The sequence below is a fragment of the Sinohyriopsis cumingii genome, chromosome 15, assembly GCF_028554795.1.
Source record: "Sinohyriopsis cumingii isolate HCF-2022 chromosome 15, ASM2855479v2, whole genome shotgun sequence".
In the NCBI taxonomy this organism is placed as follows: domain Eukaryota; kingdom Metazoa; phylum Mollusca; class Bivalvia; order Unionida; family Unionidae; genus Sinohyriopsis; species Sinohyriopsis cumingii.
In genome coordinates, this window is record NC_142975.1 from 115436474 (window position 1) to 115580652 (window position 144179).

General features: G+C 35.7%; 1 long non-coding RNA gene across 1 annotated transcript; it reads right to left on the reverse strand.

The window, feature by feature from the left end:
* Positions 1-34131: 34131 nt before the first annotated feature.
* Positions 34132-94446, reverse strand: LOC149782537 (uncharacterized). The gene is made up of 2 exons (XR_016414607.1): positions 94412-94446; positions 34132-34738 (listed from the first exon to the last, which is right to left on the reverse strand). It is a non-coding gene; the product is annotated as an uncharacterized LOC149782537 (long non-coding RNA).
* Positions 94447-144179: the final 49733 nt, after the last annotated feature.

The following is a 144179-nucleotide window of genomic DNA, read 5'->3' on the forward strand; positions in this document are numbered from 1 at the left end:
TGAGTCATAGATTTATGAATATTACGTACCTATTTATCATGAAAAGAGCATTCTAGTTTTATATAAGCAATGCTTCGGATCACGAAATATAGAAATGGAAGTACTGTGTGGCTGGTTTGTCAGACTGAAACAAGATATTTCAATATTATTATTTTCCCATGGATTTTACCTTCCAGTAGACATTATTTATAAATGAACCAGACGATTCTACAAAAGTATGTTACTTTCAAATTATTGGTGATAGTTGTTCGATATTGAATTCGTGGAATTCTCTGCAGTACGATATGTCCAACAAGGTGTCACATTATCTTTTTCATAAAAGGTTTATTGATTTATCAAACGGAACACTGATATTAAGTTTCAAGCTGCATTCCCTCGCAAAAATTGTAATCTCAGATAATGGTATGAAAATCATTTGTTAGACAATCGTTTGATGGTATGAAAATCGCCTGTAAGACAATCGTTTGATGGTATGAAAATCGCCTGTAAGACAATCGTTTGATGGTATTACCATGGTTTAATGGTATGACAATCGTTTGATGATATGACAATCGTCTGTAAGAGAATAGTTTGATGATATGGAAATCATTTGTAAGAAAATCGTTTGATATGAAAGCATTCGTTTTGTAAGACATTCGTTTAATGGTATTACAATCGTTTAATGGTATGACAGTCGTTTGATGGTATGACACTCGTCTGTAAGACAATCGTTTGATGGCATGGCAATCGTCTGTAAGAAAATCGTTTGATGGTGTGACAGTCGTTTGTGAGACAATCGTTTGATTTCATGACACTCGTCTGTTAGACAATAATTGTATTTTATTTAATTGTTTGTATGACAATCGTTTCATGTAATTATGAACTGCAAAGAACGCGATCTTCACATCTGTTCAAACCTGGCTTTTGTAAGGAACTCAAGAATCCAAAGGGAGAGGTGTCGCTCGGAATCAAAGAGAGAAATAAATAGTGTGCTTCGTGTCTATTATGTTCCAGACCTTCGTGGAAATTGATTGCTTAGAATTCGTTCATTGGCTTGTATGAGGATAGTTTGAGATACATCATGATGGCTACATATGCCGTCATTATGTAACGAATATGATGCACAGTACACCCCTCTTTTGGTGAAAGCACGTTAGGCAAAGGCGACTAAGTCGTCAAGAGTTTTGTGAAGGTTTTGGGGATGGATGGGGTGGTTGTGCTTACATACCCTACTTTGTAAATGGTTGACATTGATACAGTTGATTGAAGCATTATGAAGCAAGATAACTGATCCTGCGACACACATGCCCTTCTGAGTTTGTGGTCTAGGTTACAGTCTTAGAAAATCTGCGGTAATGTTTTTGCTAAAGGTTTTCATTTGCTTACTGTGTTTACCCGCTTTAGGTTGTATCCAATTGTAAACAACATAAACCCTGATCTGCCCTCGCATAATTCGCTGAAAGACCGAAATATATGTTGCTTCTTCTATTGATTACTCATTACAAACTTGATAGACCCATATATGATGGCGCATTATGCACCGGCAGATCTGGGTCTATGCAGTTTGCAGCACGAATAGACTTTTATGTGAAACAGGATAACAAATTTCCCTAATCCCATTAATTAATTATGTTTATATGAGGTATGTTCAGTTATGAAGTGTGTGTGTGTGTGTGTGTGTGTGTGTGATTAGGATTTTTAACGCTGCTTTAACAATTATTCAGTCATATCGCTACGATGTCTGCAGTGTGGCAGTTTATAGTGATGTCTAGCACTGGGGCATAATGCCGCAGACATGTAGCATGATGTCCCGCCTAGTCACATTAGCCTGACACCAGGCCGACCAGTCCTAGCACTAGCCTCTTAATGATGAGCACCTAGCGAGGTAGATGTTAGTACATGTTTGTAAGTTTTTGGTATGACTCGGCCAGGGATCGAACCCACAACCTCCCGATTCCGAGGCAGACGCTCTAACCACTAGGCCATCGGAGCGGTCCAGTTATGAAGTAAATAAAATGTATTCACTACAGGGTGAACGTCATCATAGTCATTGAAGATATGCTTTTTAACATAAAGTTCATGGATTATGTCAGTCAGTGGTATGACCTGTAAAGCGATAATTTGGTATGACTCTATAAAGCGATAATTCGGTATGACTATAAAGCGATATTGTCGTATGAATCTTTAAAGCGATAATTTGTTATGAATATATAAAGCGATAATTTGGTATGACTATAAAGGGATAATGTTCTGACATACTATGTAGAGTGTACAAAACTATTGAGTATAACAACTTAATTTTTGAAAAACTCCTGCTTGGACAACATAGACAACTTTGGGGATTAATTAAACCAATGATTCACACCAGTAGCCGACAGATTAATAAATTAATTGATTCATGATTACAAGTCAGAGTATATATCTGCCATAAAGTCCCAAGTTGCGATTATTATTGTTCACCAGAGTCATGATTCTAACTGTACGTAGAGTGACCACCATTTTAAATCTGAATAATAATGGTTATGAATCGTTCCCTCTTTGCGTCTACAATCGTATCAGTGCTCGTGTCTACATTAGTGTATGTGTTTGTGTTTACATTCGTGTTTGTGTTTATGCCTACATTCGTGTCCTTTCTTGTGTTTACAATTGTATCATTGTTTGTGTCTACATTCGTGTATGTGTTTGTGTTTGCATTCGTTTTTTTTTTTTTGTGTTTAAGCCTACATTCGTGCCTTTCTTGTGTCAACAATCGTGTCGGTGAATGTGTCTACATTTGTGAACGTGTTTGTATCTATGCTCGCGTCACTCTCTCTGTCTTTATAAATGCAAACAAATTCAAGCACCACAAGGACAATGGTGAATTTCGTTTGATGAAATAATGAAAGCCCTCGTTTATTTAGACATTTAGCGTCAAAATGTTTCATTTATCCTTCTGTGTGTAAATTATTCAGCATACATGCACTTTGCGGATGATGTTTTGATCGCTTCTGTCAGTTTGTTTCTAAAACACATAGGTATGCGCATGTTCGTAGCGAAAGACAAATAAACATTTAAATAAAGAACAGTAAAAGAAAAACAACATCCATGACGAATTATATTGTAATAAAAATGTTCATAATTTATAATCTATATTTATTTGACCACCATATTTTTTTTAGCAGTCTTAGGCAACGTTTCCTCTAAGCTGCGTGCACGCGCGACAGCGCAGCTGCTCAGACATCCACACATCGCAATCTACGAAGATATAACGATTTTGTTCAAGTCACCGTAAAGCTTGCACAATGCAGCGCGCATAGCGCGCACGTCTACCATTCGTTTAGTGGGAACGTTGGTTTTAGGGCATGATGTGGCATACAATGTAATACTGGGTTCAGTAGAAACATTCAAATTCAGCACGTTGTTTCAGAATCAATACATCAGGTTTACCAAAAGAAGGAATGGCGTGTGCCTTTGCGAAGTAAAACATTATAATTACGGTAATGTGTGTGATATGACAAAAGCTTATTTACATAAAACCTGCGTTTTCCGCACCATTTCTGACCTTTTTGTTACTCCAAGCTATACCGATAAAGTCAGCCTTGTATCCTTCATCTCTTGTAGTACGTTTAAAATATTACCCGGTTTTAAGGCATGAACCAGGTTTTAAGGACTTTCTTCAATTTTACAACATGTATCCCCGTAACTAATGATCGATTCAGCATAATGATTTTACCTTTAAAGTATCCACCGATAGACCATATATAGTAGTATTCATCCACTGGCGGTAGCTTAGCAACCGCCCAAGCAACCGCTGCAACTTTTGGGGGCAAGGTGGGCTGGGAATGCTCAAAGATGGCCCAAAATATCCATCCAACAACTTTTGTTTCCTTGGAAACGAGCTCTAGTAGCAACGTTTTGTGGGTGGGACAGAATGACTTGCTACGCCACTATCCACTGGTGGTCCAGATATGCTAGTATTCACCCAACGGAAATCAAGATATACTTGTATCCACTCAATGGTAGTTCAGCTGTGCTATATAGCTGACTCTTTGTTCCACTTCTTGTTGCTGAATACTCACGAGAAAAAGATCATATCGAAGTATGGTTCACACAACATATTCCAGGTAGCATTAAAAGCCAGTTCTACCAACAAAAATCGATATATCATAGTGTTCATAACGATAAATGCATGAATCCAGTTTTACCCTAAAAGAGGATATCATCTCCTTTGGTTATCTATGCCTCATTAATGATAAGTAGTGCTAACTATTTTGACGTAGATCTTTAATCTGTTTTAATTTTATAGGAAAAAGGTCATGTTGTACATAAAGCTGAGGGACGGCCTTAGGTCAATTGGACCAATCTGGCCCAATCGGACCCCGCACTCATAAGGGCCCCCCGCGTTAGTAATTTTTTAAAATATATCTATAGAGAGAAAGTAATTTTAAAGCAATGGGAGAAAACTTTAAATTCAATATCATATAAAACCTTTTTAAAAGTTTATTTCCAAATGCCGTACTTTACATGCGTCTCTGGGCATAAATCTAGGCGGCCCGCCAAATTGATGCAAATTGGGCCCCGCGTTTGCGAAGAACGTTCCTGATCAAACATTATTGATTTTAAATCTTTATGATCAATCGGTCTCAAGCCAAAAATATTGTATTAAATCTGCAATAATAACCTTGCCGTATATGGTCGATGGGGCGTTGAGGTTGATGCGTACAGACAAGACGATTATTACCGTGACCAGCTTACCCTTTTTCGAATCTCTGGAGGGAAGGAAAATTAAAACTTCTCTATGATAATAATAATAATAATAATAATAAAGACTTTATTTTAGAGGGTATTATTTCGTTTAACTGAAACACCTGTTATGGAAGGAAGATATGCTTGAAGCTGATTTAATAGAATGCGGAATGTTATACCAGACAAGCCTACTGAAAATGAATAACTATTTTTTAATAGCTCCTTTGTCTGGTTTTGGTACTTTGAAATTTTGTCATTTTCATGATCTTAGATTTGGAGTACTAGTATATTCTCTTTCCTGGAAAACGCTGTTTAGGTAAATGGGAGCAGATTTTGTAAACCACTTGTACACTATTTTGGCCTTTCTCAAAAATATTCTTTCACGTATTGGTAATACATTGAATGTAAGTATTACAATTTGAGCATTTTCTGTTTTTGCTGATCAAACCTTATTTTACGTGCCCTTTCCGGGAATATGGAAATTTTTCCCATCTTTGTAGCAGTTGTGTTCCCCCGAATTATTTTACAGTTGTCAAGATGTGGTTGAATGTAAGTTTTGTAAAAGTAACTCTGTAATGTAATGGAACGAATGCTTTGATTTTGTTTAGAAACCAAAAGGTGTTCAGATTCATAGTCAAGCCGAAAAGTATTGGCAAGAGCTCAAACAGATTCAACAAGAGATGGAATAAAATAACCCACGATGCTTTCATGAAACTCACAGCCCTACTTGGGGAAAACAAATCATCAATATCTGGTCAAATCAGCAACCATCGAAGAACTAAAACAGCAGCTGAATTCAGACTCCATAGAGGAACAATTGCAAACGTTTAACTCTAAATTAAATAAGCATCAGAAACGACTCTCGGCAAAACTATTCAAAGTAAGAGAAAGAAAACTTAGAAGTCATGATCTACAACCAAATCACTATTGTGAAGAAACTTTAGTGGACTAAATATTTTTCTAAAAACAAATGTAAGAAGACAGATCGCCGTAAAAGGAAGAATAGTAATCATTCTATAGCAAAAACTAATTCATCTGTTACTAACTCAGTGGTCAATATCTGTAAGTTATAACTTAAGGAGGCAGAAATAAAACTTGTATCGAATGGTTGGAGTTTCTGTCCCCGTCAAAAGACATATGACAGAGAGAAGCTGAAAAGGGACACCGAAGAGTTTAGCCTTCGACTAAGACTCAAGGCCAATTATACCTTGCAGCCAATAAATAAATCAGAGGAAAATATAAGCTGCGACCAACCCATATTCAGAAAGAAATGTAATTGGACCCCACCAAAATGTTCAATTCCTAATCTAGAAGCCTTTATAAACTCATTTGAAAACAATACTTCCAGACACATCAACCATACTAACAGATACTCTCATTTGACAAAAGAAGGAACAGATGCCCTACACTTAAAGAAAAGCAGACCTAATATCATAATTAAGCCAGCAGATAAGGGTTCCGCTATGATCGTTATGGATAGGGAAGACTACATCAGTGAAGCAAGTAGACAACTAAGTGAGAGTAGGTTCTACCAAAAACTAAATAATGATCCAACACTGGAATATGCGAAAACCATCAGTAATATTATTGACGATGCGTACCAATCGGGCACAGAGACAAGCAAACGAGAAACTACTGAAGACCAGAAAATCCAAGAGCGGGTAGATTTTATCTTCTACCTAAAATCCACCAACAAGAAAACCCGGGCAGAGCTATAATCTCATGTAACAATCATCCCACAGAAGGGATATCAGAATTATTTAGATCATTTTATGAGACCTCGTGTCCACAAATTACCATCATATCTTCAGGACATGACAGCTTACCCCATAAAAAGCAAAGCAAGAAAACCATTACTGCCAGATACATTGCTTGTTTCCTTAGACGTCACATCTTTAGATACTAACATACCGCACAACGAAGGGATACAGGCATACAGAGAAGCATGGGAAACTAGAACTGTAGACAATCCACCCACACACATCCTAGTCCAACTCCTGGAACTTGTCCTAAAACTCAAACCTTTGAATTGAATGAAGAAAACTACCTCCAAATCAATGGAACAGCAATGGCTACAAAAATGGCCTCTTCCTATGCTGATATTTTATGGGAAAAATGAAGTGGAAACATGAAAGAGAAAGTCTGGATGATTTCATATCAAAGGTAAACAACTTCCATCCCTCATTAACGTTCACGGCAGAAGTCTCCAACTCAAACCACGTTTTCCTAGACACAACAACCAGACTGGTAAAAACAAACTCTATACAGACATCTACTCGAAACCATCCGACAAACACCAGTATCTCCTCTCTTGCAGTTGTCATCCAAACACTGCATTAAGAACATCCCATATAGCCAGGCACTGAGGATACGCATAATGTGCTCCGACGATGAAACATTCTTAAAAAGGTCTGAAGAGCTATTTAAACATTTATTTTACCGAGGCTACGACAAAGACATGATTACGGAGGCAACCCAAATGCCTAAACAAACAACCCGGGATGGCCTACTAAAATATGGAAGAAAGGAAAAGGGTGATAGGATGCCATTTATCCTGACCTGCCATCCAGACAACCCCAAAGTAAGTACAATCAACGGGAAACACTGACCCATCGTGGAATCGTCGGATTCACTAAAGTTAATCCTCCCTAACAAACCTGTAGTAGCCTACCGGAGACCAAAAAAATCATCAAGGACTTCCTAGTTAGGGCGAAGCTAACGCCAATCACTAATCAAGACCATCCTAGTCAATCTTGCCCCTGTGGCGATAAAAGGTGCAAAACCTCTTAACATATGATAGGGACCAGGACATGTTCATGCACAATGACTAGGGAAAAACTAAGCATACATGGTCCAAACAAAGCGTGCAAAACATAGACTGTAATTTGTCTCCTCACATGTAAGACCTTTAGCTTTCAGTAAACAGAAAAGCGACACAAAAGCATCAACCTTCCTAGATCTGATTGGATGACAAAGAAGCTGTACAGAAGCCCAGTCGCAAAACATTTCTCCACTGGCTACACTTTCAGTGATATAACACTTACTGCAATTGCTCACAACCTCAACTAGAGTTCCCAAACCAGGAAAGAAAGATAATCTTACTGGATACGCCGCCTTAGAACATTGAAACGAAGCGGTTTAAACCAAGAAGACTAGAAAAAGACAGCCATGCACAAATAAAATTATCTTTTGCAGCCGACACGTTTTGTTTTAAATAATTCTCAAAGTTTTCTTATTAGCCTATAACTTTTTAACACCATGGGCCACTGAAAAATGTTTTTCTTGAAGCTGAGGGCCGCAGCAGAAAACTGAAAAGCAACGACTATATAGCTGCTCGAGCTCAGGTGGGCCATTTAAAACAGCTCGCGGGCCGCGGGTTGGACAGCACTAGCCTATAATAACAATGAAATATCCGGGATATAAATTGCGCTTGCATAAATTTACATAAACTAATAGATGTCGTTATGGCTCATCCATTTCTAGGTCACTAAAAATATTTTCCCGTATCAGCAACAAGTTGAAATAAACTAGTTGAAATATAATAAAGTTAAAGATTTACTTGCTGTAGAAACAGACATGTAAAGTTTTTCAAACATAACCGTTTTTCTGTATTATTTGTTCGCCTTGTCTATGTTTTGTATTGCCTTTGAAAATGATTCATTAAAGAGTCGAAAGCGCTCATACTAGCTAGCTAGCTGGCTGGGTGGCTGGCTGGCTGCTGGGTGGGTGGGTGGGTGACTGGATGGATGGATCATCAATTATTGCATCCATCAGATGGATGGAAGGATGTACGGATGAGTGGTTGGGTGGGTGGATGGATGTATAATTTCAGTCTATCTTCTAGCTCATTCTAATGCATGATCCAGGTATAACACTTTCCGCTCTGCCTTCTATTTGTTTGTACCTTTCTATATTAATTTATATATGCATTGATTTATGTATAGGAATCCGGAATGACTGTTTTAATTGAGAGTTAACTGGTAGGTCGTCATGCGGGTGCGTCTACTGCGCACGAATGTTCGTAATAGCAACTACGTTCCGTTATTTTTTTTAAGGATGTGCGCATGGTCGAGAGGGTGTGGGGGTTGGTGCGTGCAAGCAAGGATCAAATTTATATTACAACATTCTATCTCACATTGCACACACACGAATATATATAATTAAATTATATATATATATATATATATATATATATATATATATATATATATATATATATATATATATATATATATATATATATATGTGTGTGTGTGTGTGTGTGTGTGTGTGTGTGTGTTTATGTATGCATGTTATCTAGGACATGATGATAACTTGACGCACACAGTAATAGTCACTTTATTTGACAGAGTTGATCTTTGGTTACATTTACAAGGACAACAGCTTAATTAGCCAAGGGCATTGTGTAAGTTTGCTCCCACGATACATATCTATACCAAAAATTTACAAACGCGTAAAAAGATTGCTTCACTCTGGTGAAGAGATATCAAAACAAACAGTACAAATTGGCAATAGGCTGTATCGTGCCAATCTAAATGTGTTTCAAATGGGCTTTGAAAGACCTTAATAGGAAATTCCATATCTTTACAATGTTTAACCGCACGCAAAGTTATGAATTACTGTTTCTATAGTCAGGCCGCCTAGTGACGCTTGTCCCATAACTAATCCCATCAATTAGTTTTGAGTCCCAACCGTGGTCCTGATTAACCTTGTATTTTGTTTGTCATCATTGGGAAAACCACAACCTATTGCCTCACTTCAATGGTTACTTGCAAGCGATATTCCCAGACAAACAATAATCCCCTTGCTGATGCAATAAACGTTTACACTCAAATGTCACAGTAACCTCAGGTAACGTAAACACTTTACATACGGACGTGTCTTTACATTCGCGCTAATATAAAACACCTGCCTTTTTCAGACAAGTCTGTAATGAGCTAGTGACTCACAGGTATGTGGTTTATGGCTTATTTTGTAACATTATCTGCTTCATTCATTTAGATGGCAATATATAATTTTCCTGTCATAAGTCGGCTTTGAGGTAAGGAAAAGCCGGGATGTTGATCGCAGGAAAGCACATATAACAAATGTTTAGCGTCTTATTGCCTTCATACACGGAAATAACAGTCAATATAACGATCTTTACATTCCTATATTAAAACTATTTCATTATAAGACGGATGTTGTGGATAGGAAAGAGGTGGTAGTTGCATGGGCACTTTATAAACCCAGAGTCATAGTAATATAATTTAGTTACCGGAATCTTTTCAAGACTATTTATAGGTTATTAAGGATCTTTTTGTTTGAAAGTGTGTTTCCTTTGAAACAAAAAAATCTTATATTGCAAACAATAAGCCGTATGACCAGTTAACACATTTATCGAAATAATGAACCTTTGGACCATTGAACCTCTATGCCATTGAACCTTTCGGCCATTGAACCTTCGGACAATTAGGTCTACAGATTAGCATACCTTTCTTTCGGACTAAAGAACCTTCGGACCTTGAATCGTTCTTTCTGACCACTTAACCTATGAACCAATGAACCTTCCCACTAAAGAACCCTAACGCTCGGTATAAGAAAGGGATGCTAATTATAATTGGATTTTTTAATTGTTTTCTCAAAGGCTTTAATTATGACATAATTATTTATTATTAAGCACAGTATGTAATGCGTATCAATGTTTTTGGTTCTGGCGAAGTACTTCCTACAGCTTTTATCTGAATGGAAATAAAGTACACTAAAACAAGGCTTTTAGTTTCAATATTACATAATAAACATCTTTGAATCAAACGTCAGTTTCATTTAAAGAAGGAAACTTAAAATTTAATAATACCTTGGAATACTTTGCTTTTTATCATTAGAAAACAACATTAATGTGTAGATTCTTCATTCGAAGTAGTATTACTTACTACTCGACCCCCCCTCCCATTCTGATTTCGGTGTTATATCTCTTCCAAGCGAATCGCATCTACATTTTGTAAATAAAATTTCCATCACTAGATATTGTGATAAAAAAAATAATACTAATATTCAATGGACATAATGCTGATTTCTACACCTATCCTTAAATAACACATATACAAGAAAACTCGCAGCAGTATAGGTTACATAAATTACTTTTAAAAGACACAGTTCGTTATTAACAATACACGTGGGATACAACTTCGGAGAAATTAAACTCTCTTTGGACTGCATTCTTAATGAGTATGTCAAATGAAACGCATAGATAATGTCAGAAAATTAAAGTGCTTTACAAAATAATCTTGCAAACAACATGTGTTCTGTCGACACATACCACGTGCGTCCTGACGCGTCTAATGTAAATGGTTGTAGTTACACATTTCTTTATAAATGGTTGGGTAAACATATAACAAAGACCAAATATAGGCGCAAGGAATATTTTAATCCAGTGACCTCTTCTCGCATGTACATCATGACTCACACATTCACACTAAAGAAGAAAAAAAATGTTTAGCTGCCAAAATAACAAAGTGCAACAAAATTTTAAGAATGGTAATTGTTTTGTGTGGAATGCAATGCTGAAAGAATGATAATTACTTTGTGTGGTATGTAATGCTTTTTTTATAGTAAGCCTGCGCTATTCATACTTAGTTTGTGAAATTTAATATTATATTAGGATAAATTAAAACGCATTATCATTTAAAGCATAAATTTACGTGCAATATAACGAGATAAATATTGATTTCATAGCTTGTTTTTTTACTCATTTCTTTCGTCAAACCTACTGTGACAAAGTACTGCGTGTTGATGGTTTCTTACGTGCGTATTTTATGCCGAACTAGAAAAGTACAATGCTTTGTAACAGGAGTTAGGCAAACTGGCGATTGGAAACGAAGAGATGAAACTAAATACATAACTAGATAACTTAATTATGGATATGCAGTGTCACGAATCATACTGATCCAGATTTCTGAGAACTGTAAAAAAATAGATAGCGAGAACTTCTCACATACTTTGTACACATGAAAAAATATTCCTTGTATTGGCCATTGATTGCACGAGGCACTCGACAGTTATTCGAAAATAAAAGGTGCACGTCATCAAGCATGATGACGAAGTTAACAGACATTATTCTGTTCTGGGCATAAAACAGAAAACACGAATATTTTACAAGGTCAAACCTTTAAAGTGATAAATGTAATTAAAAATTAGAAACAACAACGCTGTGTTAAAATAAACAACACCTACGTGTCTTCATGATGCTGATCGTTTTAATTACTTTACATACGGTGTACAAGTGTACTTGTCATGGAGATATTAGAAATACAATATGATAAGGGCGAGAAAGACTAAACTAAACAAAATATCTTATTTCTTATTACATTTTTAAATACGGAGACCACTATAAATTCTATCTTAACACTAAGATTTGTTGTTGTTGTTGCTGTTGTTGCTGCTGCTGCTGCTGTTGCTGGAATAAGAACTTCGTCCCTTCCGTTGTGTCCTGCGTTTGCAAACACATTTAGGCCGGAAATGAAAATTAAACAAAACAAACATATCTTTAAAGAATATATATTTGAGAACATTTTTTTTTGTATGCCAATAAACTGTATTTTAAGGCTTTATCTAAGATTTCCGATATCGACAAAACGGAAAAGAGTTTTAAAACAAATGTTCTTTTCTATTACATGCCATAAGTTTTTGTTTTGTCACTGAAAATACTAAAATTAATATGACGCAATGTCTGTTGTTGGTCGTAATCTGCATTGTAACTAAGTCACATGAGTGTTTCGTGTTTAATGTATTAGAGTTACAGTAAGGAGTAATATCACCAATCGTACAACTACTCCAACTAAGTGAGGATTATCACTTAGTTTAAATTAAAACGCGTCGTTCATGTATATGATTGATGTTTTTTATTTACATATTGTTGTTAACTTCTATGTTTTTGTGTTAGGTTAGTACAAATAACATGTTTACACCCCGACGCAGTACCCATCCCCAAAAGACAAACATTTGTCAATCAATCCTAAAACTTAAATGAATAAAGTGTATTCTTCCCAAGGTAAGACGGAAACATTGTAATCATCGATTTTAGTGATCTCTAAATGATCTCCATCTTCAACCATTCCTAGCTTTATTATTCATGCATGTATAATTGTATATTTTTGTTGAAATCAAAACACAAGATAATTACGATAAATGTTTAACTCATACAATCTGACGTATTGTGTTCACACCATGTATCTTATCTTTAAGGCACAAGGTCAATTTAATTACTTACATACCATTTATGCCGAGACATTGAGTATAAGTTTTCTCCCACAGTACAAATCCTAACATCGGTCTAAATAGCACTGTCATACCGCGGCGGTCGTACGAAATAATACTCATTTCAACAAAACAATACATGCCATGAAAATATTATGGTAGTATATGGTATGGATATAATAAATAGTGTTGCATACTGACGACATCATTATAATCCCTCAATACCAATTGGAAAAATGCGACAAACGTAATAATAAACGTAGTGTAAATTAATCTTCCTTCTTAACCAATGAAGAACCATATTTCACACACGAAGTTTAAACTCATACACCTATCTAGCAACAAGGCATTTTCTGTAAGATTAATATATCGTCTGTCAGTCATAATAGGACATTGGTAACATACCATGTGGTTTGTACGAAAGCAGTCATTTTGATTTCCGCATGAGGTGAGGCACTTCAATCACGTGGATGTTTCAAAGTGGAAGTTTAGCTAATTAAATAGCAACGAAAATTGTTCGTATGCATATAAGGTTAGCATCTACAAAAGTTATGATGGGGGTGATGAGTAATTCATTTTCTGCATATATGGAATGATTTTTCTTTCAATGCTGATGGTATCAACAGTTTGAATTGCCTTACTTCGACAACTGGTAGTACATGATCAATGACTTTATGTTGTGGTAACAATTCCACATATAGAAATGCCATTGGTAAGTGGGTTTTCTTTACTGTAACATAAACAATACAATGTACTTATTATCGTCCATCTCTGTCTGTTTGTCAAACTATTACACAGTATGTTCTCTGCCTTAGTATATAGATAACAGGCTCTAGAAGAATGCAATTCTGGTGGACGAATCTTTAAGCTGTTTATATTTGTATCTTCCAGACCATACCATTACTGAAAATCTCCAATGACAACATGGACCTCTATTCTACATTCTCGTGCTAGCTTTGGCTACTTTAGTACAACAGTGTCGTCCATATTTTTATTAAATAACAATTTCTCGTGTACATTAATAGTTCACATGCATATTACAAAATAAATATCCACATAGCCATGACAACGATTCATGGTACTGATATATAAAATGTAAGTTCGCTTTACTTCGTTTGGAAATTATATTGCAAGATACATCAACCAATAAGATGTTGCCGTATTCAGCTTAACCTTAAGTACTATTTACAGTTCCATTTGTAGGAGGGAAACGATAAAAAAAAATTCCCACTTGTTTGCAATATATTGACACTAAAATAATTAATTGCGGTTGAAAAAGATCTGTAAAATACCTAAGATTTACAAAGCATGGAGACACTCAAATCCATGAATAAGAATTTCGAGAACCAGTCCGCCATGTGGCAACAATAATTCAATTCATGACAGATTTTGTCCAGACGGGTTTCAGTGCAGTATTCATTTTCCATATAATTAGCTCGGGAACAATAAATCGGTCACAAAGAACATATTCACGTTTGAATGATTCTGTACAAAAGGTAAACTTACAGGGCCTATAGTCTTTTGCTGATGCAAGAGGTTTTCGCACTTAAATGTCCCAGTAACCTTGGAAAAATAGACAGGCATTTTTACTAACGCTGTAATGAAATACCCTCCTTATTACACCAAGTCTATTAGAACCAAGTTAATTCCAATGTACAGTGTACTTTCGTGCCTTTTCCAAAGGATCGTCATAATGGTCTTTCTTTATTTTACAAATGTTCCTGTTACAAAAAAATATTATAGAATTACCATTATTTTCGCTTCGCCTTAAATATTATAAAAAAATAAAAAGTTGTAATGTTTCTCCATCGTATTTAAAATTGTGTGGAGGCACAAAAAGCTTGTTTTCTGAAGGCATTACCATTTGGTGTTAATTTCGTACTCTAAATGTTTGGGGTTTTATTGTTTTGTTTTGTTTGTTTGTATTTTTTGATTGACATAGAAATAAATAATATGTGCACGTAATACATATATATTAGTAAATTATTTACACCAGAAGACAGGCAAGGGGAGGATGAAATATAAACGGGAAGGAAGAGATAAACTATTGAATAGAAAAAGAAATAGTTTGCATTAAAAATTTCAAGATGACACATAAATACATAGGATAAGATTAGTAATTCTAAATAAAAAATATGAGAGCATGCAAGTTATGTTTTTTTTAGAGTCAACCTTTCATTCAGTGATCATCTTATTCTTTTACCATTACCATTACTCTAATCCCAATAAAATATGTTTTCACATGATTCCATTTAGTAAATAACATTTGTAATTTTTAATCTTCCAGGTCAGACATATTAGCTTCAAGTTTAAAATGAAATATCAGTTCAAAGTAGAGCTCTTGCAGGTTTGGTTTTTTGTTTTGATATTTCGATCGAAATATAATACATTTTACTAGTATTATTATTAGATTTAAAATATTTGATTGGCAAGATTCATTTAAATCTACGAATAAAAATAGATTTTTAGGAATCAAGAAATTCACTTCAATCTTAGTTACACAAAAAAGTAAAACCCGATTCCCAAAATGTTGTACAACAATACATTTGGAAAATGAATGTTTTATCGTTTCTAACTCACTATTTCAGAAAGAACAGCTACAAAACCAATTTTGAATCGGAAACTGTTAGGTTCGAATAAACAGTAACACAAGAAAGAGTGAAAACAACAAGCTTTGAAAAATATAATAATCTATTTCCCTGGAAAAATTCTGTAAAAATGAAAAAAAAATATGAACTTAACGGTTTTAAGAATAAAATCCAAAAATAATACAAGAATAATCCACAAATAAGAATTTTGAAGTCCTAATAACAAAATGTTCTAATGATTTAAATTTCGAGTCCCAACGAAGAATCCAAAAATGGAAGGCGATGACGTATGCTGTAACTTGTACTGTGTTGAAGTCTACAGTTCCTTGTAGAAATCCAAATAAAAGTTTTACGAAAAATCTTTGTTGAAGATGTCTGTATGAATACAATAATATTTACAGAGAAACGAATTAATCTTTTAGAGTCCAAATAATCTGAAGAAAAATTAACATATAACTAAAAAACTCGAAACTTCAATACTGGTCACAACAGAAGAAAACAACTTGACATCAAGTGTTTAAAAGCCCGGACTCTCTGAGACCTCTCTCTCTCTCTCTAAACATCACTATTAATACTAAGTATTTCGCAGTTTAAGAAATGCTTAATTGCGAAATAGATGATCATGTGATCATGTTTAATGTAACGAAAATCACGTAGCCCCTGTATGTCCTTGATAAGAACCAATCATCTTAATCCGAGAATAAAAGTTGTTTACTTGATCCTCAATCAAATCCAGGAACTAATTCGAAAATAGAAACAAGTGTTTCTATTATTAGGTATTTATGGACAGATTCAGGTCAAAATGAATTTTCTGGAAAATGTCAAATTCCTAGTAAAACAAAATTACATTACATTGACATGTAAAGAAAATAAAAGTATTCCAAAACCCACAAACAAATAAACACAAACAATCAAACTCAAATTAAATCAAACATAAATTAAATCTAATATACGTAACAGTTATGGTTAACTCTAAACTGAGCCACCATAATTTTGAATGTAAGTTAATTTTATACGGAATCGAATATACTTTATTCCACCAATTTATGTTTTTTGGAATGTTGAATTTAATTTGTTTTTCTTACAAAAGGTTTCCTGAGCTTTGGTATGTTGTAATAATGGCTTTATTAGACAATTTCATATATCTCTGTATCATTTTTTTTATTCTTGAGTAGAACTTCAATATTCTTTGTGGAAAAAAACGGTGCAGATTTATTTTTTCTCACTTCGCAAATGTAATCTTTTTAAATATAGCCTGACTGTACTCCATTATACCGTACTATTTTGTAATTTGAAGTGAAAAATTGTATAGATCACAACATCCTTGGTATGACAAGTACAACCTTGTTCATCCAAGAAATGATATATAAATTTTACCCCCTTCGACAGCCATGATCCAACTGGTCTGTTGTTAATCGTTATATTTTTACTTCTCCAGACATCCTCTGGTGAAATTTCAAGCAAGTTTCTATCTTTTCTAATGTCACAAATTCTGCCCATGCTAAAAGAATATCCGTCCAAAAGAATTTTTAAAAAATATATTTTTGAACAATTTCAATATTTGCAAATCATTTAACTGAGAAAAAAGTGTTTGCATGCGGTGCATAGATGATTATATAAATATAATAATAATCATTTGTATATCTTGAAAATTCCATATTTAATAGTACCAATGTTTATATAATATTCAAATTCTTCTTTCTATCTTCAGTTTTTCAGTTACCAGTATGATAGATGTTTATTTCCACCCAGAATGTTTGAAAAAGAAATAACATTTTCTTTCAACATTTAACATCAGACCAAAAGTCGAAAGCGATCCATTCAGTCATGGCATATTTCCTAAAATTATTCTTTATGTTCAGTAATTATCTAACAAAATACATGTGTATCTGTCCTTCCAAAAAGCCATGATGCCAATGACACAAACACTATGGTGCTAATTAATAAGTTTCTTTGTTTGGCTAGCTTTTCTTTTTTTTTTTAAAATCTCTTATCTTCAATGAATTTCACCGTGCTGCATTTAGATAGGACTTTTTGAAAGGTCGGGAACAAGAGGAAGCCTTTGACAAAGGTTTGTGTGGTCTCTTAACTGTTTGATTCCACTTACAGACTTGCATTTAAAGCGGGTCTAATTGTGATGGCGGCATGAACATGCAAAGGAGGCATTGTTGGACTAAAACATCAGTGTTCAAATTAGAACTCAGGAGCAATGTAAAGCATAAAAGTGATTCCATATAATGGGAGATGCTACTGTCTGTACTTAAGCGTCTTGACGACTAAACGAATCATACCCATCCCAAAATAACACACACACACACACACACACACACACACACACACACACACACAAATATCATATCAAACTTAAAAACTGCACACCTCCCTAGCCGCTCTTCCTGTCCGTTCTCAAATTTATTTCATATCTTTGATATTGAATGTTGGATAGTATCTTATTTAAGAGAGTTTTGTTGCTGTAAAACGAACGTTTGTTGAGTAGGTGAAAATAACGCATGATAACACTATGTAAAACTATCCATTTTTCATAAAATTATTTACTTCAACGTATCAACAGATAGTATTATCTATGTCCTCTAATAATTCTATTATGTGACGGATAGATGTTAAAATTCAGAAACTGCCGCTCGATACGTCGATACGAGCGTGATTCCGCAATCATTTTCAAAATTATGAAATACATGTAGATCAATTTTAATTCAGTTATGGATAAATGATGATCGTACATTAAAATGATAATAATAACCATATTGTTGCTTTTGGTTAGTTTTGGCATACACTAGTAATTTCCCATAATGAGTCTGGTCGTGCTATTGATCGTCACGTGACTCCAATCAGGTTTCAGCAGTAGGATACGTCTTTATTATTCAGCAAAGTAATTAAGGTCTATTGTACAGAGTATATTTCACAGCGAAGTAATTAAGGTCTATTGTACAGAGTATATTTCACAGCGAAGTAATTAAGGTCTATTGTACAGAGTATATTTCACAGCAAAGTAATTAAGGTCTATTGTACAGAGTATATTTCAACACTAAACGGACCCAGACATAAAACACTAGAATATCCATCTATTATGCGAACCATTCTGGATAATATGAATTCAGAAAGACATGAATGGATTCATTACTTAACAATGACATCAAATACAAATCCTCACTAACATATGCAGGTTGTTTTTACTAAATTAAACACATGAAAAACATAAGGTCCAAGTATACGTGTATGGTAGAGGGATAAAGTTGTGTACTGATTAACGAGAGAGAGAGAGAGAGAGATGTACAACATCAATATTATCCTCCAATACTAGCCAAATAATATACAGTAACGTTGGACGTACTATTCAGCATTCTTCGTAAGCATGAAGAGCGTGAGCTATAGGACCCTATATGAAACCCACAATGAAAGTCACTCCACATAGTTTGTGTGTTATGAAATGGATAAAGATGACGCTATTAATAGACACCATAATTTATCATTTCAGAAAGAAAAAAAACCTAACTGACAAGTTTCCCGTAGTTGTATTTAGTTATTTGTATTTATTTTCTGGCATCACGCAAAATGTAAAAAAGGGAACATGGGATCCTACATTTAATTTATCCGACCAGAATTTGGAACATTCACTGATGTGTTAAATCAATCATTTTGTCCTACGTAGTTATAAGCGTCAAAATAAGTACGTGTGTTATTTAGTTTGGTCAATACAGATGGGATTATTTTTGATAAAACGCTACTCTATTACTGTCTAGATATGATCAAAATATGTGTTCGTGACTAACTAGTAGTATTTAGCAAAAGCCACTTGAATTGTGATTGAAACGAAACCTACACAAATCACTATGCTATGAAAATGGTATACCCTACATGACTCATACTTGTGACTCAATGTAGCAGCAGAAGATCGTGTTCGTGGCAAGGGAATGGAATGGTTGCTCTAACATTTATATAGAACTGATATTTTATAGCCTTATAGTGCAAAACTGTAAGCCATTTCAAAAAATTTATCTGGTATCAAAGAAACAATTGATACAGAAAATCTCTCTCACTCTCAAGTAATCACTTCAGTTATCTCCGAAGTGAATCTCTTTTACTTATACATTTTTAGTGCTACGTTTGATCATTTACCAGATGTTGTCCTTGGCCTTTCATATATGTATGTCATTCCGCCTTACTCATTATCTTCCAAGTCTGCTGGATGTAAGATAAGATCGACAGAAAAGATGTAGATCAAAATCTAGACCTCAGTTTTCTACTACATGAAGAAACAACTTAGACAAATGACTATCTATTGAAGCACAGAGAGAGAGATTACATACTCGTTAAAGATTCTGATACTCGTAAAAATTACAACAAATATTCACAGCTTTCGATTATAAGTATTTCATACCTTCAACGAATAATTGCATGTCCGACCAATGTCATTTCATTTTGGATCCAGACAATAATTTGCCGTTTAAAAATAAAACTCTGAACAATACAAACTTATTCCAGACTCTAACGCCGAACCATTGAAAATAGAAAGGCATGTCCCCAATTGAAAGCTTCCTAGCAACGTTTGCTTTCAAGGCACTGACAAAGGAAAGAACTTTCTAATATTTAATATGAAGCTTCATAAATAAGCGTGTCTACTTCATTTTAACATATAATCTCCATACATCTTTTCCAAGTCGTGAACATATTTGCCTAAATAAGTTTACAAATAATAAACTAGGACAAAATGCATGGACTGCCCGCATTTGATTGCATATTTCAAAGCCTCCTCTTTCCAAGACCTTCTCAGACACTCCTCTCCTTATCCGGATAGTCACTTAGGGATTGTAGTGCAACATCACATACCGCATATACTCGCTTAGAAGTCGGGTCAAAATTGCAATCAACAAAGAATCTGATCTGCCATACCATTAACACTCGTTAACCTCCGAAGAGCATGGTTCTTAACTAACTGATATAAAAACCGTAAGTTATTGTATTTTTTCACATTATATAGTTAATATCCAATAAATTTTCCATGTAACCATTGGAATGATTTTTCTTAGCAATAAAATGCATAAAGAATGCCAAATGTCATAAATTTCTCATATAGCATTGTTCTTTCTTGATTACCATGGGGCGATAGATTATTTGTCTCCATTGATTACAATACGATGATATCATATTCCATTAGATCGCAGTCACTTATTTCAGTACGAGTTTTCTCTAAAGTAATTACCTCCTGTATAGATGTGTGTTACCTATATTCATGTCAAAATTCCAATTAATGTTTCAGAGGAATCAGAGTTAAGAAATGTCTCTCTAGAGACTAAGATGGAAAGATTTATTTATTTTTGAATCAAATATCTTATCGAATTTCAAATCTTCAGGGAGAGATGCTGATGAAGGTATTGTATATATACATGCATGAATTCGTCTGTAACTCATTTCCTCTTCCAACTTTTTAAGTCAAAGACGATGAGTACCTCTGATTGTATCATAAATATATGAATTAGTATCAATTTGGATGCTATTTCACCTGTTCAGATGTAGATTTTCTTACGGAAAGTACACACACACAAACATCTATATATATATATATATATATATATATATATATATATATATATATATATATATATATATATATATATATATATATATATATATATATATATATGGCGCCGTAACAAGTGCGTAAGACAAAAGCGCACCGACATAAGCGCGCCGACAACTGCGCGCCATGAAAATCAACCCGACCATTACGCGCAAGAAAAAAGCATGCATGTATACAAGGGTAAGGCTGAGAAGGCCATAACAAAGAGGGTTAACTGAGAAGACAATACGCACAAGTAAAGTGTACGGTCTTCGTTACAATTTAACTGTGTGAAAAGAACAAGATCACTACGAATTGAAATTTGAGTGATTTCATTTTTCAGGCATCAGAAAATGAGAGGCTGGATGCCTCTCAAAGTACGTTCGTCTTAATCGCCGTCTCCAGGCTTTGGTCACAGACATATGGAACAGTATCTTTAGAAGATTACTTGCGAGGAATAGCTCATAACATTAACATCTAACATTTCTACTTATGATTTACACATATATCAGGCTAGTTTTGCACGATATTCTCCTTTTTTTCAATATTTTAAAAAGTCAATTACAGGTTTGTTAACATTTCACAACAAGTGTGTAAAGGGCGCCCACCGTGTATAGAGTAATAAACATTCTAAGTAAACAAACCAACATTTTTAAAGCAAATTTATGTTTTATTTATTTAGTGCATTATATTGTAAGAACATTTGTTCACACGTTTTTAGGCAAGCTTATGTCCTGTACGCATTTGTCGCTGCGCGCTTTTCACTGCGCGCTTATGTCGGCGCGCATGAGAGAGAAAGATAGAAATTGGTTGGTAGAGAATCGGGTATTTTGTAGGCTAAAGCAGGGTTCTCAAACACGTGGCCTGCCAAGCCATATCATGTGGCCCGCAAAATGATTGGCACCACAAGGTGTCATGAGAGATAATAAAAAGATGTTGCGGCTCTTGGCCTATCGAAAATGCGTCATGCGGCTCTCCGGGTGGTTTGAATTTGAGACATCTAGGCTAAAGGTTGGAAAGTAGTCTGATATCAGAAGACAGATTTAACGGCAGGTGAGTGTTGCATGTGGATAGAGAGATAGGCAGAAGATTGGGAAAGTAACGACATAGTACATGTAACAATCAGTATATGATAAATGGCCAAAACAGAATAAATGGATGAGAGCTTGATAACAAACGAATACGTGAGTGCTGTCTGAATGAAAGGCATACAGACAATCAACAAAACATTCATTTTATATGTTGTCTTTTCATGTAGGAACATGGCATGTTATTTCAACTACACTACTGGTTGAAATTAACCGACAACACCATTGTTTGTTGATTTATTGTGCATCGAATTCAAGATGCGAAACCCGTTGAAGCTATAAAGCAAATATTTAATTTCGGCACTTACTTTTGCAGAATAGGTTTATCGACTGGTTGGTTCTCTTGCCATGAAATGAGCTTGTAAATATGTGATTGTTGGGATGAGACGATAAGAATCACACAAGATGATTTTAAAAAAATTAAATGCTTCTTGACATCAATATTTCATGGATCAGTTAACCATGATCAAGTTTAGATTAAAGGAAAACATGGATATAAAAGTTAAAATTGCGAAAATGGAATATCAGTGATAACAGAGTATGGACAGTGCATTAAAGAAATTATTAAAGTCAGAGATGGCAACTCGCCGAATTTGCCTAATTAGTCGTACATTTGGCGAACATGTGCAAAAAAGACGTAGGATTTGGCTTCCTCCCTTGGATTCCTTGGAAGGATAAAAGATAATTGTGCAAATTTAAACTAAAGATATTATTCAATCATTTTGTTATCAAATTTAAATATCTATTGAAATCGGAGTACAGCTGGTTCGTTCTGTTCAACTCTGAGTCATTTGTTTCATAAAACGTCGTCTTAAGTATTTACATTTCCAGCTACTAAAATGAAAGCAATTATTACGTTTCAATATTGCGCGTGAAAAATATTAAGCACTGAATACAAAAGAAAATAATAACCTTTAATTTATTGGAAATACATGTATCAGCCGTTTCTTTTTCACTATGGCAAATATGCATCACAGTCCTTTGGAAATGACATTTCATAAGAAGTTTATTTAAACTATTTATGTTCACTTAATTAGAATTTAATTTCTGTTTGCTTCATGAATACTGAGAATTTAGATCATACAAATGAAAAATCTTTACGACATAAATATTGATCGCCAGCTAAGTCGCTGTAGAGATAATCAATATAAACACTGGTTTCACACTCGAATTACATGTATCAGCCGTTTCTTTTTCACTATAGCAAATAATCATCACAATCCTTTGGAAATGACATTTCATAAAAAGTTTATTTAAACTATTTATATTATGTTCACTTAATTAGAATTTAATTTCTGTTTGCTTCATGAATACTGAGAATTTAGATCATACAAATGAAAAATCTTTACGACATAAATATTGATCGCCAGCTGAGTCGTTGTCGAGATAATCAATATAAACACTGGTTTTACACTCGAAGCCTCTGTTTCAGTTTAAAGACAAATTGTAGTTTAAGTTATTGGATTATAATGGGGACAAATTAATAGCCGATTCTACTACAAAAAGAGGGATATAAAGATTGTGGGAAACAAATACTACGTCAACACTATATATTATTGATTTCGTGTTTTTGTCCGTAACACCGGATCCGGGTTGTCTGTATTCAAAGACTCATGAAACATTGCCATGCATATATGAAGTTCCCTACTCTGAGAGCACCAGACTCAAATAATCTGATTTAGTTTAGGTTAGGTTCAAACACTAAACACAAAATGCATATCGCTCAGTACATATTTATTTAATGGTATCGGTTACTTCAATATATGACTAAGCAAACGAATACGCATACATATGGTTTCAACGGTAGGCTATTGCTTTTATACTCTCTAGATCAGTGATGAATTTCTACTTACTAATCACTATTGACGTAACAAAATAACGAGATAAATATTAATCCAATTTTTCTAAATGAATTATACACGATACACAACTTCAACGAAATCCACTCTGCTCTCTCTCTCACTCTCCCTCTCTCTCTCGGCATGACGGCATATCATTGGTCCGTAGTAATTGTTAATTATAGCATACTAATGATGTAGATCAACGATAAATAAATTTAAATGATTGAGTTACCTCTTGTTGGTTCGTCATTTCGCCAAGTCTACAGCTTGCCATTCGTTTCAATATACTCGCCGGTAACTGAATGGTTGCGTTCATGGTTTTCAAGAAGATAATCATGCAGTATTTGCAATGCTCCTCAGTCTTCATTTAAACAAACTCTCTTGTTTAAATCATTAAAGTGTCATTTAATCAATATGAATGACAATAAAAGCTCCCAATAAATTAAAAGAAACAAATTCCCAAAAACATGAATGTAATAGCTGCAATTGGTGCAGAACTGCCCAAACACTAACTGCAACTTTCGACCCACGTGCATCTCATTCTTCAAAATGGGCCAATAAGTGTCCAGTTTTCTTGAGTATGTCTTGAAATGAACGCGGTCTTTGGAGTTATGTTTAGAAAATTTAACTATTACTTTAGAAGACGTAAATAGCATAAGTTAGCCTGATTCGACTCGTTTCTGCCGTTATGGTATATGGTTAGAGGTGTGGACTTCCAAGCCCTATTTTAAGTGACCGATACTCAGTTTACTTTATAACGAGTACATGTGTACTCTCTTCCCCCCCCCCCCCCACACATACACGGGACAAAAATACGTGTGGAAATCTGGGGAGTCAGACCGAAAGAGAATTAGAGATGGATGGAATCACTGAACTTGAACTCAAAGCAAGTAACCTACAAAAACCTAGGTCGTCGTAATGATACAGGCCTGCGTAATCTATTTAATGTCTTGTTTTGTTGCTTCGTTGCTTTTGTTTACAACTCTATAATAAGGTACTAAAAGCAGATAATTTTTAAATATTAAAATGTCCGAAGGTCGCTCTCCTCCTCTCGCACTGTGATGGTTGGTCAGGCAGCAGACTAATCGATCAACACAGAAACATATGGATGTACAATTAAAAAAATAATCTTATTGTAAGGCTCACCAAACCATTAGCCCTCATCTCTCTCTCTCCTTCTCTCTCTCTCTCTCTCTCTCTCTCTCTCTCTCTCTCTCTCTCTTGCTTTGACGGTATATCATTGGTCCGTAGCAATTGTTAGTTATAGCATAATAATGACTTGGATCAACTATAAATAAATTTAAATGATTGAGTTACCTCTTGTTGGTTCGTCATTTCGCCAAGTGTATAGTTTGCCATTCGTTTCAATATACTCGCCGGTAACTGAATGGTTGCGTTTATGGTTTTCAAGAAGTTAATCATGCAGAGTGTTTGCAAGGTTAAACAGTCTTCATTTAAACAAACTCTCGTGTTTAAATCATAAAACTGTCTTTGTTTTATTTAACCAATATGAATGACAATAAAAGCTCCCAAAAATTGAAAAGAAACAAACTCACAAAACATGAAGGTGAATAGCTGCAATTGGTGCAGAACTACATTTTGTAGCGGACATACTGGGCGAGAATGTGAAGAGTTTACTCCCTTGGTAAATACGATTTCCTGTAGTCAGTCTTAATGTAAGTATGTGTATTTGTACGTTATATAACTAATGTACATACTATATCTATAGTACGTACGATGTATCTTTGACATATCACTCGCTGTAAAAATCATTAAACAAAAGGAAACTCTGCTAGCCTCGCAGTATTATTAGTGGTAGTATCATTTGCATTATTTCACCTGTAATATTATTATTAGCGGTATTATTATGTTACCAAGATAGATTTATTTAGTATGGCTATTTAGCAATACGGACAATAACAATGTAATAAAAAGGTTCCACACAAGAATAATGTATCCTTACTTGGATTTTTGATTTGCCAATGATAAGACATGTTATATCATCATCATCGTCATCATGATCATGATCATCATCATCATCACCATCATCAATCCCATAACCCAAGAGGTCATTGGGGCACGACAGTTGACTTTACAACCAATTCTCTCCATCTTTCCATGTTCTCTACTGTCCTTTGGGAATCTCCAAATCCCATGCTTGTCCACTACTCAATCTTGTCTTCTCACCTCTTTTCCTGTCTGCCTCCTCTTCTGCATTCTCGCACTGTGCCTTGCAAGATTGTTTTTGCCAGTCCAGGTTATCTTGAGACATGACTGTACTACTTCAATTTACGCTTTTTTTTTAAAGTGGTGAAGAGGTCTCCTTGGGCTCCGATGGCTCATTGGATGTTGTGGGCTTCTTCGTTGGTTACAAGGTCAATTTATGAGATGCCCAAGATCTCGTGGTAGCATCTCTTTTCGAAGGTTTGAATCCTTCTTTGTAGATGTGATGTGAGCGTAAATGTTTCACAAGCATACATAAAGATGGATAGGACAATCGAGCGCATCAGTCTTATTTTGGAACCAAAAGCAATGTTGGTATCTTTCCATATTGGTCTCAACCTCGTTATTGCTGCTGCTGCCTGGGCACTCTTGCAAATTAGATCTGTGATAATTGGTCCCAAGTACTTAAAGATTGTGACTCCTTCCAGTTTCTGTCCACTTACCTTTGGTGGCTTTGTCATAAAGGTGCTCAACAACCTGCACCAGGTTTGAGCTGATGTTGTTCTGCCTCATAGTTGTCCATAAGGCCGCATGCCATACTCTATCAAAGGCCTCTGATATTTGTAAAGACGTGGTATAGATTCTGCTGATGCTAAAAGTAGTTCTCGCAAAGGAGTCTGAAATTGAAGATTTGTTCTGCAGAACTCCTTCCTGCTAGGAAGCCTGCATGCTCTTCAGCAATAATTTTCTCTCCTTCAGGCTTTAGCCTGTTGAGAATCGTCTTCAGCATGACTTTGCAGGGTTGACTGATCAGACTGTAAGTTTCTTTTTTGGGGGAGCTAGATGACTAAGGATTGAGTCCATGTGGTGGTCCGTTATCTTGACTGCCATATCTTTTTGCAGATTGTTGTCAGGACTGTGACCATCTCTTCTTCTCCTTCTTGAATGAGCTCTGCTGGTATATTGTCAACGCCAGCTGACTTTCCTTTCTTTATTGACCGAACTGCAATTTCTACGTCTTCGCGAATAATGGGGTTGTTATCAATCTCTTCTGCCTAAGGGCACTTTAGTACTTCTGGATCTCCTTGGGTCTTGTGATTGGACAATTCTGAGCAGTATTCTGTCCATTGTTTGAGGATCTCTTGGTCTTCTGTGAGGTATATTCCTGATTTGTCTTGGATGGTAATAATTACCCTTATGCATGGGTTGTGAGATCTTTCACCAGTTGATATGCCATTCTGCTATCATTTCTACTCAGACTGTCTTCGATTTTGCAGCATTGTCTTTCTATTCAGGATTCATTTGCCTTTTTATGCTTTTCCTGATCATATTGTTTTCTAGTTCTTTCATGATTTCTTTTTCCCCTTTTCAGTTCTTTTCATTTGTCGCATTGTTCAAGGACATCTATTGTGACTCAAGTTTTCTTTGTTCAGTGATATTTGCCAATGATCTCGCTAGCTGTGCTAATCACAGCTATGTTGAATGTGGTTGTTAAGGACTCAAGGTCGGTGTCTTGGCTGTCCAGTGTTATCAAAGGTGCAATGTTACCACCTATCATTGCTTCAAAGGCTTTTGCGACGTTTGGATCATTTAAGTTTTCATGGTCAGGTCTGATTCTTGGTTAGGCTTTTTGATCATTTTCAGGTGGAGACGAAACGTTGTCATTAATAAATTATGATCATTTCCAGTATCTGCTCCTGGAAAACTTCATGTTCTGGCGATATTCATTCCTGTGAAACATCGTTTTTGTGGGTTTTTTTTAACAAGATGAAGTCAGTCTGGTTGTGATATTGTCCATCTGGACTGTGCCAGGTCCAACTTCTAGATGCTTTGTGAGGGCCGAACCTGTCGGCTAGCACTAGATTGTTGTACGCAGCAGCCTACACGAGCTGTAGTCCTCTTTCGTTTGTTTCTGCATATCAGAAGGGTCCACAGTGCTTTGGCAGTTTGTCTGTGAATCAACTCCTACCATTGCGTTCCAATCTCCTTGTACAAACAGAATGTCCTTATTGGGTGAGCTGTCAAAGACATCTTGCAGTTGGTTGTACAAATTCTCTAGTTCGTGGTCATCATAGTTAGATGTGGGTACATAGGCCTGTATGATTTCGATGTTGAAGGGAGTCGCCCTCAGGAGGATGGTAATGAGCCTGCTTGAGACAGGGCAGAAACCCATAATGCTGTTCACAATGCCCTTGTGAACAAGAAATCCAACGCCATGATTGTGACTCTATAGGCTTGTCATTTAATGTGCCATAAAATCAATCTGATAATTTCAATACAACCCCATAAAATAAAGAAAACCTGAACTGTATACATGTACTAGTTGATACATTTCTCACTCTGTCTCTCACATACACACGCAAACGCCTTTATCTCATTTTCAATAGAAACAGCTCCAACGGAAATTACTCATTGACAGCTTACCTGTAATTGTGAAATACACGACTGACTTTATGTCATGGCAGTTAGTATAATTAGGCATGAAGACAGGTGTTCACACTTTAAACAATTGATGGATTAAGCAGTTGCTTAAACTCGCCGAGATCAAAAGACAGTAGGTTTTTTGTTTGCGATCTTTGATGATTAAGTAACAAAGAAGCTTACGGGGCTATATTTAGTAGTACCATACACTGATAGTCTATGTTTCCTATGATATTACCCATCCTATTTATGATATTTTGACATTTATGTTGGGATGTTTGGTTAGAGTCAATTGCCTATCCAAAAGACGGAATTCGCCGTTACCGTGAGGTGCGGCATAGGGCAGTCGCTTACCAATAGGCCCATCGATCTTAAACGATGCTATTCAAGTCACACCTGCACGAAAGCGTTATGGAAACCAGACGAGATACACCCATATTTGAGGAAAATACGACAAGAAGAGGAAAAGAAAAAATGAGACTGCAACAACAACAAAAACAACAACAAAAAATAGAGAACAAAGAAGCGCCATCAAATGCGAAGAAAAGTCAAATAAAAGCAACAAGCCCAACACGTGAAGCACTCAAAGAAATAGGCAAGGAAAGAAGGAAGGAAAAAAGAAGACTAAAAGAGGATGAAGAACGAAGGATAGAAGTAGAAAGCTGGTTTAACAAAGATAAATACTTAGAATGAAAAAAAGGCGGGAAATTAAACAAATTTTAAAAAAAATATAAAATAAATAAATAAATAAAATATAACTAACTTAAACACTAAAATTATTATTCATGAAAACATTAAAACGATAGCAAAACATACAAAATAGCAATCCAAAACATGCAGGGCAGGAGGGCCTCCCTAACTGGTCTGGAAAGATCAAAAAGGAGAGAGACCCCCACCCAAAAAAAAAAAAAAAAAAAAGAGGAAAGCGATAGGGAAATGATTAAAAAAAAAAGAGTATCAGACGAGACACAACTAAAGCGTTGATTCAATTTGTCATGTAACGCGCCATTTGTATTTATTATCACATGACTATACAAATCTCACAAACTACATGTCAGTGTCATCAGATGTACAATAGTCACGTGATATCAACAACAAACCCGTTTCCAATATTTGTAAGAAAATATTAAATCAATGTCACAAACTGATGGTAAAAGAACGAAAGGACATATAATTTTCAAAAGATTATTCTGAGAACAACGACCAGAAACCTGTCGTTGTCGCAGCAACTTGGGGAAAATTAGATTGGCCCTCTGTCTTCGTTATACATATAGTTACATAGGAAATGGAACCAGGCCAAGGACAAATCAGTTTCATCAAGAATAGAGCACGTGTCAACGATGCTTTTGTCGTATCACATGACTATCGCGTTGACATTGGCTCTCTGTTTGATGTATCTGGTAAAGTCAGAAACCTTAGAGTTTCATTGGATTACGGTAAGTACAATATAACACGTTTAGACATTGATTCATTTAATATACCTTTATATATATACCATACCCTGCTCATCAAACAAAAGAAGTTAATTTTCATATTTGGAGCGGTCACTGTTTAAACGTTCTAGTGACCACCGAAGACGGAATGAAACCACTGCATGGTTAAGAAACACTTGTCACTGGCCACGGAAGACAGGTGACAGTTGATTACATTATATTTATATAAGAAATTCGCTGGGGTAAATTAGAATGTTCTTTTGTGTCAAGGTGAGCGATGAACTCGGGTGACCGTTATGACAGGTTTCCACACACACACACACACACACACACACACACACACACACATATATATATATATATATATATATATATATATATATATATATATATATATATATATATATATATATATATGGGAAAACAAAATGGGAAATGTTTGTAGATGTGAATAGTACGAAGTTTGTATTGTGTTTTAACAACGATCTTAACACAGAAATTCAGACTTCTTCCATTGTCCAAGCCGTGGAATTATTTAATAGTTATTCAGTTTTTTTCTAAAGTTACCGACATGAAGTGATGTGCTAATATTCCAGTCAGTGCCGTCTTAAGGCATGGGCACACTGGGTAGTTGCCCAGGGCCTCAGGCTTCTAGGGGCATCATGCTGCCCATATTGTTAATGAATATTGAAAGATCTTTTGGCAATTTAATTTGCTTTAAAAGTGCAGTGGGAAGCACGTTTCCCAATTTTAAAAAATAGTGACATCTAGCGGTATTCCTGTGGGTGGGTAGGGCCGGTAGGGGGCCCCAGTGCATTGCTTTGCCCAGAGCCTAGAATGTTGTTAAGACGGCCCTGATTTCAGTGTATGATTGCCTGCTGTCCTAAATGACTGCTATATGCATATTAAGTGACGTAACTCTTACGTTTGACATATGCTGTTTGCGGTACTGTTTCCATTTACGATATATATGTTCGGAGAAAATTGGTTAAGTGCCTTGAATAAAAAATATCTTTCGGGGATTTCTAATGATTCCGTGGATATTGTTGCAAAGGAAATATGTATCTGAGGCAAGATCGACCTGCAGTAATGTTATCGTGTGGCTTTTATCAAATGATTGCGCAATAAGAGGTATGTACGACAGAGAAGCTTGCTTGACATATCGGATGATTTGCTTGAGCAGGTGGTAACACTTGTCTATTATTTGATGATGGTAACACTTGCATATTATTTTATGGTGGTAACAATTGCATATTTTTTATGGTGGTATGACGTGCATATGATTTGATGGTGGTAACAATTGCATATTATTTTATGGTGGTAACACCTGCATATTATTTGATGCATCGTCTTCCAAATGAACAATTTACAAGTCAATTTAAAATCAAATCCAACACACAATAATGAATTCGAGCATCTTCTTCCAAGAGGCGTGTATACATATCCAAGGAACAAGACAATCAACAAATGGGTGGAAAAGGTAAGAAGAAAGATATTGACAAATATGTATTTGGTAAGAGATAGCATAATCGGGGAAAACATGTTGTTTGAATTTGACTTTTGTGGAGACACTGCCTTTTGTGATTATAGAATATCGGATTGCAAATACTTTCATTCCTATAATAAAAGACTTGCTAAACCCGAAAGAGTGATACTTGCAGACTGTTGGAACGGATACGGTTCATTGCTTTAAGAATAATGTTTCCAGAATACCTTACATCATTTAATTTAATTACAATATAAACACACAGAAAGATGTGCAAATACAGCCGAGGCAACACTGGATGCAGAAATAAATCTTTTAAAATATAATGTGCATCAGAAACTAAGAATACTTAAATGACAGTTTTGACAAATTCATAAGATTTTTTTCTAGCCTTATCAAAACTGTATATAGCTTGGAAATACAAGATCCACTTGGACAATTACAGCTAGCAGTTATTAGGATTTTTAATATCAGCATGGATCTATCTTAATAAGAAACTTAGCATGGATCTATCTTAATAAGACAATTAGCATGGTCTATCGTAATAAGACACTTAGCATGGATCTATCTTAATAAGACTCTTAGCATGGTCTATCTTAATAAGACACTTAGCATGGATCTATCTTAATAAGACTCTTAGCATGGTCTATCTTAATAAGACACTTAGCATGGATCTATCTTAATAAGACACTTAGCATGGATCTGTCTTAATAAGACTCTTAGCATGGATCTATCTTAATAAGACTCTTACCATGGATCTATCTTAATAAGACTCTTAGCATGGATCTATCTTAATAAGACAATTAGCATGGTCTATCGTAATAAGACACTTAGCAGGATCTATCTTAATAAGACTCTTAGCATGGTCTATCTTAATAAGACACTTAGCATGGATCTATCTTAATAAGACTCTTAGCATGGTCTATCTTAATAAGACACTTAGCATGGATCTATCTTAATAAGACACTTAGCACGGATCTATCTTAATAAGACTCTTAGCATGGATCTATCTTAATAAGACTCTTAGCATGTATCTATCTTAATAGAACACTTCATAACAGTGTCGATCTTAATAGGACTCTTCAGAACAGCGTGGATTGTGATAGGACTCTAAGTAACAGCATGACTCTATCTTTATAGGACTATTAATATACGTTTCTATCTTAAGAGGACTCTTAAAAACATCGTGGAACTATTTTAATAGAACTCCTAATAAGAGCGTGGATCTATTTTAGCAGGACGCTTAAAAATAACGTGGATCTATGTTAATAGGACGCTTAAAACAGCGTGTGTCTCTTTTAATAGGACTCTTAATAAGAGCGTGAATCTATCTTTTGACCCTCAGATAATCTAATCAGATATTTTTCTCTTGAAACATATTATTCTACAATATCTTCTAAATCATGGTATATTTGTCCATTTTTGAAACTAAAACATTTACCGAATGTGACGGTTTCATCACATTAGTAATGTTATCACGGGGCTCCCTTCTGTCTTTCATAGAATGTTTTAAAAACTACTGAACTTGCTTCTCTTGAATAAGATTTTGCTTATCCTCGCTAATAATTGCATTTTGTTAACATGAGTCAGGTATTATGCCGTTTCAAATCTAAGAAGTATACATTAGTCTCTGGAAGCGTAAACAAAAGTGGCAGGGCTTTTTGATTACGATAGACGTACCGCCGCTTAGAAGTGTAATTGCTTACGCGCCATTGCGAAAACCAAAACTGCATGAACCAATATTAAATTCTATTTTTGGTACCTTTCAATTATTAGCATTGGGACAATAAACAACAATACATTGTCTTCATTTCCCAGCACCTCCTCTTCCTCCTCCAGCTACTAATATTGCCACCAAATAAATATTCTTGTCTCTCCTCATACTATATCGCCACTACTTGTTCTACTAGGAATACTACTGATGTAATTGTGACTTATATTAGTATTACTATTTTAAACGGACACTAGATTGAGCAGACTAAAGGTGTTGTCATTTTTTATATATTCACCATTTAATTTTTCTGCTTCCGTAGAATGGTGAAAAATTCTAAATTACAGTGCGGAAAACGTGATGGTGGTCATTTCCGCTTCTGTGCGAACACACTTAACCCCTTGCACTTGAAATCATTAGTTAATTCTAACCCTTGATTTTGACCTTCCCTGGGAACTATGCCACATTTAAAAGATTTTCCCCTGACCTACTCTTTTTACCGTCTTAATAAGCTCCCGACTCTTATCACCGTGCATTATGTCTGATATGAATAATGACATGAAGGGAACAGTTATAGTACGTAAGGTCCACGTGTGTACATAATTTGTCACTACAGCGATGTCTGATTGTTAGAAGCATTATTATTAGATCTGTTCTAACATGCACCCCATTCACCAGCATAACAGAAGATAGGTATAAAACTAACATCTCGTTAAGCTGTAGATTCCTTTCGTAATCATTACACTATATATTTTGGCTAATTGAATTCCAATGAGCACGGCAGAAACTGTGCATTGTAGTTAATTTTAACTTTAAACAGCCAGACATGTCATTTTTATCGCTGGAATTTAACATGAGTAAATAAAAATAAATTTAGACCCAGTTCATAGATATCATGTTTCATTTCATCTAAGAAAAAAAAAGTGTGTACATCAAAGAATTGGTCAACCTTTTAAATATTATCGTTATCAGTTTTTTTATATTGCATCTATTTGTAGCAGCGTGCAGACACACGTGATCGAGACCTTGAAATGTATCTTTTATGGCTCGTCAAATTAAAGCATCCATTTTAAATTTGGTTCTTTGGCTCACTGAGTTGTCCTTCATTGTGACTTATCTATCAATCCGCACCATCATTGCTTAGGAAACACATCTGCTATCCGCCGATGTACCGCTGTCCCGTTTTGGATATTCTCGGGTGACACGTATGTATGTTAAGAGTCTAACAAAATAGTTCCAAACACTTGGCTCCTTCAATATATTTTTTGCAATGGTTTGCCAGGGTCATTCTAATGTATATGTTGATTGTAATTTTAGCTAATTACACTCATTCGTATATATGTGTTTACTTGTCTTTCTACAAAACGAAAAGTTTGCCATTATAGCACTTCCGTTGTCAGGATTTCAGTTTCGGAGGTCCATAGCAAAGCTCGTCGTCGGGCTCTTCAATTTCAAATGTAAGTAGGCATGTAGTACCCAATTCCACAATGCTGAAACAGAAGGGATGGGTTTTTATAAACACCCGAAAACTTATAAAGTTCGGCTTGTGTATGTGAAACAATATATTGCGTACTGTACAAATTTTGTCACTAGGTGTGTGTGCTTCTCAGGTATTTATAATCGTGCATGCAGAATAACAAGCGTCAAGGCTACAGATGTTAACAGCTTACTCTAAAAGTTTTCCTCAATATAAATTTCTCGCAAATTACGTCCTACTGTTGTGCCTGATTTTCAAATTTCGAATTATTTTTGACATTGAATTAAATCTACTTCCATAATTAGCTTTATTAAGAATATAAAAATGTTAAAAACAAATTTTGTTTTCTCACTCGTGTTGACAATGAAATATTCGTATACGGTCAACGTAAACTTACAACAATTAAGCGACATGAAAATACTGATAGACGAATATTGTAAATTCAAAGGGAATTGCAGAATATAGAACACAGATTCTCCAAGCTTGGCATTTTTGTCAACTTTAGATATCAACTGTATGATAAAAATGCCTGATACCTTCCCCATGTGTAGTTTATTTCAAGATCGAGATCCTCAAGTGCCGTTTATTGCACTATCAAGGTACTCAATTGTAGCGTGTAACATTATCAAGGTCTCAAAGTATAGTTTGTTATACTATGGAGGTCAGCAAGTGCATTATGCAACACTGTCAAGCATGTACATGTACGTTAAAAGTATTGAATACGCTTCTCTGAGCTATAATGTTTCAAACAGTTTTTTCCCTTCCATAAATTAAACAGGAAAATCTTATGGTGGAAAAGAAAAATTAACTTATTAATTCGGACCTTTATAGTTCCGAAAGAAACTAAGACGAAGAAGAAATAACATATTTTTAAGCTTTATCGTTTTCTTCTTTTTAGTAACTGAGAATTTCTCTTGTATATACGTCCTGTTATGCAGTTGTTACAATACGAGAGAGAGAGAGAGAGAGAGAGAGAGAGAGAGTATATACTTTAGAACTTGGAATATTAGCTTGATGTTCTTGAGGATGTGAACGGATTGAAAAGACCGCTTAAATTCACCTTTACTCTGAAGATGTGTATTTACTCGCCAAGAGAACATGTGACCATTAGTTAAGACGGACAGGGAATTTGCATCAGTGAAAATAGTGCGTTATGTATGACAGCAAATCCCTTCCCACTTCCTCTTGAAGCTTTAGTGAAGATTTTAAGTCAGCATTAGCATATGACGCAATTAGAAATGCCTCAGGTACAGAGTTTTGAGATCAAACGACCCTGTCGTGACCAAGTAACATTAACACTAGAGGCCATTTTTAGAACAAAGAACTTGATACATGGGATAATTTGGGGCATTGTTGTGTAAACTTGCACTAAAGCATCTATTTTAACACGGCTGGTATACTGCGTCGTAACTGGGATAGACGCTTTATAATTTCGGAGAAAGTGTTTGCTTCTGGTTTCCTCATTTTCCGCTAAACTTGATCAAGATTGTGACCAAAGTAGCGAATGGCAAGGAATCTGCATGTGTCAATCTTATTACCTAAAACTTCTGGGTTTTTTCAGACATTACCGGTTAAAATTGCCGACGCGGTTTTTACGAGCAGATATGATTTATCTTTTATAACATCATCTTAACGGTGGTTTCAACGATTTCCGTCACCACCGCCGCGGTTTCCCACGTAGGCTTGAGCAGTAGTGTAAACGACTGTCCAAAGTCCGCCGTGTTCTCTTCCATCAGATCTTTGACACGTTTTTGTTTCTCTATGTACTCGCGGAGAAGCTCTAGATGTTCGCGCGCACCTTTTCGGCGTCGGTCAGCAACCTGTGTTATGGCATAACTGGCAGATTTTATCATTGTATACGTTTATTGTGGGTGTTGAATTGGTTGGTAAGATACGTTTGGGTCAGGCGCTCGCGACAAGACACTCACCATATTTCCCGCCGATGGAGTCAGGGGTTCTAGTCCGGTCAGTCATGGGGAAACTATACGAGTCACGGGTGACCATCACCAATCTATGTCGAAACTCATACTACGAATGGCTGGCGGTTGCACAAATCCTATGAATCTTTGAAAGGCCTAGCGCATCAACTCCACGAAATATCATTAGCATGTTACAGGTGTCCCGGATCATTTTAAGCACATGTTCGTATCGTTGAGTCCCATAGATCATGAATGTATTTTCGTTCTGGCCGCTGAAAATATTTTCACGTTGATGTCTTTCCAGTCAAGCATTACAGCGTTGCACACAAGATTATTATGCCACAAGCGGGGGGTTCATCGATTATGGAAATATATTTGTCCAGGACGATGATTGCATCTTGGGCGGCGCAAATGCTTCCCTAAACTCTTTGAATACATTATAATACGGATGATCATCTGCGGATGGTTGAAACACATATAGCTGATGGTACGCTAACGATCTCATGATAGGATTCAACAACAATGGAGTTTTCCTGGATCCGGCCGGGTCAATGACCGACGTCGAACTGAGTTTGGAATCATATCTCTATGCTTGAGTAGTATGGGCTTTGTCTTCTCTGAGAGGTCAATGTCAGGGAAATCAGCTTTTCTCTTTCGTGATGCCTTGTTGAACCTTAATTGTTGTATAACTAAATAATACCTTGAGACTGTGTGAATGCCGCATGAAAATCAAACCGCAAATCTAACTCCGGTTCTAAAGCGTAATAACAGAGGCACGATCTCTGAAACGTGCGTCCGGTGTGATTCCATAAGTATGACTGGCTAAACAATCTTTGTGGAAGATTTACCTAACCGCGTCAAAAAATATTTCTGTGGGTGGTTTAATGTGAGGTCATATTGCTTCTCCCACATGATCTTGTAATTAGACAAATATACTTCGCTCGTTCATAGCAGTGGTAAACAATGAAACCACATGCATAACCGTGTTGTAAACCACTAAGACAATTCGGCAGAAGATTTTCACCTTTGCCCACAAAACAGATTTACACCCTCCCCGTTATACCCACTCAGAAACATTTTTAATTTTTATCTATATACACCGCGGAAACTTGACAATGAACTTTGTCGTGTTACCGATCAGTATGGTCGGCTGTTGCATTTACGATCTCAGAACAAATTAGCATTTCGCGGCAACAAACAAGCTAGCATTGAGCGGCAACAAACAAAACCTAGCATTGAGCGCCCACTGGTGAACAAGCGGGAGTTCGCTTTGCTGTCAAACCACGAGAGACAGAAAGCAATCTGAGTGGACCTCTTTCGCCAAGCAGAGCACTGGGCGAGAAGAATTACTTGAGCATGTTGTGTCCGTACGCGTAAGCAGCGATTCAACAGGGAAAATACGTCGTTTAGTATCCAGTCGGTACAAACTTAACTTCATGCAACTGGATTAGATTTGCTCGCGTAAACATTATATATACATTTCTGCCGGAGATCTTTTATTACAATCATTCCTATTGCTGTCTTAATATTTTTGTTAGCAATGTTTATCGTTACACGTATTTTTCGATGGGAGCTCCCACACATTAAACCTTGAATTTTACCTATATTTATTAGTGAGCGATGTCTGACCCATGCCTGTGAAGACATCGTCTGTGGTAATCTGTATTAACAATCTGTGTACTGCATTTGTATGTAATTGCATTACCGCGACTTAATCTTCCTGGAATACCATGGCTTAGATCTTCACATTTTTAGATAAATGTTTAGTAACCTGAGCAGGAAATTCTATGAGTTCATCCACATATTATTGCTTTTGTTGGTGCTAATATGTATAGTCGCGAGAGCAATGTAACGCAAACAAGAGCGCCTATGCAAAACATCGGTTGTCATCGAGTTTTATATTTATCAATATCCGCGGTGGAAGGTATCTTGGCACTGGACTATAATTAGACCCACCGAACGATTTTAACGGGGGAGTATTCAGTTTGATCTTATATGAAACTATCAAGAGTCCATCCTAATCGTGACTTTGGTGTATTTTGCCAACGTCCCGATACTCTTTGCAAATGCAATCTAGACCACAGCTCACGTTTTCCAAGGCATAGATATATGCAATGATTGCGTCCTGATGTCATTGGAATTGCTTTATATTTTTATATTTAATATTAAATAACGTTTGTGTGTCCTTTCAGTTTATGTTGTTTGTAACCAAAACATGCGCTGTAACAGATTATGTTATACTGGATGGTATCGGACAGCTCCGGTGGCCTAGTGGTTAGAACGTCCGTCTCGAATGCGGCAGGTCGTGGGTTTGGTTCCCGGCCGAGACATACCAAAGACTTACAAAAAATGGTACTAACAACTGTCTCGCTTGTCGCTGAGCATTAAGAGGTTATTGTTAGGACTGGTCGGCCTGGTGTCAGGATAATGTGACTGGGTGGGACATCATGCTACATGTCTGCGTCTTGATACCCCAGTGCTAGACATCACTATAAACTGCCACACTGCAGACATCGTAGCGATATGACTGAAACATTGTTAAAGCTACGTTAAGAATCAAAATCATACACGCTGGATGGTATCGAATGATATTATTACCAGATGTAAAATGCATAGGTTTTATGATGGAAGGTTAAAAATCAAGGTAACGCATCGTAAGCAAGCTATTTTACTAAGCGGCAGGATCCGTAACTTGGTATCAAATCGATCTTTCTGTTCAAGTACACTTTTCTTCAAGCGGATATTTGATGCAGTTGCTGTACATTTATCTTTACAATAGAGCACTGCACTACCTCGAAATAGATCATCCAACAATTTCAAACGTATTGGCAAACTTGTTTTTTAGCTTGAAATTGCCACGAATTACCCTGCCGTCCCTTAGTATTCAATGTATGGGTTCTGCATTTCTGCCCTGAAATACCTTATCAAGAAATGCCACCATTTCACATGATTTTGTATCATTTTCTCATAATAATTTCTGTAGCAAATTATTTGATTGCCAAGCGTATGATAGGGTGATATTGGATTTTAAATACATTATACCAAAAATATAGATTTACTTTATTGTTTCTTGTTAATTGTTGCTGACGTCGTTATCTTCACTGGTCATTTCAATAACTTGTTGGGGTGGTTCGGTTTTCTTGCACATTATCATACGACTTTTCTGGTGCATTTTTGATGATAAGCTTCAATGAGTTTGCATAGTTATTATTACAATACATTATCTAACCCTATTCATTTATGAAGATATTCCAGATACCTATTTCAAAAATTATGATACATCTTTTTTATCTTTTATGTGAAGTTTTAAACAGTGATTTGCTCGGCAGTATGATTCCTGCATTAACTACGGTCATAATTCCCTTTAAAACACTTTTAGCATCAATCGGTGAAGTTTTCGCCATTTTCTCGATAATTCATTCTCAGCTAAAACGAAACAAGCACTGCAAAATATTATAACGACGGTATAACCACGATCAATACAAAAAATTCTCACGCAAAGAAATAATCTCTACACTTGTATTTTAAAAGCAGTATAGTCGCAATCAATAAAATATGTCACACTGAAGCAACCAACGCAAAATATAATGTCACACTGAAGCAACCAACGCAAAATATAATGTCACACTGAAGCAACCAACGCAAAATATAATGTCACACTGAAGCAACCAGCGCAAAATATATGATATAAAATTGAGCCACAATCATAAATGTTTGTTCCTAGATGTAATAGAGTATTGGCCTGACTTTAGGACCAACTTGCAATTTTTGTTTGGGTCGTCCGCTCGATGGCTCTTTCGTACGAGGCTAAAAGTAACTCTATGGTGTACGTTTCCTGATAGACAAAATCATTACGCTAGTTGAGTTTGGTGCAAAATCGTGTTTGCTTTCGATTGTTGAAATGTGTTGACAAAATGGTACAGGCTTTACACTGAGGTTTGCAGCATGGACTTTAACGGAGTTGCCTGCCCCTATAGGTGCAGCATTATTGTTACTTGCACTTGTATCTTGAAAATTAGTCTATCTATCTCTCTCTCTCTCTCTCTCTCTCTCTCTCTCTCTCTCTCTCTATATATATATATATATATATATATATATATATATATATATATATATATATATATATATATAACTATTTACACTAGTTTTGTAAATCGTTTACGCTAGCCGTGTTTGCATCACCAAAATCTTTTCCGCTAGCCATACAGTTATTATATACTGCCCAAACTTTAGTCACACAGCACGCATAAGTACTGCAAGTGTTAAAATTTGCTACGGTCAAGTGGGTGTAGAAGTCTTGATGTCAAATTTGTATCCGAAATCAAAAACACCTCTTGTCATACTACTTCTTGTGTTGCGATAATAAACGTTTGGTAGTCATAGAGTTATAGAAGATTTTAACCCACATCATTAACCGAAATCTAAATCGCCCTTTACTAACCGGTGATGTAATAATGACCACCAAACACGTTATGTTATATGCAGTTATTCAATGCAATCTTCACAAACGACTTTTTTAGCGTCGGTGTGTTACTCAATAGCTTTAAAAGCACATGGAAATGTGGTTTGCTGCTACTTGTTTTCAACGTGCAGAAGCGTGTATGAAATTGTAATGTTATCTATTACATTACTTTTCGCAACACAAAGCATATATTTTGCTATCATTACATTGAACAATCATTATTGTTGAAAGTTTTGTCCATGGGTTAACAGGTTGTGCTTGTAGCATATGATAGTGACAAAACAAATAAAAACGTTCTTTGCGTTTAGAAAATTTACAATTGTAAAATTTAACTTATCCGAGATCATGCTTATGATGAAGATACAAATTATATCTTTATATATGTCCTGCACTTTAAACGCGTTTTTATTTTTATCGACATTTATTGTAAATCGCCCGTTACAAACATATTGATATTCCAAAATAATTAAAATTACTATTGAAAATGGTGATGTTTATAGCGTGGATATATTACCATTCTGCAGGAATAAGTCATTTCCAACAGAAATAAGGGACATCCTTGGAACTTTCAATATCTGCCCCATCCTTACAGGCATATTTTGCCTTGGATCGTCTTTCGTTAATTGGTCATTCTTGCGTCAGATATTGACCGTTGACGGAAATTCACAAACTTTAAATATGAAAAGAAGACAATAAGGAAGTTGACATAAACTGAGTGATACTTCAAAATCGGCCTTATAGGAATCAACCAGTGTATGCAAACATAGCCATATTTTTTTGAATCATTTCACTTTCCTAGAAACGAAGGTGTGATCAATTTCACGAACTTTGATTGGCTAATAACAGATGGTGTTTTCCCTACGATTTTACCTCATTTATTTTAAAACACTGCAATGGCAATAGCAGGCTGATACAGTCATCAGAAACGTATGTTATAATTAGCTTTATGCAAACAGGGCATAGTAATAACGTCTCTGGTGTGAAGTCAAACAGATTAGATCATAGACACGATACACACTCATGTAAATGTCGCTGAGCCAGGAAGCTATGTCCTGGACTCTCTTTATAGTCTGGATCATTCTATGTAGTCCGTACCTCGCATGAATTATTTACAACCGCTCTCAGAAAAGCTGGGGCCCCGAGTGGCCGATTGGTCTAAAGCGCTCTCCGTTACGGATCACTGCCATCTCACCTCTGTCTGCGTGGGTTCGAGTCTCGGATTCAGCCATTGTGGGTATGTGCAAAAGCTTCTCGTGAGTTGGGGATTCTTTCCGGGGTTTTTCCCGGGTTCTTCATCCACCATTAATACTGGCTGCCATGACTAGAAAACAACAACAATCAGAAACGCTGGCGTGACGTCACACAATGCGTATTCGGTTCTCGCTCACGGGTACAAAAAAATATAGCCACCACTATGTAAATTACGTGCATGATTTTGGATTATAATCAAGATTAAGGAAAGATCAACCAATGATGTTTTGCAATGTGGTAATAAAGTACTAAACAAAAACAGTAATGCCATACTACAACGCTTTGCTAAGCATCAACACGAGATACGGTGAATATTATTTTATTTACATCCACAACGATAAATGGAATTTGTCATCGTTCGTCTGAAGTAAACGATTTCATGCATTTTGTCCACGAAGTTACCACCATAATAATGCCATCATATTTTTGTTTAGTATTTGTAAGGTACTAACAAATTTCTCTCTGTACGGGACTGTGTACACATACGCAGGTGCGTGAGTTCTGTTATTTCCTTAATGCATCAGCAGCAAAGTTGTTCACTTCAAGGACAACACGTGTTAAGGAAGTACATTTTTTTCCCCTCACAAGTCTTTGTCAAAAGTATGTCAGTTAAGTCTATATATTTCTTCTGATCCAGATTACTCAATTTCAGTATTATACCATTGGAAGAAAACAACTGGTAAGCTGGCTGTACACGCATTTTATCAACTTCGTTGATTGTAATTATTTCCGTTTCTCCAGTGTTTGGAAAACAAACACATGAACAAACAAACGTCAAGTAAAGTCAAATGAAGTTTAATTGGACAATATCGCAAAACTGTTATCTACACATTCTACGAAGTATATCACGCATTTTTGTATCTTTCGTCGATTGTCGGGTGGGTCTAAATCGTTCTCAGTACGCATCCTCGTGGACAAGTTCGTGCTTGAAAAAGACAACAAAAGAAAAAACAATATTGTTGTCATCTCATTTTGATGGCAATGTGAAAAAATGGAAACACAGTATGGTCATTCGTTTGACGAATGACAGCACTGTATATCACATTGCGTAATGATCGGTATCAGAAACCTACAAATTTCATTTAAAAATGGAAGTATTATGCAGTACAACATGCCGACTATAAAGCAGTTTTGGGGGTATGAAAGTTATACATATACAGCTTCTGTAGGGGCAAACTGCAATTTAATGCAAAAGTTGATATATAAAAAAGTTCTCTACGACCATCAACAACATCTACTTTTGATTTCCCTTAAGATTCCATTGCAGGCTGCTTTGTTTTTATAGCTGATTCCCCGGAAAATTTACGAAAAGGTGAATGGCTTAGAAAAGAATTTATCATGGCAGATAATTCTCAAGGAATCAACAAAATTGACGAGTCGGATATAATTTATACATGGCGAGATTAATTTTCAGATTAAGTAAATTCTCGTGAGATTTATATAACGTCATTGATACACGAAACTGGCGTTGTTCCTAATATTACTGTGCATCCTCTCAAAAAATCACCATTCAACGTATACTTGGAAACATAAAGTAATAGAGAATACTGAAGTAGTTTTGAACATCTTTTGAAAATTAATTGGTTCAGACTCTCTAGAGAAGCAATATTACGGACACATTCATTGTTCCATATGACTAGAGAGACAGCTGTGTTTTTGGTCGAGACATTACAGAGACGGGTGGGGTCCTAGTGAGAATCCCTAAAGAGACAGCTGTGTTTTTGGTCGAGACATTACAGAGACGGGTGGGGTCCTAGGGAGAATCCCTAAAGAGACAGCTGTGTTTTTGGTCGAGACATTACAGAGATGGGTAGGGTCCTAGTGAGAATCCCTAAAGAGACGGTTGTGTTTTTGGTAAGACACCTTACATGTTCACCTAAACACTATCTTATTTATGCAACGGATATGAGTAAAAATATAAAGTCTGAGTCAGTATCTGATGACGACGACGATGATGATGAATTAAAAATACATCACGACTAAGTAAAGAATAAAATATATAATCAAAAGTAAAACAAATAGTTGTATATGCTGAATATTAAAATTTGTAAATGAAAAACAATTGTCATGTAGATTTGTTTACCATATATCATATACAAAAATAAGTTGCGACTCTTTTTATACATAAGGTAATTCAGTACGTGGGTCATTTGCATGAGTTGCTTAAGAATTTATACACAATAAGCACATACTGCGACTGAGTGGTATGCTCAATAAAACAACCCCTGAATTTATAACACAAGTCTTGTTTCCCTCAAAAGATTTCTGCACGTGTTTTATAGGTACTTACTAGAATCCACCTGGCAGGTTAGAATGTTTTTTAAAAATATTTTTGAATCTATCAGTAGGTATTTTATAAAATTCATTTATTTCAGAATCACGTTCACAATTATATGTTAACTGGATGTATATAATTCTGAAATAAAAAAATTCACAAAGTTTATGTCGGAACCTTTTGTCTTTTTGGTTACGATAACGAATCCATACAAGTTAAATCCTGTTAAAACTTTCTTTTTATCTGAGAGCTCCAGTCTTTGAACTAGAATATGCAAGACATATAATGATCTCATGCACATATCAAGTTAACTATGAACTTAGCAACAATGGCTCTTGACAGTTTCCTGTTCCATAAAATTGTCTACTAATCCTCGAGTGCAAGTTACAACTCCGGGCACATAATCGGGATAACAATGTTGTTTTCTCTTGCTCCACTAGTTATTATGGTAAAATGAAATTACGCTAGTGCTTTACGAAAGTATGTATGTATGTATGTATGTATGTATGTATGTATGTATGTATGTATGTATGTATCTAAACATACAAACGTCAATGAATGTGAAACATTTGCCTGTCAGATGTCAATCAGAAACAGTTGTATTTATATGGACATATTGAAAAAAAATATATTTTCAAGTGCTTTCTTTAGTTTAAAACTAACTGGGTTTTATTCTTCTGAAAATGTCATTTTTTGTTCAAAACTGAACATGATTTTGTAATCTCATATCTTCGGATGAAAATCGTAAAAACTAAAGAATATAAATGAGCTTTAAGCTCTTCGTCTTACCAATACAAAGAGATTAGCGGGAGAGAAAGGAAATTAAATTTCAAATGTGTATAGGAGAGAGAACCATGCCAACCGAGCTTTTTGTTTTTACTTTTTTCAACTTCTCTAGAATATTTGACATTTGTATCTATCATATACTAGACCTGGAAGATGTTAGAATACCCCATTGTGTATAATCTTTGTATTTGACGAACGTTTCTGACATTAAGCAAGGGTAAATGTGTTTATAACTTGCATGGAAAGTTCCAATGTATAACTTTTAGTTTGGAAGGTAACTATTATTATTTTGAGTCAAGATGAACGATCGATACTCAGTATCATCAACGAGTACTTGCTAGCATCTAGTCGTTGTCAAGGTAATCAACAGGTGGGGTGACAACCATTTACATTAAATAAAAAAAGACAGCATAAATTTAGAGAGTTGTAGATATTTTACATTTTAAGTGGGCTAAATGCAGGTCAGTTGATATCAGACTGTTTGAAATTTGACATTAGTTTTGTGTTGAACATATAATATATCTGCATGTAGTTTTGATCGTCTCTGAAACCATTTCATTGACCAGAGTTTGAAGACATAAAAATTAATGAAGTGGTGAAATAAAGTGATCTTGTTTATATAAAAATCTAACGTACCTATGCATTAATGAGATTGCTTTATGCGGACAAAGGGAAATGTATACATTTCATTCTTTTAAAAACAAAATTGGTATTTGGTAGATATGCTATAATCCACTCGAGATGATGACTGACAAGATTTTACATTTACACAGTTATCGTATTTACACACTTAAACTCATATTAAATGAAATCAGTATAATCTCTCTCAGATTGTTGAAAGTTACCAACATAAATACTGATGCATTACACAAGTTAAAAAGTATGATTTCGACTTGTGTGCCACTCACAGTACACAGCTCGCAGAATAGTGACGTAGTTGTACAAATAATAGTGACATAGTATGCACATACATTTTTGACGTGCACACTAATTGCCAACTACGGATTAAATTATACTGAGATATTTATGATTAAATAATGCAAAATGATAACTTCGATTCTTGAGACCCAGTAATATATAGCGCATGAGAAAAAAACATAAAACTCACTTTAATGCATGTTCAGTTTAAAAAAGAATTTAGGATGATGACTAGACCAATTTAAACAGAATCATAATAAAATGACCGTAACAGAGTTGATTTAAAAAGGGGGCAACATCACTGAGCAAGTTCTGTCGCGGTCAGCGTGGCACATACCAATTAAAATTGACGTATGGGCTGGGTCAACAATAAATCGCAAGTGTGCAGTTTAAATTCCCTGGTTTTTGGCATTATTGATTTGTAATTAGATTAGTTTGGGATAACGGTCAGACAGATATAGAGGCGGTGTTTACTAGGAGGGGGATAAGTAGAGAAAAACAACAATGTAGAGACAATACAGAGACCAGTTTGTTCCATTGAAAATGAGTGTCATAAAATGAGATTTTCTAGAGATAGTAATTAAAAAAGCGCGGTTATATGATGTGCTACTAAGACTTGGATAAGCGTGGGTTAAGTTTTGACGGTTAGATAAAGTTGATCCTGGCCGGATAGGGTAAATAAGTGTGTGTGTGTGTGTGTGTGTGTGTGTGTGTGTGTGTGTGTGTGTTTCCCAGACCAAGTTCAATGTTTGAAGTAATTTCCCTCGCGACAGTAGTCAGTCTAAGTTTCTACGGGAACCCAAGAAGTTGATTCCGGGAAAATAAAAAATATTTTCTCGTTAAAATTGTCCAATGGAATATCTGTCTCGAAATTGAGGGACACGAACTCAAAGGAACAAAGAAATTCGACTGTAGAGGGAGGGAATATGTGTGTGTGTGTGTGTGTGTGTGTGTGTGTGTGTGTGTGTGTGTGATTTGGATTTTTATCGTAGCTTTAACACTTTTGCAGTCACATCGCTACGATGTCTGCAGTGTGGCAGTTTATAGTGATGTCTAGCACTGGGGCAGACATGTAGCATCATGTCCCACCCAGTGACATTATCCTGACACCAGGCCCACCAGTCCTAACACTAACCTCTTAATGCTGACCTCATATCGAGGCAGCTGTTAGTACCTTTGTTGTAAGTCTTTGGTATGACTCGGCCAGGGATTGAACCCACGACCTCTCGCATCCAAGGCGGACGCTCTAACCACTAGGCCACCGAAGCGGTGAGGGAGGGAAGGAGGGAGGACAGAGAGATAACGGCTACGTAGATCTGTCTTCAATAATGATCATGAAAGGAACGGAAATTACCAGTTTATTTAGGAATGCCAAGCAAATGACTTCGATCCTTTACTCGATTCCGTGATGAAATTGGTTTAACAGAACGGCTAATTACATTTATTACAAATTTGGTATTTTTATTTTTAAGAGTAAGCGTATCATTCAAATGTGATGTTAATTTCATTTTCCTACTGTACTTGATTAAATTGTTATATTTTACATACGGGGGCTTCTGTTGTTCTATTCTATATCTCTGCAATATCTCTGTTATTCCATCCATTAATTTCTTATTTTATTTTATTATCTACTCGATCCCGATAAAAAAACGCCGTGGTTGATTACCTCCTAGATAACGATAAGCAAACTAAAATAAAGAGGCACGTTACAAGTGGCTCCATAAGATGGACATGTATATTCATTTAGAACAAGTGCAAGATTATTATAGATTTCATGGAGGTAAAAACCAAATTTCTTTGTACTGTGGTACAGGATGCAAATGCAAATAGAAATAATGTAAAATATCATTTTTATTTCACGCCATAGGAGATATGTGCTATGATGTAAAACACGAAATTATGTTTTGACTTTGACTTGTGTATTGCATGATGATCTGCTTGTACTATTGCATGGCACGCAAGTCTAAATTGTGTTATACAGTTTGTGTATTTCCTGCCTGTTGTATGCTGTGATTTAGTCCACATTACCTCATTTGACTCCCTCTACGTATGCTTACATATATTCTTGACATACGGATCAAACATATAACGGCTTATATAGTATGTTCACGGTGTATGCAAATCTGCATGTTTTATAGCGAGGCTATAAACCACTTTCAACAAGGGAGGTGGTTTGTAATATATCAACTTTACATGCAAAACCTCAGAGATTTAATCCCTAGGTATTTGTTTTTGCTTGATGCCGCCATTATTATAGCAAGTAACAATTTAATTTTGTGTTGGTTTCAGCTGCTTATATCGGAAGAATAATCCATATGCTATAATGAGTTCAAAGCGTTCTTTGGCATTATCTATGTATATTGCGATGCCTTCCGAATCTCGAGTAACACTGAATTAAATTAACTCATTATGTGGTCTACATACTTGCTTTAAAGCATTTCTAATTCCTATCGAGTCAATGTATTCTGTCAATCTCCTCAGTATAAGCTTTTCAACGCCGTTGAAACACTTATAATATCGAGATACCTTTTAATATGTTTGCATTCAGTATAACTTTATTGTCATCTTTAAGTTGCAGCAGAAAATTGTAATTTCTAAACTGATCTGGATATTGATCAAAGCCTAAAATGAAATTGTAGATGATATCAAGCCATTGTAGATGATATCAAGCCTGGACATGTTTTGCAAAGATCACATTATGTATGCATGTTATGTTCTGATTAATTCCTTTATTGCAATTTAACATTATCTTGACTAATATCATGACAGAAACAAGTTCGTCCAATTCTTCGTTGTTTTAGTCTGAAAATGTCTACTCTACTGACGAATATTTTGAAGAAAGCTTTCATCAAAATACTCTTCTTGTGATGCTTAGCCTCAATGATCACCGCTGGAACACGTGAAACTTGTCCTAAGATTTCAAAACGTGAACAGTATGCCATCTTGATCGCACATGTGTCACGTGATAGCATCGAAACGCTTGATAGTGTTAATACCATACCTCTTGATCAAATTTGAACATCATGCCTCAGAGAACATGGATCACGTGATACGCATCCTAACGTTTGAAAATGTTCATGCCATACCTCTTGATAAAATTTGAACACCATGCCTCAGCGCATATGGGTCACAAGCTACTTCTGCTGCGAATGTAAGTACATGGAAATCCTTCATGGAATATCTGGCTGTGCATATTCAATGTGTTGTTAAACAATTCAAGGTCTATTTCTACATATTTCTTTAGCTCTTCCTACTTCTCTTGTACAACATTCTCTAGTTTCAAAGTGGTCTTGAACGTGAGCTATTATCTTTATAAGCAGCATACGATATATATGTGTTCGTCATGGATGATCTACTTTACTCGAAATATCAATTCAAGATTATCTGGTTCTTCTATTTATTTCGCAAACTTTGTTTTCTGGGTTATTTTATAATTGGTTTTTCAACTAAACGGCTCTACAGTTTGAGAGATGATTTTTATACCAAGTAGAGTTTAGGATAACGGGGTGAGATTTAAGTAAATACATCTATCATTTACCAACTTTTTTCTTTCTTACGTTGTTACAGAAATGAGGACAATAAATGATTTGAACCTTGCATAATGTGAAATGAAGTATTAGCCGTACCATTTGACCCTTCTTGCCTATTGCCAGATAAAAGCAAATTGTCTCTGATAAAAGATTAGCATCTGAAATGGTCGTCAGCGACTATATTACTCTTTTCTTGTACTGTACACAAAAAGCAGTAAAACTCTTCCAACAGTTGCTTATAATTTTGAGGTGACATGATCCTTGATATCAAAATTCTTCCAAAACACATAAGATGTGTCACTAGATTCATACTGTTCGATCATTATCAGCGTTCGTTATAGGGGTACAATCTAGATATTTCTTGTGCATGAGGGCATTAACATCAAACCAAGCAAACCAAGGATTTGCAGGATACCATCCATGTATCCGACATGCACATGCATAGCACTAGTCCACTGCGTTCATAAAGCTCACTTGTTCGAGCAATATGCAAATTGTCAATTAAAATAAATATTTGAAGACTTCGTAAGCCTTGTGCACAGCTAGTTTTGTTAGAAATGTCATTGGTCGTGCGTGGATAAAAAATATAGAGCCGGTTCAACTACATGTGTTTTGATCGAAGAATCGCAACAATAATTTCGAAATATTATCGCACAGATGTTACTCGGTACCTTAACAATCCCTGAGCAAGATGTGCTTGGCTGGTAGCCGAAGTTAACTTGTCATTATGTGTAAATGATTGTAGTGCTGAGTTTTCCGTAGTTAATAATGCTAAACGGTGCAATACTTGTCATTAGCTGTAGTTTGTATGTGGATCACCAGCTGTATTGAATGTATATAATAAAGATGACAACAAAGAGCATCAACTTCAGAACATAAAGTAAAACAACTTTAAAGTTTTTATAAATTATGTATACTGCTTGGTGCATCCAATCACTAAGGCGAAAAATTAGCTGTTCTTACCTTTAACAGAAAATTGCAAAATGATCTGAAATCCAAGTTCTTATCCCCATAATTATATACCTGATTGCATTTGTTGTAAACGAATCTCTAAGTCTTTTCATTATGGCTCTATTTACAATACACTTTTGAATGGTAATACATTTTAGTTCAAGTTGGAATATATATTAAACGCCATTCAAAAGTTTTTCGAACTTGTTTTGGTTTTGGTGTATCAAAGGTTTCATTTTGATTTATGTTGTTAAAGTTTTCGAAAAATTAAATAAACTTTATAGATGCAAAAATGAATATATATTTAATAACTATCTTGTATTATAGTTTACCTCACAGTTTCAAATCCTATAATATGTCACTAATTTATGTGTGCAACTAAGTCACCATCTTTCGAACTTGCGCATTACATCACATTTTCTATTTATTGTCACTTTACACACATGTTGAAATTATGCTAGAGCCAGCTTGTTTATTATATTACCGTTTATGTGTAAAATTATGCTATTATTTCATTTTAACTTGTCTATTACATATCAGTAACGTAGCACGCAGGTCGAAATCATGCGATATTTTTAGTCAACGTATTACCTAGTTCTTTTATGATGTGATGCAGTCTATACTATAAACACAATTTGACCACAAACTCTTGCACCGAGGTAAGACCTCTGATTTCTAAATTCTACTTACAATTATTTTCGATTTCAATATCAAGTCTATCACGAAATAGATAGTATGTGAAAGGATTAGATTAGTATACATAGATTGTACTAAGGTTATAAATAGCATTCACAAACGGAAGTAAGTCCTAACACCTTAAATGTACCTCCCAACTTACTTTGAGCTTTAATATCCATTGCCATTTCTCTCAACTGGTTCAATATTTGCTCATTTTTAATGGTGATGCACACACATACAATCAGTCTAAACATGTATAGGGATGTTCAAAACAAACCAAAGTCTTGGTCGAAGACATTAAAGAATAAATGAAATTTATTGTTCTTTTAGCTCTATAGATGATATTTAAAAATACCATAAATGTGAGAGTCGAGGTGACTGTTTAACGATTGTTTTGAAAATACCCATGTCTTGCTGTTCAAGTGATTTTTAAATTTGATTTTGAATGTTTTCACATTTCTATGTGTAAAAGTACATAAAGAGTGTTTTATAACTGCTAAAATATGCTACTGACATTATTCTCTGTCAGTTATTGTTATATATGTGTATAATACACCATTATTTATATACGTTTAGAAGTGGAGACAAATTAAATTTACAAAATCTAAGAAAGTGTTAATACTTTTGTCCATAACATGATTATCTCAACATTTGTTTCAAACGCAAGGTCTATGGGCTTAAACTGATGTAGAATTAATAAAAATGTAACATTAGCAGGAAGTTATTGATAAAGGTTTTTAGCTTATCCTGTGACGGTTTTTTCCTTTATAGGTTTATTGACTGGTCACATAATATTTCATAGTTGAAAGCTATGACTACGTGTCTTGAATCAGTGCCATTATGCAGAGGAAATATCTGAGACGAAAATATTTAGTTGCAATCAAAGTACACGATGCAACTTATCATTCAAACGGCTGTCACATAACTCTTTTACATTCTCGAGATGAACATTTTTTTAACAATCTGGCAACTTGGACAGTGAGGAGTTGCACGTAGATTGATAGCACACATACATCTCGAGGCCCGTTAATTCTGACTCAGATATAATTTGCCCTTTTAAATGTATTCGATCAAACATTAACCTTGTACACTATTATGCATGTCTGCAAGTATATGTGTATATCTGAATGTGCGTGTGTATATGTGTATTCGAAATTCTAAATACAATATACGTATTTTTGTAGCTATATTTGCAGGAATTATTATATATGTATGCGAATGTGTGTGTGTGTGTGTGTGTGTGGTGTGTGAATACATATATGTATATATGTTTCATCTATTTAATATTCATGTGTTAGTTTTGTGTGCCTCATAATTAACTGGTTGATATTTTAGAACAGTTTAGGTAACACTGAACGTTAATTCTGCAAATTATTTTTGTACACCAAACATTTTTTTCCCGAGAAACCTCAAGAAAAAAAGAAAAAACACTACGAAGAGCATCAACGTTAACCATTTTTGCAAACTTCGTGAGTTTCTTCAGAAGGTCAATTAATGTAACGTATTGCATGGAGAAATTAAATTCAATATGTAATTTTGGTATATTTTATTGTTTATCAATAAATAACATTGGAACTCCAGTAAGAAAAGCCCCCGACTAATGAAAAAGCTATACTACACACATGAAGTTGTTTGCTGAGCATTTATTCCCGTTTCTAATCGGGTTTATTTTCGTAACTATCTTCTTCAATTTGGCCGCATACAATTTCACATCAGACGATAAAATATTTATATTTCCCCCTGTGGGTTCTTCACCCAAGCCGGTCTTAATGTTTTTTCCCCTTCCAAATGAGACATTCTATACTTTTCATTGAAGGAACATTAGCTGATAGGATGATACTGTAGACAATGGTCGTGGAATTCATATTGACATCAAATTTTGCAGTTATAGAGGTTCCTAACACTTCGCTTTGAATCAATGTCATTTTCATATAGCGACAGTAAAAACACATTGTGCGGACTCTTAAAATCAAAGATTTAATTCCATAGGCCATAATGAAAGATACAGCTCTATTCTAAGACAGATTTATTTTAAATGCTGATAAGCCCCAGATCTTTTTGTTGTTGTTCAATATAATAATTTTCTTAAAAAGAAAACGCTAAAATGGTAACTCCGTAAAGATTCTTTCGCATTTTGAAAATCCTTAATGTCATTCTAATTGTGACTGTTTATTATATTCAAGCGTAATAAAACGGAAACGACAACCATTTTTTTTTCTTCTAAATTAAACTTTGTACTAACCACAACGACGACGGTCTAATATCTTCGTGAAGGTGACTTCCTACGGGTCTTAGATTATGCTTTCTTCGTGAACATGCAACCATGCACGTAGGAAATTTCATTCAAACAGAGGGGAGGTGACCTTGTGTTGATGGCAAGCTTTCGTGTCATGCATGTTTCTGACATGCCTGTAGTATCTAGATAGCAAAGCATTTGTCATAGTTTCATGCCTAGACGACGATAGTTGTGACTAGTCGTAGGTATATCGATGACAAGACTTTTGTTTTCATCGCTGAGAGAAAATGTTTGCCATTAACCCATTGTCAATGACTGTGTTGTTTTAAAAGCTTAGAATGCCATGTGAGGAAAATCTAAGTTTCAGTTATTTGTGTAATGTAACATTACAATTATAGGCACGACAAGATAATTTACGGTTATGAAAAACAACAACACCTGAGTTAATGCAAACGCTTTTTTGTTTTATTTTTGTAAAGGGGGGGGGGTCGCTTTTCATATTTAATAAAATATTGTTATCTTTTCTTGAAATATATCCCAATTTTTATTCAGGTAAAAATGCTTTTCAATCACTATAAAAAAAACATATGACTTTAAATAATTCTATCATGTTCGTACATATTGTTTTTTGAGGTAAGTCAGCCTGAGGGATACGACTGATGGGAGTATTAGTATCATGTTACATGATGTACGCCTTAATGCAGGCTACAACATGGATTTAATATAGGAATATATGTAGTAAGAATGAGCTGGCACATTTATGAAACTCGTGGTTTGGGTTTATGCATGATCTGAATGTGTGTTTTCGTCATTAGATAAACAAATATATGCATTTTCAGGTTTGATGCGGGTGGCTCTTGGAACAAAAGTTGGTTCAGTCTTAAAGTAATTTTTCTCCAGAATAATGTTCAAATTAATTAGAAGTTTGTAAATCATCTTCATCCTAATGTTAGAGATAAAGCTCTTATGTTAATTATATTCTCCATATAAGGTTTGGTTTGGGTAAATGGGAGTTAACGCCATTTTTGGGGGGCACATTTAGGCTAAACATTACGGTCATTATATTGAGTGGACGAACACACAGGGAAGAACCATAAACCCACAGAAAGCTACTTGTAAGCTTTCACACATAGCCACGTTGGTCGAGCCGAGCCTAAATCTCATGCGGATAGAGATGAGATGTGTGAATGATCTGTAACGGCTACCGCCTAAGACCAATTCCCATCTCCGTCCTCCTATTGTCAGTACAAAGAGAAGTGGACATTTAGAACAACACAGCTGTACTGATTAACGCAGAATCGGATTCTAATAAAATTATCGAATGTTAACTGTTCTGTTGGGCTATACATATATTTCATGTTTTGAGGATAATTTTTAATGTAACTTCGTCATCACATATATATGCATTTCTACTAATCTCTATACGGACAACTGGGCAGACCCAGTACATCCGTTATGTACATGGGTATCAGTATCTGGTACCCTGCCTTCTTCACTGCATCAAGAATATATTAAATGAATCAGGGTACCCGACTACAAAGTAATATAATTGCATACAATACGGCGGAGGGGCCGTTATATCCTCGTTAAGTTCGAGGGATCCAGACATAGATAGTCTACATGTCTACGCCTGACAACTAGAACATATCTGATTACAATTATCCGACATGCATCTCCAGTTTTAGCATGAATACTGAAATCAAAACTTTTTTTTTGTGGAGGGTTCTCTCTCCTTTTTGATCTTCTCAAACCATTTAGGGAGGCCCTCCTGCCCTGCATGTTATGGATTGCTATTTTTGTATGTTTTGCTATTGTGTTATTGATTTATGGAAAAAAAAAATTTATTAGTATTTTCTGTATTCATATTTTTTAAATGTATTTATCTTTGATAAACCAGCTTTCGATATCCATTCTTTTTTCCTCCTCCTCTTCTTGTTGTCTTCTTTTTTCTTTTCTTTTTATTTTCGTCATTTCTCTGAGCGCTTTCCGTATTTCTGGGCTTGTTGTTCGTTGCTCACCTTCAGTAGTTTTTGTTTTCCTTTCTTTTTCCTCTCTTATCCTCCTCAGATATGGATGTTCATGTGGATCTAAGTTTCCTTGCTGCATTTGTGTTGCTTCCTGCATTTGTTTTGTAATTGTATTTTCTATCTGTAGTGATTCTATCTTTTTCCTTTCTTCTTTCTCTCTTATTCTCTTCAGATATGGATGTTCATGTGGATCTAAGTTTTCTTGCTGCGGTGACTTGGTGCTTTTTGTTATTTCTGGTATTTGAGGTACTTGAGTTTTCTGGATTTGTTGTAGTTGGAAGGTTGTGATTTCTTCCTGTAACGAATCTTCTCTTAGACTCTTTATATAAGGGTGCTCATCTTGCAGTTGTTTTGCAGTTTCTAGACCTTGCTGTACTGACTTGGTTTGATGTTGCTTTTGTGATGGTATTGGTCTATTGTCTTTTCCTTGTAGGCTTTGTAAAGTTTGTTGTTGTTGTTGTTGGTTCTTAATTTCTAGTTGCTGTTGTGCTTTTATTGTCCTTTGTTGTTATTGTTGTATGGTTTCACCTTGTTGGCTTGCTGCGTTTTTTTTTGTTGTTGACTTATTTCTTCTTGTATTTGGACTTGTTGTTTCTGTTGTTGTTGCTTCTTTGGATCTATTGTCGTCTGTGCGTCTTTATTTCCTGCTTGTATCTGTATTTGTTGTTGCTGTTGTTTATATTCTTGTTGTCCATTTTCTACTGGAATCTGGGCTGGAGTCTGTTAGTGTTGTTGTTGTTGAATTTTCTGCCCTTGTTTTGTGTTTGTAGTTTGTTTCTGTAGTGACTTTTTCCTTTCCTGTTGCTCTATATTTCCTTGCAGCTGTTGAGGATGTATTTGATCTATCCTTTGTTTTTTTAGCTGCTTGTATAGGTACTATCTGTTCTTTTTGTTGTTTGGTACCTTGTTTTCTACCTCTACCTATAGCTGTTGCTGTTGTTGCTGTAGCTGCTTATAATGTCCTTGTCCGTTCCCATCTTGTGATATTTGTTGTTGTTGGTACTGCATCATTTCTGTTGCTATTTGTCTGCTGGATGTGTTTGTTGTTGTTGTTGTTGTCGTTGTTGGTACTCTTTCTTCTTGATTTTGGGGACATTTAAATGGTGTGACCTATTTTTCCACATCTATTGCATGTACGGTCATACATGAATCCTTTGTACCAAGACTTGGCTAGGAAACGGAACATGTAGAAAGCTCTCTTAATCTTTTTCATATCACTTTTTTCGATTTCCAGTAGTCTTGTTCCGTCTAGTATTGTTGTTGTCTCTATAGTTCTATTTCGTGCTGAGATTACTGGAATATGAAATTTTTCCTCAAACCGTTTTACTATTTCGTCTAGTGGAATTTCAAGTGGGATGTCGGTCACATGTAGTTCTCCTATTCGTTTTTTTATTTCTCTTAGCAGGGGTACTGGTTCCTTTACTGTCACTTTTTCTTTCCCAATACACATCTCTCCATATGGCAAAATCGGTTTTTTCCCTTTCGGTCTTACGATGTAACCTTTGTATCCGTTAGGGTTTATGGAGTACACTCTGTTTATACATTCTGGATGTGCTATCTTCATTGCTATCATTACCGAAGTAATACTAGGTATTTTATCCCTTTGTATGTGCCTCATATCTATCTCTTGTGTATCTTCTCTATATGTGCATTGCAGGTAGCTTCCTTCATGCGTATCTATCCTTTTCTGCTTAAAGAATTTCTCTAGTTGTTTCACTTCTCTTCTGGTCGCCATATTGCCTCGTGTTTCACGTGCTCTGGTTTCGCTTGCTTGACTTTCCATGGTATATTTCCTTTATATTTGTATATGTGATATATGTTGATTCTGTCCTTGTTTAGATTTGGAGTCAGTGCGTCTATTTCACATAGTGGACATGTAGTGGAAAGTAAAGATAGTTCTGTCGGGGGTCCCAGTACTTCTAAACTGCCATTTGCTTTGTCCTTTTTTTTTTTTTTTTTGGAGGGTTCTCTCTCCTTTTTGATATTCTCAGACCATTTAGGGAGGCCCTCCTGCCCTGCATGTTATGGGTTGCTATTTTTGTATGTTTTGCTATTGTGTTATTGATTTATGGGTTTTTTTATTTTATTTTTTATTTCATTCATTATTTTTTTAATGTATTCATCTTTGCTAAAGCAGGTTTCGATTTCCATTCTTTTTTCCTCCTCCTCTTGTTTTTGTCTTCTTTTTTCTTTTCTTTTGTTTTTCGTCATTTCTCTGAGCGCCTTTCGTACTTCCGGGCTTGCTGTTCGTTGCTCTTCTTCAGTAGTTTTTGTTTTCCTTTCTTCTTCCAAATTCCTTTGTTTTGTAACTGCATTTTCTATTTGAAGCGATTTTATCTTTTTCCTTTCTTCTTCCTGTGTATCTTGCTATGTTTCTTAATTGTATTTTCTATCTGTAGTGCTTCTATCTTGTTCCTTTCTTCTTCCTCTCTTAATCTCCTCCAATATGGATGTTCATGTGGATCTAAGTTTCCTTGTTGCGGTGACTTGGTGCTTTTTGTTATTTCTGAATTTCGAGGTACTTGAGTTTTCTGGATTTCTTGTAATTGGAAGGTTGTGATTTCTTCTTGTAATGAATCTTCTCTTAAACTCTTTATATAAGAGTGTTCATCTTGCAGTTGTTTTGCAGTTTCTGTACATTGCTGTACAGACATGGTTTGTTGTTGCTGTTGTGATCTTATTGGTCTATTGTCTTTTCCTTGTAAGCTTTGCAACGTTTGTTGTTGTTGTTGGTTCTTAATTTCTAATTGCTGTTGTGTCCTTTGTTGTTGTTGTTCTCTGGTTTCACTAACTTGTTGGCTTGGTGTGTCTTTTTGTTGTAGACTTATTTATTCTTGTATTTGAACTAGTTGTTTCTGTTGTTGTTGCTTTTTAGGATCGATTGTCGTCTGTGCGTCTTTATTTTCTGCTTGTATCTGTATTTATTGTTGTTGTTGCTGTTGTTTATATTCTTGTTGTCTATTTTCTGCTTGAAACGGGGCTCGAGTCTGTTGGTGTTGTTGTTGAATTTTCTGCCCTTGTTTTGTGTTTGTAGTTTGTTTCTGTAGTGACTTTTTTCTTTCCTGTTGCTCTATATTTCCTTGCTGCTGTTGAGGATGTATTTGATCTATCCTTTGTTTTTTAGCTGTTTGTTTAGGTACTATCTGTTCTTGTTGGTTGTTTTCTACCTGCACTTGTTGCTGTTGCTGTTGTTGCTGTAGCTGCTTATAATGTTCTTGTCCGTTCCCATCTTGTGATATTTATTGTTGTTGGGAATGCATCTCTTCTGTTGCTAATTGTCTGCTGGATGTGATTGTTGTTGTTGTTGTTGTCGTTGTTGGTACTCTTTCTTCTTGATTTTGAGGACATTGAAATGGTGTGTGACCTATTTTTCCACATCTATTGCATGTACGATCATATATGCATCCTTTGTACCAAGACTTGGCTAGGAACCCGAACATGTAGAAAGCTCTTTTGATCTTCTTCTTATCTCTTTTTTCTATTTCTAGTATTCGTGTTCCGTCTAGTATTGTTGTTGTCTCTATAGTTCTGTTTCGTGCTGAGATTACTGAAATATGAAATTTTTCCTCAAACCTTTTTACTATTTCGTCTAATGGAATTTCAAGTGGGATATCGGTCACATGTAGTTCTCCAGTTCGTTTTTTAATTTCTCTTAGCAGGGGTGCTGGTTCTTTTACTGTCACTTTTTCTTTCCCAATAATCATCTCTCCATATGGCAAAATCGGTTTTTTCCCTTTCGGTCTTACGATGTAACCTTTGTATCCGTTAGGGTTTATAGAGTACACTCTGTTTATACATTCTGGATGTGCTATCTTCATTGCTATCATTACCGAAGTAATACTAGGTATTTTGTCCCTTTGTATGTGCCTCATATCTATCTCTTGTGTACCTTCTCTATATGTGCATTGCAGGTAGCTTATTTCATGCGTATCTATCCTTTTCTGCTTAAAGAATTTCTCTAGTTGTTTCACTTCTCTTCTGGTCGCCATATTGCCTCGTATTTCACGTGCTCTGGTTTCGCTTGCTTGACTTTGACTTTCCATGTTATTTTTCCTTTATATTTGTATATTTGATATAAGTTGAATCTTACCCTTGTTTAGATTTGGAGTCTGTAGTGGACAGTAAAGATAGTCCTGTTAGGGAGTCCAGTACTTCTAAACTGTTTGCTTTGTCCTTGCCATTTTAGACGATAAAACAACAGACTGTACTTCTCAAGAAGGAGTATAAGAATCAAAATCAGTCTCATTCTAGAAGCATGTCACGTTGTGTGAGAAAATTTGTTAACAATTCATGCCACATGTTTATACTTGTCTTCTGGCATACTTCGTAATCCAAAGTACTTGGGTAATGTCAATCCGTGTTATATAATATAGCGACTTTAGACCGATTCTGAAACAAAGAAATTACCTGTCCATGACTTAGCCATTCTGTCACAGACAAGTTTGCGGTTAATTCAAAGAGAACTCTGTTTGTTTTGCAATCAGCCAGTGACGTCACCGGTCGGCTTAGGCACCGGAAAACCCGACATTATAACATGTCAGTGCTACTAACCCCAGGCAGTTTTCGAAGAGACCACCTCTATCCAATCAGAACTAAATTAGCAAAGTTTTGGGCGGGTTTCTTACGCATCGAGACATTATCCTGTTACACTGACTTTGGAAGAATCAGTACAGGTTTAGACTTGCCTAAAGAGACATCACGGAACTTCAAGAGCAAATTGGACACTCATAAAAATAGAAGGAAAAAGGAGTTCAAAGAAAGTAGGACGAGATTTGGACCAAAGGCTTCTGGAGAAGTTTTCCGTGTGGGATAGGGCGCCACCAGAATATTAGATAGAGGAGAAGACGTGAAAAACATGGAATAATAGGCGGTTGTGCGAAGGCGCAAGGCCCGAGTACGGAAGCAAGGATACTGGAAGTACCGAAACGGGATACAAGGCGGAAGTTACGGATTAGTAACATAGAAAGGCTACGGGAAGAAACCACTCACCTTTGTTTTCGCGTGATGAAATAACGCAGTTTGAATAGGTCTTTGTATTGGTTGAAAGATATTGCGTTGAAGCATTGTCACGTAATTGCTGAATACCGTGATAAGGTTTATTAAATTGTTATTTCTTTTATCTTATTATTTTTGTATTTTGTACACATATTCCGTCGGCATGCTGACTGGGGGTTCAGATCTATTTAATCTTTTGATTTTCCGTCTTTCTCTGGTGTTAGTAATAATTCCGAAGGGGACACATGACAAAGCACAATATTATTATCATCACTGAAAATATGCTGTGTCAGCAGTTTATTGCAGGAATTGGAAATCGTTTTATTTGCCGTTATAATATCTTGCGACGATTTTAATAGTATTAATTTTACTTCTAAATCAATTAACATGGACAACGAAAGTTCAATTGTAACATTACATATAGGTTACTATAGACTCAAGTAGTACAGAGATGGCGCATTTATATATTACTCCCTTACATTTGATTAATTTATTAAAATTCCAAAAGTGGCCTAGTAAAGACGGAGTGAATTAAAAACTTTCAGATGTATCGGAAAAACGTTGCAGCTATGCAAAAATCAATGAAACAGAATATTCTCATTGGTCTTCCAGATTTTAAGAGAAACATTAATTAAGATAGAACAGGTAACCTGTAAACATTCCATCTCTATAATACAAATATTCTCATTCGAAAAATTATGTCACCTTGTAAAGGTACTATGCACTTGTGCGGTTTGTTCATATTCTTAATACATGGTATGGCGTAATGACTTACACGTATACCGGTTATTCATATTCCAAATACAAGATACGTCTAGCGATGCTCAAGTACTAATATGCGTGTTGTCAACATTACAAACCTGCGTAGTAGCTCCTACCGAACCCTGGGGTCCCGTGTGGCCGAGCGGTCTAAAGCGCTCGCCTTTATGGATCACTGTCATCTCACATCTGTCCGCGTGGATTAGAGTCTCGGCCTTAACCAATGTGGGTATGTGAGAGAGCCAGCCAGTAGCTCCCGGTTGGTCGGTGGTTCGTACCGGGGTTTATCCGTGTTCTTCTTCAATCAGTTACATAGGTCGCCATGTATAAACTAACTAGAGCTGAGAAATAGTGTTAAACCACAACAACAACAACAATAACCAACAGGAACGATATTTATACCTGTAAGTATAATGATATTTGCTAGTTTTAGTTTTATGCTGGTGTATCCGTGTTGAATTCTATCAGGGTGTAGTTAAAGCCCGGGGTTATATTACATTATAGGATGATTTATACATTGTTGATGCTTAGTCAGTGAATAAACATCAGTCACCCCAACATATCTTAAAATTATGTTCTTCACCGACTTCAAGTCATATGGCCTCGACCTTTAATATAAAAATAACCTATTAACCCTAGTATGATAATTTTATCAAATATCTATCCAATAAAAGTTCCTTTATGAAATTTCATCAGAGTAGATTACTGGAAACGTGAGCTAGGACAAGAAAATAAACGGGCTCGACCTTTGACCTTTCTAGAGCCAATTTAGAACGACTTAAAAATTAAAGCTCAAAACATTTTTAATTGAGTAACAATAATCTAATAGTACCAATTGTCTCCGTTGTACCTCCTGAAGGGATATCAAATCCATATCTGGCACGGACTGCTAGCCTGGCTTATTATAGTCTTTTGTTATTTATATTTGATTTAATTTATATCTGATTTAATTGTTTGCAAGTTTTAAAATCTGTATATTTTTAAATTTTATTATACGTCAAAATAGTGAACTCGTAGTTTTCCAGAAAATAGTTTGACCTTGACAGTTGATGTCTGTAAACACATAAGGCCTACCTGGCTTTCGCCCTTAATTCAAACTTAGTTACAGTCACGTCAACAAGTTTTTTTCATTTATTTTTATTGTGATAATAATAAGGTTGAGATCAAGGCTGTGTTGGATACGTGACCCTCGACTTGTAAATAGTTTTAGTGAAGTAACCAACTTTCATTCTCGGAGTAAAATGATTGGTTCTTATCAAGGACATACGTAATTTTGTATATGTAAACATGATCGTGTGACCCTTATCCGGACATCTGTTTTACGTAAAATTCAAGTTTTAAACAATCGTTTTAGAGACATAATCTCAGTTGGACTTCTAAACACTTTGACGTAAAGGTGTTTCTTTAGTTGTGTCATTTAGGGAATTACATTTTAATGTTTATTTAAATTATTTGGATTCAATAGGAATTATTCGTTTCTCTGAAAATATTTTTGAGAGCTCATACAGAATCCTTGAACAAAGACATTTCTTAAAAAATGTATCTGGATTTCCAAAACTGGAGGATTATTTCTTGTGTTTCTACAAGGAACTGTAGACAAAAATATTGAACATGATACAACATACTTAATCTCCTTCCATCTTGGATTCTTCTTTGGGACTCGAACTTGAATTCATTAGAATATTTTATTATTAGGACTTCTAAAATTCTATTCTTGGATTATTCTTGGATTTGATTCATAAAACTGTAAGTTCTTTTTTTCTTCATTTTAACAGTTTTTCTGCAAGGAAAACAATTATTTGTTAAATTTTTCAAAGCTTGATGTTTTCACTTTTTCTTGTATGTTACTGTTTATTCGAGCGTAAACACGTAACATAATAATTTCTAATCCTGGAACAAGACGAGTATCTTTTTCAGAGTTTATGAAAATATCAGTCGGATCATGAACTGACGGAAGTCAGCCATTTCTTCTACGACATCTAAACATAAAATGGTATTGCATTAAAGCAAAATTACAGCTCATCTAGTTTATCGAATGGTACATATCTGTCACAGCAATAAATTACCGTATATACCGAGGAATGAGATAAAAATAACTCCCCAAGACCATACTTCAAGAGGTTTCGGTGTAAAACAACTTGCGATTCTCCAAAGGTCTTATTCTATTCTGTATGGTGTAACTTCTGATAACTTATGACAATCTAGCGAAAATCGAGACGATGGAGCCATCTTTGTGACTGAGTTGTGTTTTCTTCATGAAAATTTTAAGTTCATAAATGAAAACAAAAACTTAAGTGCCTCTCGTACACATATTTGATGAATTCTATAAATTATGAAATATCTGTAACGAACATGTCTGTTTCCTGAATGGGACTGATAGGCTTAGATAACTTTTTCAGGGTCTTTCGAAATCGGTTCAAGGACTTGTCTGAAATATGGGTTAATAGAGACAAGTTTTATCTTACTCGTACGCTGAAGATAAGCGCCTTTTATGTGTTCTTAAATATTTTAAAATACGCAGTGTGGATTGAAAGTTATATCTAAATTTAGAAGTATAATCAGTAATAAGCAATTTATAGTTTAATCTAATCTGTTTTCGTGGTTTATAAAGAGCACGTACTTGCTGAGTCTGGTGAAAATCTAATCTATTTTCGTCGCTTTAAAAAGTGAATACATGCTGCGTCTGGCAAAAGATATCGAGAACTAACTAGAAAGAAAGAAATCCATTTTGGAAACACTCATTGTACACCCCGAGATTAACCCCATACTAAAATCTTTGTAATGAAACATAGGATCGATGATACAGTGCCATTGGGATGGGGTATGTTTTAACATCCCTTTAAGGTCAAGGCAATGTGCTAGATATATAACACTGAGCTCATTTCGAAAATGTAATCTGGTGTAGGCTGTTAAACAGATGCGTGGTAGTAGTTTAAGAGTAAAGACGATGGCAGATCAAACGCCTGGATCATTAGTAAAATTTGAAATTGTATTGAAAAAATGCAAATTAAAATTATGAATGATTAGTTCAAATGCATACCCAGTCCATCTAAGGATGGGGATTGCCGCCATAATTATTTGCATGTATTTTAATTTTAAGCATTTTTTTTTATTAGTTTATGCTCTGTATTCTATGTTCTATTATTATATTTTGCATTTTCTACCTGTGCAGGATGCACATTCTATATTGCATCTCTACATCTGCCCATATTTATCACTAAATTTTGGTATTTTTTTAAAATTAAAATACCGCACGTTCGTGCCTTCAGACTCTCTGTAAGCGATTTTGTTTCTACAGTTTTTATTACACAAGTCAACATTTTGAATCGTATCTTTCCAACTCTGAAATTTCTCTTTGCAAACGACAGAATCCATTTTCTAGCACACTGTCATATATCACACTTGTAAACGTTGCAAGCATGCTATCAGCATGACGTAATATGCTATGTTTTATTGTCAAACTATGACAACAGGTTGCGCTGCGTTCTCATAATTGAAATAGTGACGCAGGTCAGATATAATGCACATTCTAATCATGATCTCGAGAAAATGGTAATCACGATCAAATAGAGAGGTTTTAATCTTGTTTGCTTGAGAAATTGTTCATTCTTGCCCAGACATCTAGCAGAACCAGTCTTATTGTTGTGTTCATTATTATTCTTTGAGTATAATTATTTATTCAAATTGTATTCACTTCAAATATAAAGTGCTCTTCAATAATATTCTTGGACAGAGAGATTAATTTGGAATTGTTGTGAATTCAGACAAGGACATCTTGAATTATATTGTGATTATTCAAAACAATTTTGATACATCTCCACGTCACAGGCTACTATAGGCACATCATAATATTCATTGTTTGATTTTATTCCGAAACCATTGGAATTTAATTAGAACTTTATTCACTAGGGCTGGTGATATCACTTTTTGACTATTTTGAACTTAATTCGTTATAATGTGAATCCTTATTAAATTTTCCCTTTTTATTATAGGGAAATAAATTATTTGTTGAAGTTTACAAAACTTGTTGTTTTTTTTATATTACTTGATTCAAGACGACTGAGTCTTAATACCTTTCCTCAGTGTTTGGTAATAAAGAAGCATCTCAGTCTCATACGAGTACTTCCAAATTTCAGTCTGGCACAACCTTAAGGAATCAAACGTCGGACAAGACTTATACGGAAACCTTAGCTCTTCTTACGTGCACCTGTTTTATTGTTACAGATTTGAACAGTAAGCAATATATTCAAGACAGAGCTATTCCAAGTACTCTCATTTCTAGAGGTCAAGGTCATGGTCTTCTTTTGAAGGAAATAAGTTTGATTGGTCAAACAAACCTCAGTCTGATTTTATTATGGATAATTAAAAACCACTCCTGTCGAAAGTTTAAGTATCACCTGTTGGCGTTTGCTCTTGTATGCTACTTAGTTTAACAGATTTACAATACTAATCAAGGGTTTTCGGTTCCTTGTTTAGTCAGAAACGAATGATGTTATTTCTTGTGCTAGCCTTGCAAAATAGCCATTGAACTTCATGTACTCATTCAACCATTTAATATCATGTACTCATTCACCCATTTAACTTCATGTATTCATACAACCATTTAACTTCATGTATTCGTACAACCATTTAACTTCATGTATTCGTACAGCCATTTAACTTCATGTATTCGTACAACCATTTAACTTCATGTATTCATACAACCATTTAACTTCATGTACTCATTCATCCATTTAACTTCATGTATTCATACAGCCATTTAACTTCATGTATTCATACAGCCATTTAACTGCTTGCGCGTACACAACCATTTAACATCCTGTACTCATACATACATTTAACTTCATGTACTAATTCATCCTCTGAATCATCACTTTCAAACAAAACAATTCATCGAATTTATTGGGGACTGATTACTTAAATAACTTCACAAGAGAGCGTCATGTGGTATTTCGAAATATTTATAACACAAAGATGTTTAATCGTTTTATGAAAATAAATGAACTTCTAGATTACTGTTTGTATAGTTGTCGTTCTTTGTTCACAGCTATATATTCCTACTTCTTGCACAGTAATAATATATTCATGCACAATTTATTGATATAATATATTTAGCAAGACATCTATTTTGAAAATTAAATTTAAGAATCATTATTGATTTGTTAACGAACTTTCGTGTGACAAATATACTATTTCACAAATTAGTTTACATAAGTAAAACCCTATTTCATTGAGGAATTTTTGTCCTAATTAGTTAAAAATGCCAAAATATCTCATAAAACGAAATAAAACAACAATATTTCCAACTAAGTGTTTGAATAAAAGGGGATGGGACCTGCAAAGCCCAGCTGTGCTGCTCCAGATGGAATAATGACTTGTCACGCAATAACAGCTAACCAAAACACCTCTTTTGTTATCTTTGTGGTTTATATAAAACGCATCAAACTATATAAATAAAATTAAATTAAATTAAGTAAACTCAAATGTACAATTAGTTTCAAGGAGTCTGGGTGAAAGCGTAGGATCTCTGTGCAATTAATTAGATCGCAAATCCATACACATTCTAATAATATTTACTAATTTGAAACAATATATACTCTCTTCATGAACAATGAACTACATATATATATATATATATATATATATATATATATATATATATATATATATATATATATATATATATATATATATATATATGTATATATATATATATATATATATATATATATATATATATATATATATATATATATATATATATATATATATATATATATATATATATATATATATATATATATATCTTCCTCCCTGAACCCATGGTCAGAGGAAACATACTTCCCTTACATACATTTGCTATATCAATACCTTATGAAATATTTCTGGTGAATTTCCTTTCAATAATTATAGGCTACTGCTTTCGTATGGAAAAATATAAACGAGCTTTTTTCAGATGGATACTGCTCGACCTGTGGGGGTACAGTATCCATCTGACTAAACTAGTTCATATTTCCAAATACATATATGTGTGTATGTGTGTGTGTGTATATATATATATAAAGTACACAAGAAACGAAGTAGTTAAATTGATGTTGTATTCCAAAATAAATGCACAAACGCAAAATCATCAATATACAACAACAATATTATAGCGCACATAACTCCGCCCAGCAAAATTTGAAATTAGTGGCGCGCTTGACATAAATTTAAAAAAGAATCGTCGTTTTTGTCTACTTAAAATTTAAATTTAGTCATTTTGTGAATGAATGCGCATTGCAACGTCTTTTCTAGTTGGTTTGGAATGAATAGAGTTTAGTTTTCTTCTATTGTACTCAATTTTGAAGATTATGTACTTAAACTGTATCAGTTCCACACAAAATACATGTGTCTGTGATTTGATCAGGAGAGACGTGTCTTGACTTAGCTTCAATTGTGTTTCTGTTCTGTCATTGAATGTTTGGAATCATAATCTGAGAAATGAGGAAAATATGAAATTTTTCAATTGTAATTATCATAAGACGCTATGCAATATCATGTTCATTTCGAGTTCAGTTGGGAGAATGTTATTGCACTTGGAATGTAGTCGAAATTACAGTACAGTATCGAAATTGTAACCAATCTTTAGAACCGATGACATAGCTCACATAATTCGGATTTGCAGAGCCGAGTTGTACATTTTGGGGGAATTCATGACGCAAAATTTTAAGTTTATTGTTATGTATTTTTGATTTAATTATATCTGATTTAATATCTATTAATTTCAATTTAATTATTTGTTTGTCAGTTGTTTATTGTTCTCATTACATGCTATTGTAATGTAAATTTATTCACTAGAGCTAATACTTTTTACATGCACTAGTTTGACCTTGACTGTTCGTTATAGTAAACACCAGGTGTTGACCTAGATCCTGACCTTGATTCATAATTCGTAGCAACCGCGTAAATAAGTTATATTTTTATTTTTTTAAAATTGCTTGTTGTCGAGGTCATGATGGGACTACTGATTTAAAAGATAAACAATTTTTTAAAATTTTTTTCCTAGAGTAAAATGATTGGTTTTCGTCATGGCCACACTGGGTGTATGTGATCATTGACAAGTAAATAATTTCGACGAGGTTCTGGAAATGACCTATATCGTTAGTCTAAATCTGAAACAACGTTTCAAAATGTTAACGCGGAAAATTGAAAAGCACATGGTTTGTCGCAATCCATATAGCCAGTAGAAATAAGAATTCTGCATCATCTTTGCTTACTTGTCTACCAAAACCTTCAATTGCATTTTCCCCACGAATTTAGTACTTTTCACGTGTATATGGTATGTATCTGATAGATATGCTATAACCCTTGCCCTCATTATATTTTTCTGTGCTATTTGTATAGAAAGCATTGACCATAGTCTGAGCCATTCCTTTAAAGAAAAGTTAAGAACATTTCTTTGAAAGAACTGTTTCGATGATCAGAATGGTATTTTCAAAACTGCGTCTCTCACATTTAATATGGAATTGCGAATATCACGTTCATTCATTTGCTTGTTTGAAAGCTTAATTTGCAACTCAGTAAATTCGTCCACTTTGTTCACTGTATCATCTCTGGCTTCAAATAGACGAAACGGCTTTTATAGTTTATTCACAAATTAATAAACTGAAGACTATAGTCTACTTCATTAGTGTACATTATTTGTTTACAAAGTAGTTCCTAATACATTCTACTATTTTAGGCACACGTAGCATGCACGTTCGTGCAATAACAAGCTGAGATTGCAATAAATAGTCCTTAATCGTCTACCAACCTGTTCAGAGGAATAAATAAATAAATAAATAAATAAATAAATAAAAAAATAAATGAATGAATAAATAAATAAATAAATAAATAAACAAGTTTATAGAAACTTTATGACAATTTTGCAATATAGTTGGTCAAAGCTAGCTAGAACAGTAAATAAAATCTCTCTCTCTCTCTCTCTCTCTCTCTCTCTCTCTCTCTTATACGGCACGTTAATCAGTTCTTTTTGTGAAATACGGGATCTATGGCAATTTGATCCATTCTTAGAATCTGCAGTTTACTGGACCAAGGACAGTTTGTTCCTCTTTATTAATTAATCTAGCATCTCTATGTGTTGTCCTAATGGGTCATTACAGTAATATCCCATTATAACACCATATGGCGTTGATATTCCAATGAGTGTTATGCAGACATCTTGCTTGTAAAGTTCAATTTGCTACGTCGTAAATTCTATGATGCAATGTATTTACCGTTATGCTGATTAACAAGTAATCAAATGAGTTGTCAGAATGCAATGAGGAAATTTAGAGATCGAATGATGAGATGTAGACTGTAGACCCATGAAATATTAAACATATGTACTTGGAAATATAAGATATGAAATTCCAGTATTCCAATAGCAGTAAATTCAGTTGAAGAAATAAATACTGACAGTTATAAGGATACAACCTAAGTATACGTGCGACAGATGCAGAAACCGCTAAAGAGAATAATGCAGACTAGTATATATACTAAAAGAAATGAAATTCATACAATTATTTTAGTTATTCTCATCCATACCCATCTCCTCACTGATGGTCCCGTTACATTTCCACTGCATAAAACAACACAAAACAACTATCATCATAGCTGCACCACTGCATACATCGTTTTAACAAAATCATTATAGCTGTACCATTTTCAACACTATTTGATTTACACTGAGGATACCTTACTAGAAAAACAATTACCAAAACTTCCATACCAAAGTGATAATTAGATATGACTAGTAACTTAAATTAATTGATGAAATTCTAGAGTTATGGTACTGAAAAAGCACATCATAAGCAAAAGTTCACACTCACAACATAAATGACAGAGAGAATGCTCATATAGACCGTAGTTTGATTTCAGATACGCAAAATACATCTCATTGCTCATTCTTAATGTTTCATGTTATGATGGTTCATCGTAATGATTGTGAAATATAATCCTTTGATGATGTAAAAAAGCGACCATAGTTAATAACGATGAACAATACATATCATCCAGCAAGGATTTCCTAGATTCTTAAAGTACGCAATGGAAATAAAAAACCATTTAAACGAAGCATTCGATTCGAAGATAGGTTTAGGTTCAAAGCTGGTTGAAAATGAAATGATGTCGTGTTTTGTTACGTTTTCTTTAAGTCTGGGTGACAGTAACATATCAGATAGCGATTACCAGTAGGTACACTATGTAATATTACACTTTAAGTGAACCCACTCAGTGACCTCCATGATTATTACGTCAAAATACTTTGATTTTTTTGTAGCATTTTGGAAGAGCGCTGGAACATAGGAATTAAATGCCACCTTACCCAGCACATTGTTACTGTAATACAGGTTTAGCTCATGATATCTGTTGAAATAGTCCAGTCATTCTACTGCTGAAATAGTCCAGTCATTCTACCTGAGCCATATACATGTTATGACTTGTTTTTGACGATTGAGAGTTGAATTAGAAGTGGTATTAGCTTTGTGTCAGAGAGATACACCAATGCAACAAACGAATATTATATAAGGTAAGCTGAAATGCAAAGGCGACTTGTAAAGATAAATGTCATATAGCATTATGTTTAACATCAGTAATTTATATGACTGGGCCATGAGTCAATATATTTCTTTTGCAAACGTTATATAAGAAAATTATGACATATTCTGTGGCTAGAGAAAACATTGTTAAACATTAAAGATCCCTTATATTAGTGGCACATGGTAAATTTTAGACGTTAATTTGTGGATAGCACAAAATTTGCACAACCATTTTTGGAATACCCTCTGGTTCGACAGAATTCTGAATAAGAAATGAGTTAGGTATCCCATTTTCAAAAGAAAATGAATAATTAATGATCACAAGAGTTTCAGAACAAATATATCAATCATAAGAGAAACCTCAAGTTTTACCAGCAATTGGTTTTGAAAGTTAAAAAGATGCACGTAGCTCGTTTGTTTGGGCAGCAACCAGGCAAAAGAAATACCGTAAGCTTAATATCAGTTTTAGAAAAATGATATCAAAGAGTTCCCAAAAGATATTTCAAATTCATGAATAATTCAATGTGCGGTAAGCAAATGGAATATGTCAGAAAGAAGACAACATTTAGAATATGTCCAGATGAAGAAATACGTATCGACGTCGAAATGTATAACCTTTTGCCATGACTTAGTTCTTGTCAGTATCAAAACCGAAGAACATCAACCTTCCTAATCGAACCCATTTATAGTGGATTTACCGTGTTAGAGCTATACAAATGGCTGATGTATAAATTTTATTAAATCAAATTTAGAAGTAAATATGGTGAAAGGTTGAGACCACTCAAGGCTAATATAATTTCGGTATGCATTCGTGACGTGACAGATAACGCTTCGAGCTACATGCAGGATGACATCCTGCTCTGCGACAGTAGTTGTTATTCTAATGCACTTATCATCCCACAAGCAAAAAAAGTATGTCCAAATAAACGGCTCACCAGATATCTCGTAAGTTAACGACAACTCTGTTTTCAAACAGTACCGATACGGACAAAAATAAAAAGCATAAAAAGGAATATATTGCGTGTACAAAAGGAAATGTAATTTTATTCGCACAAAGATATATATATTCGAGTAATTCAGTCAATAGATACATATCATCAAAATGATCACCACAGCCTTTCGATGTGTGAGGACAAGAAGTTCTGTTTGGCATCGTAAATATAAAACCTTACAGTCACACCAATATCAGAATTGACAGAAAATCTATAACCTGATCAAATTTTCTTTATTTTGCCTTATTCAAAATAAATACTATCTTCCCCTTCATTTCATCTGAAATTAAGTAAATCGTCTCCAACACAATTTTCATCACTTTGTCCTTTCTATAAAAGACAAAAAGAAACGTTTATTTTCTTCGTTTATAAAACCTTACAGTCACATCAATATCCGAATTGACAGAAAACTATAACTTATCAAATTTTCTTTATTTTGCCTTATTCAAAGTAAATACTATCTTCCCCTTCATTTCATCTGAAATTAAGTAAATCGTCTCCAACACAATTTTCATCACCTTGTCCTTTCTATAAAAGACAAGAAGAAACGTGTATTTTCTTTAAAATCTTTGATCACAGATTTGTACCTTTGTACGATCATCCATACAGATATTTCAAAATGTGTGCAATTTAAACTTAGCTTGACTAGGTTATTTACTCTCTTAATTATGTCGTCTCGATCCCAACAGTTATAATAATAAAAAGTACTGGCTCCCTAATGCATGTCAACTAGTAACTGTAACGCACCTATTCAGTTTATCTTCTCGATTAATTAATCTCTATTGTACGTCTTTAATGGATTTTAACTCTTTGTTTGGAATGCTACCTTGACTATCAGCAATGAAATAAATGTATATCGTGTCGTGCACTTTGCGTGCTTTTATGGAAATAAATACCATGCTGTACGTTGACTGATGACAACACTAACATGTAATTTGCATCCTGGGTATGTCCTAAAATCTAGATCATATGTATGTAGGACAATCTAAGGTAACTAACAATCTTTATTTGTCTTGAAAATGTTATAGTAATTGTCTGACATGACAATCGCTAATGTAAGATAGGATATACGTTTCACGAGCATCCTTTATTCTTTACAACTGCACTGGTAACATCCTATGTCAACATCATGTAAAACGACAAGGAGAAACGTCCAGGTCTAATCATTATAATGGGACTGAGCTTTGATATATGAACTTGTTACGTTCCCTTTGGTGTAATTCTGTTTGGTGTTTGAGGAGTGCGATTAAGGTATGAGGTATCGTCTTCAGCTGTGTAGAAGTTAAAATATTTTGATCATAGATCGGCATCTTCACTATTTTCATGATAAAAGAAGCATTTTAAAACCCTGCAAGCAATATATCTGCTAACAATGATCACAGTTACAATGAAAATATACTTGTATTTGACTTGTTCATTCGATGCTTGGGAAATAGCATTACTGTTAGGTTGTCTTGGTTTTAAGGTTTGAATTAGCAATTGAATCATTTCTAGCAGACTGAATGAGCCAAATAGGTTGTTTAAATACTGAGTGAACATCCTTCTCTCATCCTTTTGTTATGAGATTAGTCAAGTGGCTTGGCCTTGTCTCTTCTGGAACTTCTTTCATTCAATTAGTCATGTGTCTTGGCCCTTTCTCTACTGGATCTCCTCCATGTTGTTAATATGTCCAGTCTCTTCCAAAACTATTGCTAAAATTTGCCAAACACCCTAGCTACATATTTTGTCCAATGTTTTATCACAGTGAGCACAATAATAGTATCGTCCAAGATACTATGTACATGTTTTATCACAGTGAGCACAATAGTAGTATCGTCCAAGATACTATGTACATGTTTCATCACAGTGAGCACAATAGTAGTATCGTCCAAGATACTATGTACATGTTTTATCACAGTGAGCACAATAGTAGTATCGTCCAAGATACTATGTACATGTTTCATCACAGTGAGCACAATAATAGTATCGTCCAAGATACTATGTACATGTTTTATCACAGTGAGTACAATATCAGTATCTTCCAAGATATTATGTACATGTTTTATCACAGTGAGTACAATATCAGTATCTTCCAAGATATTATGTACATGTTTTATCACAGTGAGCACAATAGTAGTATCGTCCAAGATACTATGTACATGTTTTATCACAGTGAGCACAATAGTAGTATCGTCCAAGATACTATGTACATGTTTTATCACAGTGAGTACAATATCAGTATCTTCCAAGATACTATGTACATGTTTTATCACAGTGAGTACAATATCAGTATCTTCCAAGATGTTATGTACATGTTTTATCACAGTGAGTACAATAGCTGTATCGTCCAAGCTACTATGTACATGTTTTATCACAGTGAGCACAATAGTAGTATCGTCCAAGATACTATGTACATGTTTTATCACAGTGAGTACAATATCAGTATCTTCCAAGATACTATGTACATGTTTTATCACAGTGAGCACAATATCAGTATCTTCCAAGATATTATGTACATGTTTTATCACAGTGAGTACAATAGCTGTATCGTCCAAGCTACTATGTACATGTTTTATCACAGTGAGTACAATAGCTGTATCGTCCAAGCTACTATGTACATGTTTTATCACAGTGAGTACAATAGCTGTATCGTCCAAGCTACTATGTACATGTTTTATCACAGAGAGTAAAATATAAATATCGTCCAAGATACTATGTACATGTTTCTTAACGCTATAAAGTTTCAGTGTAGGTTATTGTTTCATATATACTCAGTAAAATGCATCCACGTTGTCCAAAGCTATTGGCACAATAACTAATAACACCATTGCTTCAGTATTCAGGCATGACAAAAAATCGTGTTAAACCCTGACTTTGTTTTCATTCAAATATCACGTGTTTCATCTCATATTATCATTATTATTATTAATATTATTGTTAATAATAATAATAATAATAATAATAATAATATTATTATTATTATTATTATTATTATTATTATTTTAATATCTATTATTCTTTTCATATAATGTAATATTATTTATTCTTATTATGTAAATACTGAAACAAGTGATTAAAGAAAACAGGGTTTAAGACTGGGCAAAGCCCATGCATCTAACTGTGTCAGTCATTTCAGTAGCTAAATATATAATAGTACACAATTTATATCATCTTCAAGGTCTGGGCCCACAAATATTGGTGTGGGTTTACTGCTTTTATTTCACAAAGATGATTTACACCAAACATGCACCAGGCATAAAGACAAAACAAAACTTAAAATAAACCATAATTAATATGATTACATCACCCAGAGCACTGTTTTATGAAAAGACTGATTTTATCATAGTTCAAATATTGTGGTGGTGTTGGTGGATTAGAAAAGCCTGATGGTATCATAGTTCAAATATTGTGGTGGTGTTGGTGGATTAGAAAAGCCTGAAAGTAGCATAGTTCAAATATTGTGGTGGTGTTAATGTTGACTACGAAGACCATATCTGATTAATCGGTGTTATCAAATATATAAATCATTGAACCTTATGTTAAAATGTGTGAAAACTGCATTGGAGAGCTTCATAAAACTCATCAGCAAAATAAAATGGAGTAAAACAAAAGGAACAGTTACGGAGGTAGAAATAATAAACACCAAATTAGTTAGTCCTTAAACGCATATGGAAAGCATTGTCAGGGGTGCCTGTGTCAAAGTCAGTTCCAAATTGAGGGACAAAGTTCATTTAGGTAAAAGGCTCAATTGATTAAAGAAAACAGGGTCGAAGACAATGCGAAGTCCAACAGCTGTGACATTCATTTATATAGCAACGTTTCAAATACTACTCAATGTATATGATCTTCAAAGTCTGCGTCCCAAATACTACTCAATGTATATGATCTTCAAAGTCTGCGTCCCAAATACTACTCAATGTATATGATCTTCAAAGTCTGCGTCCCAAATACTACTCAATGTATATGATCTTCAAAGTCTGCGTCCCAAATACTACTCAATGTATATGATCTTCAAGGTCTGCGTCCCAAATACTACTCAATGTATATGATCTTCAAAGTCTGCGTCCCAAATACTACTCAATGTATATGATCTTCAAAGTCTGCGTCCCAAATACTACTCAATGTATATGATCTTCAAGGTCTGCGTCCCAAATACTACTCAATGTATATGATCTTCAAAGTCTGCGTCCCAAATACTGTTATGGGTGTACTGCTTTTTGTTGACGAAGATGACGTATACCAATAACACACTATATACTGTTTTATGATACTTGGTTTATAATATAATATAAATGTTCGATGTTCAATAGACTTCACATATATATAATCTGTTGTTTTTTCTACGCCTTTAAACTGGTATAAATTGTTTAATAAAGATCTTTCCTCTGTTGTAATGTCGTACTATTTGGGAGTAGAAAATATATGTACCTATTTTAATTAGAGTAATAACATTTTTGCATAAATCTTATGCAAATATTTAATTTTGAACTAAAATTTTAAATTGTTTAAAAATCTTAATGCAGAATGAAATCATTCTTTTCTAACTGTTCTGTCCTTATTGCCCTTGTCCAAACTCATGTAATCTTTACTAAGCCACGTGCCCCTTTTACCCGTCGTATTGTGCAATATTTTAAAGATTAAATCGTACAACTACGTGACTCGTGTCATTTCTACTCCGCATATTAATACTTGGATATAAAGGTATTTTACATTGGGTGACGTGTACGGCGCTTTGTGCTTTCAATCTGTCGTTGTTTTAACCTTCTTTCACTTTTCGTTGCCGTGAAAGAAACAGCTAATGTATCGGATATATAAAACTGAGTAGGAGTTTATTAATTCATCCATCTATCATTCCTAAAATCAGTCTGCATTTCTATGCATGTATGTGCAAACTAATAAAACATTAGATTAGTGATTCCGAAGATTATATTTGATACAACTTTTGCAACATTTACATACAGTTCTGAAGGAAGAAAAACATACATTAAATGTTTTGACAGTACAGGTAGCTTTACCTCTTCAAAACAGAAGTTTATAAAAGATACAAATTAACAGAAATTCTTATTATTTCCAACAATAATAATGGGAATATAATTGTAGGAGTAATCATTTTTGGCTTCAAATCATTTGGAACGGTTGGATGAAAACGTAGTTTTTGAGGTGGATATTATTGTCATTGAATATCTCATCTGATATTTTATTGTTCGTAATTTGTGGCTATACATTTTGTTTCGATACAGGAAGATATTATTCAATTCTAATTACAATTATGATACAAAGTTTTCATTTTAATTTTGATGACAGGGAGTCACCAAGGCACGGCATGTCAACCGGGGAACCTTCAAACGTTCTTACCTTCAAACGTCAAGACTATTACATCACACACACACACACACACACACACACACACACACACTTAATATATATAATTTAATTGTAATGTCATTTCCTTAACAACGAGACATCTCTAAACCGGACACTGTACCCGAATATGTTGGCCGTCTTACATAGGTATAAATTATACAAAGGCTTGATCAGTATTATCACGGCTTTATTGTGACTGAAATCGTCCGTCATTCAGCAAAGTTGTCCAAAATACAGAAGGTCAAGCTTCTGAATTTTTTAAAGCATATATAAACTGGTCCAATATTTTGAAAGTATATCTGTAGTTTCAAGATAAAATCGAAGTCCAATGTTTTAGTGTGATTAGAGTTTCGTGTGTTTTGACGGTGCTTAAGTATTTCTTTAATCCAAGTTTATTTCGAAAGAAACACCAATTTTACAAATATTATGAGCACGGCTACTGAACAAGTCGCATAAAACGCTGAGCAAGTCGCATAAAACGCTGAGCAAGTCTACTGTTGACCTTAAGTTAGGACTTTTGCACCTAATTTTAAATTATAGTAAGCTCATCTAAGTTGTATATAAGAAAGGAAACCACCCGTAATCAGTAAATGAGGTTTTGTCCGGACTTTAACATCACCTAATCGACCGACAGACACAATGTGACCTTCAGAGAAGGCTCATGTAACTATTGTCACGACCATGCAATGATGCACGTGATAAAATCGTGATAGTGTAGACGAGGTGTTTGGCCTTTCAGTGATGATAACCTTTTAAATGTTATAATAATAATAGCTTTTATGGTATGCGACGACCGCTTCCTCATTTTCTAATTCGTATGTGTCGGTTCATATCAAATTTACTAAATGGACATGGTATAACTATCTAGTGCTCTTCGAATTTGTTTCTTCTGTTGTACGTGAACGAATAATAAAAGCCAAAGTTTTCGCATTAAAAGCAACAAGAAGATGACAAAGTATTCTAGTTTCTCTTGCGAATTTATATTAGGTACATTATTTATGAACCAGTCGTAGAAATCATATTCAGAAATTACAAAATCGAATCTGTCGACAAAATAACACATACAAATATGAAGATATTAAAACGCAATGTACACACGAGGGTGGTAAATGAGAAGGAAATGTACAAGTTTTATTATAATATCAAGCTGATGAAACAATATGTACCTTGTACAGAAATACGTACCTTATACAGAAATATGTACCTTGTACAGGAAAGCCCAACATTATAATTTGCCTGTAAATACTGAGATAGTTTAGCTAGACAATAATTTTTTTTGTCTCTGCGTGACGCACAACAAGATTGCAACGAGTACTGACACAGATCAGACGTCGCATAAAACACTAAATGAATCAACATTGTTCTCTTACTTGATACGTTTTAAGTTGAGGACACGTTGTTTGCGGATGAGTGCAATAAATTGTTACTCCTGACTAATTCGAATGTTATATGGCAGCAAAATGCCGTTTAAATTCTACAAATGAATAATCTAAGTGCACTATTTATTGGATTTTGTTAAAGAATTATCCGGAAACCTTCATTGGCCCCTCGAGATGAAATATAGTTACTACAGCATATATGATACTTATTCTTAAAATCCGGCATTAAAGTGGTAACAGAAAACGTGCTCTCTCTCTCTCTCTCTCTCTCTCTCTCAATCGTTTTTAAGACCAAAGGGCTTAACGCTATCAATGCTTGGGAAGGAACTATGCGATTGCCTAGCAATCAGCCATGTTTTGTACGAGTGTCAAATGACGCTAAGTCTGCTTTTATGAGCATTTCATTGAAGTAATTACATTTCTGATCACTGGAAGTGAATGGAGTGTTTTTCCTGTTAGTTTCTTTACTCAGAAATACGTTTTGGAGGAGCATAGTGACGCATATAGTCGCCATTGTTTGTAATCAACAATTTGCAGAGACGGTTTAGATGCAATGAAGTTAATTTATCGGCCCTTTGTTTCTTAATTCAAACTTATTACAAAAAAGAAAATGTTTATAAACTTTTCATGTGTGTCCCAAGTAAATCCCCATTTCAAGTTCATAAACTCAGACCTAAAGAAATGTCACTGAGCTGACCTAGATACTAACGGTAGATGTCATATTTTATACTGTGTCTATTATTATCGATAAGTGTCAGTAGCACAAAGGATATAGTAATGTACCGACAAGACAACCGTCATCTCATTGACTCCCCGTATCACAAATGAATTACTCCGTCGTAATGTTTTACATGACAATTTTTGTAACGTGTTTAGGCTCGAATAAACAGTTACACAAAAAGAGTGAAAAGAACAAGCTTTGAAAAATATAATAATTTATTTCCCTGAAAAAATACTGTAAAAATGAATAAATAATATGAACTTATGGTTTTAAGAATTAAATCCAAAAATAAGCTAAGAATAATCCACGAATAAAATTTTAGAAATCCTAATAATAAAATGTTCTGATGATTTCAAGTTCGAGTCCCGAAGAAGAATCTTAAGATGGAAGACGATGACGTATAATGTAACCTTTAGTGTGCTGAAGTCTACAGTTCCTTGTAGAAACATGAAATATCAATCCGGTTTTGGAAATCCGAATAAATTTTTATAAGAGCTGTATTTGTTCAAGAATTTTGTATAAGCACACGTATTTTCCAGAAAAAAGATTTAATCCTTTTGAATCCAAATAATTTGAAATAACTCCAAACGACACAAACAACACTTTCCAGTGTAAAGAATAATAAATCCCAACTGAGACTATTTCCCTAAAACAAAGGTCATATCTTATTCTAAAACGACGTTTCGAAAATCCCGAAGTTGCGAAATCGGAAAGGGGTCACGTGATCATGTTTATATCACGTACGCCTAACATGACCCTGACGAAAACCAATCATTTTACTCTAAGAAAAAATAAAAGTGTTTACATCTTAAATCACGTAGTCCCATTATGTCCTCGACAACAAGCAATCATTTTAAAAACAAAATAGATCTTATTTACGTGGCTTAATCAAGGTCAGGATCTAGGTTTAACCTTTGGTGTGTATTAAAATGAACGGTCAGGGTCAAACTATTTTCTGGAAATAACATGATTTCCTAGCAAACATTATTTTGACATAAAATGAAATTCGAAAGCAAAAGAGATTTTAAAACTTACAAACAATTAAGTCGGAAATAATAAAATCAAATATACATAACATTTTCTTAACGTATTCTACGTGTTCGTTTAAAATTGTTTACTTCTATCTGTTTTATATTTTAAGACGTTTCCAGTGATACTTGCATTGTTTTATGTAAGTGATTAATTTATTCCTCACATAAACAATATGTCTATAGTGTCGAGCGTACGATATGCCAGTGAATTGCCATATCTCTTTTTTCAGTCATTAAAATATTTTAGGTACAAAAATTAAAATCAACAATGCGAGCCCCATGTGCCGAGATGCGTAGAACGAGTGTTTGTCGTTCCATTACCAATGTAGTAGGAGAATGAGCAATTAAGACTTTTTCATTTTAATCGTTTTATTTACATAGCACACGACCTCTATACAAATGATCTGATTTTTGCGAATGTCATCGACACAACCGAACTTATGCGCACACCTATGGATCTTAATTTTTTTTATTTCCAAACTGCAAATTACATTTGTTTACTTTTATTATTTTTACGAATGAAAAATCAGCTGATATGTAGTACTTTTAAGCCAGTAAAGAAAAGTGTTGACAGAAGTACACCGAATTTCAAGAGGACGTTAGTGATTCCGATCCACCAGGATCTAACTCCTACTGGCCTAGATAGTAAATAACGGCCAAGAAAGAAAGATTACTTTCACATTAGAGGTGCATAATATGTAGTTTCAAAACAACTTAGAATAACTGCCTACCCTAAAATCAAATTAAAGAATTCAAGTCTCAAGTCCCGGCAGAGAAAGTAGCGTTCTTCGTTACGGATTTACTGGAATATATGGTAGAAGATTTAAACGACAGTTAAAGGTCATGAGTTTTTCAGACCGACCGTTCATCGCTCACGATAATTGCAATTCTCCAGTTTGAACCGAATTAAAGTCACCTGCCAAATTAAGCTCTACCAAAATTTTGGGCAATTTTCAACACGTGTAACAATCAACTGATAAATATGGCATGACCGACGGAAAAGTCACATTTCATATGGTACACGTTTCACATCCTTCAGATATCGTTTTGCAGTTTTATCTGCAGATCAACATTCCAGCACAACATGCTAGAAATAGTAGAGAAAAGAAGATTAGATCTTATTCCGTGGATGGATGGGATTTAGAAAAGGAATTTTATTACTGTCCCACTTATTATCTTAATCGAGAAAAAAGCAGCTCCTTGACATGTCTCGTAATAGAACAGTTATATACATAGTTTGGAAGATTAAGGATACTGACTGGTAGAAAGTCGCGTAGAAGCTCGACTACGACTGACGCTTCAAAACAGTTCCATAATTTCAACGAAGACAACAATGTGGTGGACATGTAACATTTGAATCCACGTGGTTAATGGATGGAGCAATTATTCAAGTTTGTTTCACACGGCTGACGAATTTCAAGAAGATAAATAAAATATATTGGTGTGTGTTCCTTTTCCCCTTCGGTGTGTAAACATAATAGAGTTCCTTCTGGACACCAACACATTTTGACAGAACACTTCGATGTCGAACATATGCGATAATACGAACCTTGGATCAAATGTCAAGTTCTTCCATCTTGTACCATCCAATAGTGTCTCATCATATCCACGGAAAACTAATGATTCCTTTGATTAAACATGTACATCGAACCGCTTCGGTGGCCTAGTGGTTAGAGCGTCCGCCTCATATGCGGAAGGTCATGGGTTCGATCCGTGACCGACTTACAAAAATGGTACTAACAGCTGCCTCGGTTGGCGCTCGGCATTAAGAGGTTAGTGTTAGGACTGGTCGGCCCGGTGTCAGGATAATGTGACAGGGTGGGATATTAAGCCACATGTCTGCGGCATGATGTCCCAGTGCTAGACAACACTATAAACTGCCACACTGCAGACACCGTAGCGATATGACTGAAAAATTGTTAAAGCTACGTTAAAAATCCAAATCACGTACACACACACACACAAACATCTACATTGACCCTAGCATTGCCCTCATAATGACCAAACTGTGCCGTGATTCATTTCGTCAATAGTGGATACAGATTGCTAAACATGTTCGAAATTTAGCACAGAACAGTATCAACACAATCACGACACAAATCCAGGGATTTTTCAGGATTAGTCAACGAGTTTCTGAAATTGAAACGACAAGCTAGGGGCTATTCTTCTTGGTGTCCAACTCCAACAGGTAAAGACCAATTTAAGCAACGTTACCAATCCCTAGAAGGTTTCACATTTCAACAAATAGAACAGAACAATATAAGACGAGCTAAGGTCAGAATTGTTCTTTGGAAAAATGACTAAATGTTCGATATTTTGAAATACCAAATACTTTTGGATTCAAGTCAATACCTTTATTTCGTCGCAGATAAAGAAAACCTTGTCAAACATGCAGAAAACATACGCGAAGAGTTGATAATGGCAAATAAGGAAGAGGTCATAGAGTTTGTTCACCATGGCATGTCATCATTGCAGCTAATCTCATAAGCAATGCCTGTTTATAATTGCACTCTGATTTGGAAACTTTTTTTTAGTAGGTCGTGTCTTTTGCTTTGACGCCGATAGCTGCAAATTGATCAATCTGGAGGCTATCATTCACTCATCGAAGACGAACGTATGGGAGCATTGACCGACAAACATACCGAAATTATCATGTGTTTTTCCATTATTGGACCCAAAACATTACGACTGAAAACAGTACATAGGAAAGAAAGAGCAATTCCATATACAAAATGAAAGGAAATGGTTCTGAACTCTGTTCAAAACAAGTGATAAGATTTGATGTGTTGAAAGAAGCCTTTACAGTCATGTCAAGACCAAGAATTGAGTATTTAAAGGACACATGACTGTACCTATGAAAATGTAATCCTCATGTGGAAAATGAGTATCAGAGCATCTTCGAAAAAGTGTGTGACTTCCTAATCACAACAAGGTATCGTATCGGTACGGTCTTCCGGTATAAACAGGAAATAATTCCCAAAGAGAAAGATCATTGTGACTAGGGAGTTCCACCAAAAACATATACAGTTCTGGGCACATACCAACTCCAGTGTCAATGAAGTCGAATGCGATTCGACACCTTTCGACCTTAAAAATATGCCCTGCGACAAGAGTGTTGTTTTACCCTGCAACGTCAGCCATGCAGCATGACCTTACCTCTCTACTGTCGAAAACGATGCCGTCCGTGTGTCCATCTAAGGTACTCCTTCTTTTCCTCACTTGCCACGCTATATATCACAAGCTAATCGAGAATAACAAGAACACACATTTCCCGTGGTTTTGCCTGGGTGGCTTGATGTTGCCGCTCAATACCAGAGGTTGGTAACAAAGTGGTCCCAATATCTGGATATACTCACTTTCAGCTTCGGTGACAGGAGGATCTGTTTACATCCATCGAGGAGATAGAATTATGATGTTTCAGTTGAGGTGTATAAAATATAAAGCTTTCCGTGAACATAAAATATATTTCCCTGAATTGCAGTATCTTCCTTTGGTAGGTGGCAATTATTACATAGATACTTTAGAAGAAGAGAGGAATGATAGTTTACCTCTAAAAGCTTTCTACAGATTCAAGTTAAAAGCAAACGATATGGCTTCTACCTGCAACGTTGGAGCTATAAGCAGAATTCAATGGAAGAAAGTTCCGGAAAAGGTTCACGCTACAATACATGCCATGCCACGACATCTGTCATCAGTGTAACACCATTTTACGTGGGAGTAAGTGAATGACACCATTAATGACTTAGTGGATTACCACGTGATTTTAAAAGATCTGATTCAACACAAAGAAATAGATTTAGGACGAAGTGTCGTGCGTGCGAGTGTTAGTGACTGAAATTCTTGGATTTCGTATACATGTAGCGGCAGATTTTTATTGGCACATTTATATTCATGACAATCAAAACATCATCTGTGCAAGAAAGACTATTTACCTTATAGTACTGAGATTAATGATTTACACGATTCATTCTCTACACCTGTGTAAAGATGCAATTTTTGTCACAGTTTTAAAACTATCTATACTTGCCAAAATATTTGTGTAGCTGGATTGATACATCAAACGATTTACGACTGAAAGTATTACGTAACTCGGAAACAAATGTCACTAATTATGCCAAAGTCGTATATAACTGATGGACGATGGTTAACTGTTTTAAAACACGGCTATTTTTGTTGGACCTGCGCAGATGTTAAGCATGCACAAAGCATCTCGTGTTCTTGGTGATAGTCTCAAAATTTTCCAAACTGTTCTAGAGATATATTCGCCATATGATATGTTGACTGCTTGAGCAGCTGTGTAAAACAAAGCAGAATTTGTTAAATGGGTAATCGAACACAGATCAATTTTCCAATGTATACTGTGGTGTTGCGAAAAGGGAAATCGACTTACACGTTACCCAGAAAAAGTCAAGGAGAATTCATTTCGTTTGTGGACAGAGATTACTGCGAAGACGGCGGGATTGTGTCTGACTTTAGTAACATGTTAGGAGCGTCCGCAAAATAAATCTTTGAATTATAAGAAAAGAGTATTATCCTAATGCCAGTATTATTTACATTATTCAGAACGTTTTCCAGCAAATTAAAAACGTTTCCTGTACCACCAGCTTGCTAATTATGTAGCGCTGTTATAAAGTCCAAAAGACAACTCTCAGGTTTAAATCTTGGCTAAACTATTAAGTACACCTTTGCTACTAAAAATGCCACTCAATTGCCACATGCTTATTTGCTGATGGATTTAGAATCTACCAGTCCCTATTAGTTGAGACTTCGCACGGATATAATTCATGATTAGAGCCAAGAATAGGTCCAGTCAAATACACGTCTTTCCTCTACTACAGTAATTAATATGACTTCTTTTTCATCCAGTCTTGCCAAATTGTGTTCCATCAGTTTTAATTTATTTTATAAGTGCCTCACATTGCCAGTCTCAAAGTAGCGTTTACTTTGATAGAAAGTTAATTACTATAAGGAATTATCCACATTCCTCATAAATAACAACGTTTTTTTGTTCTGTTTTAAAGAACATAGAGTAACGTTGAAATAACAGGCCGATCCAATAATCGAATGTCAAATCCAGGAACAAATCATCTTAAAAGTGAAAGTGGATCTCTAGTAGACTGCATTATTCATTGTAGTATTCATTGTATTATTCTATTTATTATCCTTTGTATTATTCATTGTATTATTCTTTGTATTATTCATTGTTTTATTCTTTGTATTATTCATTGTTTTATTCTTTGTATTATTCATTGTTTTATTCTTTGTATTATTCATTGTATTTTTCCTATTATTATTCATCGTATTATTCTTTGTATTATTTTTTGTATTATTCCTTATATTATTCATTGTATTATTCTTTGTATTATTCATTGTTTTATTCTTTGTATTATTCATTGTAGTAGTCATTGCATTATTTATTGTATTATTCATTGTATCATTCCTTGTATTATTCATTGTTATATTCATTCGCTTCTGCCAAATGTAAAATCTACAATAAACTAAAAAATAAAAACAAACAGAGTATGGCAGTAATATCACAAAATGTCCCTAAGATGAAAACCCGAAAGATGTATACCCACTCGAGAACGATATGTACTGCAACTAAACACATACGTACTCAAGAAAACCTCAGACTGTGACAATTTGACTCTCCTCTTCTTCTCCTTCGTTATTGGTTTTTGACACCCAAACCTGATCTGAAAAAAGCACTTCTTCACTGATGAAAAATAACATGGAAACCCGTCTCTAAAGGCATTGCTGCATATTTTCCATCGATGTCTTCTTATTCTTCAAGTATACTCATAAAGATGGCATTCTCTATGAACTAAATGCAAGATAGTCCAGACAAGAACTAACACGATTTAGTCTGTAATGAACCTCTGGTGGTCCAGTAATATGTAAAGGCGTAATGATAAGACGTTCCAGCAATCAGCAGAGACGAATTCCGGTATGAAAAAAGAAGTATTGAAGTAGATTCACTTCAATGTCGCTAAAAAAAGATGTCTTACTCTCGAAATTCACACTGTTTTCAAAATATAGAAAAGCAAACTTCTCATTGAGCAACTTTGTATTGTTATATCTCATGTTGTAAATTGCCCCTAGTGATTCTAACATGTAGGAATCCAGACGTTTTCGTAGATTTTGTATTAAGCGTTTTGTATATGTAAATAGTTTTCTTTCTCGGGATGAAGAGGTGTTTTAGCTCGAAACCGTTTTGAATTTGCGCCGTATTAAATTTTTTGGCACCCCTTCCCCACGAACGCCCATTTCAAACTGGCTGGAATCGATCATCGATTGTAAGCCCCCAATATAAACCTTCATGAATTACCTCTAGGATCCAAGTCTGAACTATCAGTGGAAATAGTAACAAAAATTAAGTCAATGTTGGACAACCAATACACTGCTCCATATATACTGCGGAATTTGGGCCATTCTTGAAGCCCTTAACTGAATCAAAGCGCAAAACATGCAAAGGAATATAATAATCACGAAATTTCTAAGTATCCTAAGATCCATTGAAACAAGCAATCTGACTAGCAGAGACAATGTTTTGAAAGACACACAAGTTTTAATCAAAACAATTTAGAACAACAACCAAACGGGCAATGTATTTGGGTCCCATTACACATTCATCTATCAGGAAAGAAAGAAGCATGATTTAAATCCAAGGAAAAATTAAATCACCCACAACCAATTCAACTGCATTATAATAGCCAGGAAATATAAAGTCAAATTAGTTATAAAATTGAGATAAAATGACAAACTGAATGCGGTGAGTGTACCAAAATGCGAGAACTATTTTCTTTGCAAAAGACAGCCATGAGGAAGACCAAAGTACACATTACAAACTTTGCTGCCACCAATACGGAACTAAGAGGATCAAGACAGGGAAAACATTATTAGCAGGTAACTTTGGTAAACATATATCAAAGGATATAACAAAGGGCCCCCACTGCCCTTAATCAGGTCTTTAATAAATGACTACCTGAGATACCGAAACCAAAGAAACACCTTCATAACAAAGCAGCAGAAAACTGATTCACATTACAGATACTGTGATTTCCTTCATCGATAGTAAAAACAGCAACGTGATATAAACATACAACATTATGAACAATTTTATCGAAGGATAAGGCAAGTAATGAAAATTCTAGACAGCAATACTCACAAGATAATAAAAAAATGGATTTACCGGCTATGTGCCCCTGAGAGTGGAGCGGGCACGGGGGATGGCTGATGTAAGGAAAGCTGAGCTTTGGGTTATTCGGGCATGGCAACGCCGGTACGCGTGGTGGATTCTGCTACATTTGTGAAGGCATTCTCCGCCCCACGTATGTCATGCCGCGAACAATCCATTTGGTTAGCATCCAGTGTAAAACATAACTGGCCCCGTGGCCAGTAGTAATTGCAATAGGCAAGAGGTTAACCGCGTCGCCATGACAGGATCAGCATCAATCACTAGACTTATTTAAACAACTATATTTAGATTACTCTTAGGTTAGCTTATCTTTATGCAATCAATAAAGTCTTCCTTATAACAAAACAACCTACCCCCAAATTAGTTTATATAAGGTGGCTTAAACCCAATCGTTAGTCTCCGCCACAAAAGGTGCCATCCATAAATCCAAGCTTAAAAAGGATTCATGTTTGATAAGACCTCAACTTGATTCTATAGATCACCTTAAACCCTGGATCATGGGGCCCAGCTGCACATACGGCAAACTCGGCTGTTGCGCAATTCGGCTCTCTGGCCTCCTCCTCGCTTGCCGCGGCCAGACATAACAAGTAAATAGTGTGCTCTGTGCACATAAATAAGCATTCCTCTCTAAACAAACAATTAAAATTCCCACTGTGGGAATAAACTTGTCCCTCATGCCAAGTCGGGTAATGCGATTTCAATCAAGATTTGTATCGTATTGTATCGCAATCTTACTGAACACTTCAACGTGTTACTAACCAATGCTCCATCATCGAAGTAAAAAGAAAAATGTACCAGAATAAAAACATAACTGAAAGCCCCAATAGCCTATACAGATTTCTTCAAAACCAGAACTTAAAATATCGATAAGATATATATGACAAGAAAACAATATCGTGATGTACCTTTGTGAGAGAGGGAAAAGAAGGAAAAATATAACCTTATGCTATAAACCAACATACAGGTACAATTAACGAAGAATAACAGAAGAAAATCCATATGTAAAAATGTACATACAAAAATTAGTTAAAAGAGGCAAATTCAGTTGATCTATACAGGGTGAGGGGAAGCTCATCCGCCAAATACGGGATGGCTGCTGGCCCATTAGGGTTCATCAGATGTCAATAAGGCGTACATGCCCACCTTCGTTGGAGTTAAATACCCTCACGCCCTATAAGATGGACTATCAAGGGCACGTTTCATAATTAAGATCCAAATGTGAAACTTACATATTATAATAAATACATAAAAAGCCTCCTCCCAGTAATACAATAATACATAAAAAGCCTCCTCCCAGTACTACAATAATACTTAAAACGTGTCCTCCCAGTAATACAATAATACCTAAAAAGTCTCCTCCCAGTAATACAATACTATCTAAAACCTCCTCCCAGTAATACAGTACTATCTAAAACCTCCTCCCAGTAATACAATACTATCTAAAACCTCCTCCCAGTAATACATTCATCAACCATTTAACAAATATCACTGATCGAAACTCCACTAACGAAATAGTTTTAATATATAATAAAAACACTATAAAATCCACTCTCAATTTTTAAGAGAAAAAAAGTTTCTCTTTATTCTTCTTATCAAAACAGTAATATCAAAGAATTGCCAGAATAGACTACCCATCACCTTAACTAACACTTAAACCATAAAAGGTGGTCATAATTTCAGACCATCATACCCCGCTTCACAAGGCGGCAAAGATTAGATTATTATAATAATTCAAACTTAGCTGACCCCACAAATTAATGATATAAGGTGGTCATAAGCTAAGACCATTAGGTCCCGCCGCAAAAGGTGGCAATATTACACTGATTTAAAAGGGAAATTACCGTAAGTTTCAATAATCTGACCCCCGAATAGTAATTATATAAGTGCCATTACACGATACTACATTGCAAATCTATATTTCCCTCATTCTAGCAAAATTACCAAAAGCACAGACCATGTATATTCAAAAACTAGTGTATACAACATCGTTAGGAAAAACGAACCCTGGATCAACTGGAACCAACATGCGGCGACAGGCCGCGGCCCGTGACGAACCTCCTCTCCTGCCTCTTCCAGAGACATATGCAGTACATGAAAGTGTCGATCGGCGCTGAAACACTACCCTCCGACGAGGAAGCAAGTATAAAGCCGTGCGTACATAAAAACAGTTGCGCAATGGCTAATGGCCAAATGCAACGTTAATCAAAGACAAAAACAGAAACAGAATCTTTCCATTCATCGTCGATTCATCCACTAAGTAAACGAGCGAGTGAGCAATAAGAATAGGCAGTTTAAGTGAAGACATGTCATTGTTGAGGGGAGCACATTCTGCGTCTAATGGAAAAACTAGAAGTCTTCCCTAGCAATATTATAAAAGGAAAATGGTAGCCTTGACAAGAAGAATCTGTGTAAGGGGAGCAATAGACGAGGAAGTGAGGAATATAACTAGGATCTGGTCGTCGGAAAGAGAAAATAGAAACAAAATCAGCTGTGCTTCTCTCAACAGTGGGAGAGGCCACAACATAGGTTGAGAGGGAGAGAAAAAGATATAAAAAGAGGTAGATGGGGGAGTTTTATTCCCCACAACGAAATATTGGGAAATGAAGGCAGATGAAACTAACCTTTGCCAGTCACTTTCGGGAGACATGTAGCATGATGTCCCACCCAGTCACACTATCCTGACACCAGGCCGACCATAACCTCTTAATGCTGAGCGGCAAGCGAGGCAGCTTTAGTACCAGTTTTGTAAGTCTTTGGTATGACTCGGCCGGGGATCGAACCCACGACCTCACGCATCCGAGGCGGTCTTGAAGATGTATCATTTGGATTAAAGTTACCAGCAACAATTGACCAAAAATGCACAAAACACATAGAAAGATATTTAACAATCTTTATTCTGTGAAAACATTTCCTTGGTAACAAGTTCATTTTCAACTGCACTATCAATGTCTTCTTCCCACAACACACCTATTCGCATCCTTCCCGTAATATATATCATGTCCTGTGGTATGTCGGAAGAGCAACCATTATTAATTTAATGTTGTGGTTTCTGGGGAAACTAGCGCCATCACACCGAGAAACAGTTATGTATTTTAATCTAACCACGGTCAATACACCCTATCTATGTGTTTTAATCTACCAATGGTGAGTACACCTTTGATTATTTTTAATATACGTCAGTCATAGAATAAACAGGACTGGCAGTAAAACTGATTGAAAAAGTGTAATATGCGATTCAAACTGTATTTCATATCATGTTTTGCAATCAAAAATATCAATATCTCAAAGTGATGTATACCATATTTTTTTTCTATTAAATTTAGAAAGCATTTTAATTGATGAATATATACATAATTTTTTTTTTTTCAATAGAGGCCGATTTTGGTAGCAATCAATGAATCTAGTTAGTATTAGAACTCAGCATCTGTGATGTCCATGATGATAGTACAGATACTGCCACTACTACTATTACCACTGATAATAATAATAATAATAATAATAATAATGATAATAATATACAAGACTATAAGTATAAACAAGGGTGGAATGAACAACGATTTGTTTTATTAGGTTAGCTAAGTATATTTCAAAATATTCAATTTGTACATAATACGCAAAATCTGGTTTGTCTATGTGTCAAGTACAACCGCTCCGATGGCCTAGCGGTTAGAGCGTCCGCCTTGGATGCGGAAGGTCGTGGGTTCGATCCCCAGCCGGGTCATACCAAAGACTTACAAAAATGGTACTAACAGCTGCCTCGCTTGGCGTTCAGAATCAAGAGGTTATTATTAGGACTGGTCGGCCTGTTATCAGGATAATGTGACTGGGTTGGACATCATACTACAGTTCCGCGGCATGATGCCCCAGTGCTCGACATCACTACAAACCACCACATTGTAGACATTGTAGCGATATGACTGAAAATTGTTAAAGCTAAAAATCGAAATCACATCACATCACGTCAAGTACATAAAAACTTACATGTCGTCATTACGGACTGCTAACATCACTGGCAATGATTTTATTTTTCCCAAAATTATTCCTAGGGGATCGTATCGTGTGAGTCTGGTACAGTAATTGACAATGTTGTGGTCGCCTGTGGGCCTCCAGTTTGGATTGATTATGGGCTCTCGCCGGAAGTTGAGATGCGTGCAATCAGTACCTTAATGTATCGTACATTGTTTAAGAAAAGAACTACTAATGTCTATATTGTGTTATTAAGCTAGTAAAATTGTACCTTTATAAGGATTGAACACACATAATTATGGCAATAAACAAAAAACAGCATTCATTTCGAGGACTGATTTTGACAAAATGTGCCGTAAACTATTGATAACTTTCATTTCTTTACCGTAACACGAAGCAAAAACATAAACGTGTTCAAGTCTAACAGCATTACTCCGAGATTTATTTCGTTTGATGCTACTGACTGTCTCAAAGACGTTTTGAATTGGCACCCACGTTGAAGAGTTTTGTGTATAAGGAGTCAGATAATGATACATTTGACAATGAACACTTGTACGGAAAATTTGACCAGGGGTCAGTTTAGCGTAAGGTTCATAAGATGCCAGTTTACGTAAGATTTCAGTGACTAATCAGTCTCGTCGGTTGATGCTCTCACAGGCCCTTGAACTATTGTTGTTTTAATAAAAAAATTTAAAATGCCCACTAAAAAAAGGAAAACAAAAATTCCATTATAAACTCATCTAATAAGACCAGGTAGTCAGCGAATTATTTAGGTAGATGGAGCTGCAATATAAGCTATCTCAAAATCCTAAACTGCAGAAAAAAATAGATGCTAATCACCCGTCCACAGTTGTACCATGACTGTACAATCTAAGCCAAAACAAATTGTAAATCCAACCTAAGAAAATTCAGTGTGACACCATTTCAATCGCAAGATCTCGTATCCCCTGCTGTGAATAGTCTCCCTTGACAAAACGAAGTTCAGAACAATACACCAAAACAAAGAAAACGTTTTCATTTTATGTTCACTAATAAATCCTTAGACTTGTAAGTAAAGAAAGACTGCACTGCTGATAGATCTAGATCTAGTTTTATAATTTTAATACTAAGGGCCTATCTCGCAGATTAGGAATGCGACCCCCTCCCCCCTCTCTAAATATACATACATACATACATACATACATACATACATACATACATACACACATACAAGTTCTTTAATGTAAACCGCTCCGGTTTGCTAGTTGTTAGAGCGTCCTCGGATGCGAGAGGCCGTGGGTTCGATTCCCGGCCGAGTCATACCAAAGACTTACAAAAATGGTCCTAACAGCGGCCTCATTTGGCGCTCAGCATTGAGGTTAGTGTTAGGACTGGTCGGCCTGGTGTCAGGATAATGTGACGGGGGGGGGGGGGGGGGACATATCCTCGGCATGATGTCCCAGTGCTGGACATCACTATAAACTGCCACACTCCAGACATCGTAGCGTTATGACTCAAAAATTGTTAAAGCTACGTTAAAAATTCAAATAACACACACACACACACACACACACACACTTTAATGTAAATTGTTTTTGTTATAGGCAGGTGTAACTATAGAATAGCAAATTATGTACATAAATTCTTCGAGACAAATGTCTTGTTTGATTTAGATTTTGAATTAACTTTCATCATTTGTTTTCATTTTTCCTGGTGTAGATCGTAGTGCCTCTATTTTTGTACTAAGTACTGACGTACAGTACATTACTTTCATTTATAGACATCTACCTCGTACAACATCCAACTACTCACTAGTTGTAAAGATCGTGTCATACTCATTAACTGAATTAGTAACGCTAAACCCTTCCTTTAACACACAACGAATTTATTGTAAATAATATACACATGTCAGTATCATTTCATAATACATACTAATGCATGCGCAATGTAATAATTCATGCTCCTAAACGTTGTATGTGTAATTTCTACGTAATGGCAATTGGTACTAATTACATACAAACAGGCTGCCTTGTATACACGTTAGATAAAAACAGGCTGCCATGTACGTGCATATGATACAAACTGGCTGCCTTTTATTCGCATTAGATATTAACATCACTGTTGCTTGATATATTTATGCGGCATTTAGTATATTTTAACTATGCGATGTATGTAAAAATAACTGTTCAGAAGATATTGTTGCCACGCTATAACAGTTTTTAATCACATACTAGGTACCTTTTGCCTATCGTGCGTGCAGTTTCATTACTTATGATATTATAACACGTGAACATAACACTCTATGTGATTCTGATTGCCCAAATAAGCCCATGAAATTACTGTGCATTATTCTCTTTACTGATTGACTGCGATCGTGGGCAAACATTTTTTTTAACCCCGCCTTCTGGAATGTTTTGTTTTCAATGAACATTTTGGCGGCCATTTTTCAAGTCGAGTCGAGGAAGGAAACTGAGCTTAAGTTATCTCGTTCGTCTGAATATGGTCAATTTACCCTCACTGGGGTTTGTTATGTCATGTATAACAATATCGTCATAAGAAAAATGGCGCAAATCTCCAAGACAAGAACAACAAGAAGTTAAACTATGGGTATCCTCGCTTGATAGCGGATATCGGGGTGGCGGGAGAGGGCGGAATATCTGTAACATAGAAATATAATCAATCCTATATAAAAGCGTGGTTTAAATGTTAACTGACAGAAGTAAATAAACTCACCTCTGTTCACAAACGAATGTAGACATAAACCGGTCTTCCCAACTGACAGAACTTTATCCAACCACAGCGTATTTACGCAGTAAATTTGTGATGCAAATCCTACTCCTAATGAAATTTGTTTACGTATTCTGTACAGTCTATTGTACAAAAATAAATACTACAAATATCCAGTCACAAATATTGCAGTAAAGATGGGAATTTCTGCATCCAGTAATCACATTTCTCATGAATGTCGCAACAATGTAATGTTTAGTTGTGAATGTGATATTTAAGGGTAAATGTACTCTAGGCCTACTGAGTCCAGTATCAAACAATATGACATCACATCGCATTGATCATTCTGTTATGGAAAAACAATTGTAGTTGTAAAATGTTCTTGTTTTTTTTTTCTCTCTGAAGGACGCTTGTTCTTTGATTTTATAGTTTGTAAAAAATGTACAATCTTGTTTTACTAGTTCAACTTTGTTTCAGACTATTTTTCAGCACGACAAATGAAAAGTGCACTGTCTGTCAGAATGAACGAAATTATTAATTATTTCTATCCACATATTTCCACTGAAATAAAATCTATGTGATAAAAGGAATCTAAAATAGGTAATGATTTAATATTAAATTAATGAAACTCGCCAAGGCTCGCAAAGCTGGACATTATTCAACTCATTTCCTAAAATTCAATATTAAATCATTATCCATTACAGATCCTCTATAAAAGCTGCTGTTCGTTTTGATATCACACTTGTCTTTGCGTATTGCTGGTATTCCCTTAATAATGGTTTAGAAATTTCCAATGAATGGAATCCAGTTCACTGTTACATAATTTATTTATAAGTTACACATATTTTTTGTCTGTTTCATTCCAGTACAAAATGAATCATTTCCACTTTTGATCACCTTTTCTTCTACAAATCACGTTCCCCTTTGATGTATTCAGGACCATGGAGAACAGTGATCTATTACATTTAAATTTATTTAATTCTAAAACTTCTTTTCTCTAGTTTATTCAATATCGTGAATAAAGATTTCTTCACAGTGATATACCGCCCTTCCATTGCTGAATATTTGTATTTTAATTTTAAAAAGTGTTTTTGATGGTTTTTGTCCCTTGTTTAAACTTGATTATTTCTTGTTGTTAGTTTGATGAGCATTTTCTTGCATTATAAAGAACATTTTTTTCTAAAGAAAATCGAATATTTGCATAACGTGTGTGACAAGTTGTTTGCATGATACATGGAATTGCTGAACAGTTAAATTATGAAACATGAATGTACCTGGGTACACAGTGAAAATGTTTACTGACTCCTGGTTTTCAGTACAAACTATTCAAAATGAGTGTATGTTAAAAACAGTGCCCATGGCCAATAGAAACGCTGCATTAAAAACAACAAGCCTACCAGCTTTGAAGTTAGGCTCTAATTTCATCACATTCGTAAACATTATTGAGCAAGTATATATTCATTTTTATCTTTACTGTTGTTCCATTTTATGTTTTCTGCACAAAATCGCCCTTTTCTCATTTAAAAAGCAATGAGACAAAACTTTCATTGATAGATAAAGGCCTGAAAGCTATTGCACTGAGATAAGTGTTCATTTTTATTATGCCACCCACCCACAAACACAAGTAAAACAAAGTTAAAAATTTCAAGAGTAATATGTCATTCTATGTCAATATCTTCTTCATAATTTTCTCTTGTCTACAGTTTTATTTTTATCTTTTAGACTCTTATTTCTTTCTATATCGATCAAATAATCAATTGATCGGGATCAAGATCGAGATCGAGATCGAAAGACCTCTTGAACATTGTACTGTAATAATAAAAGACATCTGGTCCGAGCATAGTGAGATGCATTTATGTGGTGCTTTGGCCGAATCCAAGCTCCTTTTAGTGGCTCGAAATTTGATAACATTTGGAGTCTTTTTGGACCGTCTTTTTCCTGTGTTAATGCTTAGTTTGCTCAGACACAGCATACGATTATAGAAGTAACCCGACAGCTTGGTATTTATTCATGGCATTGAGACTTAAGTATTTTCTAGATTATTTTATTTAATGTGTGTGTCTCTTCACAAGAAATAGCGTCACAAATACTGATAATCTGAAATTAATTTGATAATAGGTCCATCCTGTTTCATTCAACGAGAGACAAAATGATAAATATGCACGTTCAGTCACACACTATCACGTAAGTGTTTGTAAATATAAAATACAAAAGACATTTTTTAAAATTAGTGCTACGTGGAAGATTCAGTTTCATGCAGTTGCATAATGGTTGATTCACACGATTAAACTTCCTCCAGCCCATAAGTATATATGTTTTGGAATCCTTTTGTTAAATAAATGTGCACGTTTTGGAAATTAAAGATATTTAATGTATGAACATCTTAAAGCTACCAAGAGTGATATTAATTTGTTATTGTTGAAACTTGGTTCTGAAGACATTTACATATATATGTCTATATTCCAGTGACTTAGTTATGAAGACATTTACAGATATATGTCTATATTCCATAGACTTAGTTATGAAGACATTTACAGATATATGTCTATATTCCAGTGACTTAATTCTGAAGACATTGACAGCTATATGTCTATATTCCAGTGACAGTGCTGAAGACATTTACAGCTATATGTCTATTTTCCAGTGACTTAGTTCTGAAGACATTTACATATATATGTCTATATTCCAGTGACTTAGTTCGGAAGACATTTACAGATATATGTCTATATTCCAGTGACTTAGTTCTGAAGACATTTACGTATATATGTCTATGTTCCAATGACTTAATTCTGAAGACATTTACAGCTATATGTCTATATTCCAGTGACTTAGTTCTGAAGACATTTACAGCTATATGTCTATATTCCAGTGACTTAGTTCTGAAGACATTTACAGCTATATGTCTATATTCCAGTGACTTAGTTCTGAAGACATTTACAGATATATGTCTATATTCCAGTGACTTAGTTCTGAAGTCATTTACAGATATATGTCTATATTCCATAGACTTAGTTATGAAGACATTTACAGATATATGTCTATATTCCAATGACTTAGTTCTGAAGACATTTCCAGATATATGTCTATATTCCAATGACTTAGTTCTGAAGACATTTACAGATATATGTCTATATTCCAGTGACTTAGTTCTGAAGACATTTACAGCTATATGTCTATATTCCAGTGACTTAGTTTGGCACAACACGCATGATCTGGATATTTACTGTACTCGAAATGTCAAGTTATTATTGTATACATTACTTCCTTGCTCACACAAACATGCAGGCATTTTTTCACATCATTAAATGGACTCGTTGCCGAACACAAAACGCGGGCAATTTTTCACATCATTAAATGGACTCGTTGCCGAACACAAAATGCGGGCAAATTTTGACATCATTAAATGGACTCCTTGCCGAACGCAAAATGCGGGCAATCTTTGATATCGTTAAATGGAATCGTTGCCGAACACAAAATGCGGGCAATCTTTGACATCATTAAATGGAATCGTTGCCGAACACAAAATGCGGGCAAATTATGACATCATTAAATGGAATCGTTGCCGAAAACAAAATGCAGTTACTTATAACGACTAGCTACTCTTAATTAATTCACACTGAATCTTGTTGAAAAACGTCAGAGATCTCCACCTAGCTCTGTTGCGTGTGCGCGCTTGAGAGACAGAGGTAGACAGACAGACAGATAGATGGGTGGGGTGATTCATAACTATATGTTCCCATAGAATGGGGTATTAATAATAAATTTCCTATTCTTTTTGAAAGAACATGAAGAATCTGAGTGTTCTGCATGCGTCTAAATCGTTGCACTATACGTCCACCCGCCTGCAGGTTATCCCGATATCCTACTAAACTGTTTGTTGACAATTCACTAAATTATGTAATTATGCTGCTCCTGTGAAGAAAGTGTTGTCATTATTAGCTCACACCCAGAATATGTCTCTTGCTATGAGCTCGCTACCATGGAAATCAAATGAAAATAACGCTTTTAATTGTGATCTGATATAATCTTAGGGTATCTACTTTCTTCAACGATTGTTATTTTGAGAAAGGTTTCAGTATACAAACTATTCAAACCTCTATCATTCCGTTTTGTCTGTCAACAAAAACTTTGTAATTTAGGTGTATGGCTCATCGGAACTATAGGAAATAAATTCTCAGTTTCCGTTGAGAACTTAAGTATTCAATTCCGACATGATACTTTTTGTTCTTGAGATAAAATCTTTAATTTTATTCTCGGTAAGCCTTGACATATGATGTTTTCAGTTTATGCTTGAAGTAAGATTTAGCGACCTAACTGGTTTGTTAAGCTGATCATATCAAACACTATCATTGGCGTGCCTTTGCTTTGTAGGCAGAATTAATACTGAAAATAGCAAATCCACGGATTTGAACTTAATGTAATTATTCATACAGAATAAGCCGAGCCGACGACATTGTCTATTGTCTAAGTCTGTTATTTACCATATAGCAGTTCTCTTTCAGCATCCATTGGTCTCCATATTATATTCTATATTTTCTTTAAATATTTTATCTTCTGAATTCAAGTTGCAAATACCAGTGTTTTTAGTTTTGATTGCCCTTATTTCTCTTCTCTGACAAACCCTGTTGTTCGTTCTTCGAGTTCGATGATGACCATGCCCTCACTATCTGGCTTGTTCTTTGGGCATCTGAGTGGTAAATCGGGCGATTCTGTGCTCTGAACTGTCTCTGGCACGATGGACAGGACATACCGCTTAGGGTTGCTTGATCAATAGAAGACGTGATGCAGTTCTAAAATTTATGCTCTTCTGCACTGCCCTACTAATTCTTCTCAGTCTATACCACCAGTGCGGCCGATACTGTTTCAGGTGGAGCGATCCTGTGCGAGAACATCTAAAGAATCGTTGATCAGTGTTGAAATGTTTCAGAGACGACCTGAGGTCGCTTTCTTTTCTTCCTTCAGCTCGTCTTAGAATAACGTTTTGGTCGCATTTCTGACATCTTCCTGACGTACCATCCTAACTTCATCGTGCGTAGTGGGATGATGTTCGAGTACAAATGGTTCAGCTTCTTGGTAAGACGTTTGTACACTGTCCAAGTTTCGCATTCATACAGCTGAATCCGCTACACAGGTTTGGTTGAATACCGATTTAGATGCTTTCCCACGCATTTGTGCGTTACCTGCCAAATGTCACACTTACTTTAGCGATTCTGGTGTTAGGTTCATCGTCGATGTGAGCTGCACTTCACAAGATTGACGAAATAGGTGAATTGTCCACTGCCATGAAGGTTTGGTCATCTAGTGCGATGGTAGGCTCTACGTAAGGTTTTTTTGGCAGAGGTTGGTGTATCAACTGTTTTCATGACACTGATCGTGAGATCGACATTGTCACAAACTGAAAAGAATAGACCCATACCTTGTTGCATGTCAGACTCAGACTTAGTATTCATGGAACAGTCGTCAGCAAAACAGGAAATCACAAAGTAGTCACTTCCTGTGACATCGTCTTTGCCTGTAGTCTCCTTAGATCTAATAGCCCGGAATCTGATGTTAATCCCAATGTCATAGTCACGAAATACATCAGTAAGCAAAGCAGAGAATATCATTCTGAAGAGGGCTGGGGTCAACACACAGCTTTGCTTGACTTCATTGGCTGTTAAGAATGTCCAGCTGACTCACAGTCGTCCAAGACATGAGTGAGCATGACATCATGGAATTGCCGAACCACTACGATGAATTTCTCTGAGCAACACAATTTTGTCATGATATTCAAGAGATCCCACGATTGAATGTGTCAAAGGCTTTTGTCAGAACTATTAATATGATGTACAGGCTGGAATTCTCTTCCTGGAACTTGTCCTGGAGTTGACTAAATACAAACACCATGTATGTGATCCACTGCCCTTTTCTGACGTCACGGTGACTATAAGAAAGGAGGCCGTGGTCAATGTGATGCACAAGGCGATTCAGAGAAATTCTCATGAGGATTTTACCGGCTATTGACCGCAAGGTGATGACCCGGTGGTTGTCGTAGATTGATGTTGCCTTCACCCTTGTGCACCGGGACAATTGATGCATCATCCTGTTCCTGGTAAATAGTTCCTGAGTCAACATTGACTTCTGGTCATAAGTTTTACGCACATTGACAACTTTTTTGGGCCTGATTTTCCTATTACAAAGATCTTTGTATCTTTACTATAAAACCATGCACTGTAATTGTCAAATCTATCTAATGGTGTGTTAGTGACGAATTAAGTTTCAGCGTAGCATATGACTATTCCGTTATCAAAAATACAATGCCAATATTAAAACCAACTATTTAGTAGAACGTAGTAAACAGATTGCAGTGTTCTTGGACTTATTACACCGAAAATCCATTTGAAGAGCTGGAACTGTGTTTAGTGGTTAGTTCATGTGAAGAGGTTGTACATTTCTTACTAAATGCTGCTTCTTGCCACCCTGACCAACATCCAATTTAAATTCTAACAAGTTCAAGCATTATAAACTTGAAATTTTTTATTGACGTTTGAAAATTGTATCAGTATCAATTTCTGTATATTTTGCGCTGATAATCAAAGTTGGGTTATTGCAAATTAACGCAGATAATAACCCGTCATGGTGTGTGATGTCACATTTTGCTGTTCAGCATTGAAACGCAGACTGCCTAAAATATTACAATTCATAACCAAGCTGTTACACTTTCCATTGATGGAGATATTGACTATACAGCTTTTTAATGTCTTACAACTTTGCGTACATCAGCTTTACCTTACTCTCGAAACAGTTAAAACATGAAAATCCCATTTAAATTAATAAAATAAAAAAGTCAAATCTCTCGTACAAATATGTTAAAGGAAATTAAATTTACCCTTTAAACCTTAAATAGCCTACAAAACGTTGTGAAATAAAAGGTTTATTTAAAAATATCAGAAAATGAACAATCAAAACTTTTTTCTGGGTGGCTGCAAAATAACTGACCTATTTGATAGTCAGACCAAAGGTCGCGATAAAAATATTATTATTTACAAGTAAAATATGAATAATAGCAGGAAATCGATGTAGCCCACGCATAGGTATATCGGAAACATATAAAAGAAACCATTATAACGAAAACAACACACTCGTACTCATGGATAGGCATACACATATATACACTGGCCAAAAAAATGACACACCAGCACAAACACCAATACACACACGATATCCATTGGCAGTCGAGGTTAGCCACTCGGCATCATCGGGTGATACCCTGGTGAAGTCATGTTCAATATAGTTATGGGCATGAAACACGTGGCTCTTTAGTTGTGCGTATGACTATTGTCCAATGACTCCAGAGTACCGACGAGAGTTATGTTGAAAAGCCTTATCACTCTTAGGGCGTATCACTCTTAGGGTGTATTAGGGCGATATGTTGGTTGTTCTCTATTTATATGTTTAAAAAAACTCCCGAAACAGCTTGCCCTCAAAATTAACAACTTGATTTGAGTAAATTTGCTTACTAAATCCAAAGATTTTAATAGACGTTGTTATTCATTTGGGTACTTGGTTTATTATACATATTGTAACACTATGAAAATATCAAGTTATCTATAACATTCCTAAAATGAATAAATACACATCGAAATAAAAATCATCTTTTTATACAAAGAAATAGCATTGTGCAGTGTGTAACTAATTTACAACACACATCCATTCTGAAGAGTGTATCAAGTTCAATGTTTGCATTATTAACCTTTTAACATGCAGCACAAAGCATTGATCGAACATAAGAAGCTGGTTTAATATCGTTTGTTTTATTTACACAGTTATCCAGGTTATTGTACGTCCCCGTGATTCTTCTATATGCTGAGTTACAGACATAAAGGAAACAAAATAACCACACACTCTAATATAAGTTAAATACGTGTTTCTTATGACGCAAATTATATCAGATGCAGCCCAAGGTTCGCAATTTAGAGACTTAATTATACATTCATTCAGATTCTATCTTGTGAAGAATATGAGCAGATATTGAAAGCTTCGACTGAAGGTATTAGCAATATATTTCAAGTAGACCTATAAACTCGGTGTATACTCCCTCGGTTATTAACATGATATCCTCAAATGTTCTAACAATAAAAAGAAAACGCAAATACAGCTTTTGGAAGTAAGGAGAATCACTAACTTACTGATAAGAAAATAACATCAAAGGATAAATTATTTTCCTTGGTTGAAAATATGTCCAAGCTGTTGCTTTGGTCTACAATTGTCCTAATTCTTGCATCTGTCTACAATCGTGCAAATTCTTGATCCGGTCTAAAATTGTCCAAGCTCTTGCTCCGATCAAAAATTGTCCACATTCTTTGCTCGTTCTAAAAAATTTCAAACTCTTGCTCTGGTCAAAAATTGTTCAAACTGATGCGCAGCTCTAAATTCGTTGAAACAGGTGCTTCGATCTCAAATTGTCCAAACTCCAGCTTTGGTCTAAAATTGCCCAAACTCCCGCTCTGGTCTAAAATTGTCCAAACTCTTGCCTTTGTCTAAAACTGTCCGAACTCCTGCTTTGGTCTGAAATTGTCCAAACTCTTGCTTTGGTCTAAAATTGTCCAAACTCCTGCTTTGGTCTGAAATTGTCCAAACTCTTGCTTTGGTCTGAAATTGTCCAAATTCTTGCTTTGGTCTGAAATTGTCCAAACTCTAGCTCTGGTCTAAAATTGTCCAAACTCTTGCTTTGTTCTGAAATTGTCCAAAATCTTGCTTTGGTCTAAAATTATCCAAACTGTTTGCTTTGGTCTAAAATTGTCCAAACTCTTGCTTTGGTCTGAAATTGTCCAAACTCTTGCTGTGGTCTAAAATTGTCCAAACTCTTGTTTGGTCTGAAATTATCTAAACTCTTGCTTTCTTCTAAAATTGTCCAAACTCTTGCTTTGGCCTAAAATTGTTCAAACACTTGCTTTGGTCTAAAATTGTCCAAACTCTTGCTTTGGTCTAAAATTGTCCAAACTCTTGCTTTGGTCTGAAATTGTCCAAACACTTGCTTTGGTCTGAAATTGTCCAAACTCTTGCTTTGGTCTAAAATTGTCCAAACTCTTGCTTTGGTCTGAAATTGTCTAAACTCTTGTTTTGGTCTAAAATTGTCCAAAATCTTGCTTTGGTCTAAAATTGTCCAAACTCTTGCTTTGGTCTAAAATTGTCCAAACTCTTGCTTTGGTCTGAAATTGTCCAAACTCTTGCTTTGGTCTAAAATTGTCCACACTCTTGCTTTGGTCTGAAATTGTCCAAACTCTTGCTTTGGTCTAAAATTGTCCAAACTCTTGCTTTGTTCTGAAATTGTCCAAAATCTTGCTTTGGTCTAAAATTATCCAAACTGTTTGCTTTGGTCTAAAATTGTCCAAACTCTTGCTTTGGTCTGAAATTGTCCAAACTCTTGCTGTGGTCTAAAATTGTCCAAACTCTTGTTTGGTCTGAAATTATCTAAACTCTTGCTTTCTTCTGAAATTGTCCAAACTCTTGCTTTGGCCTAAAATTGTTCAAACACTTGCTTTGGTCTAAAATTGTCCAAACTCTTGCTTTGGTCTAAAATTGTCCAAACTCTTGCTTTGGTCTGAAATTGTCCAAACTCTTGCTTTGGTCTGAAATTGTCTAAACTCTTGTTTTGGTCTAAAATTGTCCAAAATCTTGCTTTGGTCTAAAATTGTCCAAACTCTTGCTTTGGTCTAAAATTGTCCAAACTCTTGCTTTGGTCTGAAATTGTCCAAACTCTTGCTTTGGTCTAAAATTGTCCACACTCTTGCTTTGGTCTGAAATTGTCCAAACTCTTGCTTTGGTCTAAAATTGTCCAAACTCTTGCTTTGGTCTGAAATTGTCGAAACTTTTGCTTTGGACTGAAATTGTCCAAACTCTTGCTCTGGTCTAAAATTGTCCAAACTCTTGCTTTGGTCTGATATTTTCCAAACTCTTGCTTTGTTCTGAAATTGTCCAAAATCGTGCTTTGGTCTAAAATTGTCCAAACTCTTGCTTTGGTCTAAAATTGTCCAAACTCTTGCTTTGGCCTGAAATTGTCCAAACTCTTGCTTTGTTCTGAAATTGTCCAAAATCTTGCTTTGGTCTGAAATTGTCCAAACTCTTGCTTTGGTCTGAAATTGTCCACACTCCTGCTTTGGTCTGAAATTGTCCAAACTCTTGCTTTGTTCTGAAATTGTCCAAAGTCTTGCTTTGGTCTGAAATTGTCCAAACTCTTGCTTTGGTCTGATATTGTCCAAACTCTTGCTTTGGTCTGAAATTGTCCAATCTCTTGCTTTGGTCTGAAATTGTCCAAACTCTTGCTTTGGTCTAAAATTGTCCAAACTCTTGCTTTTGGTCTGAAATTGTCCAAACTTTTGCTTTGGTCTAAAATTGTCCAAACTCTTGCTTTCGTCTGAAATTGTCCAAACTGTTGCTTTGGTCTAAAATTGTCCAAACTCTTGCTTTGGTCTGAAATTGTCCAAACTCTTGCTTTGTTCTGAAATTGTCCAAACGCTTGCTTTGGTCTGAAATTGTCCAAACTCTTGCTTTGGTCTGAAATTGTCCAAACTCTTGCTTTGGTCTAAAATTGTCCAAACTCTTGCTTTGGTCTAAAATTGTCCAAACTCTTGCTTTGGTCTAAAATTGTCCAAACTCTTGCTTTGGTCTGAAATTGTCCAAACTCTTGCTTTGGTCTGAAATTGTCCAAACTCTTGCTTTGGTCTAAAATTGTCCAAACTCTTGCTTTGGTCTGAAATTGTCTAAACTCTTGTTTTGGTCTAAAATTGTCCAAAATCTTGCTTTGGTCTAAAATTGTCCAAACTCTTGCTTTGGTCTAAAATTGTCCAAACTCTTGCTTTGGTCTGAAATTGTCCAAACTCTTGCTTTGGTCTAAAATTGTCCACACTCTTGCTTTGGTCTGAAATTGTCCAAACTCTTGCTTTGGTCTAAAATTGTCCAAACTCTTGCTTTGGTCTGAAATTGTCCAAACCCTTGCTTTGGTCGGAAATTGTCCAAACTCTTGCTTTGGTCTGAAATTGTCCAAACTCTTGCTTTGGTCTAAAATTGTCCAAACTCTTGCTTTTGGTCTGAAATTGTCCAAAATCTTGCTTTGGTCTAAAATTATCCAAACTGTTTGCTTTGGTCTAAAATTGTCCAAACTCTTGCTTTGGTCTGAAATTGTCCAAACTCTTGCTGTGGTCTAAAATTGTCCAAACTCTTGTTTGGTCTGAAATTATCTAAACTCTTGCTTTCTTCTGAAATTGTCCAAACTCTTGCTTTGGTCTAAAATTGTCCAAACTCTTGCTTTCATCTGAAATTGTCCAAACTCTTGCTTTGGTCTAAAATTGTCCAAACTCTTGCTTTGGTCTGAAATTGTCTAAACTCTTGTTTTGGTCTAAAATTGTCCAAACTCTTGCTTTGGTCTGAAATTGTCCAAACTCTTGCTTTGTTCTGAAATTGTCCAAACGCTTGCTTTGGTCTGAAATTGTCCAAACTCTTGCTTTGGTCTGAAATTGTCCAAACTCTTGCTTTGGTCTAAAATTGTCCAAACTCTTGCTTTGGTCTGAAATTGTCCAAACTCTTGCTTTGGCCTGAAATTGTCGAAACTCTTGCTTTGTTCTGAAATTGTCCAAAATCTTGCTTTGGTCTAAAATTGTCCAAACTCTTGCTTTGGTCTGAAATTCTCCACACACTTTCTTTGGTCTGAAATTGTCCAAACTCTTGCTTTGGTCTGAAATTGTCCAAACTCTTGGTTTGGTCTGAAATTGTCCAAACTCTTGCTTTGGTCTAAAATTGTCCAAACTCTTGCTTTGGTCTGAAATTGTCCAAACTCTTGCTCTGGTCTAAAATTGTCCAAACTCTTGCTTTGGTCTGAAATTGTCGGAACTTTTGCTTTGGACTGAAATTGTCGAAACTCTTGCTCTGGTCTAAAATTGTCCAAACTCTTGCTTTGGTCTGAAATTTTCCAAACTCTTGCTTTGGTCTGAAATTGTCCAATCTCTTGCTTTGGTCCAAAATTGTCCAAACTCTTGCTCTGCTCTGAAATTGTCTAAACCCTTTACTCGCTCTAAAACTGTTTAAACTCTTGCTCCTGTATAGAATTGTCCAAATCATGACTCCATTATTTATTTTCTTGGTGTGCCAGTGTTAGAAATACAGTTTATACTGATTGCGGAAACTGTAGAGGTGAGGTCTTTGTTGCATCTTAAAGGACGTACTTTGTAAAATCTACATTTCCACTGATGAGCACTAGTATGCATATGTATACTATAATGGATATGCATTTAATGGATTCCAAATGTCATGTATTACACTGATTGATTCAGTACAAATAAAGATGAGTAGAAATGAATGTAAATAAACAAACATATTACTGATATTAAACGAAGCACAAGTTGGCTAACGTACAAATTCTCAATTTAAACACTTTCTTCATAAGAAAAAAAAAACGGTATAACTTTACACAGATAACCGAAGTCATGTCCTGTAATTGTTTATAATTCGTTTATGTGGTAAGGATTGGAAACAATTTATATAACAGCTAAGAAAGTTTTAAAGAGAACCTTTAACCAGTGTTTAATACTGTTTACTTTTTCACAGCCAGTTTATTGAGCAGATATTCTGTCCTAAAGACGCATCCATGACTGTATTAGTTACGTTGCTGGTGATTAAATATTTAACCTGAATATTTTCATATGCGGCAAACTTCTAAATAACATGTCTAATGTGTTACAACTGGTTAACGCTTGCAGCTTATTGTAATGAGAGTGTTGACATGCTTCGATGAGTGCCTATAAAACTAACAAGAAACGCAAACTTATTAGACTGTGCCAAGTTCCTGACCTTTCGATCAGTTTAAAGAATTATAACGTTGACCAGGGTGTGAGGTCCATGAAGGGGATCGGTGCGATTTGGACAATTTTAATTTAAATAAAGATAATGTCTTCGAAATAACTGACACCATTTAAATCTTACCAAACTATATAAACACTAAGGACTGGAGTGGGCAGCAACCATATTGACTCATTTAAAATTATAATTCTCCAAACCTGTTGCAATTTTGACAATAATGCAAAACTAAAGTGGCCGTAAATCGGCGTTCTGGTGCCAAACGACATACCATAGGTCAATGGGATAATTGGTGTTCCAGTGACAAACAATATACAATAGATCAGTGGGATACTCAAACTAAGTTTTCTAGTTACAAATAATATTCAGTAGCATCAGTGGAATGTTTTAGCTGGGTACTTCAGTGACAAACGAAATACAATAGAACAATGGGATACCTAAACTGGGTGTTCTAGTGACAAACAAAATGCAATAGATCAGTGAGATACTTGAACTGGGTATTTCAGTGACAAACGAAATGCAATAGAACAATGGGATACCTGAACTGGGTGTTCTAGTGACAAACAAAATACAATAGATCAGTGGGATACTTGTACTGAATAGGTTCTTTAAAATCTACAATAAAACAGTTTTGTATTATACTCACTAAAACATAACAGACACAGCTCATCATGATCTCTATCTCCATTAAATGTTACATCCTACACTTTGTGAAATCCAGTTGTAATATGTGTATTAGGGGAAAGGAAAATGAACACAATGTAAATATTGTATCAATGATCTTAAACTATCTTCAGAGTTTTCTGCACATTGTATTGCTGAAGAGTGACAAAAAATAATTTACTTATGGGAGTCAATTCTTCAAACATTCAAATTGAGACCTACCATCAAATTACATCAAGGGTGTGAATCTACCTCCTAGTCATAGTAATACCGATGCGCATAAATGTGCTCTTGCAATTAAAACATAACTTAACCCAGTGATTTTCATGTAACTTTTCAGCTAAAGAATATCGTAATATTATCTTCACGAGAATGGTCACTTTTAATGCATTTAGCCATGCGAACAAATGTTATAAACCAACAAACAGTTGTTTTAAGTTAATATCAGTCGGTGAAACAAGTTACATGCCAAACAAAACATACGTGACATAAAGTTGCTAACTCATGTCCCCGCCAATGAAAAGGTTTTGAATTAATAAAAATGTCGTTGATCAAATATTTGAACTTGTACATTCTAACGTAAGAACAAGTTCTTATTTTGTCTAAAGTGTATTTGATTTGTCACATTGCGCCAGTTGGTCTGATTAAACTTTGCAGCTACGTGACTCAAGTCAGTGCAGCGCTGCGCGATGAATAATCTGTCAGCATAGCGAGCCATCTGACTAGCTAGCTATCTTGCCAGGAAAGGTGCAGATGACAAATGAGTAAAACACCGCGTTTCTGGTTACTTCGCCAACACCCTATAAAATGAATTAGTTCATTACGAATGATCAGCTGATCTGTGAAAGGGTTATTTTGTTCAGAAATATAGTTTGGTAAATGTAACGAATTGGCAAAAGGAAAATAAAAACTTGTCTTTGAGTTTTCATTCGCCAGGTACTGTGTAATTAAAATAGTTGCCAAACAATTTTTAATTGCAACAGAAATACAAACTTCGCATACATTTATATGAATCAAGCTTGACGTAGAGATAATTGAGAAATGTATGGAAAATATTTCAATTGTCGTTCTTTTTCACATGTAGTGTCCTATGATCAACTCGCTAAAGCCACCATAAAAAAGCATCAACAGTTCGCTGATACAGCGTTCTTTGCCACCAACGGAACATTTGCTTGCTTACTTTATTTTAGATTCAAAATGAAATGCAAGGAAAATTATGTTCGATGTTTTACTTAATATACTCCAACGATGTATTATCATGGCAAACATGATTTCTAGAATAATTTAAACACGCGCGCTCTATCGGTTGTTCACAGCTGTAAAGCAGTAGCCAGGAAAGACACAAATCTGACAGCAATATTAACTCCAAAATGTCAACATATTTTTAGTTCTGCATTGAAAAACAATGAACATCATTTCTTTGTAAAGTCCATGGAATTCATCAAACATACAACCATTGTCAAACTCAGAGGCGTAGCTGGGGGGGGGGGGGGGGGGGGGCAGGGGGGTACATTTGTCCCCGGGCGCCAAGATACAGGGGCGCCAAAATGAGGCTTACAACGTTACATTATAATAAGTAAACAAGGGTAATATTCAAAAATGTGATTAAACGGGGAGGGGGCTGGGGCGCCAATTTTATAGTTCGTCCCCGGGCGCAAAATATCATAGCTACGCCTCTGGTCAAACTTACTATCTCTGCATTGGTGTTGATTACGAAATACACTCAGTGAATCGTCTGATGTCCGATATTTATAGGTCATATACCGATGGCGACATACATGTCCTTACAAGGTTACGCATGGAATTTCATTCCATGGTAGCCAATATGGACCAAAATTGACAAAACGTTGCTTATGATCCTAATTATCCTACATAAACAGGAAAGCATTAACAGTTAGACTGTTTTTTCAAAAAATCATTAATATTTCAGTAATAATAATACATTTTTGCCCACATTGCACTTAAAAAATTCAGACAAATAAATATATTCTTATTTTTATTTTTAATTTCTACTGTTGTGAGGATTGATTTCAATTTAGGTGGCATCAGTGTATTCAATTTAGTAATTGGATCCTTTATTTTGGCGGAAATATTCTGCCAGTGATGGCGTGGACATTCCATCTTATCAGTAAGTTGAAATTTATGTTTATTATAATATGTGCGTACTACCATATTTAAGTTAGGCAAATACCCCGATAATACATAATTTTCCCCATTGTACAGTAATCTGGGTCAGCCGCCATATGAGGTTTCATTTACATTTACGCGATTGGATTGACAGATAATTTTTATAAGAATAGAATGAGAGAAAGTCAGAGAAACTTTATAATTTGTAACAATGCAGCAATAACAGATAGGTTTTAATATATACCTATAACACCATTAAGTTCCGTGACAATACAGCTTTCAAGGCTATGCGGTTCACATGTTTGACTTTTTAGCCTTTGCAAACTCTGTGCTCATAATTAAAATAGCATATCACAGTATACATGAAACGTTGATTATTCCACTCCCTTGGTTTGGGACACACATTTAACGGGTTATGCTAGAAACCAGTATTTTAAAGCACGTTACCATATCTTTGTACCGGTGTTGACGACGGGGTTGTTAATTTGTGCCAACCAGCAGCTGAGAGCACGGGGCATTCTTGTTAGTGATTTATTCCATCGCATATACCTGCTAAGGATTACGCATACAGGCGCTGTCATTGATAAGATATTATTGCAGTGGGAAGCACACAAACACATGGAAATTTGCTATGCGGGATACAATATGTTCAAGACTATTGCAGACGCACAGGAAAACAGTAAAGGACGGTCACCTTCCACCATCACAGTGAGACATGGATTGTAAGGGCATGCGTAAAGCATTGGGTTTTTCCCGTAAATGCAACTGCGTAAACGTCAGAAGGATGCCGGCCAGCACAGGAAAGAACGTACTGTCGAAGCAAGAGCACTGAGCTGCGCCATGCGTTTTAACAGTGCGTTAGAGTTCGGTTTCCGCCACCCACCCACCCCCCGAAATCATTAGGTCGGCAGCCAAAGGATACATTGAGTGCCGGGACTATGACAGTGACAAGAACGGCACAAACTAAACGCCCTGTTGGCGGCGCAGAATAGAAAAGTGGCATGTCATATTTCGTTTTTCAAGAATAGATTTATAAACTTCATCAACGATAATCCTGAACTTTTCCACAGATATGGCGTTGTCATGTAGTGTCTTGAAAATATGATCCACGGTCGTCTTTTGCTTAGCTTCAGTCAAGACTAGGATTTCATTATTCACTTTGACCTTTACAGAGAGCCGCCGACTAATGACGTTTCGGTCATGAAAACTAGACGGCAGCCCAAAGCTGTAATCTCAGAGGTAACTCTAATGTGAGCGATATTGATTATCAACAATACGTCTATAACAGACACACCCGTGCCCACAGACACAGCTAATCGTGCGATATCAACGAGATCCACCTCGTTTACTGCACATTTTTACTTATTGTAGAAGTAGCTAGCCGTTGCTCAGGCTCAGCCGGTAAGGAAGATTCAGCCTGGCAGATTTCTTTAGGCTAAACTATTTTGGGTTATGGAGATTTAGGTACAGTGGGAAACATGATATACATGTTAAATTAATCAGGAGGGTTTTGGAGTTTTAGCTCCTATCACGTTCTTTAACCCGTCGCCGTGGTGTACTGGCAAGACAGAGATAATGTGGAAGAAAACTTCATTCTCTTTATTATCTTTAGTAAGTCACGTGAGATCTCTTTATGGTTAGAGGGATTGAAAATCCCGTCGCAGTGTCTTTGGAGGCAAACAGTGTCGTATAAACTAGTTGTGAAACTTTTGAGTGAGACGTTTGTCGGAACGGCAGTCATGCCATTATCTGCCATTGAGGGTCGATTTACACGTTTTAAAAGGACTTCCACGTTTCGTCATCGTGACTTGTGTGGAGGTTAATGCAGTGCAATCTGGCCACATGGGCGGTGATGATGTTATTGTGTAAAGCCCCATACGTTTTAAAGTCTTGAGTTGAATCTCAGCAGTATAAGCAATACAAACGTATTTCTGTAAACCTCTGAGGTGAGATTCTGTCGGCCGTTTAGTACATGGTCATGAAGATGACATTGTTGCCATCGCTGCCAATGCTAACGAAGACAAACTCGCTGCCGAGGATTTCAGCATCTTGCACGAACGGTGTCAATAGTCCAAAAGCAGATCGGGGGTAAAAAAAAAAAAAAAGGGCCGGATAGACTCAAAGCGTATAAGTATTTTTCAGCCTCTGTCTTTAATTTTAAGTTCGATGACGCACTCCAGCATGTTAAAAGGCTGACGCTTAAAATGTGTATTATGAGATAATGAATGCCAGTCACGCAACCTGCACAAATGTATCATACTACACGAGACAGTATGCCTCGCGACATTCAATTCACCCCACCTCACCCCCAACACACACAAACACACACACACACAAACACACACACACAAACACACACGAATAACATTCAGCACGGTGCCGTTTTGATAACAGCAATACTTTTAGTTGTAATGATAACGTGGATATAGAGCCGCGGGATGGTGCTGTACTTTGTGTACCAGAAGCCTGACACTCTAATGCGTTGTACCCAAACAAGCTTGAGAGACCTAGTAAGAATTAGAGACGTGGCTGGGTGTTTCGTGGTGCTTTATAATGAACCGCCCTGTCGCCGCATTGTAGTTCACAGTAGAAACAGGAAAGGCAGTCTGTATTTCTTTTTCGAATAGACGAATCAATTCTTGCGATTATGTATATTTTATAACAAGATCAGAGTTCCAAATTTCCGTAGAAATGCTAGCATCTTTCACAATCATGTGTAAAATGGTGTTATGAGCAAAGAATCATACACTAACTGAATTTCGTCTACAATGTTATTTATGTAGAGTAGAAACAAAGGTACCTCTAATATTAACCCTTGAGGTATACCCATCTTTATGTGTCTCTAGTCACACTGTCAGCCAAAAATAACCATTTTTGTTTGCTTGTTTCAAGATAGCTTTAAACCAGCCTGAAAGTTTTCCGGACACTCACACCGTACATAGTTTGTGCCAGGCACTCACACCGTACACAGCTTATTGTGCCGGACACACACATCGTCCGCAGTTGTAAAGAAGTCCAGGCTGCTGTATCCATTTTACCCATTGCTTTACTAATGTTGCATATAACCATAACTTCCCTGCCTTTGTCTAAAGCCTGGTATAAAGTGTTGTAAACGTGTAACAATTGATTGACGGTCGAGTTATTCTGTAGAAACCCAATGCATTATTTGATATCGAGTAAATCAACATTAATTAGGCATAATCCTTCATAAAATTCGCATCGGTACCGTAAGATATAAAAAGGTTACAAATTATATTGAGAAGATTATTGGATTTCAGCTTAGATCCGTCTTATTGTTAAAACCATTCCACACGATAGTGTTAAGCTTAAAAACAGTTGCCTACTGAATGTTATGCTAGATAAGTTCATAAAATATTACATGCAATATCTATATCAATGAATTTAAATGAAACAATAGGAATCTGAAAACATCGAGAAGAAACAATAGACAGTTTACGTGTATGGCCAGCTAATTAAATGATGTATACAATCAAACAGTAATTACTTTGCATGGAAATTGTCTTGTACTGGATCTAGACAGAGAAAATATAACTGATAATACAATTTTGCAAATAGTGTTGTACAGACAGATAATTCAAATAGGAATACTAGGTAAACAAAACTGCACAACAATGTGTAAATCTTAAGTAATAACAGCAGTTGAAAGAACGTATTGCTTTTTACACATCGTTCATTCTCATCGCATGTGTCCATGCTATGTATTCATTTACGCACTGTTTCATGCATCCATCCTAGCCTGCCCCCCCCCCCCTCCACTCTCTCTCTCTCTCTCTCTCTCTCTCTCTCTCTCTCTCTCTCTCTCTCTCTCTCTCATCGAGTTTAATTTTACAAGATATCTCTTTAAAATGTCGGTATGACCGACAAAAAGCAAACACCTCCAGACTTGTAAATTTCAATCAGCGTTAAACCATAAATCATATCTAGTAACATCAAGCTACAGGCATTTAAGGACATCATTGATTGCTAATCCAGCTAGAAGCAATTACGGAAATCTTCGATTACTAATCAAACTAAAGGCAATTATGGAAATCATTGATTACTATCTTTTTTCTTTTTCAAAAGTCTGTAATTGACAACCCCAGCTCTTGGCATTAGCGCCAAAGTAGTAAGCGCTCAAAATGAAGGTATTCCTCACGACAAAACCATCAGATTTCCTCTCTGGAGGATAAAGGCACCTGAAATTTGACAATTTATCTAATGGGAAAAAAATATGAATTTATTTGTATGTTCCTTGAAAGATAGGCGTTGTTAGTGGATGGAGTTGGTTTCACATGCACATTTACACACGGATGAGTGAGGTCAGCTTTAAATGTATATTAACGCACGGCTAAGGGTCTTAAAATCCTGAATTAAATCAGATCTTAGTTGTTGGTCCACTTGTCTCATAATATCCTTGTATCGTTCTCTCTCTCTCTCTCTCAACATGGGTACAAACATGCCGCATTGGCCATCTCGACATATCTGTTTTAGAGAGAGAGAGAGAGAGAGAGAGAGAGAGAGAGAGAGACTGGAGATGAGGGTTAGAACATTAGGCTAGTAAATTAAAATTGCTGATGGCATGGAAATTATCGATGGACAATGTAGCTTTTATGGTAAATGTCATCGCGGAAAGAGAATGTGCAGCCAAAAGTCATCATCTAGATTGCGGGTTCACAAAAAAAAAGTTTCTTTCACTTACTGTGTGGAACATTTATCAATTAAGGTCCCAACGCAACCAGATCTTTTTTTTAGATTATGATTTGAAAAAGAAAAAACATTACTCTCACAGTCCCGTCTAGCGAGCTACTGGAATTGCTTTGTACAATTCGCATTTGAGACATACCAGATCGCAAATGTTTCCGCACTTTGGACAAAATATTTTATTTTGTTTTAACTGTTATCACCATCTGCAAAACTTTTTATGAAGGATCTTGAAGGGTTTGTTACTAGTTAGGCATAACATATGAATTTGCGTTCGAAATGGAAATCAATCCTGTCATTCAACACTCACTTCTTCCGGTGAAAATGTAAATTTAGCAATTCTTTATTATTCACACCGTGTTCGTATTTTTTTCTCGTTATTTCCCTCCAAACCAGTAAAGGTGCCGATGGCGATAAGAACAATAGCGTCATACCTTTTCGTTATAAATAATTGAAGCTAGACACGTCTAATTATTGGACTATTTTGATTTAATTCATTGCAATTTCCTTTATGTCTTAACATCCCAGGATAATAGAAATTTGTCATTTGTATTTTGTTACAAGAGTCAACATAACAATGAGAGTGATGCGTTCATTCTGAGATTATTGCAGTGTAATACATCGCAAGTGAATGACTCTGAAACACGTGTATGTTAAATGTATCTCATTGTGTAAGTAACTAACCGTTGTCAAAACTCTTTAACTACCATAGGACGTGTTATTCTTTGAAAATTTATCTTTCTCCTCTCCACTTTGTTTCCTTTCATTCATAATTCTATAAATCATATTTTTGGTATTATTTTCATGTCGTCATAAGTTGCGACATTCGACTGTTTTCTACCTCATATTACTTATAGGTAATTTTGTAATAATTTAATTAATTCTATTTCATTTTTGGTGCATAACTGTTTGTTAATGCATTATCCAGACACACAGTTGTTTCGATCATAAGCTGCCTGTATGCATGAGAGGAAACAAAAGAGCTTTTCTTTCGAATCGTTCTATGGCATTGAATACAAATGTTTTGCATATTCGCAAGGAGACACACGACACTTAAATGTATACATTTTATTTTCCAATACTTGGTCATTAATATGCGTTGTATATAAACTTTAAGTACCTGTATTGCTGTGACTCTATTGTCATCGTTTTCATTGAACATGACCCTAGTTCCACCATCTATTGTTGAAAGTCTGCATATGTTCATGTGACAACTATCATCAGGAGTATTGATATGAAACGAAGAGCCTGTCCTATATCTCATACAATGAGAAAATAATTTCACGAACACGTCCCTTGATACCAACAGACATAATCCCGCTGAAATATAATGCAATATTATAATAATATTATGGCCAAAGCAAAGAGAAAAACATGTTACATTAGTGGGTTCTTTAGCCTAATCCAATTGCATTGTCACTCGTGGAGGTGCCAGTAGAGAATATGTGCTCTTCTTTTCACTTTCTTGCAACCCAAAGAGAGAAAAGTGACAACCTCCCTAAATGCTTTCCCAAGGTTTATGAGCTGACTTATGCCGATGGCCACTTCGTTGAAAGGGTGCTGAGGTCACAGAACGATTAATGAGGGCAGTAAGGTCAAAAATGTTATAAGTATGCTCGCAAATACAATGTGCATAAAACACTTTCCTGCAACGTAAAAGATAAAGACTGACCTCTGTCTTAATTGTATACCCACAAACTGCACGTATTGTTGTTTTAAAACAGCCCCCATGCTGGTGTCAATGTCACAGAGAGGTCGTTAATACAATATTGACCAGATCCTGTCTTTTCAACTCTAGCAAATTGAAACAATTGTCCGTGTTCACTAGCAAAGAAAGCAAATGACATAAATAACGATTTTGATTCTAGACTTAGATCCTAGAGCGTGAAAATTTAATTTATTGTAGATAGTTACCTTTTAAAAGTAAATAGTTTAAGATATGTTACTGATATATTTAGATCTGAAAATTCAAAAATCTTTCAAATGTCATAACAAGTGCTTAAAAACACAAACAAGAAAACGTATATGAAAGTGTAGCTGGTTTAACTGTAGTCTGGCAATGAAATTTGCGATATGCGTACATTAGTGGCAACGAAATTTGCGATATGCGTACATTCGTGGCGATGAAAATTGCGATATGCGTACATTAGTGGCAATGAAATTTGCGATATGCGTACATAAATGAACAAAGATACGTAACAGCTGTGATGCGAATCAGTGGAAAACATGAGTATAACTTATGGCGTACGGATATGTCAGGTCAATTTGTTCGAACGTATTCAGATGACATATCAAATTAGCTCTTTTCATCTCCTAAAATAAAACACGTTTGGTTTTACAATTATTATGCTTTTTGAATAGCTGTCGCTACACAGCGTGAATGTAATTCAACCATTGGAATTTACAAAACTTCGGTACTGTGCAGCTTAGAATATCCACTGACGAATGTCAGTGAAAACACCAAATTAATTCCAATATGTGAGTGTCAGTGAAAACACCAAATTAATTCCAATATGTGTGTGCGATACGGATTGAACATCGTACCCAACGCTAAATGAATGGGTATTAAATCAATGCACGAACCGCAAATGTGTTTTGTTCCGAGTCGATTTGGAGAACGAGCGTGAAATGGCGTAGGGATATGACAAGGCCGCCAGTTCTTACAAAGTTCGATTCCCTGCGTATAAAAATATGTACGCGTCGAGGTCAAAGTAGGTACCTAAGTCGTTTGAATCTGGGTGTGTGATACGGAAATAAGGATTGAACGCCATATCAGGTATGTAAGATTAAATGTGTATGTAATAAAAGGTCTGGCTTTCCCGAATACCGCTATCGGCTATGTACAACAGCTAATTCTCATTGTCATTGCCCCATTCTTCTCTGCTTTCATCAAAACATTGAGATATAAGACATATTTTACCCTCACATAAGCTGTTTCTTTTCTTTTAAAATACATTGGATAATTTTGAATAAACTGAAAACTTGATACTTAAATTGGAGGTAAAATGCGTTTATACGATATTTGTGCAGATGGGAGTCTTTAATTTTCCCAAGAGGGAACATTTCTCAGAAATCATGCTCTATAGATCCCTTTATGCAGTAGTTTAAAAAAAAAAAACAACATATTGTTAATATTCCTCGTGCAGTAGCTAATAAAACTCATACTGCCAATGTCCATTCAAGCAATAGTTAATAATACTAATGTCCATACTGGCAATATTTAATACAATAATAGTATTAATGTCTCTTCATGCAATATTTAATGCAAAAGGTGATATTAATGTCTTTTCAGGCAATATTTAATGCAATAATAGTATTAATGTCCCTTCAGGCAATATTTAATGCAAAAAGTGATATTAATGTCTTTTCAGGCAATATTTAATACAATAATAGTATTAATGTCCCTTCAGGCAATAATTGATAAAAATAATCATACTGAGAATATCCCTTCAAGCAGTATATAACAAAATCATACTATAACTAATCCATACAAATGATACTATCAAATAGCCCTTTATGCAATAGTAAGCAAAAATCATACTGTCAACACCCCTCATGCAATACATAACAAAAATCTTAATGTCGATATCCCTTTCAGCAATGGTTAAAACAAATCATAATGTCAACATCCGCTCATGCTTTAGTTAGTAAAAAAATATACCGACAATATTACTTCATGCAATAGTTAATAAGAATCATACTGTCAATATACCATATGCAATAGTTAATAAGAATCATACTGTCAATATACCATATGCAATAGTTAATAAGAATCATACTGTCAATATACCATATGCAATAGTTAATAAGAATCATACTGTCAATATACCATATGCAATAGTTAATAAGAATCATATTGTCAATATCCCACACGAAATAGCTAATAAAAATTATACAGTCAATATCACTTCATGCAGTAGTTAATACGAATCTTACTGTCAATATCCCTTCAAGCAATAAAAAAAATCATACTGTCAGTATCCTACATGAAATAGTTAACAAAAATTATACCGTCAATATCGCACATGAACCAGTTAATAAAAAATTATACTGTCAATATCGCACATGAACCAGTTAATAAAAAATTATACCGTCAATATCGCACATGAACCAGTTAATAAAAAATTATACCGTCAATATCGCACATGAACCAGTTAATAAAAAATTATACTGTCAATATCCCACATGGAATAGTTAATAAGAATCATACTGTCAATATCCCACATGCAATAGGCAATAGAAATTATAGTCACTATCACTTCATGCAATAGTTAATAAAAATTATACTGTTAATATCCCTTCAAGCAATAACACAATAAAAATGATACTTTCAAAATGCACAGGTAAAGTTTCAAGCAAATCATAATGTTTTTATCCAATCATGAAAGAGTTAATACAAAACATACTTTCAATATCCCTTCATGCAACAGTTAATAAAAACAAGCTAAAAAATGTATGTTAAAATATCCCTTCAGTTTAGAACAAAAAAATATATTGCTTCGCCAACAAGCTACTGATCGTGCATATCAAACTAAAGAAACGTGGACCTTTTAAACGCAACAAAACAATCTTAAGCGTCTATTATGTCCGACGCGTCTTGCAATTTCTACACGTAAATAAAAAAGTACATAATCAACCTTGCGATCAAATACTGCTACAGTTTCTGAGAAAAGACAACTACTCGTATTTTACAATGTACCTCATGCTGTCTTAGTAGCTAATGTTGTTGAGCCGTCCATGTTGACCTTTTTTATCAGCTTCAACTGCATCGATGCCTCAGAAGGTCAAAAAGGAGCTCGTCTATGCAGATCCGTATTATTGCTGTGTCACCGTCGATTCTTATAAAATGTGAACAAGCATCAAGTATGTCAGACAAAAATGCTGGTAAATAGTTACCAATATATTTTGGTTCATGATAATTCACAATAATTACTGAAAACTATTAATAGTGTATTTATTAGTGTAATGAAGTCAGATTAAGAATAAAACTGTGTTTTCAGTTTCTTGGAGCACAAGAGATACCGTATATATTCGCCTATAGGCCTAGTACAACTGCAAACAACATCGACCCTAATCTGCAGTTGCAAAATGCAGATCGGGGTCTATGTTGTTTATTCTACTGGTTAGTCCTAATAAACTGCATAGACCTAGACCTTCCGGTGCGTTATGCGATGACAGATATGCAATTTGCAGTTGGATACGATCTACACGTGAGTACATAAGGTAGGTGAAATGAAAGATACAGAATTTGCTGATCAATAACAAAAATGAGATGGTATGATTGATTACTTCGGTAATTTTTGTGCACACGTTGTTAATTCCCTGCCCATCTCCTAGTGAAAACCAGTTTTTACTTTATTTCATCGGTTTATTTGCATGTGCTTTTACCTTGCGACCTCATAGTATGGAAACTCCATACTTTCAAGTATTCTATAGTGCATCGCCCTTCTCGATGTTATACGTAAAAATCGGATATCAATCTTCAATTTTAATGCTGTTTTTATTTCTGCTTCTCATTGCGGTGAAGGTTGATCAAAATATCGATGATAAACACCGAGTTGCTCGCTCCTGAAACAGAATTTATTTTAAAGTGAATTCAATATGAAAAGTGTTCTTATTAAAAATAGTCTTTAAAAAATCGTTATTTTTTTTAAGGTCACTGGAACAATTGAGTATTGCATCATTATGTTATTGTGGACTGTCTGGTGCGATCGTTTGTAATACGAACACATACTCTTAACATTGCTACGTGTTTTCTAAAGATAATTATAACGGAAATGAATGGATACACTGAAAATCCCTCTGGAAAATCATGTGATGAATGGAGGGATCGGTTGTAAGTGGTGATCTGGTTCTTCAAATAAAACGAACTCGTGAACCGTTGCGTACGTTGCTGTCGAGGTCTTATCAAGATGTTTCAAAACTTAATTCAAGCCCTTTCAGATTATATCAGTGGGTCAAAATGGTATCAGGCACAGCCTGAGAGAGCTTGTGTTCGACATCTGGTCGTATAATAGAACTCATAGGTAGGGTAAACATCGTGGGGTCCATCTTTCACACTTTGTCCTTGGTCTGGTTACAAGTGTCGCTTCAATAAACGACATTGTACCAATGCCACGTGTAATATAGCGCAAATATGAGGGAGTCACGTATAAAATCAACATCTGCCACATATACACGTATTACTAGTCGTATATAATATTATGTAGGTACCAGAAATTCACATATAAAATGAATATTAGCAGGAGTTGATCCAGTTCCCGGTCCGCCTCTCCCCCAACATAAAATAAATGATTTCGAAAAAACGCCGTCCTTGCCTAAATTAATATTTTCTTTTCAGTAGGACTGTTAACCTATGCCCTGGAAACGACGTGTGTGTGTGTGTGTGTGTGTGTAATTTAGATTTGTAATGAGCTTTAACAATTTATCAGTCATATCTCTACAATATCTGCAGTGTGGCAGTTTATAGTGATTTCTGTTATTGGGGCATCATGCCGCAGACACGTAGCATCATATCCCACCCTGTCACGTTATCCTGACACCGCTTCGAACCTGCGACCTATTGCATCGTAGGCGGACGTTCTTACCAAAGCGGTCCGTACAGTGAGAGACTTCGCTTCCTGGCCTTCACCAGGAGTTTAGACCCATCACCTCACCTAAACGATATATATGGATTCGCCATTAAGTATTTTTATTGTAAATGAAATTTGACACATTTTCATCTGATATGACGTAATAAATTTACGATAAAGTTATATTCCTTTCCAAGCACGAGGTGAAAATGAACAATCTAAAACTATTAAAAAATGGAAAAGGTTTCTAATTTGACTTTGGGTTATAAAACCAGTATATATATATATATATATATATATATATATATATATATATATATATATATATATATATATATATATATATATATATATATAGAGAGAGAGAGAGAGAGAGAGAGAGAGAGAGAGAGAGAATACAAACCATACGGCGAATAACAGTCCTTTCAGGTGCACTAGATCCAGCAAGGATCACGATTGTCAGGGATGCCCTCCTTACTCATTGGACCATCAGTGCTGATTAAGATAAATGTAATAAACTGACTGCGAACAGTGCAAAACTAGTATCTAACTAGCCTAAGCGGTTTCGACTCTTAATGAGTCTTTTTCAAAGGCAAATACAAAACATAGACAAGACGAACAAATAAAACAGAAAAACCGTTGTCTTTGCAAAACTTTACGTGACTATGACTTGTTGCGGATGCTGAAAGATATTTTATATTGACCTAGATATTGATGAGCCATAGCGACATCTGTTATTTTATGTTAATTTATGTACGCGCAAATTATATGCCGGATATTTCATTGATATAGTTGTAATTATAGGCTATTGGGGGACTAATAAGCAAATTTAGAGAATTATTGAAAAGAAAACATGTCGGCTGCAAAAAGATAATTTTATTTGTGAATGGCTGTCTTTTTCTAGTATTCTTGGTTTAAACCGCTTTGTTTCAATACTAAGGCATGCATATCCAGTAAGATCCCTTTTCTTTCCTGCTTTCGGGACTCCATTTGGGGTTGTGAGCAATTGCTATAAGTGCCATATCACTGAAAGTGTGGCCACCGGAGAAGAAGTGTTCTCCGACTGGGCTTCTGTACAGCTTCTTTGTCATCCAGTCAGATACATGAAGACTGATCCTTCTGTGTAGTTTGTCAGTTTCTCCGACATACTGGATGCTACAGATCTTACAGGGGGGCCCCAAATGGCCGAGTGGTCTAAAGCGCTCACCGTTCCGTATAACTGCCATCTCACCTCTGTCTGCGTGAGTTCGAGTCTCAGGCTCGGCTAGAGTGGGTACGTGGGAAAGCCTGCCAGTAGCTTCTCGTGGGTCGGTGGTTCTTCCCTGGGTTTTCCAGGGTTCTGGCCGCCATGTATAGCCTATCTTGTGCTGAAAAATGGCGTTAAACCCTAGAACAACAACAACAACAACAGATCTTACATGTGATGAGATAAACTACAATATCTGTTTTGCACGTGTTTTTCTAGTCACTGTGCAAGAAAATGTTCTGATTTCTATCATATGTTGGCAGGTTTTGTACCTTTTATCGCCACAGAGGCCAGATTGAATATTGTGGTTTTGGTTAGTGATTGGCATTAGCTTCGCCCTGACCAGGATGTCTTTGAAGATTTTTGGTCTCCGGTAGGCTACTACAGGTTTGTTCGGGAGTATTAACTTTAGTGCGTCAAACGATTTCACGATGGGCCAGTGTTTCCCGATGATTTTACCTACTTTGGGGTTGTCTGGATGGTAGGTCAGGATAAATGGTAACCTATCAACCTTTTCGTTCTTTCTACATTTTAGTTGGTCATTGTGGTTTGTTTGTTTCGCACTTTGGGTTGCCTCCGCAATCAGGTCTTTGCCATAGCCTCGGTAAGTCAGATGTTTAGATAACTCTTTGACCTTTGTTGAAATGTTTCATCGTCGGAGCGAATTCTGCGTATCCTCAGTGCCTGGCTATATGGTATGTTCCTAATGCAGTGTTTTGGATGGCAGCTGGTTGGGAGGAGATACTGGTGTTTGTCGGTTGGTTTAGAGTATATGTCTATATGGAGTTTATATTCTACCAGTCTGATTGTTGTGTCCAGGAAAACGTGGTTTGAATTGGAGACTTCTGCCGTGAATTTTATTGAAGAATGGAAGTTGTTTGCCTATGATAGGGAATGATCCAGATTTTCTTTTCCATGGTGCCACTTCATTTCTATATCACAGATGAAGCGCACCCACTGGTATGGTGCAAGTTCCACCGATGCTAAGAGCTGAACCTCCAGTTTTCCCATAAAAAATATTTGCATACCAAGAGGCCATTTTTGTACCCATCGTTGTTCCATTGATTTGGAGGTAGTTTTCTTCACTAATTCAAAGCTTCTGAGTTTTAGGACAAGCTCCAGGAGTTGGACTAGGAAGTGAGTGAGTGGATTATCTATACTTCTTGTTTCACACGCTTCTCTACACGCACGTATCCCTTCGTAGTGTGGTATGTTGGTATATAAAGATGTGACGTCTAAGGAAACAAGCAATGTATCTGCCAGTAATAGTTCGCTTGCTTTACTTTCTCTTTACGAGGTAATCTCCTCGTGTACATACATACTAACATACTGTGACATGACGGGTTGTTATGCCGCCACTGTGGTATGTGTTGTGGTTGTGGTGGGGTGCTCCCAAAATTCTATTTAAATTTATTACAGTAGTCCCACCCAAGCTCGATTGGGTTGAAATATTAAATTAGTAAAGGATAGGTGTAAAGCTCAGAGCCCCCAGTCAGCAATTTCGACGGTTAAATTAAAGAATATACAAAAAAGTGAAATTCAAGGAATAGCAATTTAATGACAATTCAATAAACAAATGATTAAAATTTCCCAAGTACTCTCCTTCCACTGGACCCTATGATAGTCTATTGCATCATCTGTGTGTTCTTCTCTTCTATTCCTCCAATTCATTCTCCTATTCCTCCCGACTTTCTCCAAATTCCTTCTCCTCCTCAAACTTCTCTATACTCCTCCTCCTTCTCCACTTCTCCACCTCGACTCCTTTTCCTCCTCTTCATCGACTCTCTCAACCGACTAGACTTGTCGACTCCGACTGCTCTGCTAGTCTCACTTCCGTCTCCCCTCTTAAAGACCCGGGACTTAATTGAACCGGAATTTCTGTCCCCAAAGAAGCTTCCTTTACGAAGCTTTGTCTTTCTTTAGAATCTTCTTTATAAGTTTCACCGCTAAATTACGAGTCGCTTCCTCTGAGTAACCCTATATTGCTTACAATCTTCCAAGGAGAGACTAAATTTTTGCTTGCAAGTTAGAAGTTATCATTCGGATCGAAATTGTTATCACAGTTTCTATTGGGTGTCGCTGTGACTCGATCTAATCAAACTTAGCGGACACTTTCCTTCTCGCTGTCTGTCCACGTGGGGTAACGGTAACCTTGCGTAAGAGATTAACTCTAGCCTACCTTAGTTTATGCACGACTTACGAACTGGGGATGAGCAAACGTGACACATACATACATGCATGCATGCATACATACATACATACATACATACATACATACATACATACATATATATATATATATATATATATATATATATATATATATATATATATATATATATATATATTAATTTGAATAGAGTTACAAGTATCAAGGCAAAGTTGAAAGGGTTTTTCAAATAATTTTTATCCAGTGGCACTAATAGTTAATATTATACCGCATTACAACGTATTATTCTCAGTTACGTATTGATCTCTTTATCATGCAATAATTCAACTTTCCCATTATTATTTTAGTAACGTAATGAAAAAGTAAATGCTAAATAATAAGCAACAACATAATTCGTCTGTAAAATAGTGTAAATTATAAAACAAATCTGATGGACTACTTAACTAGATTTGGCACGCACAACGAACCACACTGTCTGTAAAAATAAATAAATAACAAATGCATTGTACATTCGAATTGATTAGTCATATTTATTCCTTAAAACAGACATCATGGGCTCTTCAAACTATCCAAAGAAAATGTTTCGAGACTTTATGCTTAAGGTTTCCAAACAAACGCTTCCATGTCCTATTAGTACTTGGGTCCGACAACATAAATCGTCAATTGCTTATGAGATTAATTAATTTCAGGACAATAGTTGTGACAATATATTGACAATTATTGATGCAGCTGTATTAAGTTATTGTTTAGCTCAGTGCTCCAAAACCTGTTCCTTTCTTTATGTTTATCATTCGAGAGTTCATAACTCAGCTCTGGACACACACACACGATAAGGCAGCGGATCATTGATTTTGTGCTGGGTTCAGTTTATTTTCTTCTTCTTCATTTCACAGTTAATAAAATCAACAACAATGGTTCTTATTGTCTGTTATAATATAATTTCAACTGCTATTTAGTAAATGCATCCTAAATAGAAAGTACAAAATATCTTTCTACAAGACGACAACTAGCCCTGCCGAGGCATGAAAGTTAGTGAAAAATTTGGTGAATTTTCGTGTTATGCTTTATGTTTGGTAGAAGCTCGAATGTTGATATATACAGATTTAAGTAATTCCTATATCAAACTCTAATGTCGATGTAGATAGACATAAGTAATTCAGATATCACTATTGTGTTGAGATGGCAATGCCGATGAGAAAGTTCTATAATTTAATTTTCTTTATTTTTTATTTTACGCAACTAAATCACAGCAAAGACTCTTTTTTTTACTTTGTAAATGTCGTCATAATAATTGCAAATTATCTGCTAAAGATAGGTCTACCTTTCTGAGTAAATGTATAGCCTTTCTTGGAAAATAACAGCTAAACGCAAGATCTAAAGTTAATGACTCCACTATATCGTTGAAATACCAACGAAATTCAAAAGGTATTAGCCCACACTGTCAAGAACTTAAAGCTATAAACTTATAACTCAATCGATCCTTCCAACGTAAACAGCAAGACTAGATTAAAACATGCGCAGAAAGAACGACATATTCAAGACATTGTATATAATACTCGTATTGTCTGTTTTTATTCTAAACGTAGAACTTCGTCAAAGGAAATATTGAGTTTGCATATATCCAGCGACACATTGTATCAAGTTTAATGTATAAAAAAAATAAAAAATGAGACTGACCTATCGGCTTTACGCTTTTCAGTTGACTCATGTCCGTTGTACTTTTGTTCCTTTAAAGCGAAATGAGATCATATACTCAAGAAAATGGAAGGCCTACGTGCCTTAACTCATACACTTCGACTACTCAAGACATTCAAGTTTTGTCGGGGCCCCGAGTGGCCGAGTGGTCTAAAAGCGCTCACCGTTAGGTCACTGCCATCTCACCTCTGTCTGCGTGGGTTCTAGTCTCGGGCATATGTGAGAGAGCTTACCGGTAGCTTCTCGTGGGTCGATGGTTCTTTCCGAGTTTTTCCGGGGTCTTCCTCCACCATTAATACTGGCCGTCATGTATATCCTATCTTGTGATGAAAAATGGCGTTAAGCCATGTAACAACTATAACAACAAGTTTTGTCAATCGATTTTTGGATGTCCTGTATGACAGCTGACCTAGAAAAACGAGAACTAGTTTATTGTATACTATTGGGAGAGATTACTTTTTCGTTTTTAGGATACAGGAATTTTTGCTGCAAAATGCTGATTTTGAGGTACATTCTTGTAGCTTCTCCTCTTTGTTACTGTCGTGTTATTATGATACCGTTGTTGTTTCGGTTTTAGTGGCAATTTAGGTTCTGTAGTAGTCATAAAATAAGTAGAAAAAATATAAAGATCTGAATTGTAATATTTTTTTTTTACATTTGACATCTATATTTTCAATCTCATTACAAAATATATTTGGATATCTTGATCCACAAATAATGTCGAATCTTCTAGCAGATAAAAATGTGACATTACACGTACAGGTATGAACGAATACTTCGCTAAAATTCTATACAGCTCGGATACTGTAATTATGTCATTGCACATCTCAACCACCATTGATGCTCTGTAGCAAACACCAATGACCTTTACCAGGGAAATATAGTCAATGTTAGTTGGCAATTGTTCCAAATGGAATGCTTTATGTCCGTATTAGGAAACCCAGCATAACTGTCAAAGTATTGTGACGACAGTAACAGAAAAGGATGCCGTCATTATGCATAAGTTCAACTATGTGTAATCTTTAATGGCACATGAATAACGAATTAATTCAAGCGTGTGCTAAAATTTTGTAGAGCGAGCGTGGTGACTACAATATGTAAGATCATGTGGGAGACTTTTTGCAATTTATGCATGCATGTGATGATTTAGTTATCATGACGTTTTTTATATATAAAAAACAAACAAACAACAGCTTAGGTGAGTAACCTTTCGGAAAAAAGATAATTAGAAACCTACTCGTTTCCAAATGCAGAAAATACAGCACATAAGACCGAAGTAAAATCAATCTCAAATGGCTGACAAGTTTTTTGCCTAGAGAACTTGAACCCTCCTACTTTTGGATTTCGTTGTATATTTGATACATGGTGGTGTAGGACATATAATATATTTGAACTTTAAACTAAAATATTAAATGTAACTCATTACATCGTCACCATGCAGTCATGATGATGGTCTTATTTTGTTTCACGTAATATGCTATTATTATATCTATTACATTATGTGTTTTATAAGAACTCATTGCCCCTATCACTCTTGCATGTATAGACTGATTTTATACTTAAATTCTCTTGGTGCCATCGATGATTTCATTTTACACTATGTACGAATACCTATGAATGCCAGGTTGTACAAATCACCTCCGTATCGGTTGATAGGCTAACGATATTGTACTGGCTTTGACTAAAAATGACTCATATTTAAGATTCTGAAACTAACTGAAAATCGTAAGCAATGTGAATCGATTTATATCTCACATAAAATAACAAAAAGTATGAAACTAAAAGGACGTGCATAGCTTAAAAATCACTGGAATAATGACTTGCGAACAAGTACAATCACGAGCGCATTTTGAGAATAAAGTGTTCAACAAATATTTTAAAATTACTTTCTCTTCCTTTTACAAGAAATTGTGTCAAATGCGAAATTTGTGGAATATGCAACCAAAAATAGATTTGCGTTATGACTTGATAAATTAGAAGGTTTAACAATTTTTTTTAAGTGGCCAGGGCACATAGGTTGTGAAGGTAGTGTAAAGATATACAAAAAACGTGTCAGAAGACGGGTCAGATAGGTATAATTTAACTTATTCTATATAAATGATCATTTAAACCGAAGGGATAAAGGAGTAGAAGTGATTTATTTAAACATATTTTATTTTATAAATATGTAGTTGGAGACAAAAGTAGTACAGTATTGCAGGCAACTATGGGAACGAAAGACAATAACTGATTATGTCCTTCTCCTTTAAGAATGAACATATGGAAATATATTTGATTATATGGCAGATGATATTGAAATTTGATGACAAAAAATATTCAAAGTAAACAGACACTTAATTGGACATTAACATTTATCCAAAGGAAATATAATTAACAAAGATGTCAACGACGGAATTGATAAAGATGAGAATAAGGCAGAAAGAAGAAATGAAAAGAGAAACTGTTAACGAATATTTGTAGAGCATTGTGTATTACATTGAGAAAATAAGGAAGGAAGAAGCAAAACAAAATCTATGTTGAAAGTGAACAGTGCCTCCTTGTAAAACTTGTAAAGCGAGTCGTTGTAAAAGCAGTGACCAAATATTTTGCAAAATAGAAATTGTTGTCTACATTTGAACTCGAGGAGTGCACGGGTGGCAATAAAAGATACAGTCACTTATATTACTTGATGTTCTGAATAAATTTATGAATGGCACCAAAATTACGAATGTTTACTTTACATGGAAGCGTTATATTACCATATCAAAATGTAACTGCAGTTAAAGCACACTATGGCGTAAGGGATTGAAACAATTCGTTGAGTGCCCTGATGAATCAAATGGCATTGTTCAGAACTCATTTACATTATTCACTACAGTCCCATAATGATGATTTAGTTCAATGAGCACTTCGTAATTCCAGTGAATAATCTAAGCAAATGCTTCATTAAAAATAATATCTAAACAAATTATTAAAGACTTCTGAAGACTGACGTTACAACAAGAATATAAGAAATAAAAGTGACTAAAATTGTCCAGCTCCAGGTACCTATTTATAAGCAAAACGGTGAAAACGCATTTTGCTCTACTGCTATGCAAATATCCCACATTCTAAAAGAATTCACCTGACCTAACCTATCCGATAAGAAATAAATCAATTCTTATAAGAACCCAAGTGATCCCACTAGCAAATGAGAAATAACCGCAAAGTTGTCAACATATTTTATTATTAATATTGTTATTACGTTAACAACTATTTGTAGATCCTACGCAATCTATAATAATAATAATAATGAGGACTTTGTATAGCGCATAATCTTTACAGCTATAAGCGCTTTACAAAATTAAACAACACCTATAAGATAAAAAACATATACTAATATTATTACAAAAACAAACACCATGAAATTAGAAAAAACATTAAAAAATAAAAAAACATGCTGAGAATATTTAAGGTAGGAAACATTATTAGGTCTTTAAGTTTGTTCTTGCAGTCGAAATAAGTGAGTTTTGAGAGCATGCTTGAATGTGATCACTGTGTCTTTGTGTGTAAGTTCAGTGGGCAATTCATTCCACGTTGCTGGGCCCTGGCATGCAAAAGAACGCTGTCCATATGACTTTGTTTTCATAGTGGGAATAATGAGGATACGATTGTCAGAAGAGGAGCGTAAGTATCTTGCTGGTGTGTACACATGGGTGAGGTCGGATAGGTATGTTGGACTAGAGTCCAACAGTGAAACGTAGCACGGAGAACAAATTTTGTGTTTGATTCTGGATCGAATGGATAGCCAGTGTAGGGTACAGAGCAAGGGGAGGTGTGCTCTGATCGTGGTACTCTAAGCATGATCCGAGCAGCTGTGTTTTGAACTTTTTGAAGTTTCTGGAGTAGATATTGAGATGAACCAGACAGAATTGAGTTACAATAGTCCAGTCTTGAAAGTACTAATGAACACACAAGTGTTTTAGTGGCATCAACTGAAAGATATTTGAGAACTGAGCTGATGCGTCTTAGGTCAAGATAGGCAGCCTTGCATATGTTCATGACATGTTGGTGCAATGTGAGAGTACTGTCCAGAGTAACACCTAGGTTTCGTACTGATCGTGTGAATTTAATGTTGGCATTGCTGATATTTATTGTTTGAGATAAAGGATGTGAATGAGAAAGTCTTTGTGTTGTGATCAGAATGGCCTCAGTTTTATCATCATTCCTCTGCAGCTTGTTACATGTCATCCATGATTTCACATCAGAAATGCACCTCTCTACACCTTAGATTGTAGCATCAACTTCAGTTGGATGGCTAGATTTGTATATTTGGGTGTCATCAGCGTACAATTAGGGAGACACTGGATGATGATCTATGACACTTGAGAGCGGCTGAGTGTACAGAATGAAGAGAACAGATCCAAGAACAGATCCCTGTGGAACACCACAACATATATCAACTGGGCTGGAGTGTATTCCATTTGCAGAGACAAGTTGTGTCCTGTTGACTAAGTATGACTTGAACCACAGTAATGCTGTATCATGAATGCCAAATACATGCTGGAGACGGTGAAGTAATATATCATGGTCTATTGTATCAAATGCTGCAGACAAATCAAAGAGGGTGAGGACTGTAATCTTTCCGCTATCCAACGCAAAGAGAATGTCATTAACTACTTTTAGAAGAGTAGTTTCAGTACTGTGGCAAGGGGGATAAGCAGATTGTACATTGCTAAAAAGACTGTTTGAATTCAGATGAGATACAAGCTGGGATAGAACAACCTTCTCTAAGATTTTTTTTTATGAATGGGTGATTAGAAACTGGGCGGTAGTTCTTTAAATCGTTATGGTCTAGTGTTGGTTTCTTCAGCAGAGGCTTTACAATGACAGTTTTCAAAAATGATGGGAATTCCGCGGATGAAAGAGAGGTATTAAATAACATCAGTTAGTGAAGGCAATACTGGATCTGAACACTCAAGCAGCAGTGATGTTGGAATTGGATCAAGTTCACATGACATTGGTGCACTCTTCATCACGATTGTACGTATGAAATCCATAGAGACAGGTTAAAATGTTGCTAATGGTTGCCGCTCAAATTCTGTATCCCAACTGTATGGTGACGACGAGTCAGTTGAAATTGTGGTGTCAAGCTTATCTCTAATTGTCTGTACTTTGTCACAGAAGAAATTTGCAAACATGTCAGGTAGGTCGACTGGAGAGAAGTTAGCTGGAAGTGGTGTAGATTTGTTCCTTGACATTAGCTTGTTAGTAATCTCGAAGAGCTCTTTGCAGCTCTAGCTTTCCATGATCTTAGTAGTGTAGTGGGCTGATTTCGCTGCATGGACTATATTTGTGACATTCTTCTTAGCGGCTTCATAGATTTGCTTATGAATAGTGAGTCTTGTGGGAAGCCAAAGCCTCTCAGCTTTACGGCGGTCTCTTTTAGCAGTGCAAAGCTAGTCCATACCACTACTATACCATGGAGAACACTTTTGAATTGATACTCTGCACTTGGTAGCTGGGGCATGTTTGTCGAGTAATGAACGCAGGCAGTTATCGAGTTGTTACGCTGTAGGAGGTAAGCAAGTTGTTAGGTTTGCTTGGATGTCGTGTATTAGTTTGGTTCTATTTATCATACAGAGGTTTCTCTTAGTAGCAGATAAAGGTGGAGGGTTAGGGACTGATACGTCAATATGCTTTAATATCGATACACAGTCCATAGATTAATACCGATACACAGTATACAGATTAATACCGATACACAGTCTACAGATTAATATCGATACACAATCTACAGATTAATACCGATCCACAGTATAACAGATTAATACCTATACACAGTCTACATATTAATACCGATACACCGTCTACATATTAAAATCGATACACAGTCATCAAATTAATACCGATACACAGTATACAGATTAATACCTATTCAGTCTACTACCGATACAGTCTACATATTAATACCGATATACATTATACATATGTATACACAGACAAGTCGACAGATTAATACCAACAGTCTTTAAATTAATACCGACACACAGACTACAGATTAACACCGATAAACAATATACAGATTAATACCTATATACAGTCTACTACCGATATACAATCGACAGATTATTGAGTGAAAGGTTTCCTCTATATTCTTTCATGCGTTTAAAACTGTATCCTCAATAATGCATTTTGTTCTGCTTTTTATCAATGTTTATGAAAAAAGCTCGCTTTCCTCTTGAACAAATGGCGCATATATTGTGCAGTTAATTATTTGGCTAAGATCAGAAGAGTATTAATTCGTTTTTACTACATCAGGTTTCAATATTAAGAAATATCTTTAGTATAATTTTGTTGACAACGTGCAAGACTTCAGTTTTTCCCTGAATGTAAGAACTTATTGACATCTTTGTTTCCAGTTTCCTTGTCCTATAGCAATTAAGACAAATTAAGTCCACTCTTTATTTCACAGCAAAAAGTGCTACCCGTGACATGAGCATATGCAATGTTTTGAATGTTCAACTGGGTAGTTTTAAACACGCATTATAGTTTTAGTCTGCTATCAATAATGTAATTTGATTGTTTTATTTCACTTCATGTCACGCGGTTGTTGTTGTTGTGGGGTTTAACGCCATTTTTCAGCACGATAGGCTATACATGGCGGCCAGTATTAATGGTGGAGGAAGAACCCGGAAAACCCCGGAAAGAACCACCGACCCACGAGAAGCTACTGGCAGGCTTTCTCACATGCCCACATTGGCTGAATCTTAGACTCGAACCGCCGCAGACAGAGGTGAGATGGCAGTGATCCGTAACGAAGAGCGCTTTAGACCACTCGGCCACTCGGGGCCCCCATGTCACGCGGTACATATCTTCTCTATCAGAAACAATACGCTAGTCGAAAATAGAAAATACTTTTATATACGTAGGTTTTATTATACTTGAATCGCTCTTTCTTTCATACGTAAGTCACGAATATAAACAAATCCCGCCGGCACGTGTAGGATGCGACTATTTGGGGAAAAACTACGTCAATGTCATTCAATTAAATCAATAAAGGATCATGCAAACAAAGTTTGTGCATTCAACGCTGAATTAAAATCACCGACGTAAGACTTGGTATATTGAATAGTTTTAACTTAAGGCTCAAATTAGTTTCGTTTTCTTGTCGAATATGCGTAAAATTGGAACTTAGCCTCAGAATGTATAGTCTGTGTAGAAACAGTCAAAAACATTCCCTGCTGAAAAGAACTGTCACAGGAAACTTAATTTACTACTTCATCAATGATATAAAAATATGGAAAGTATATTATCCTATTAAGTTTGTTCTGCAGAGAGAAAAAAAGAAACATAATACTGATGAAAATCCGTCTCAGTAGAAGCAAAACACGAAGGAAATCAGTGTCATTTAAAGTAGCTATACATAAGTTTTGTTATAATACAGGGAATATTGTAATATTTTTATTCTTATTATTATGAAGGAAGGGAATATTGTAATATTTTTATTCTTATTATTATGAAGGATTATTGACATATTATTACAATACAAGGATTATTGAAATATTATTACGAGATATTATATATATTTGATTTAATTTATATCTGATTTAATTGTTTGTAAGTTTTAAAATCTTTTTATTTTTTTTAAATTTCATTAAACTTCAAAATAATATAGTTTCGTTTACTCGGAACTCGATACTTTTCCAGAAAATAGTTTGACCTTGGCTGTTCATTTTGTAAACACTTAAAGCTGACCTTGTTTTCGACCTTAATTCAAAATTAGTAACAGTCACGTGAACAAAGTTCTTTTTTATTAATATTTTTTGTGGGAATAATAAAGATGACATCGAGGCTGTATTGAATACGTGACCTTAGGCTTGTAAATAAATCTTAGTGAAGTAAACAACCTTTTTAAAATTTTATTTTCGGAGTAAAATGACTGGCTTTTATCAAGGTCATAATGGGGCTACATGAAACATGATCACGTGATCCTCTATTTCGCAATTAGGTATTGCCGAAATTGTGCATTAGTTAGTTTTAAAAGTGATGCTTAGAGAGAGATTTCTCCGTCGTACTGCTAAACAGTCGAACGTAAAGGTGTTTCTTTTGTTGTGTCATTTTAGGAACAACATTTTAATGTTTATTCAGATTATTTGGATTTTAAAAGATTAATTCGTTTCTTTTTAAATATTTGGAGTGCTCATACAGAATTATTGAACAAAGAAATTTCATTAATTCAAACACCGGATTATTTCTTGTATTTCTACTAGGAAGTGTAGACAACAACATTGAACAGGATACAGCATACCTCATCACCCTCCATCTTGGATTCTTTGTCGGGATTCGAAGTTGAAATCATTAGAACAATTTATTTTTAGGATTTCTACAATATTATTCGTGGATTATTCTTGGATTATTTTTAGATTTGATTCTTAAAACCGTAATTTCTTTTTTTTAAAATTTGTACAGTATTTTTCTACGGAAATAAATAATTTGTTAAATGTTTCAAAGCCTGCTGTTTTCACTCTTTCTTGTGTTACTGTTTATTCGAGCCTAGACACATAACAGATATAAGGAATTTCAGATATTTTTATAGTGCAAATAAATAATAAGATGCTATTACAATACAGAGAAGACTGATATAAACGCACTTAACATAAAGAGTCTTAAATAGTAAGCGATATAATTTTCGGCCTTGGGTTGGATATGAAACACATCTAAATCCATTAACATCAGGGGGCATTTAAGCATGTTTTCGTCGGTGGTGTCATTATGCAGTTAGCGTTTTGGTCATACATATATAATTCCAAATTGTTTTATTCTTTCTTTCCATTTTAATAATAAACATTAATGCTAGCATCTCCCACCCGTTCCCGCATCGCTATCTTGGATAGGTCAATTTAGCATCATTAAGAGAAAAATAAAATTCATTTGAACAAAATCAGGACGTTTCGTAAGACTTTACTGGATGATCTGCGTAGCAGAATTACAACTCTAAAGATACAAGAACGCTGGAATAACCCTGACTGTCCTTACTGCCAGAACACCATATATTCCAGAACATTGACTGACTGATAATTTGTTTTTGTTTAATATTCCTTTTAGTTGATAAGGCATACTGATACAATTGTATGCGTCATGCTTGTACATCTTGCAGTTGTTATTTAAATTTTTATGTTTTTTTTTTCTGAATCATACATATTTGTACACTTTAAGTGATTATGTACACGTGACAAATATTTCAACAGTTGTCGCGACGGCACCACAAATGAAACGCAACGATAATAACAGTACATTTTTAACGAGCAATATCTCAGAACCAAAGCCAATATTAATTTAGTTTTGCCTCAGCCTGAGGGGAGTGATATTTATAGTGTTGCCTGCTGGCTTTAATGGCATACCAGGCAAAAATACAGAAAAACAGTTTCCAAGAAGAAAAGGTAATGGTAAATTTAATATTTTATACGATATAATGGAGGTCGTATTAATTCAACGCATATCAATAGTACCGAACTGAACTGGTGTAGACAGGTATTGTATCCCAAAATGAAGTGGAAAGAATATGTGTGTGTGTGTGTGTGTGTGTGTGTTTGATTTGGATTTTTAACGTAGCTTTAACAATTTTTCAGTCATATCGCTACGATGGCTGCAGTGTGGCAGTGTATGGTGATGTCTAGCACTGGGGCATCATGCCGCAGACATGAATCATGATGTCCGACCCAGTCACATTATCCTGACACCAAGCTGACCAGTCATAACACTAACCTCTTTATGCTGAACGCCAAGCGAGGCAGCTGCTAGTTCCATTTTTGTAAGTCTTTGATATGACTTGGCCGGGGATCGAACCCACGACCTCCCGCATCCGAGGGAAGTGGAAAGAAGACGTACTGTTTGCTGTATAATAAATGCCCGTGGCTCCCCCAAGTGGAATTATAGTAGTCATGCTATGTACCAGAACAAGCATTAAACATGGGTGGAAAGCCTTATTACAAATGTTTGAAAATGTTTCTGTTTTGCTTTTAAACTAAGAAATGAGCTGTTAAAAAGTATAAATATCAACCAGTAAATAAATGTATTTTACTATACTCAATATTGCCGTGTATTATATACTCTGTTTCATTATGTTATGTATCATTGGCATAAAATACTGAATAAACTTTCTGTTCCATTCTGTTCTGTTCTGAAACAACTTTGCGAACGCTTCTCTATCTTAAAGACAGACCGACATATAGATGAAGTGATGCATGCATGCATGCATACAGACAGACAGACATGTAGACCTACATACAGACCTATATACAGACCTACATGTTGTAGATCTACATACATAGCTACATGCATACATACATACATACATACATACATACATACATACATACATGCGTACGTGCGTATGTAATTATAAGCTTTTTATCATATTCCATCCATAAACAAACATGTAAGGCTTTGATTATCATATTGGCAAGTTTTGACAGGGTTTATATTGCTGACCTGGCAATGGCTTCAGTCAACCACAGCCTGCCAATCGCTATCCTTGATTCATCAAAAACAAATATGGAATAATATGCGTGATAATTAATCATGATCGTAACTGACAATATAAAATGCAGATTATTCGTTAAATACAAAATAACTAAATCACCATGTAACAGCAACCACGATATTGACTTTTATGCAAACAATGGAAGTGAATTTTCATTGAGGACAATAGCATGACTGACGGGTTAATTTTGGACTTATTTAGTGTGTTTTTTTTATAACTGATAATTGACCAATTAAATTAACCCCTGCATAGTGCAGACATTGAATTTTCAATGAAAAACGCCATAGTTTAGATGCCAGTGTTGCCAACAAAGATTAAATATGTCAATATACGACCTATCACCTATTAGATATGATTCATGCTTTTTTCATTCCAACACAGTCCTACGGTTTTCAAAATAATTTCATACAATATTGTTACTAAGGACAACACAAGTTAAATCTGGGGTAGGTTGTTTTCTTTTTTTCAGATTGACAACTTTAATAACCAAAGAAAAACTCATTCGTGTCTCAAATAGTTACTACTGTTTCGAACTTTAAAATTATACCAGGTCATTTATTTATCATCACTGAAAGCCCGAATGAGACAGATGTATGTATATAAATGAATGAACAGATAGAATGACCAAATTAAATAAATATAAAAGCTTTCGAACACTATATTACTATTTTTATTAGATATCATTGTTCTTATATTGGAAACACGTGAGTAGTGAATGGGGGCACCCTACCGACAATGGGAATTACCATTAAAAACACCCCTGGGGCACTCTACCGACAATGGAAATTTAACATGGCGAAAAATCGTGGGGCACTCTACCGACAAGGGGATTTAACATGGGAATAAATCGTGGGTCACTCTACCGACAAGGGGAATTTAACATGGGAATAAATCGTGGGGCACTTTACCGACAAGGGGAATTTAACATGGGATTTTTTTTAAATTTAAAAATTTTTTTAAAAAAGGGGTAGGCAATTCAAAAGGCTATCTCTTTTCGAGAAATATGGCTGGCCCTGAAAAGGGCCTTTGGGTTTTCTTCTTCTTCTAATTTCTTCTTTTCCTCCACCAAGTTCTTATTTTATCTCCTACACTCTTCTTCTCTTTCTTTTTTTTTCTTCTCCTCTTCTTTCTTCTCTTCCTCCTCTTCTTTCTTCCTCTTTTCATTTTCTTCTTCTTTTTCAATTTTTTCATTCCATTCTCTCATCCTTATCCTTTCCTCTTCATCCTCCTTTTCCTCCTTGATTTCTTTCAACAGATCACTAATGATTACCTTCATTTTTCTTAAATTATTTATCTCCATCTTCACTCTATGGGGACTATATGAGTAGTGATCCTCGTTTAGGTTAACCAACATTTGCTCAAACATTCCTAAATTGTCCATGACGTTTTGCAATTTTTCCATTTTGTTAAGGTGGTTTGACGCCATCTTCTTTGTATTCTTTGCAGAATGGTTTGAACAACTAATACTGTGGGTTCTTATACGAAAAGCGCGAACGTGAAGGAAAACATCCCCCTAAAAACATAAAATTCATCTTACCTAGATGATGACCCAACATCGCGCGGACGTGAAGGAAAACATCCCCCTACTTTCTCATTTCATATAATATAACCCTAACTATACTCTCCACATTTGCTAAAAAACCCATAATCTACTATTCACACAAACATACCTGAGTTCTTACAAACACAAACACACAAACACATACCCTCACAATATCTTAAGAAAGAGTTAGTGTTTATTTTCACACTACTCTACCTACACACATTGGCAAATTAATAGTTATTTCTTTTCTAGAGTATTGGGTAGCCCTGAAAAGGGCTGTTTTGTTTGGAACTTCATGGACACCTGGTTAATGGTGGCACCTTCCAGGCCTGGCACCACATACACATCTTATCCCCCAGTTACTTTTTACCTTTTGGGGGGAGAGAGCAGAGGCAGGATATGTCGCTTCAGAATCCCAATTTTCACTCTCTGGGATTCTGAAATTTTTTCTTCTCTCCTTTTCCTCCTCCTCTTCTTTATATCTTCTCTCCTCCTCTTCTTTTTTTCTTCTTTCCTCCTCTCTTATCCTTCCCTCCTCGACAATGGCTTCAGCGGCCAGTTCATTTAATATGCGCCTGGCATATTCCAGATGCACATGAAGTTCCAACAGTTTCTCCAGTCTCGTGTTCATTTTTGGTGTTGATCAATCAACAAGGGTAGCTGGACTGCCGAACGAGTTTCAATTTATACTGAAAGCGCGGACGTGAAGGAAAACATCCCCCTAATAACATAAAATTCATCTTACCTAGATCATGACCAAAACAAAAAAACAACGCGCGGACCTAAAAGAAACACTCGCTCACTTTTTTATGCTACCCATCACTTCAATAGACTATCCACATACGCAAAGCAATCCAATCTAACCCCAAATATACACCTCAAACAGCCCCAAAAAAAAAAAAACAAACATCATTTTAATCTACTATCCACACCAACCTACTTTATCACTTACAAACACAATCACACAAACACATACCCTAAAATATTTGTTTAAAAAAGAGTTAGTGTTTATTTTCACACTACTCTACCTTCACACATTGGCAAATTAATAGTTATTTCTTTTCTAGAGTATTGGGTAGCCCTGAAAAGGGCTGTTTTTTTTTTTTTTTTGTTGTTTTTTTTGCTATGGCATTCTTTTTTAGTTTCTAAGAATGCGATGTCCTCTGAGGATAGACTTTCTGGCAATAGGTCTGCTTCTTCGGAAAGAGAAGAAGAATTCTTTCGTGTCGATACGACAATCGACAAAGCCTCTGTCAGCTTCAGGTTGTTGTTGCTGCTGCTGTTGTTGCTGCTGTTGCTGCTGTCTCTGAAGTCTGTACTTCTCTGTCCATTCTTCTTTCTCCCTGTTCATTTCTTCTCGGAAGAGCTCTTCTATCAGGTCTTCAGTGATTTTTAACATTCTCACATTCTCTATTTCTTCTGGTTTCGGTATCAGACTGTGTCTGACCCTATGCAAATTCACGTAGGCTTCGTTGAGCTTAGCTAGTTTGGAGCACATCTTCTTAGGAGGATGAGTCGACAATGGATGGCTAGACTGGGAACAACCCGGTTCTTAAAGTGAAAGCGCGGACGTGAAGGAAAACATCCCCCACACGGTTTTCGAGCCGCAACATTCATGAGAGGGATAGTAAGAAATGAAACAGCATCAATCCAACATTCTTATAGCTAAACAAAAGACAAAGGCATTTTTCTAAACACAACATTTTTTATTCAAAAAATCACTTAACACTAAACAACAACATTTTTAACAATATTCCAACACTATAACATCAAATACAATCTACTTTGAACAGGGCTGACAACGTTGTGAATGAAATTGTGATTTCCACTGTTGGAAATCATTAGGCCATTGATGGACACTACGTTTCCTAGCTTGAGACAAAAGATAAGCATAATGGTCACAAAACCATCGATCTACTTTCACATCGTTTCTAGCAGAAGAACGAGGATCAAAATGAGTCACTAAATGTTCTAAGGAATAGCCCAGGCTGCGATGATGCAGAAAATACACACAATATTGTCCACACACCAAGGAATCTGTGCCTTGTAATTTCACGTTATTGAATCGGGTGGTTTGAGCATTTCTTCTCATAAAGTCGATGATATCGTCTTCCAAAGGGGGCAATCCGTACGAATCGAAATATTCCACACAGCCTTCTTGAGGAAAGTAGACGGCTACCCAGTGGGTTCCTGGGAGATGACTGTCGTCCGTGTTGATCACGTAAGCTTGATGGTCTTTAGGTTTGCGATGAGGGAGTTCATCTTTAGCACAGACGACGGGATTCCAAGAAGCCGTATACGAACTGTGGTTCAAAAGGTAATAAAGTTCCCAGGTATCCATTGTTTTGTGTTTTTTCTTCACAGGTAATAATACGTCGTCAATTCGATCCTGACTTTTTGCTTGAAAATGTCTGACGAATAAACGGTTATTCGTTCTGTTTCCTCACTCTGATTCAGGAGAGCTTCGATACGATGGATCTCTTGAGTGGTTAATGGTGGACAAGAATGTTCACGCAAGTCTTTATACCACTGGTGCAACACGTCTTCGTTCGAGATGAGACTCCAAGCTTCGTCCAGATACTCGTCCAATTTTTCTTCTTGACTTAACATCAAGCATTTATCGTGTTGAATTTGACTGGGATGATCGTTTTGACATCCATAGCAATTTTTCTTGATCAATTCCGTCATTTTGTCGACCAAGTGTTTGGCAAAACAGGAGACTAAATGGGCTTCTTGTTCTGGCCATCTCGACTTCATCATGACAATTTCTTCGTCTTTGTCTTGGGATTCTCCTTCCACGGTCTCCTCACATTCCATCTTTAAAGTTTCTCCACTAGGTAAAGAGGAATAACAGTCTTCCATGGCTTTCTAATAATCTAGAATGACTTCTCTCAAACTGTTGATTTCTATCGTATTATCGAATTCTGCATACAGGATGACGTTCACTGTCTCTGACAGAGGATTTGCAAACTGAAGTTCCACACGAATCTGGCCGGATTTTATAGGGTGGAAATGTCCCTCGTCGCTGCCTTGGTCTGGAGTGAAATCGAAAGCCCACAAAGCATAGCCTCCTGCGTAATCTTCGTACGTAATGCCGTGACTGGTGTTGGTTCCTAACTGTCCCGTGGCTTCGTACAGGGACAAGTACGATCTCAAGTAATTCTTGTTTTTAAAGTCAGGTTCGAAAGGTCGGGTACACAAGGTCTTGCCATCGCGACTGACTTCGATCTTGGACACATTGAAGTGTTCAAAGTTGAAAGGATTTTTTTCGACAGCTCCGTTGAAGGCTGTATTCTCGACCATACCAACGATCAAACGTTTGGGTAGCTGTCCTTGAAACAGATGATCTTCGATCATGGATCGCTGTCCAGTGGGAATGGTGAAGGTTTTCACTTCCACGCGTCGTATGGGATACTTGGCGGTCGTTCTGCTCAACGTCTGACTGATGTCGTTTCCCACTTTAGGTAACACTTCCACACGGCGTACGTAGAGTCTGGCTTCTAGGATTTTGGTTTTGTACTCGTCAGCATTACCCAATAAATGGAAAGCGGTACTGCTCCGATTCAGTCTCAGGCGAACATTCACTCCGTTTAGCAAATATTTCTCTTGCAACCACATGTCCAAATGCAAACGGTCCATCAGTTCTAAACTCTGTCCATCTTTGATTCTGTCTCTTCGTTCTATAAATCCCGCATTGTTTTTTTTGGCTGCTGGATCAGTATCGAATGTTTCAAACTCGCCTGTTTCGTCAGCTTCCCATACTACACAGGAATTGAGATGAGTGTTCTTGGCATCTATTCCGTACGTCAAGAGATTTTCCAGGTAGGCACGATAAGGGTAAGTATCCATGCTGCTACTGACCAGTTTGTTATTCAAGTACAAGTCCACTCCACTGAACAAGGAATGCATGAAATTGTTGACGGGAGCTACTGCTTCAGTGTCTATAGGACCTCCAGTCTTATCTAGAATTTTGACTTTCAGGTACAAGTAACTGCTATTCAGATCGATGTAATCTTCGGGCTGTCCTTTGATTTCAAACTCGATGGGAGCGGAATCGGTCAATGAGGAGACGGGGTGAAATTCCACCCACTGAGATTCTTGCATGGTCATCATGGTGGGGGGCATGGCAAACAGATCCAGTTCCGTCTTGGAACAAGCGCAAGACTCTCGGTGCATCATTTTTTTGTTCTGTGTCTCAATAATCGAAAACGTCTAAGTCTCGAACGGTTCTTCTTTTCTTGGCCTTTCTCGCTTGAAGTCTGGTGAAAGGGTGTTTTCTTCGTCGTCTCTTTCTGCCTTGTCCTTGCTGAATGCCTGACTCGGTAGCGTGCAGGGCATTTATAGGTGTGTCTCGTCGGCCCAAAATGTCTTTGCCCGTTTGCAGCAAGACATTTTTGCCTGCCCTCATGAAGGCTTCTTTAGGGTTTTGTTTGTCGATGATGACATTTTGGAGAAATTCTTTGCCTTGCGTCAGTGCCGCATCTTTCAAGGCGTGCAATCCGCGTGTCACCATCGGTTTCAACACCGGGGCCACCGAACGAAAGGCCGATTTTAACATATCTCCTAAACCGTGTCCTCGCTGTCGAGCCACCCCTCGGTACACTGGATACATGACTTGCTTACGAGTCGTGAGAGAACCGTTTTCGAAAATGGAGTTTCACCGTGACTTTTCCTTTGGTGAATGGAATATTTTGTCCCAGATCTCCTTTTATAGTAATGTTGACCGTGTCCAAATACGACTTGCTGACCGGCAAATAGTGAGGATGGACAAATTCGCGGTGGACGTGGTAAGTGTTTCCACCTTCCTCGTCAGCGTTTGCGGCAGAATCCACTTTGAAAGGAATGACACGCAGTAACGGTACGGAGGTGTGTCCCACCACGTTGTATTCCACCACATCGGAATACACGAACATCAAATTCAGTCCTTGGTTCAGTTCTACCGGGGTACGAAAATACTGGCCAAAAGACTCGTTGTCGTAAATGATTGATAATTCGGGGGTTTTTTTTTGTTGTTCTACTCTCTTCCTCATCTCCATGTCACCGCCCAACATGTCAAACAATTCATCACAAAAATAGAAACCCATGATTTTATCCTCAGGAAATTTTATCAGGAAGCGACGAGCTGTTTTGTGGTATTCCAGGGTGACAGTTTTGTTCTTGACATTCTTAAAAGCTTCCCCAAACACGCCATTAAACCTGGTGGCTATGGTGTTGACCAAATGTTGACCACTAAAATAATACCCTTGGGGAATGAACAAGTGATAGATGGTGTACTTTAGATTTTTTGTGCTAGGGGTTTTATGCTTATATTTGCTATGGGTATCCATCCACTGTTGTATTTGTTCGTCATAAACTTCCACATCAAAGTTATTTTGATTGGCAACGACATTGAGGACTTGGGTCGGGTGAATCATTTCTACTAAAGCCACTTCCCAATGGGCTTCGTGATCTAAGGGGATGGCTTGAGGTAATTTGGCCGTGTAACAGCACAACGTGTTGTTGGGAAACACCTCCATGGAACTGTCACTGGGTAAGGTTAAGTAAAATTGGTTTTGGTGACTCATAATTCCAGAGTTCTGTGGCTGTCCGAGGGAATATTACTGGACGTCAGAGGTGTGTCTCCGCCCAAAATGGGGTTCTGGTTGTGGTTGTTGGAGTGGTGACTGACACTGGCACTGGACACAACGTTCCCGTTCGAGGAGAATTTCAGGGACGGATTGGG